Consider the following 143,206-nt stretch of genomic DNA (forward strand, 5'->3'; position numbering starts at 1 on the left):
TATTTCATTTTTATTAATTTGTAAATAGAATGTTCTTTTCACTTTGACATTATGGAGTATTGTGAATAGATCAATGACAACATTTTTGTTACAATTAAATCTTTTTTAATCCCACTTTGTAAGGCAACAAATGTGAAAAAAGTTCATGGGGATGTAGATTTTCTATAGTGCGCACTGGGGGCGGTGGTACTAACTGCTAGACCAGGGCTTCCCAACCCCAGGGCCCGTTTCTCACATTTGATAAATATTTTTACCCCAAAGCATGACGGATGTATGCCACCCCAGGGCACTTATATAAATACAACATTTCAAGGTGAGTCCACAAGGCTCTCTCACACCCTGAACTAACAATGACGGTTGTAGGAACCTATTCGTCGTTTACCTAAGACGTTGGAGCCACCTTCTTATCAACGCTATGTAATATAATTGTTGAGTACTGTAGGCCTGCCGGCGCAGCACAAAGACAAGAGCAGTTACCAATGACTCTTTGTTGTAGCAGTGTTACAAAGTGCAAGGGGCATTTTCAATTTTTACATCAACAAATAACCTTCAATTCATTACATTTTCATCTCTCTTATCAAATTATCTTTGTCAAACACGTTTGTATATTGTACCATGTACTCTTAATTCTTCTTCTTTTTTTTCCTTTTTTACCTTTGACAACCCTACTGTACCCAGTTTGAATACAACTGCTGTAAAGTATCTGACTAAGAAAAGATTACTCTTAGTCATCAATCAGAAAAACATCCTGTACACACACACACACACACACACACACACACACACACACACACACACACACACACACACACACAGAGGCCTATGTGACCGCACGCGTGTACACACAAACACAAAGACTCGCATGTGAAGGGATCATCAGGCCTGACTGACGTGGCTAAGGAGGTTGATTATTGGAATGGGAAATATGTGAATAACATAAGAACAGTGAATAAGTTCAGTTACCAATGCCTCTTTGTTGTGGCGGTGTTTCCAAGTGCAAGGGAAAAGCTTGTTCGCTCTCCCATCACATTCATTTTAGGATTTAAGATGCTTAGCCAAAGACAACATGACCTATGGCGCAGACACATGCAGTGAGACAAAAGACTCTCCTGGCTCTTGTTAAGAACTCCCATACTGTAAAGTTGGTCCACAGTCTGGAGTTGTAGTTGAGTGAGGGGGTTGCTGAATATGGAAGTGGGGGTGGTAGATGAATCATGTCTAAACCGGAGACATGAAAATAAAGACCAGTTAGACCACCTGTTCCATATCCCGTCTCTGTCTGGGAATATTGAATCATGACGAGGTCACACATTCACAAACCTGACCAATCACTGGAGTATTAATGTTAGGATTAATTAGTATTAGTACTAGTATTAATGCTTTGAAGATGTCCTCCTCGGGCTGTTGGAGTTGGAGGAGGCTCTGGAGATCTCCAGCATTTTTCCCTTTGCTGGTTATTGTGTTTATGTGTCTAGACTTGACAGCTCATGCAGCTTTTGAATTCTGATCATAGAGTTCTGATCATGGAATTCCGAACGGGTCATGCATCTACACCTACATTTAAATGTGTCTACCGTGTCCACAGTGTGTATGGATTCTCTTTTCCCGTGCTATATTCAAATGCAAGTATGCATTCTACAAATGGTGGAATAGGCAAAATATGATAATAACAGAACAACAACTGATGGCAGTAGCTAACTACTCTAGCTAACTAGCCATCTAACCTCTGAAGCTAGCCAGCAAACTAGCAAGCAATGCTAAAGGGATTGCAAACCGGATAACTCTAGCCAAACAAGCTGGCTACGAATTATGAGGCCAGCAAACACATTTCTCATACGCTAGGAGCGTATTTGGTGGGTCGCCCCCAGGTGGTAAGGGTAGGTAACAACACATCTGCTACGCTAATCCTCAACACAGGGGACCCTCAGGGGTGCGTGCTCAGTCCCCTCCTGTACTCCGTGTTCCCCAAGACTGCATGGCCAAGCACGACTCCAACACCATCATTAAGTTTGCTGACGACACAACAGTGGTAGGTCTGATCATTGACCACGATGAGACAGCCCATAGGGAGGAGGTCAGAGACCTGACAGTGTGATGCCAGGATAACAACCTCTCCCTCAACATGATCAAGACAAAGGAGATGATTGTGAACTACAGGAAAAGGAGGACCGAGCACGCCCTCATTCTTATCGACAGGCTGTAGTGGAGCAGGTTGAGAGTTTCAAATTCCTTGGTGTCTACATCACTAACAAACTATCATGGTCCAAACACACCAAGACAGTCGTGAAGAGGGCACAACAATGCCTATTCGCCCTCAGGAGACTGAAAAGATTTGGCACCCTAGCCACCCTAGTCATAAACTGTTTTCTCTGCTACCGCACGGCAAGCGTTACCGGAGCGCCAAGTCTAGGTCAAAAAGGCTTCCTATCAGCTTCTACCCCCAAGCCATAAGACTCTTGAACAGTTAATCAATCAAATGGCTAACCAGACTATTTGCATTGTCCCCACCCGACCACACATTTTTACGCTACCGCTACTCTGTTTATTATCCATGCATAGTCAATTTACCTCTACCTACACGTACATACTGTATTACCTCAATTACCTCAACTAACCGGTGCCCCCGCACATTGACTCTGTACCGGAACCCCCTGTATATAGCCTCGCTACTGTTATTTTATTGTTGCTCCTTAATTATTTGTTATATTTCAAAACAAAAATCTTAAAACTGCATTGTTGGTTAAGGGCTTGTAAGTAAGCATTTCACAGTGAGGTCTACACCTGTTGTATTCGGTGTATGTGACAAATTAAATTTGATTTGATTTCCTCCAACATTATAATGAAAAGGTGCCTCTGGTTCTTGTAGGGTTCTTCTCTGATTGGCTGGTTATTGTGTTTTGTAGGGTTCTTCTCTGATTGTCTGGTTATTGTGTTTTGTAGGGTTCCTCTCTGATTGGCTGGTTATTGTGTTTTGTAGGGTTCTTCTCTGATTGGCTGGTTATTGTGTTTTGTAGGGTTCCTCTCTGATTGGCTGGTTATTGTGTTTTGTAAGGTTCTTCTCTGATTGGCTGGTTATTGTGTTTTGTAGGGTTTTTCTCTGATTGTCTGGTTATTTATGTTTTGTAGGGTTCTTCTCTGATTGGCTGGTTATAGTGTTTTGTATGGTTTTTCTCTGATTGGCTGGTTATTTATGTTTTGTAGGGTCATTCTCTGATTGGCTGGTTATTGTGTTTTGTAGGATTCTCTAAAATTCTGGTTGCATCTTGGAGGCTTCATCTCTGATTGGTGTAACTCATACAGTAGAGCAAGTTGTGTTCAATTGTTTCTTGTTCTATGCATTTCTCACATTGTCTTGTGTTGTGTTTCTCTGTGATGAAGGTAGTAATTAAGTCTGCAGTGTCCTACTCTTAGTCTTGTGAGGATGTTTTTGCTGTCCGTTTTCTCCCATTTGATGTGTGCTTACTAATGTGTGGATGGAATGCAGGCGTCTCCTTCTGTCCAGTCTTTCTGACATCTTTCAGTTTGATTTGGGATTTAACTTCACTCTTGCTCATTGGGACTATGATGTTTAGATTTTAATGTAGGGCGTTTCTTGCTGTTTCATCTGCTGTTTAATTTCTACCGACTTCCACATGTGCTGGTACCCATGGAAAGGTAATCCTGGTTTAATGCTGGATCCTGTGGAGAATTTCAAGAATTTCATATGTTAAATCCTGTTACTGTTGTTGTCTCTCTCCAGGCTTTGTAGTGTTGATTTTGAGTCAAATGATCCCTCCGGTTTGGATTCTTCCACCACATGTTAGGGCCAGGGTGCAGGCCATTAGCTCTGTTGTGAAAACTGATACATGGCCTGTTATTTTTCCACTGGTTATGTTGAGCTTTGGGATTGAGTAGGTTGCAGCATTGCCTGTTTTTACAGATGGGTAGTGGGAGCTTAGGTATCCCTCTTGTCATTTGTCCTATGGTCACTTTATCCTTTCCATCCTCACTCATCTCTAGTAGTGAGAAGTCAACCCTTGGAGAGGGGAGAAGCCATGGTGGGGGGATAGACAGTGGGAGTATTGGACTGAGGTGTAGGTTCTTTATTCCGAGTTCTCTAGCCCACTGATCGGCCTTCCAACCCAAAATTGGGCATGACTAATTGAGCTGTGGGTGGCCCTAAAGGTCTGAGCTAGGGCCTCAGCTTTTTCCTCCTCCGTGCTTGCTGTCTTGTTTCCCCATTTAATGGCTGGAATTCCTCTTGGTTTGTGTATTTGGTCCAGCTGGCTTTCACATTCGTTATGTGATGTACATGGGGATCTTCTGACTTGTTCCAGTCCGACTACTGTCGTGACGTGACTTTCATTAATCTGATGACTGTTATTTATTAAATTCACTAACTATGTTTAATTGTTTCCCGATTAAATTAATAATGTAACAATTAACTCATTAGGAATTTGGGGCACCACGGAAGAAGTTGTTTAACGAATTACCATCTCCCGAATTAAACCCAAGAAGAGATATATATATATATATATATATATATATATATATATATATATATATATATATATAAGTTATATATCGATAACAGTCACTTATTAATCATTACCTCATATCAGTTCTCATTCTGAACAGTAGTAACCTTCTTGGATCTGCAAGAACCCGAGCCTTTGCTGATTATTCAGTATTACACAAATTGGTTTAATTATTTATCTACTTAGTAACTAAATAATAACACAGAATACACATCAGATAAAAGTCCCCAGTGGACTGACACGATATGACGGCTTGTTACAACATAAATTGGGGGGGGGGGTAGAGAGGAAAATTACACTTATCGTGGATACATTCTAGGACTGTCCTCACATTAATCATATACCTTGCACACGAACCACCGCCCATTTTGGGATAAGAAGTAATGAATGTATTTACGTGTGGTTGTCTTTGTTCGTCATCTATCTCTGTTGAAACCAATCAATCCTTCTATGTGGAAGGGGTTGATTGGTGTAAGGCTCTGGTTGTCCACCAGAGGGCACAATGTCCTTCTTCTTAGTTGTCCCGGCTTGTATGGACTGTATTCAGGGGAGATTTTCAGATGCACCAATGATTGTCTGAGATGGGATTTTCTCCTTCCCAACTCGTGTCTTTAGTCAGAGTTTGAAACACTTTACACGTGCAGCTGCAGACTGGCGGTATCCTGGTCTGGTAGGTGAGGTTATCTTCTCATCTAGTGTTGAGGTTGAGAGTCTCAGAGTTTCCAACCATTTAAACTTATGGACCACGGTCTCACGTCTTTTGGTCTGATATGTTCATTCTTAGTCGGTCCGTTTAAGCACTCAAAAAGGACCGTTTCATCACGCTGACAAGCTCTCTGACCTCATTCAGGGCGTGAGGACTTAATGTACAAAGGATATGATTATAAGTAATCTCTTATGACTCATAAAATCACATTCCTATCTTAACAAAAATAGTTTCATCCATGTTCATATCACATAGACAACGTATTGGATGGAAACTTGACAGCTATAGGGGGTTTCCTTCCTAAGTTACAGTATTTGGTTCATACAGTTCTTAATAACATCACGAAATGACAAGCAATATGACATGATTATTCTTTAGGTCCCCACCGACCATTTCCCACATTTGGATGTTAGAAATATTATTCCAAAGTTTACTCTTTGGACATTAGAGTTATTGGGTGGCAACATCTCTCTGTAACAAAAAACATTCCAATCTTGATACTAAAGAACAAGAGAGGGTTCTCTGCTGCATAATATTTATGATTGGAGTGAGGTGTCATAAAACCGGCCCAGCCCCCCTCCCCTCTTCTGTGGGTGAGAGGGGTCTGGTCATCGTCAACCATTTGCCAAGCTGATCTGAGGCCTTGGATCCTCAGCCAGGAGAGTCATGACACTACATAGTACTGGGTAGTGGTTGCTGCCCATTGTTGTTCATTTTAATACTTCCCACCTGCATAATCCTGCCAGCTCATTGGATGCTATGGTGAAATATAGGCATGTTGCTGTGTATGTATAAGTGTTGCATCTTGTTACTGAGCTGTTGCTGAGGCATGTTAGGTTCTGAACTTCAATTAGGTTTTCCACATTTCTGCCGTTGGTATCTGTTGTTATGTTTCCCCAGACAGTGTTATGTGCATTAAAATCCCCATTCCCAACACCAAATAATTGTTCCTATGTTTGTTCCCGTCACCTTTTCTAGCTCCGTCTGTGAGAATGGGAGACATGGGTTGTAGATATTTACTACTGTTAGTGCCTTTACTTCAATCAGACTTCCATATTCACATTGGTTTCTTAATTGAAAATGTAGATGTCTGTGTGACAGGCCATTCCTGATAAAAGTTGCACACCCTCCCTGTTGTCCACTCTCTCTATCCTTCCTTATCCCCTCATATCCCATTATGATAACGTTTAATCTTGGTGATAGCCATGTATTTCCTGGACACAGATCAGGTCGGGTTTTGTGTTGATTTCCTCTATATACATCTTCACTTCTTATCCGTTTGCTATTAGGCTTCTTGCATTTTCCATTGGAGGATGTGGAGGGTCATTATCCTGTGTCGTTGGAGTGCCTCGTCTGGGGTTTGGGTCTATGTTCTTCTATGATTTGCGTAAAGGGCTGTATTCTTCTACGACCTGTTTTATCATCTCAGTTCTGGCTTGTCTAAATACCTCCCAGTAAAAGAGACTATCAGCCATGTCTTCTCGGTCCTGGTCTCGTTAAAGCTAGCGCGTGTTATTATTTATGCTAGAAGACTAACAAAGGTCAGTTTATGTTACCTGTACTTGACAGTGGGGCTGTTTGCTCTACTCTACGGACCTCCTCTGCATATGACACACTTTCAGTCACCCCTATACTGAAGCTTTCCATGATGATACATTCACTCCCTGACCAATCAACTACTTAGCGTCTCATTAACATGGACAGACATTAGAGGAGTGACTAATGATAGGGATTTAACATTAAACATTAAATCATTCTATCATTCTATAATTTGAGAACACAGTGAGCAAGCACATCCTCCCTTATCTACTGTAAGCACCTCCCTCTACTTCCTTCCACTACCATATAAGCCAGCAGGCCTGTTTGCATCCAGACCCTAGGAAAACACTACGCAGATGCCATAGGAATAAATCACACACCATTTACGTAGGCCACAGGTCTCCCTGACACAAACCCGCACATCTGACACACACCAAGAGCTGGAGATTCCCACAAGTTAGCAGATGTAAAAAAAAAATCATCAAAGGTCACACACCTACTATAGGAATAACATAAAAAGTATGACAATACAAGGTGCCACAGTAATATCATAACAACATCAGACCGTCCTTTGCATGTGTATGTTTTGTATTGTTGATAAAGTATCAAATCAAATCATGTCGAATATTTTATAATAATAACGTCAGGCCTTTTGATGACTTGTGACACCAGGAATCACAAACGAGAAAAGGAAACATTCACGTTCATTGAATGAGTAATGGGGTAGCACAGAAACCAAACAGAGTTACGCAACGAGGCAAAGACAACAGCTGTGGTCTGTCTTGTCATAGAAAGGTCCCAGCTGTGTTTGAAAGAAGCGGAGAAAGGGAGAGCGAGTGAGTGGGAGAAAGAGAGGTAAATTGTAAAAAAGACAGTGAGGGAGAATTTTTAAAAAAAGGAGCGTGTGAGAGAGAGACAGGTAGAAAGAGAGATTCCCACTGAGATGGGTGACTGCCTTGCAGCGCTCTGTCAATCACCCAGGCCCTATCAGCAGATCATCAGCAATTCACTGAACTGTGAGAACTGTGCCTGGCTGTGTAAACAAACATATCACACACGTATTAGCTACACTCACCGTCGAGGCATCTCCAATTTCCTCATGCCAAAGTTTGTAGAAGCCTGAATAATTCTCAGTTGCTACATGACAATTACACACACCAGTGACACCTATTGCAGACACCTGAAAGGAGAAGGTGATAGGATGGTGACAGGATGGTGACAGTGTAAGGTAACTAGGCTATTCTGATCAATACAAAACATCAACAAAGAAACACTTGAAGTTAATGTGTGTATCCTGGAAATCATCCAGGAAGGGACATATAATTCTAAATGTGTTACGATCTGAGATATGCGCATCAACAAATTGTATATTTTCAAGACAATCTGGTGTCCTCATTCAGACAGACTGAAACTGGCCCTGGCACACAATTTGTTCAAACAGAATAGAGACCTAGAGAAGTCTGATACAATGATAAGAACTGGTCGCTATCATCAAAGACAGAGCAGTCTGTGTTTTTTTTTTAATACAGACCGCAAGACAACTGCATGTGTTCTCTGAGTGTGTGACCCTGATGAGTTCGTGTTGCAGGCATAAACAATGGGTCAAAGGGACAACAACAAGCAACAACAGAAAACAACATGTAAGATGTGTCAGTATACATTTTGTGTCTTTACATTATTCGATTTTTTGTTGTTGTTTGAATTTGAGTAATTTAGCAGACGCTCTTATCCAGAGCGACGTAGAATTAGTGCGTTCCTCTTCAGATAGCTAGGTGAGACAACCACACGTCACAATCGTATCAAGTACATTTTCCCTCAAGTATTTATCAGCAAAGACAATACTTGTGGGAAAAGAGAAAGAGAAGAGTATTTTTGGGGGGGAGGGGGGCGTCGGAGGCGCCGTGAGTTGTTTATGATACTCTTTAAAGAGGTAGGGCTTCTTTACATCTTATAAATGTCACTTCTTGCAGGAAGCGCAGAGGACAGAGTGAGAACCCCCCCCCCAAATACTCTGATGCCATAGTGTAACCAACATGACAGTAAGGGTTGTATAAGGACAATGAGCTATTTTTTATGGAGAAAATCACAATGTCATCACACTAAAATCTGATTATGAACTAGGCAATTTACTCATTTAACATTTATTTGCAAAATGCAGTAATATGTCAAATCTGTTGTATTAAATATTACTACAGTGTTATTAGAACGCTAGTAAGAAAAACCCAAACAGTTGTGCTTAGCTTCCAATGACAATGTTTTGGAAGGCTTTCCCATAGTAACTTTCCACCCGCCTCTTTTCCACATCTGTTTCCGATATTATTACAGCAACATGCCGGTAAGCAATGATCCTGTATGAAAACCATCTGTCATTCTGCCGTGTGTATGTAGACATTTGTCCAAGTCTGAGAGAGCAGGTCCCAAGACAGTGTGAAATAATTGATAGTGACAGATTTATCAGTATCCACACACCTATTTTTAATACAGCAATACAACTTATGCTTTTCAGGTTTGACAGCAGTAATGGGTTTGGTTTGAATTGAGGCCAAAGATATCTTTTTTTTAATTTCAATTCATTTCTGGGCCTGAGGATTAGGTCTGGTCTCAGGCAAGCTGTAATTGTTATCGTCTCGACCACCACATACTGTGGATCCCATTCACATTAAAGGATCTGTGTGAGCCACAGCAAACATGAGAGCAACCGTTTAAATCAACAGAATCTCTCATAAATGTGACTGGGTGGTAGTTAGGTAAAACCTGGTATGAATCATGTGGTCTCGGATGGAAATTCAATCTGAACTAGATTAGTTAAATTCATCATATAATCAACTATGCTATTTGTTTTGCCCTGCAATGCATGTGTGATACTGTGATTTAAAGAATGATTGGAAAATCATTTTCAGAGGCCTAACAAAACACATGCTTACTGACTGAATATAGAATTATTCTGTTCTAATATAGGATTAATCCGTTTCCTACGCTACCCGATAATGTATAATCACACACCCATGCAATCAATCACGGTCCCAAAGAGGGAACAGCTCATTTAAATCCTTCTATTATCTCTTCAATAGATTTCAATAGCAAACAATGAAACATAAGTCGGGCAGCGTCCCTGTACCACTGGTTCACATTGACTCATAGACACCATGCACCAGTCCAATGCCAGTTATGCTACTTACGCCAATGTGGTCTCATTTTAACCATTCATAACCATTCGTAACCTCTGTCACCTTGTTACAGTGGATTATGTTATTCCATACAGACAGTTGTGATTCATCTTGTGGAGTCCTTGGTGATTCACAGACTCAATAAGACTGAATTTAAATGGGGAAGTTTTATAAAATCAAACGTTTGGACTGTCTTTCTTTGTTCAACTTTCTGGATTCAGTATGTGTTATGCTTGGAGTCTAACACAAAATTGCAGAAGTGAAAATGTCCATGTCGGCTGTTCTGGGAAACTGTTCAAATTGGGGGTGGGGGATGTGGTTACAAAACCGAGGTTGCCATGGTGATTGTGTAGCTTTTTGCCATGTCCAATGTGTGAGTGAATCAAACTATGCTTTAGTGAGTTTCCAGAATAAAAAAAATCATGGTAGTGTTTGCCCAAATTTCCCAACATGAAAACAATGGCCAGCAAGAGAGTTGTAGCAGGCCCAATCATTGTAGCCTGGTCCCAGATCTCTTTGTGCTGTTTTGCCAACCCATATGGTAAACTGACATTAAACATAGGAGTTGACAAGACAGCACAAACCGTTTTGGGACCAGGCCATCTTGACCTTGTAAGAACCCTTTCTGGATGTGTTCTGACTCTGCGTACTTCTCAGATGTTTGCAGAACGTTTGCTTACTTTACATCAACGGTGACGCAGTGACACAACCAGAGAGGATTATTTGGTTGAGCATGTATATAAGATGAAAATAAACTATTGTGACGTATGCAGTCGGGGGCTGTGTTGACGATATTATGTTTTTGTAACACACTCTAAACTATGCATGAGAACATGTCCTTGTCTTCTATGACTGACTTATGTCACTGGTGGCAAGGTTTCCCTTTCATGGCTCTGGCAAGTTGGGTCTTGACTCTGTAGTCCTTATTGTCATATTCTGCTGGTGTCTCATAGCAACATGAAGGAAATATATAACAAGCCTGAACAAGATATCGACATAACTTCACTTCTGCATTCCCCACCGAGCAATGCTGTGCAGGTGCCTTTGTTCAGCTTTTCACCCAAGGCTGATTTTCTGTCAGAATTCATTACCACTATTATAAAGCATTCAGGGTTCAAACTTATCCCAGCTCTACCTGCAATCGCTGTTTTTTTTATATTATCTTGACACTTTTGCCACCTAGTGGAGGGGTTAATGGGAGAGGATGGGGGAGGTTTGGATTCTCTGCTCATGCAATAAATTCACTTGTCTTTGTGGTCACTCCTGGGGCCCCCGTGATGAAAAGTGGAACATTCCTGACCTGTGAGGGCTGTTTAGATTTCTGGTCCCAGCTATGAGGTCAGAGAGAGGTGGGTGCAGCGTCATTTCCCACATCACCCTCATTTTGCAATCTAGTCAGTGTCTTTTCACTGCTGAGTAACACGTACATATACTGTCACCTTCACTTTTTAACGGCAGATGGGGTGACGAAGTATAAAATTGGGAAATTCCATTAAAACATCACAGTGATTTCAATTACATTTCTATATCCTGCATCCCTAGACTTTCTTATCTTTCGCAACTCAAGAGGCAGAAATCCTGTATATCACCGTGCCAGATACTGACTGGGTTGTAGGTGATTAAATAAATATTTTTTTGCCTTTCATTTGTACTAAAAGCATGCCTTGAAACGGCAACTTGTAATCTACATGCCATGCCTGTGGTATCATCCATTTCACAAAATGCTTGGAATGTTATTGGATTCCTACTTGCTTCTGTAGACTGGCTGCAATAAAGGCCAGACAATTTCCTGTTTTCCGTTCTAGATATTGCAAGAGTGATTGATGGACCGAGCCTGCCCCTAGCTGACCATATCTACAGAGTTTTATCTCCACCTAGTGTTGACTATTGCTCTGGTCATTTGAAATGATTGGTTTCAGATGTTCTTTATCATAATCACCTGAATCTGAGCTCTAATCCCAGAGTAATGAAACACGGTCCTTACACCTATCACACAACCCAGTGACGCACAACACACACTGTAAGACCCTATAAGCCTTTTAAACCTATGGATATAGGCACGCAGCCTATCTGAGGTAGCCCCGTTCTTGCATGGTGTACAATAGGCCTCCGTGATGTGATTTCCGCAGATTGAAGATTATGAATGGATGTGGCCCACACTGCAAAAAAATGATTTGAATGACAATGCATGCCTTGCATATCATATACATTGAGAAAAAGTGCACATCAAACAGAGAGGAAATTGTCTACACCCCTCAACAGCCCATCTGTTGCTCTCCCACACACATATACTCTTCTCTGAGCAGGTCTAATTCCTAATCCTATTATACACGTCACCATAGGACTTGGGAGAGATGTCACTATGATGATATCGATACTTAATTCACGTCTAATTCCACACAGCCTTCCCCAGCTGTCTTCAGACGAAACCCATTCCCACGCATCAGCAACAACAAACCTGGTCAGGACTATAAGGAGACTAACTAACCTGCAAGGAGGAAGTGCAGCTAACCACACAGGTAAGCATCACTGCTGCTATCGTTTGATTGTTAATTAATATTGATTCTACGTGATCAGGCTGTTTAATCAGCTTCTTGATATGCCAAACCTGTGAGGTGGATGGATTATCTTGGCAAATGAGAACTGTCCACTGGCAGGGATGTAAACACATTTGTTCACAAAATCTGAGCAAAATAAGCTTTTGTGCATATGGAGACTCTCTGGGATCTTTTATTTCAGCTCATGAACCATGGGACCAACACTTTACATGTTGCGTTTATATTTTTGTTCAGTGTACATTGACATACGGTACATGTTTTGTAAGAATCTAACAAGTAGTGTTGGCAGTTATTGTATTATCATCAAAGATTAAGTTTAATTTGAGCTTTTTTTGAAATGATGGAGTTCATTCGGTGTTACGGTGGCCCTAAAGGCCAAAGTAGCTTTTCAAATTGAGTGACAACGCGCACAGAAAGTCAATGAGGAAGGTTTCCGGTTAAAGAGATGTTGTATTGTAGTTGCTGTAATGTTGAAGAGGGAGAAAGAGAGATTTTGGGGCAGGGTGTCCTATAACACAAGGGTTGTCAGGATTAGTAAGACTTCGGTTTGACGCATTGTTTTGAGTTGGCCTAGGGAACACAAGACACACACTCAGCAGCATAGGCTTGTAAAGAAGCTTGTTTACGGCCTCTTCAGATGCTACACCTAAAGAGTTGCATTGGCTCCTCATCCAATCCCAAGGCTTAGTGGTTATGTATCATACATGTGGCACATTGTCATCTTTATGTCCCAGCTGTCTTACACATGTAGGCCCCATGAATTAACACAGTCTTAGAAAACCCTAAGTATTAGACCTAATCATAATCTGATAATACTGCATCAACCTGGCTCCCTCTGAATGTCTCTGACACTCACAACATGCTGCAGTGTACAGGACACAGCCCGGACACCGATGAACCAATGCAGTGCTACAGTATTGTTACAAGCCAGTCTCTTTGACGAAATGGTGATAAGAAAACGTTTTTCATTGCTAATCTTTAGGATTTTGTCTCTTCATTCAGAAAGTTCAGTATGTCGAGCCCAACACCAGCTGAAGATGAGGTGCCAGCAATCCAAACAGGTGACACGTCATCAACTGTCCACCCTTTCAGTGAACTCTTTATTAGGTCCACTGTTTAATCATCCAAACTTCAATTGAAATGAGAGCGAAGTCTATATAAACTCTCTTTCTGATGCAGACTTTTCTCTGTTAACCTCTGTTCTTGTTTTCACCTGTTGAGTGACCCCTCTCAATCCATAAAATTACAAATAGAACACTAGAATGGGTTTGACCTTTGTAATGTTTCCTTACCACTATGGCTGCCATTATCAGCACATTCTGGAGATGTAGTTAAATGAAATCAGCCTCTCTAGTGTATTATACGTGTCTCAATTCCTCTGCAAGGACCCAAGGGTGTAATCAATGACTGGAGGAAGTTCAAGTGTGAGGACCAGGACACCCCTCCCAGCAAGAAGGCGCTCCTCAGACAGATATCCAACCCCCAGAGCGACGACATCCACGACAGACTTAACCGCAAGGTCAGTCAGCGTTCAAACACAACCACACGGTCAGACTCTAAGAGACTTGACCACAGAGGGAGGCATATGTCTAGCAAAACTCTTGAGAATCGAGATGTGTTTACGTGACCTATTTTAACCCATAGAAATAAAATGACTACAAGGGACTTTTTCCATTCAAGTGAATTCTACTTCAAGTCAATTCCCCCATACATAATACGCATGAGCCTTGACTCAGCTCCTATCGCAACTTTTTCTTGACAGATGAGTGTCCAGGAGTACGAGATGATCGCAGAGGAGGATGAGAAGGGCCTGCGCAAGTACCGCAAGCAGTGCATGAAGGAGATGCACGAGCGATTCAGCTTTGGGCCAACGTTTGACAGCGTGGTGGAGCTGGACAATGGCGAGGCCTTCCTGGAGGTCATTGAGAAGGAGCACCGGCTCACCCTGGTAGTCGTCCACATCTACAAGGACGGAGTCAAAGGTTGCGAGGCGCTCAACTCCTGCCTAGACTGCCTGGCCACCGAGTACCCCAGCATCAAGTTCTGCCGCATCGAGGCGGCCGCAACGGGTGCTGGCGAGCGCTTCTCAGACGACGTGCTGCCCGCCATGCTGGTTTACAAGGCAGGCGAGCTGCTAGGCAACTTCCTGTCCATGACACAGCACCTCAGCGAGGAGTTCTTCGCCGCCGATATCGAGGCGTTCCTCAATGAATACGGCCTCCTGCCCGAGAAGGAGTTTGTGGCCTGTCCTGATGAGGAGGAGGCAGGTGTTGAGGTGGAGTAAGGGGGTTTTATAGGGAGTCAGTGACAGTCAGTGCATATTTCTGGACCCATTAGCCTACTGTAAATGCAATCTTTTTAAACAGCCTCCAGTCAGCTTCAGTTTTCCACAGGCAGTGTCCATTAACGTGAGCAAGCTACAGATTTCAAACAGACATTATTAGCTCAATATGTGTGTGTCACTACGAAATGCTTTTCTTTCCTTTCGTTTTAACCATTGTATTGGTATATGATTGATAAGTATGACATTGCAATCTTTGTAAAAGGTTGTGTTGGCGTCACAGTATGTGATCCTGCGGTTGGAGTAATGCACCCCATTTTAAGGCTTGGTTATCACCATTGGCCCAATGTCATTGTATTTTCTGCTATATTTTCATGATGTTTGAAATCAAAAGGGATAAAGTGTTAACCCCAAGTCAGTCATTAAAAGCAGTATTTCCCCATGGAAGTGTTGGTTGGTTTCTCTGTCTAATTGTTTTAATACTATTAACTAACAGCATTTAACATGAATAGAACACGTACCAAAAGTGAGTTACTTTGAACGGACTTCTTTATTCTGCTCAATTACGTCATAGATGAATACATAAAATACAGTATTTCCGATATTAAGGCCAAGCCTGAACGATCCTTTGGGAGGATCAAAGCATAGAATATGCCCATCATACCAAGCATAACCATACAAGTCCATACCGTAGGCCTAAATCATTGCAACAAAAAAAAAACGATATTGAATACAGACGCATGTCATTTGTTCGTTGTGCCAGCACTGTGGTTGAGGAGAGGTCCGATACGGTTGGCCTGAGGCAATATGTGAGGACAGAGCGGAAAGTTTATGATTGGCACACATCAGAATATCTATTGATGACTAAATGAACTTAACAACAATTAGCAGGGGGTCCATTTTCCCCATAATATGGAGGGAATTTTGAATATATCGCATTAGACACACTTTCTGAAAGACATTAAATCATACGCTGTACAAGTTTCTTTGTGTAACCTTTTACAACTGAAAGAAAATAAATCAAAACGAACTGTATTTATTTATTGTTTTTCCTCTCTACACAATTCTGCTTTACAATTCATATGAAAATAAAATGCTGAATTATCAATACCAAACATACAGCTTGCATATACTTTTATAATAACCATGTCAACTCAATTTCATGAAAATCTAATTAATCAAGCGATTAAGTCACTGCGCATAACAACAGCTCTCGTGGTGTGTGTGTCCTGTGCCTCCTCCGTTAGTCGCTCAGGTATATCAGCGAGGTGCCTGTTGCTAGGAGAGCGATTGCGGCTGCCATGGCAACACCTACACAATGACAATGGTATCCGGGTGAGTGAAGAGAGGCTATGCTACATACCTGATGCTGACTCATATTTTTGTTTCGCTGTTAGGTTCACATAATAACCACAAAGCTATCAACACTTCCTGTACACGCCTTCACACACGACAGAGCCAGGTGTTTTTCCTGAACATTGTACCTCCTGATTTCTGACGAAATGGCTGTTTGAAGAGAGTATTTAAAAAGGACATACCAGCGTAATATGTTTTGTGGCTTTTGTGGGCTTCAGTGGGATCTTCAGAGGGTGTCTTGGGACGAGCGTCAAGAGTAGATTTAGCCTTCAGGTTCTTCTGAACAACCGTGTCCTTTAGGTCAATCGTAGGAGCTTCTAAATATGAGACATTTTCACCATACAATGTCAACCTTACACTCAATTGAAGACAAATAGTAGTATGGAAAGTACAGAAAATGGAGATTCAAAACTCAGTTGAGGAAGCTAAAATAATCCATATGATATAACCGCTTAATCAACATACCAATATTCTAATATTTATGAGTAATGGCAATCATAAAATATGGGTCTTTCCTCACATGACCAAATAGAAACAGTTGAAAATAAGGTTTTCCCACAACATTGTGTGTCCTGGTGGGGAAATATGTTATCATTTGATCATGCAGGTGAGTAAAGAAATATACATTCTTTCGGTGTGATTGTATGCATCTCAGACTAGTGATTGCGACTCTGGTTCCGGTTGGAATACCTGTTTCATTCCTCATAGGGAGTAACTAACACTTACACAATGGGCTTTAGTGACTCAAACCAGGTCACTGGAGGATTACAGTTGATACTGTAGTAGTACACAGTTATGGCCGCCTGCTACATTGACCCCTGGTTATTATGATAAACCACCTGGTACGGCCTCCTGGGAGGTGTCTATGCTGTCCTCGGGCGTCTCCCAGTCCAGCATCTCTTTGAGACGGTCACTCACATCGGACACACACTCGTCAGGGAACATGTAGTCACACACACACAGGCTCATTCCGGGCACGGGGGCAAACACTCTGCGAGGGAGCCCCTGCTGTACACCGACTGACCCTGCCGAAGAGAGGAGAGCAGAAAAATCATTATGTACACTTAGCTACAGATTTGATAGGAATACATTTGTCATTGTTCTGTATTTGATTTGTCATTGCTTGGATGTATATACAGTACCAGTCAAAAGTTTAGACACACCTACTCATTCAAGGGTTGTTCTTTATTTTTACTATTTTCTACATTGTAGAATAATAGTGAATACACCAAAACTATTAAATATCACATACGGAATCATGTAGTAACCAAAAATGTGTTAAACAAATCAAAATATATTTTATATTTGAGATTCTTCAAAGTAGCCACCCTTTGCCTTGATGACAGCTTTGCACACTCTTGGCATTCTCTCAACCAGCTTCACCTGGAATGCTTTTCCAACAGTCTTGAAGGAGTTCCCACATATGCTGAGCATTTGTTGGCCGCTTTTCCTTCACTCTGCGGTCCAACTCATCCCAAACCATCTCAATTGGGTTGAGGTCAGGTGATTGTGGAGGCCAGGTCATCTGATGCAGCACTCTATCACTCTCCTTCTTGGTCAAATAGCCCTTACACAGCCTGGAGGTGTGTTGGGTAATTGTCCTGTTGAAAAACAAATGATAGTCCCACTAAGCCCAAACCAGATGAGATGGCGTATCGCTGCAGAATGCTGTGGTAGCCATGCTGGTTAAGTGTGTCTTGAATTCTAAATAAATCACAGACAGTGTCACCAGCAAAGCACCCCCACACACACTTCCTCCTCCATGCTTCACGGTGGGTACCACACATGCGGAGATCATCCGTTCACCTACTTTGCGCCACACATAGACACGGCGGTTGCAGCCATTAATCTCAGATTTGGATTAATCAGACCAAAGGACTGATTTACACTGGTCTAATGTCCATTGCTCGTGCTTCTTGGCCCAAGCAAGTCTCTTCTTCGGTCTATGTTTCAATGCCATGACAGAGGGTATCAACGTCTCCTGCAGACACAGTTGATTAGCTTATTTACCAAGTCAGTTGTTCGAATGGATCTAGGAGTGTGTTCATGTTTCAAACATGTTCTCAAATGCCATTAAAATGGCAGCAGCGGTATGAGAACCAGCACATTCTTGAGCATACAATACAGCTTTCCTCAGTACGAATTTTTTATTTCACCTTTATTTAACCAGGTAAGCTAGTTGAGAACAAGTTCTCATTTACAACTGTGACCTGGCCAAGATAAAGTAAAGCAGTGTGACAGAAACAACAACACAGAGAGCGTGCTACGGGTGGGTGTTGTTATCGTGACCAGTGAGCTGAGATAAGGCAGAGCTTTACCTAGCATAGACTTGTAGATGACCTGGAGCCAGTGGGTCTGACGACGAATATGTAGCGAGGGCCAGCCGACTAGAGCATACAGGTCGCAATGGTGGGTGGCATAAGGCGCTTTGGTAACAAAACGGATGGAACTGTGATAGACTGCATCCAATTTACTGAGTAGAGTATTGGAAGCTATTTTGTAGATGACGTCGCTGAAGTCGAGGATCGGTAGGATAGTCAGTTTTACTAGGGTAAGTTTGGCGGCGTGAGTGAAGGAGGCTTTGTTGCGAAATAGAAAGCCGATTCTAGATTTGATTTTGGAGATGTTTGATATGAGTCTGGAAGGAGAGTTTACAGTCTAGCCAGCCACCTAGGTATTTGTAGTTGTCCACGTATTCTAGGTCAGAACCGTCCAGAGTAGTGATGCTAGTCGGTCAGGCGGGCGGATGCGGGCAGCGAACGGTTGAAAAGCATGCATTTGGTTTTGCTAGCGTTTAAGAGCAGTTGGAGGCCATGGAAGGAGTGTTGTATGGAATTGAAGCTCGTTTGGAGGTTAGTTAACACAGTGTCCAAAGAAGGGCCAGATGTATACAGAATGGTGTCGTCTGCGTAGAGCTGGATCAGGGAATCACCCGCAGCAAGAGCGACATCGTTGATATATACAGAGAAAAGAGTCGGCCCGAGATTTGAACCCTGTGGTACGCCCATAGAGACTGCCAGAGGTCCGGACAACAGGCCCTCCGATTTTACACACTGAACTCTTTCTGCGAAGTAGTTGGTGAACCAGGCGAGGCAGTCATTTGAGAAACCAAGGCTATTGAGTCTGCCAATAAGAATACGGTGATTGACAGAGTCAAAAGCCTTGGCCAGGTCGATGAAGACGGCTGCACAGTACTGTCTTTTATCGATGGCGGTTATGATGTCGTTTAGTACCTTGAGCATGGCTGAGGTGCACCCGTGACCAGCTCGGAAACCGGATTGCACAGCGGAGAAGGTACGGTGGAATTCGAAACGGTCAGTGATCTGTTTATTAACTTGGCTTTAGAAAGGCAGAGCAGGATGGATATAGGTTTGTAACAGTTTGGGTCTAGAGTGTCACCCCCTTTGAAGAGGGGGATGACCACGGCAGCTTTCCAATCTTTAGGGATCTCGGACGAAATGATAGAGAGGTTGAACAGACTGGTAATAGGGGTTGCAACAATGGCGGCAGATAATTTTAGAAAGAGAGGGTCTAGATTGTCTAGCCCAGCTGATTCGTACAGGTGCAGGTTTTGCAGCTCTTTCAGAACATCTGCGATCTGGATTTGATTGAAAGAGAAGTTGGGGAGGCTCGGGCAAGTAGCTGCGAGGGGTGTGGAGCTGTTGGCCGGGGTTGGGGTAGCCATGAGGAAAGCATGGCCAGCCGTAGAGAGATGCTTATTGAAATTTTCGATTATCATGGATTTATCGGTGGTGACCGTGTCGCCTTGCCTCAGTGCAGTGGGCAGCTGGGAGGAGGTGCTCTTGTTCTCCAAGGACTTTACAGTGTCCCAAAACTTTTTGGAGTTAGAGCTACAGGATGCAAATTTCTGTTTAAAAAAGCTAGCCTTCGCTTTCCTGACTGACTGTATTGGTTCCTGACTTCCCTGAACAGTTGCATATCGCGGGGACTATTCTATGTTATTGCAGTCCGCCACAGGATGTTTTTGTGCTGGTCAAGGGCAGACAGGTCTGGAGTGAACCAAGGGCTATATCTGTTCTTAGTTCTTTTTGAAAGGGGCATGCTTATTTAAGATGGTGAGGAAATGACTTTTAAAGAACAACCAGGCATCCTCGACTGATGGGATGAGGTCAATATCCTTCCAGGATACCCGGGCCAGGTCGATTAGAAAGGCTTGCTCGCAGAAGTGTTTGAGGGAGCGTTTGACAGTGATGAGGGGTGGTCGTTTGACCGCGGAACCATAGCGGATGCAGGCAATGACGCAGTGATCGCTGAGATCCTGATTGAAAACAGCAGAGGTGTATTTGGAGGGCAAGTGGGTCAGGATAATATCTATGAGGGTGCCCATGTTTACGGATTTAGGGTTGTACCTGGTGGTTCCCTTGATAATTTGTGTGAGATTGAGGGCATCTAGCTTAGATTGTAGGACTGCTGGGGTGTTAAGCATATCCCAGTTTAGGTCACCTAACAGAACGAACTCTGAAGATAGATGGGGGGCAATCAATTCACATATGGTGTCCAGGGCACAGCTGGGAGCTGAGGGGGGTCTATAACAGGCAGCAACATTGAGAGACTTATTTCTGGAGAGATTAATTTTTTTAATTAGAAGCTCGAACTGTTTGGGCATAGACCTGGAAAGTATGACAGAACTTTGCAAGCTATCTCTGCAGTAGATTGCAACTCCTCCCCCATTGGCAGTTCTATCTTGACGGAAAATGTTGTAGTTGGGTATGGAAATCTCAAAATTTTTGGCGGCCTTCCTAAGCCAGGATTCAAACACGGCAAGGACATCCTCGCTGACCCACTGTGCTGTCAGACTCAGCATGCTCATGGGGCTGACATCGCTGGTCCAAATGTTGTGAAGCTAATAGCAGTGACGCCCATAGCAAGTAGCTCATAGATGTACGTTTCAACAATACTGTGTAACTCCGGTAGGGCAACATCTGAAAAAGAGTGTGTACTTGGTAGTGTGTACCGGGGCTCGAGGTGCTCGAAAAGTCGGCGAAAGCCAACATCATCCACGACAGAGAACGGTTGATTGTCAAGGGCATCAAATTCCATTTTCTTGCCGTTAATGGATTTCACCTTTGAGTTGTCGCGCTGAAATCTTTGTACTCTTTCAAATGACTGCTCGACTTGAACTTGTTTAGTTGTTGGAAGTGTGCGCTTAGTATTTTTCTGCTTTTGTTCTGTGTAGAGCTGTATTTTTTGTGGCGTCATTACGTCCTCTACCTACGTTATATAGGTACGCACGTCCGTTTTGACATCGGTTTTGCACATCAGCGTTAAACTAGACATTGGGATGATGTCGATGTTGGCATTTTTAGCTAATATCGGCTGATTCCAATATGCTTACCGATATATTGTGCATCCCTACATTATTCCATGTGTTATTTCATAGTTTTGATGTCTTCTCTATTATTCTACAATGTAGAAAATAGTAAAATAAAGAAAAACCGTAGTAGGTGTGTCCAAACCTTTGACTGGTACTGTACCTCAATGCTGTTATGCAGGAGAACAAGTGGGACAGTGAGTATAGCGACAACCAGTGAATGGTCAACAGTGCCACCTTGTGGTTGATCTGCATAGCTTGCTAAGCACACTGACAGCGCTGCAGTTCAGTTCTGTTCTGTTCCGTAATATGAACAATATTTATCTAACCCCCAAGCTAAAGTAGAGAACTAATACTGTGCCTTTGTTCTCTCCCTCCATTAAAAGATCTTCCAGGAACATCTCCACTCTGCTAGACACCGTGTTGATGACATCTCTCTTGATGACCTATCAGGACAAGGCATGAGAAAAATGTGAAAGATCGAATGTATGCGTATTTCCAAATAACCTTCAGTTGCTAAGAGCTGGATGGTGTGTAAGATCCGGTTTAGAGAAAGTTCTGGTTGCCAATGTCCTGTATATGTGTGTGTGTTGTGCAGTACCTCTGTAGCGTGCTTGGCTCTGGGTTTGTTGCTGTGGAGGTAGGCCCTGCACTGCACCATTCCCTTCAGGGTGAGAGACCCACTGCACACCTTCACAGACGCCGTCGACCTTCGCTCTGATTGGGGTTCCGCCTGAGGCGAGGGATGACCGGACGTTATATACACGCCATAGAAATGAATAGAACGGGATTGGAACCTTTAACCCTGGGCATTTTGACTGGTAAACTAACGGATACACTTGCAATGGCTGACTGGTATTGTGATGTAATCATTTCCATGGTAATTTTGAATGTTCTATCAACTGATGCTGGGATTACCATGGTAATGAAGAACGTTCATTTAAATGATGCCAACTGATACAATGTGGCTCATGCAATGTAATGCATTTTTTGTAATGTCAGTTGAGTTGACTCAACAAATCACAGCACAGATTAAAGGGTACACTTCCTGCTTTTACTTCGTGCATTGATCCTATGGGTACACTCGCAATGGCTGCCAGTCCACCCCATTATGTCATAATTGACTTGAATGGGCACGTTTGTTCTATTCAATCTATGATACACACACGAAATTAGGCACACACTCACAGAAGCATAACACACAAACAAACACACAGGCACACACAAATCAACTTCAGCAAGGAAAAACTCTGAGCCCTTGTTATAGGCTACAAAAAAAAAATCCCTACTAATGATATTCTTACCATCGGGATGAGGATCTGGGCTCGGAACGTCTGCTGAACAGCCTTTGCATTCTTTTTCTGAACAGAAAACACAGACTTGTTAAAAGCCGTGATCTATTTCTATGAGCGACATCGTGCCATCCAAAAAGGACCGCTGCATTTACCTGCCCTCCCAGTAGCTCCACCTCGCCAGGCATCGCGTCGCCATTGATGAGGCAAAGCCCATCTTCAATCTGCTTCGCCCACGTTTGAAGTCCCTCCTGAAATCACACAAAACCAAAATGATTGGTTCCACTAGAACTGACATTTCAATCTACTATCCTGTTTGAGAACGTCAGAGTAAAAGTGAGCTCATTTAAAGAGGACCTCACCAGGCATTTCCTGAAATGTACTGTTGTTAATCTCTCACATAGTGACGTAATGCTGACAAGCTTAATACGGGTGTTATAAGCGTTCCTATGGCGCTTCATAAGGGTACTATAACAATACATTTACAGGTAATTAATATCCAATATAACCCACTCACCTTCATACACTTTTCCATGTCCTGTGGTAAGACATGCATCTCTAACACAGGGAACACCAGGTTCAGTCCCACTGAGCATGTCAACAATGGCCAGGAAGTACACACCCCCGACTGGTACTTCCAATCAGCAGGCTTGGCAGAACTCTGAAATCACCAATCAGAATGCAGTTAAGACTTGTAGTATTTTTCAAGGATGAATATGAATACAGAAAAGAGCAAGTAGAGAACAATTTACCACTTTAAAAAGGCAATACTGTCACACCTATGAACTCACCTTAGGATCTCGAACATCAAATGTTCTGCAAACGACTCTGAGAGTGTGGAGTTAAAGACGTTTTCCAATGCTAAGGGTTCTCCTTGTATTAAGCACACAACTCGGCAAAGATGTCATCACATTTACTACGGACTATAGTGAAACCACTGTTCATTGTTTATTGTCTTTGGGCAGCAAACAGATGATGAAATTGAGAGCAATTTGACCCATCAGTTGTAGCGGTTAAGGATACTTCCTGGTTTTGGAGCAGATGTGAAGTGTGACCTTCTCTGTTACATCCTCCTCTGTTAGACTCCATAGCCGTCCCTTGGATATATGCTTGTCCACCGCAAAGATCAACTGCAAAAGACACACTAGTTTAAACTAGAGGCCCACTTTCAATCAATACAGTTCCTGTTATTAATATGTATGATCTCTATCAAAAGTAATACCAACATTATTGCCTGAGCTTTAGTTTGTGTTGCTTACCCGTCTCAATGTATTTTGAGCCTCTTTGGACAGCTCAGGTGGGGTGACAAGAAACACACCAATAACTGACATACCTCCTGGTAACATCCGGGAGACCTTCAGAAAACATACATTATTATACATTATGACAGAGTGAGATTGAGATACAAGTGATTGCTCACAATGCTTAAACTGTGTAATGTTATTTGAACCAACTAGAAGACCTGACGTTTTCATTTTAAAAGTTGCATTATCCTCATTATCTACCTGTCTGGCATGCTCAGTGACCCACTCCACGTCCAGGTGTTCCAGTGAGTTCCCAGCTCTCCTGCTGACTGACGGGGACCCCTGTCCCTCTGTGTCCTTCTGAGGTGTCCTCACAGCCAGCACCACAAAGTCTCTCTGGGACGAACTCTGCCAAAAGAGACAAGAATGTCCTACTTAGGACCAGGAGTTGTTCCGAGTCACGTGACCTAAATAGGAAAAACTCAAGGCCCTCTGGAAAAAGTAGGCTATTTTTTTGGTCAAATCGGGCTGTGAGGGAAAACACCTGGGTTGTTTTCAGTAGACACCAAACAGAAGAAAAAAAACGGACTAAAACCTGGGGTGTATTCATTTAGAGGAAGACCGTAAGCAAACAGATGCAAATGTTTTTGAAAAGGAAACCGTTTACTCCAAACTAAAAAGAGTTTAAACAAAAATGTGTTTCTATTGGACAAATTCGGGTAGGTCCCTCACTGTTTGATTCCGTTTAGTTCTGTTGGTTCCTAGTGAATATACCCCTTGCAAAACGTTTTGCTACAGTGTGTACTAATAATGAATGACAGGAGACTGGTTTGTTGCATGTATAAGATCCATGATGAGTGAACCTTACCTGGCCAATGAAAAGTCCTGTGACACAAGATGCACCTGGTACACTGAGATTGGACAGATATTTCTCCACCACATCCTCCACTATGTAGCCTCTGCCCATTCTGACTACAAGATAAAGAGGGGAAAGGCAGTGACTGCACATTAACGTTAGCTTTCTCTTCCATCATGAAGATGTCAAGTAATGCTCTGCAATGTTATATTCAGAAGTCGTCAAACACAAAAAAATCTAAATAGCACGGCAGAGTATTTCAAATAACTAGAGAATTGGTTTAGCAGAACAACTTGTTGACACAGAAGCTCATTTAGCTAGCTAACGTTACCGTTAGTTAGCTATATATTTCACCACAGCTGTTAGCTAGCTAACGTTAGCTCACTAGTTAGCTCAGTCTGGCTCAGTGGATGGATAACTTGGTTTTCAAACAAAACCAAATCCTAGAGGTTTGACAATCGCACCGTTTTGTAAGCTTATGAGTTAATCTTCAAATCACTCAAATGTAGGCTTAAATTCGTTGTTATAGCTACCAGATTGACGTGAGAGTTCACTTCATGAACAGTTCCAGCAGCAGATGAATGTTGATACGTGTGACGTCGCTTGAAATCTACGTCACTGCACCCGAGGAAGATGATTGGACCATAGAATCAGAGCTACTTTTGATTGGATGATACTTAGGGTGTGTTCGTAAATTCACTGTGGAGTGCCAGTGTGCCCTGGGCGTTCGTAAATTCAGAGCGTTTCTCTCTTGTAGCGTACACTGGAATCTCTGGCTGAGGAGTAGGGTTGATCCGAGCGTTCTGTCCTCACAACGGCAGTCAAGCGATGTCATTTACAAAATAGCCTCCAACAACCTACTCAACAAATTGGATGCAGTCTATCACAGTGCCATCCGTTTTGTCACCAAAGCCCCATATACTACCCACCACTGCGACCTGTACGCTCTCGTTGGCTGGCCCTCGCTTCATACTCGTCGCCAAACCCACTGGCTCCAGGTCATCTACAAGACCCTGCTAGGTAAAGTCCCGCCTTATCTCTGCTCACTGATCACCATAGCTGCACCCACCTGTAGCACGCGTTCCAGCAGGTATATCTCACTTGTCACCCCCAAAGCCAATTCCTCATTTGGCCGCCTCTCCTTCCAGTTCTCTGCTGCAAATGACTGGAACGAACTACAAAAATCTCTGAAACTGGAAACACTTATCTCCCTCACTAGCTTTAAGCACCAGCTGTCAGAGCAGCTCACAGATCACTGCACCTGTACATAGCCCATCTATAAAAAGCCCAAACAACTACCACTTCCCCTACTGTATTTATTTATTTAGCTCCTTTGCACCCCAATATTTCTACTTTGCACACTCATCTACTGTCAAATCTACCATTCCAGTGTTTTAATTTCAATATTGTATTTACTTCGCTGACCATGGCCTATTTATTGCCTTTACCTCCCTTATCTCACCTCATTTTCTCACATTGTATATAGACTTATTTTTCTACTGTATTATTGACTGTATGTTACTTTTCTCCATGTGTAACTCTGTGTTGTTATACATGTCGAACTGCTATGCTTTATCTTGGCCTGGTCGCAGTTGTAAATGAGAACTTGTTCTCAACTTGCCTACCTGGTTAAATAAAGGTGAAATAAAAAAGAAATAAAATAAAATAAATTTAAAGCAGCCAAGCTAATTGGCTAACGTTAGCTATCTTGCTAGCTACTCTCAGACACAAATGAGAGAACACCTCACTCTGACCATTTTACTCGCCCTATCAGATCTGGTTAGGCTGTTTTCATGTTATCCAGAGCGTTTGTGACTGTAACTGTGCTGCTGGCAACAATTTAAGTACGTTTTTTTGCAGACGTTTACTGACACCGCCATATTCAACGGGTGTTGAGCGTTCTTTAATTCATCAGTTATTCTGCGCTCTGACACACAGACTAGTGTGCTCTGAAATCTGACTAGATAGTCAGAGTGAATTTACGAATGCACCCTCAATCTCCCATAATGTTATTTGTCGCCTATTGATAACGTAGGTTTTCGGGAACGGCGTGATAGAGTTGAGGGGTAGGGTGGGCGTTGTGCTGCGTTCGTTAAAGAGGGGATGGCGTATATTGTATTGGAGATACAGAAATTGGAATGTGTGGGGTATAAATTATGTAGTAATAGAGGTTACATTGTAATAGGTAATTTATACCTAAGAGTGTGATGAGTGTGATGAGGAGAGTGTGGGTAGATATGCAGGTCCTGTTGGGCCGTAGGTAGCTAGTTTCCTTATTTTGTAAGCTATGAATGGCCCATTTAACATGGGTCATCATAGATTTGACGAACCTAAAAAAGTTTCAATTTGATAGGCCATTGTGGAGTGGATTTGCAAAGGATTTAAATGGACACCTACAATCTGATTTCCTGATTTATCAGTAACTCGGCCATCTCAAACTAAGTCAAGAGATGGGTCTATACTCCTTATTTGGTGTTATTTGGATGATGGGTTATGATATGTTTTTCAAAGGTTTTCCAAGATGGAGGAAAATCTATCCTGACAGACCGTATGGGTCCTTGAGGCAAATTTGTTCAGTGTGAGGAAAGATCCTACATCAAAGTTTCACAGCACCACCTATAGGCCAATCAGTGCCAATATTTTTGACCAAGTTACTCATGGCCTCTCGTTTCGCTGTGAACACCTAAATATTCAGTAAGGAAATGCATTTCCCACATTTTGTTATTGCATCAGGCATTTTAATTCACTGTACACTACCTACCTCTTTAACGACCATGTAAATACACAATTTTTATGACGGCGATCAAACGTTTAACTTTTTAGTTAAACAAAATCTTTTAAAACTTTGTTCCAGTTGAATGACTCCTTCACCACGTACAAGAACGAGTTGGCGGAGAACGACAAAATGCTGAACGAGCAGAACGTCAAGCTCCAAGAGCATCTGTCTGAGGTCCGCTTCCAGAAGGCAAAGCTCTCCACACAGCTGGGGTTCGCCTCCAAGAGGTAATTTAAAACAACTTAAACCACAACCAGGCAATAAGAAAAATCCAATGACAATACTGATGTGTATGCTCAGCATTGCTTTTTCAGTACTCCACCTGACTTATTTTGGACAATTCCGAGAAAAATATGGCTATTGATCTTTTACCACATTCCCTATTCGAATGCACTGAATACACACACCTCATACATCTTTTTGCGAAGAAGTGTCCATTTGCTGAAGTAAATCAAACCATGTTTGTCTTTCTCTCTGTCAGGTATGAGATGCTGCAGGAGAACTTGAACGTCTACAGGCCGGAGATCACCGAGCTGCACGAGCAGAGCCAGAAGATGGCCGCCACGGCTCAGAAACACGAGCAGATCATCCACACCATCCACGCCTATGAGAAACTGACCATGGCAGAGGTAAGGGGTCAGGGGTTAGGAGGTCAAGGTTGGGCCAGGTGGGGATAGTACAGTTTGGATGGGGTATGTAAGAGAGGGATGTGAGGAGGAAGTAAGTCAACTTTGGCCTGTATGATTGACAAGAATTTAGTGCAAAATCATTTCTCCCTTCCCCAACGTCCTCTCCATTTCCTCTATCTATCAGCAGAGTCCAGACTGAACCAGGAGAAGGAGGCCATGATGGCCGAGCAGCGCAACCAAAACCTACTGCTGACAAACCTCAAATCTATCCAGGTACACACACACCAGGTTTAACCAGGTACACACACACACACACACACACACACACACACACACACACACACACACACACACACACACACACACACACACACACACCTCAAGTCTGTTTCAGGTACGCACACACACCGCACTGCTCTTACCCAAGTCAAGTCTAACCAGGCACACACAGACTGTCCCCCCCATTTCAAGTCCAATACACCCTTCCCATAATTGTAAAGAAACCATCTCCATCCCTGCCTTGCTCTTGTCCCCTAGCTGACGATGGAGCGTACAGAGACAGAGACCAAGCAGCGTCTGAACAGCCAGATAGAGAGACTGGAGAGAGAGCTCTCCCAGTTTAAGAAGAAACCGGCTGAGGAGGTAGAGCAGAGGCACGTGCTGGGCCGCAACCAAGAAGTACAGATACACTCAAGTATTTTATTCGCACCACCCAATTTATTTTCCTTTCCTCATTCTTTCTGGCAGTGGTTTCTTCATTCATGTTAGTTGTTTAGCATACACTCTTATCCAGAGCAAATTACAGTTGTGCGTACATAGATTTTCACAATTTCTCTACCGTGCTCTACCAACTGAGCCACACAGGACTTTCCTCTCTGTCTCCTTTATCTCATCTCTGTCGCTTTTTCGTCCTGTTTCTCCTTCACAAACCCGTTCGTTCTGGAAATGACCAAGAGCATAATAGATCTTCAGTGGCTTTTATGATCACATCACTTAGGCCCCCTCTCCTTCCTCCACCAATTCTTATTTTATTACACTCCCTCAGGCTCAACTGCTGGAGGCCAAGAAGCAGCTGGAGGCCTAGTGGTCTCTGTACCAGAAGACCAAGGAGCTGTTGAAGAACGCTGAGCTGCAAGCAAACCTACTGAGGCAGCTCAGCCACACTGAGAACCAGAATCGGGGTCAAAACCAGGGCCTGCAGGGTCAGGGTTCAGGTCTGAGTCTAGGCCAGGGCCAGGGTCAGACCAATGCCAGGGCTCCCATCAGAGTGCCACTCGGAGGTAGGCATTGGCACTGCAAGCTGGGTTCTGTTGGGGAATGTCAACAGTATGTGTCATCCAATCAAAAATGTATGGCTGAGACATTTCAGGATATCAACTGTTATTGCAAATGCATTAGGAGTTTACATTACCAACCTTCTCATTTTGAAAATGCTTTTTCTGGCCTCAGACTGTTTCATGTTACCACTACATCCCATTCACTCTCTGGTTTGTCTTCATGTGATTGTGTTTGAAGCTCCGGTGACTGCTCCATCTCCGACCCTAGCTAAATCCCATTCCCAGGCTGCCCAGGAGGCCCAGGCCAAGCTGCAGGAGGAACTACAGGAGGCTAGCGGGCATCAGCAGCAGGCCGAAAAGCAGATCAGTGACCGGCAGGAGCGCCTGTAGAACGCCAACACCAATTCAGAGCAGTACCGCACTGTGGTGCTCAGCCTGGAGGAGTCCCTCAGCGAAGAGAAACAGGTACTGCACGAAGAAAGGTTCCAATTAATTTGGTTCTGATTCTGTTCTGTGGCACAGTGCTGTTTTGTTTAATAATATAACAGAGTAAGTAGCCTGTCTCATTAAGCTCTGTACAAACTGACCCTGAACGTTAACCTCTCTGGGCTAGGCGGGACGAATTCGTCCCACCTACGCAACAGCCAGTTGAATCCCGTGGCGAGATTTTCAAATACCTTAGAAATGCTATTACTTCAATTTCTCAAACATATGACTATTTTACAGCATTTTAAAGACAAGACTCTCGTTAATCTAACCACACTGTCCGATTTCAAAAAGGCTTTACAACGAAAACAAAACATTAGATTATGTCAGCAGAGTACCCAGCCAGAAATAATCAGACACCCATTTTTCAAGCTAGCATATAATGTCACATAAAGCCAAACCACAGCTAAATGTAGCACTAACCTTTGATGATCTTCATCAGATGACAATCCTAGGACATTATGTTATACAATACATGCATGTTTTGTTCAATCAAGTTCATATTTATATCAAAAACCAGCTTTTTACATTAGCATGTGACGTTCAGAACTAGCATACCCCCCGCAAACTTCCGGGGAATTTACTAACAATTTACTAAATTACTCACGATAAACGTTCACAAAAAGCATAACAATTATTTTAAGAATTATAGATACAGAACTCCTCTATGCACTTGATATGTCCGATTTTAAAATAGCTTTTTGGTGAAAGCACATTTTGCAATATTCTCAGTAGATAGCCCAGCCATCACGGCTAGCCATTTAGACACCCACCAAGTTTAGCCCTGACCAAAGTCAGATTTACTATTACAAAAGTTTGATTACCTTTGTTGTCTTCGTCAGAATGCACTCCCAGGACTGCTACTTCAATAACAAATGTTGGTTTGGTCCAGAATAATCCATCGTTATATCCAAATAGCGGCGTTTTGTTTTTGCGTTCCAGACACTATCCGAAATGGTAAATCAGGGTTACGAGCATGGCGCAATTCGTGACAAAAAAAATCTAAATATTCCATTACCGTACTTCGAAGCATGTCAACCGCTGTTTAAAATCCATTTTTATGCCATTTTTCTCGTAAAAAAGCGATAATATTCCGACCGGGAATCTCCGTTTAGGTAAACAGAGGAAAGAAAACAAAGCATTCGGTCGACGCGGGCACACGCCTGAGTCTCACAGTACTGTAACCAGCCACTACCTAAACGCGCTACTTTTTTTCAGCCAGAGCCTGCAAAGCCACGTTTCAGCTTTTTACCGCCTTCTGAGAGCCCATGTGAGCCGTAGGAAGTGTCACGTAACAGCAGAGATCCTTTGTAATGGATAGAGATGGCAAAGAAGGCCAAGAAATGGTCAGACAGGGTACTTCCTGTACAGAATCTTCTCAGGTTTTGACCTGCCATTTGAGTTCTGTTATACTCACAGACACCATTCAAACAGTTTTAGAAACTTTGGAGTGTTTTCTATCCAAAGCCAATAATTATATGCATATTCTCGTTACTGGGCAGGAGTAGTAACCAGATTAAATCGGGTACGTTTTTTATCCAGCCGTGTCAATACTGCCCCCTAGCCCTAACAGGTTTTAAAACCTCCCCATACTTTGCCATTGAAATTTGCCATTAATTTCCCCGTACTATTGACTAACCTTTTCCCGACACAATTAACAGTTTGGGGCTGAACCACAGGTACCAGTGGAGTCCAAACCAGATTAGAATTTGATGCTTGAATTCCCTTAATGTCTTGCATCCTCTCCACCCTTTGTTTTAGTCTCGTGTCCCCGTGGAGACTCGTCTGAAGGAAGCCCAGGATTTCCAGCGTGGGCTGGAGAAGAAGCTGGTGTATGCTGAGGAGAAACATGACCTCCGGGAGGAGAAGAGGAAGGCCGTGGACATTTTGGAAAAACAGGTAAGATGGCCAATTAGTATTTTGTTCCAAAATACTGCTACAGAACATTACAAGCTACAGCTTCTGGTAAATGTATTCATGTATTGTCCCTTGTAAACCTTCTTAGAACGGGCATGCTATTCTGGGCTCAATGAGTCTCCCTTCTCTGCCATCCTCCACTCACACCCTCCTCTCCCCAGGTGAATGAGCCGTAGAGGACCATGAGGAACATGCAGTCAGAGCTCCAGGAGGCGATGGAGAGGAAGGCTTCCGCTGTGACCCAGGAACAGAAGGCCGTACAGGACAGGCTGCAGCAGGTTGGCCTCAAACTGTCCCTGGATCAGATCGGAATGTGCTTTAGCCAACTCCTCCGACTATCGTAAGTAAGAGGAGTTGGCGAAAGCACTTGCAGAGCTGGAGCTGGCTACACAAACTGATCCTGGATCAGCCAAAACTTGGTCAGATGCTCTCTATGAATGGATTGAGAATTTAAGGACTGCACCAGCTGCCCTGGATGTTTCTTACAGGTCCATCTTGGAGAAAACACAATTAGAAAGTGAGAAAGTGAAACTTTGACTAACCGATTTCAAGACATTGCGTTATACCAATAGTCTTTCACTTCTTCATTCTCTGAATTCTACGCTATATGTTTCTTCATCCTTCTCTCCCCCGACCCCCCCTCTCAGGGCAAGCTGGTGACGTGGAGGCGCTGCAGGCGGCCAAGCGGCAGGGCCTGCAGGGGAACCAGAGCAGGAAGCAGCTGGAGGAAAAGGCCAAACAGACCAACACACAGCTACAGGAGGCTCGCACCAACTGCAACCAGCTGGAGAAGAAACTCCATGTAGCTTTGGTAGAGGGTTGAAGGGGACAGCCAAAGGGGGATGAATGGAGAGACTGGGCTCGACGGAAGAGATGAGGCTCTTGATGGGGAGGGTCGTATGATATCCACAATATGGAATAAGAGTGTTGCGACGTTAGTAATGTGATTTGGTCAGTATTTAGCCAAATACTTAATGTACCCAAAATATTGAAATGATCAGGGTTTCATGGTTCCATAAGTTCCTGTTGAAGTGTTATGCACCCCAGGCCTGACTTACCGCATGACCAACGTCATCTCTGTGAACGTACAAAGGTCAGGGCCCGAAGTCATAGAATCTCTCTATCTCTCTACCCTCAAGAATGATCTGTCCAAGCAGCAGAAGCAGGCAGACGAGCTGCACAAGCAGAACGGCCTGCTGCACACCAGCCGATCGAGAGTCTGGGAGCCAAGATGGCGGCCACGGTGCTGCAGAAGCTTCCAGGATGAGCAGCCTCTACCTGTTCTTCAGCGAGGAGGGCAAGTCCCAGGAACAAATCCTGGAGATCGTCAGGTAGTAGATGGGGATAGGACTTTGCTTACTGTGCCAACTCCTTTACAGATCCAGTACTTGATACATGGTTGTGCTGACCTGTAAAAGATGTATGTGTTATTAAACATATATTGCTTGTGATTGTATGTATGTATTTAGGCACCTATTGGTGACGCTGTGCTGTTGTTTGTTGAGGTGCAATACAAATTTCCCGAAAGGGACACACAGTAAATAATGATTCATTATTATTATACTAAATCTGCGCTCACCTGAATTTCCTGATTGCAGAAGTAAAATACCACACTAAGACGTTATACACTACGGACGGTTTCCCAGACTAGATTAAGCCTAGTTCAAAAAAGTGTTCTACATTTTAAAGCCTGCTTTAAAGTCCGAGACTAAGCTTAATCGGTGTCTGGAAAACCGACCCTACAACAACTAACGGAGATCCACAAAAGCTGCTCTGAACCAGAACTTTAGTGAGTAAGCGGTTTGTTAAGCCTGCTCTGACCTTTCCCTCCTGTAGGTTTGTGCGTCGTGAGAAGGAGGTCGCAGAGACACAGTTTGAGGTGGCCGAGGTGGAGACACTACGCTACAAACAACGAGTTGAACACCAGGACCGAGAGCCGAAGGAGCTACAGGAGAGCCTCAATGCAGAGAGAGGAAAAACTACAGGTGAGACTTGAGAGGAAGAAAGACATGAGGCTTCTGAGCTGCTGTAGATCTCGGAGACAGTGGTCTGAAGTCATTGCACACACAGCTGGGATCTGTAACTAAATAGTAGTTATATGCTTATAGAGAAAGCGTTGGCAATTTTCGGTTGCATTAAAACAGGTGAAATTGTTTGTTGTCTTGGTGCAGTTTGTTCTGTAAAATTGGCCATTGACCTCTGATAATATGCTTTTGTTTGCCCTGTAATAGCTCTGATTTTCTTTGCGTTCGCGCACCAACTCTCCTCTCACCTGTTTCCCTCTCTGCCCCCCCAGCTGACCGTGAAGACGATGGCGCTGCACGATGAAGAAGAGGATGGAGAAGATGAACGTGCTGGTGGAGACCAACAAGGTGCTGAAGGAGGAGAGGCTGGAGCAGGAGCTGCACCAGACCCGGGTTCAAAGTAAGGACTATACACTTTCTGTTGAGTCTTTCAAACATCCCCGTTAGTAATTGGTACTCGCAACAGGATTTGTTTCTAAAGATGCTAGTCAACTGCAGTAATACTCTTCAATGTTTAATAGATATCCTTGTTGTTTTCTGAACCAGTCTGTTGCCTATTGACCACATCCCCGAATATAAACCTGGTACTTCAGACATTTTTAATAGTTTTATTAAACTCCATTGCTTTGATGCTGTACACTAAGAACCCTTGCTTCTATACAAATACTGACAAAGTGCTCTTTTGCTCATGTGAAGTGAGTGTTTACCACCATCTCCCTGTCTTTCCCAGATGCGTAAGCTAGTGGCGGACATCCCTCCCCTGCAGGACTCCAACTCTTGAGCTGAATGAGAAGAATGGCATGTTGCAGGCTGACAGTCACCAAGGTTTGTCCCAGGCTTTTTAACGTTACTTGAGTCCTACACTTGGGTCCAAACCTTTAGTCTACACTTCAAATCAAATTTATTTATATAGCCCTTCGTACATCAGCTGATATCTCAAAGTGCTGTACAGAAACCCAGCCTAAAACCCCAAACAGCAAGCAAAGCATGTGAAAGAAGCACGGTGGCTAGGAAAAACTCCCTAGGAAAAACTCCCTAGAAAGCCCAAAAACCTAGGAAGAAACCTAGAGAGGAACCAGGCTATGAGGGGTGGCCAGTCCTCTTCTGGCTGTGCAGGGTGGATATTATAACAGAACATGGTCAAGATGTTAAAATGTTCATAAATGACCAGCATGGTCAAATAATAATAATCATAGTAGTTGTCGAGGGTGCAACAAGCATGTCCGGTGAACAGGTCAGGGTTCCATAGCCGCAGGCAGAACAGTTGAAACTGGAGCAGCAGCACAGCCAGGTGGACTGGGGACAGCAAGGACTCATCATACCAGGTAGTCCTGAGGCATGGTCCTAGGGCTCAGGTCCTCCGAGAGAAAGACAGAAAGAGAGAATTAGAGAGAGCATATTTAAATTCACACAGGACACCGGATAAGACAAGAGAAATACTCCAGATGTAACAGACTGACCCTAGCCCCCCGACACATAAACTACTGCACCATAAATACTGGAGGCTGAGACAGGAGGGATCAGAAGACACTGTGGCCCCATCCGATGATACCCCCGGACAGGGCCAAACAGGCAGGATATAACCCCACCCACTTTGCCAAAGCACAGCCCCCACACCACTAGAGGGATGTCTCCAACCACCAACTTACCGTCCTAAGACAAGGCCGAGTATAGCCCACAACGATCTCCGCCATGGCACAACCCAAGGGGGGGCGCCAACCCAGACAGGAAGACCACGTCAGTGACTCAACCCACTCAAGTGACGCACCCCTCCCATGGATGGCATGGAAGAACACCAGTAAGCCAGTGACTCAGCCCCTGTAAAAGGGTTAGAGGCAGAGAATCCCAGTGGAAAGAGGGGAACCGGCAAGGCAGAGACAGCAAGGGCGGTTCGTTGCTCCAGCCTTTCCGTTCACCTTCACACTCCTGGGCCAGACTATACTTAATCATAGGACCTACTGAAGAGATAAGTCTTCAGTAAAGACTTACAGGTTGAGACTGAGTCTGCGTCTCTCACATTGGTAGGCAGACCATTCCATAAAAATGGAGCTCTATAGGAGAAAGCCCTACCTCCAGCCGTTTGCTTAGAAATTCTAGGGACAATTAGGAGGCCTGCGTCTTGTGACCGTAGCGTACGTGTAGGTATGTACGGCAGGACCAAATCGGAAAGATAGGTAGGAGTAAGCCCATGTAATGCTTTGTAGGTTAGCAGTAAAACCTTGAAATCAGCCCTTGCCTTAACAGGAAGCCAGTGTAGGGAGGCTAGCACTGGAGTAATATGATCAAATTTTTTGGTTCTAGTCAGGATTCTAGCAGCCGTATTTAGCACTAACTGAAGTTAGTTTAGTGCTTTATCCGGGTAGCCGGAAAGTAGAGCATTGCAGTAGTCCAGCCTAGAAGTAACAAAAGCATGGATTAATCTTTCTGCGTCATTTTTGGACAGAAAGTTTCTGATTTTTGCAATGTTACGTAGATGGAAAAAAGCTGTCCTTGAAACAGTCTTGATATGTTCTTCAAAAGAGAGATCAGGGTCCAGAGTAACGCCGAGGTCCTTCACAGTTTTATTTGAGACGACTGTACAACCATCCAGATTAATTGTCAGATTCAACAGAAGATCTCTTTGTTTCTTGGGACCTAGAACAAGCATCTCTGTTTTGTCCGAGTTTAAAAGTAGAAAGTTTGCAGCCATCCACTTCTTTATGTCTGAAACACAGGCTTCTAGCGAGGGCAATTTTGGGGCTTCACCATGTTTCATTGAAATGTACAGCTGTGTGTCGTCCGCATAGCAGTGAAATTTAACATTATGTTTTCGAATGACATCCCCAAGAGGTAAAATATATAGTGAAAACAATAGTGGTCCTAAAACGGAACCTTGAGGAACACCGAAATTTACAATTGATTTGTCAGAGGACAAACCATTCACAGAGACAAACTGATATCTTTCCGACAGATAAGATCTAAACCAGGCCAGAACTTGTCCATGTAGACCAATTTGGGTTTCCAATCTCTCCGAAAGAATGTGGTGATCGATGGTATCAAAAGCGGCACTAAGATCTAGGAGCACGAGGACAGATGCAGAGCCTCGGTCTGACGTCATTAAAAGGTCATTTACCACCTTCACAAGTGCAGTCTCAGTGCTATGATGGGGTCTAAAACCAGACTGAAGCGTTTCGTATTTGTCTTCAGGAAGGCAGTGAGTTGCTGTGCAACAGCTTTTTCAAAAAATGTTGAGAGGAATGGAAGATTCGATATAGGCCGATAGTTTTTTATAATTTCTGGATCAAGATTCGGCTTTTTCAAGAGAGGCTTTATTACTGCCACTTTTAGTGAGCTTGGTACACATCCGGTGGATAGAGAGCCGTTTATTATGTTCAACATAGGAGGGCCAAGCACAGGAAGCAGCTCTTTCAGTAGTTTAGTTGGAATAGGGTCCAACTACACTTGAGTCTAAACCTAGAAGGTGGGGTCTGATTGTGATTGCATGTGTATATGCCCCACAGCACCTTGTGAGCCAACAGAAAGACACGAGCCAGGAGGAAAAAAAAGAAGCTGCACTCTGAGAGGGAGGCCCACCTCAAATGCATCCAGCAGCTCTCTGGAGGAGGCTGAAGGCTGAGATGGCCAGGTCAGTACACACACACACACACACCTCACAAAAATAAAAAATAAAATAAAAATCACAATTTGTATACAATTCTTTATTTTTATTTATATAAAAAGACAACTGACATTGTCAAGCCTATTGTGTAACAGTATTTTCTAAGCCAAAGAGTCACTATGTTAGCTACATGAAGTAGCTAAGAGAGAACGTTTAATGTAGCCAAAGATTATAGGGTCCCCTAGGAAACACTGACCAAAACTTTGGTTCCTACCATGTCACAATAACTCCCCCCTGGTATTTTCATTCGTTCTCAAGTCAAACAATACTGTATTCAAAGTGCCCGCTATTATATTTTAACAATATAATTAAAATAATCATTCTATTTCCATAGTTCCAACAGTTCAACCAAGTGTTTTGATCTAAATCACAAGTCAAATCGCAATTGCAACATTTGGTTAAAAATAAGGTCTCGATTTTTTGCCAATATTGTGCAGCCCTATGTGGCAGTGTGGAAATGATCTCAAATGAGTGAAGAAAACACAGGAAATTATTTTTGGTTAAAGTTTAATTGAACAGTATAAAACAATCAGAATGAAGAAAGACCCATTGAAATCACTTACAATGTACAGTGCATTCGGGAAGTATTCAGACACATTGACTTTTTCCACATTGTCACGGTTGTCGTTGAGACCAAGACGCAGCGGGAAAATGTACACATCTTCTTTTATTAAAGTGAAGAAGGAAAAACACCAAAAACATATACAAAATGAACTTGACAGTCTTGTCAGGCTGTCACGATCGTCTAAAGGAGTAGACCAAGGCGCAGTATGCTTAGAGTTCCACATGTTTAATAAATATGAAAACTCACCAAAACAATACAGATGAAGCGTGACGTTCTGTGCTGCTCACAGGCAGCTACACAAACACAAGATCCCACAAAGCACAGGCGGGAAAAGGCTGCCTAAGTATGATTCCTAATCAGAGACAACGATAGACAGCTGCCTCTGATTAGGAACCCTACTCGGCCCAAAACAAAGAAATACAAAAACATAGAAAAAGGAACATAGAACGCCCACCCATGTAACACCCTGGCCTAACCAAAATAAATAACAAAAAACCCCTCTCTATGGCCAGGGCGTTACACAGGCACACATAGCTAAACAAGAACAATCTCCCACAAAATACTAACACATACCTATTTATAGGACCCTCAATCAGAGGCAACTAGAAAACACCTGCCTCCAATTGAGAGTCCAACCCCCAATTAACTAAACATAGAGATACAAAATAACTAGACTAAACATAGAAATACATTAACATAGAACAGTGCCCAAAACCCGGAATAATAAATCAAACACCCAACTACTAACACAACCAGCCGTAACCGCCGCCCTCGTGCATACACCCCCCCCAGACCTCCTACATTGGAGGTGGCTTAGGCTCGGGCCTAAGACCACCCCCTGATCAGTCCACTCCTCCCAAATACCTCGGCCTGACACATGTCACTGTAGACCCTGTACTATATTCTATGAGCTCTGGACTGTAGACCGTCTCACTCGGTTCCTGGCTGTAGGCCGTCTCACTCGGTTCCGGACGGGGCACTGTCGCCGGACACTCTGGACGGGGCACTGTCGCCGGACACTCTGGACGGGGCACTGTCGCCGGACACTCTGGACGGGGCACTGTCGCCGGACACTCTGGACGGGGCACTGTCGCCGGACACTCTGGACGGGGCACTGTCGCCGGACACTCTGGACGGGGCACTGTCGCCGGACACTCTGGACGGGGCACTGTCGCCGGACACACTGGACTGGGCACTGTCGCCGGACACACTGGGGTGACGCACTGGAAGCCTAATGCGTGGGGCTGGTAGTGGAGGTACCAGACTGGAGACACGCACTTCAAGGCTAGTGCGAGGAGCGGGAACAGGCTGAATTGGACTGGGCTGACGCACTGGAGGCCTGGTGCATGGTGCTGGTACTGGATATACCGGGCCGTGGAGACGCACTGGCGGTCTCGATCGCACCTCCTGCACAACCCGTCCTGGCTGGTTGGAACTAGTAGCCCTGCACGAGCGAAGTGCTGGCACAGGGCGAACTGGGCTGTGCAGGGGCCTGATGGTTGCCGTGTGTAGAGCAGGCATAGGGTAGCCTGGGCCTAGGAGGCGCACTGGTGGCCAGATGCGCTGCGCAGGGATCCTCCTTCCAGGCTGGATGCCCACTCTAGCACGGCACTTGCGAGGGGCTGGGATCACTCGCCCCGGACTGTGCGTGCGCATGGGCGAGATCGTGTGCACTTCCGCATACCTCGGCGCTCTCCACTCCATACGTTCCCCATAATAAGCACGGGGAGCTGGCTTAGGTCTACTGCCTGGCCTAGCCAAACTACCTGTGTGCCCCCCCCCAAAATAATTATTGGGGCTGCCTCTCCGGTTTAAACGCCAGTCGTGTTCCCCTGTAGCGTTCCCGGTCTTCGCTCCACTTTCGCCGTTCCTCCCTCTCGATTTCCACCTGTCTCCATGGGAGGTGGTCCCTTCCAGCCTGGATCTCCTCCCATGTGTAGGAGCCTTTTCCCTCCAAGATTTCCTCCCAAGTCCATTTCCCCTGATAGTCCACCTGTTGCTCCTTCCTCCGCTGCTTGGTCCGTGTTTGGTGGGAGATTCTGTCACGGTTGTCGTAGGGTTGAGACCAAGACGCAGCGTGAAAATGTAAATTCGTCTTCTTTTATTAAATTGAAGAAGGAAAAACGTATACAAAATACAAAACGAACTTGACAGTCTTGTCAGGCACACATAGCTAAACAAGAACAATTTCCCACAAAATACTAACACAAACACATACCTATTTATAGGACCCTCAATCAGAGGCAACTAGAAAACACCTGCTTCCAATTGAGAGTCCAACCCCCAATTAACTAAACATAGAGATACAAAATAACTAGACTAAACATAGAAATACATTAACATAGAACAGTGCCCAAAACCCGGAATAATAAATCAAACACCCAACTACTAACACAACCAGCCCGAACCACATAAAACAAATACCCCCTGCCACATCCTGACCAAACTACAATAACAAATAACCCCTTTTACTGGTCAGGACGTGACACACATTTTGTTACGTTACAGACTTATTCTAAAATATATATATTTTTTAAATCCCTCATCAATCAATGCACACTGTCCCATAATGACAAAGCAAATGCAGCAACGCTCCCCATTCAATCTGACAGAGCTTGAGAGGATTTGCATGGGAGAAGAATGGGAGAAACTCCCCAAATACAGGTGTGCCAAGCTTGTAGCGTCATACATAAGAAGACTCGAGGCTGTTATCACTGCCAAAGGTGCTTCAACAAAGTACTGAGTAAAGGTTCTGAATACTGTAAATGTGATATTTCAGTATTTTATAGAAACCTGTTTTTGCTTTGTCATTACTGGGTGTAGATTGATGAAGAAAAAAATGTATTGTATCAAATTTAGAATAAGGCTGTAACGTAACAAAATGTGGAAAAAGTCAAGGGGTTTGAATACTTTCCAGTCGTGCTTTATCAAAAGCCTTTTCAAAGTCGGCTATGAATACCAGGCCTGGTTTCCCAGATTTTTCATTGTGTTCTGTTGTTTCCGGTACTTGTTTTATATTATCTCAAATGTATCATCCATGTAAAAAACCTGTCTGATTTAGATTGAATAATATCCGACAATACATTTTAAATTCTATGCGCTATGCATTTTGCTAGAATTTCACTGAAGTGTGACAGGCCTCCAATTCTCGAAATGGACTGGATCTTTATATTTACCACTTGGGTCCTGTTTCAGTAATAATGAAATCAGACCTTCTTGTTGCGTGTCTGATAATCTACAGTTTATAAAGGAGTGGTTAAAACATGCTAAGAATGGTTCTCTGAGTATATCAAAACAGGTTTGGGATACCTCCACTGGTATGCCATCCAACCCTGGAGTTTTCCCAGCCTTAAAGGCTTAAATTGCATCAAGCAGTTCCTCCTCTATAATTTGGCCTCCACATGAGTCTTTCTGTACAGATGTTAATTTTACATTATTAATAGGGAAAAAATCCATACAATTAGCTTCGTTTAGAGGAGATGGAGGAGACTGAAACGAAAACATATTCTTAAAGTACTTTACTTCCTCTTTCAAAATATCATTTGGTGAATCACGTAACAAGTTTCAGTAAATCATTTTTGGAAGCATTTCTATGTTGAAGATGAACAAATTATTTGTTGTGTTTTTCCCCATATTCCATCCAGTTCGCTTTATTTTTTAATATGGACTCTTTTGACCTAAATTGCTTTTGTTTTATAGATGTGTATTGAATTGCATGGCCTCTAAAGGCACATTTTGAAGTGTCCCATACAATAAGGGGATCTGCTGTCCCTATGTTATGTTGGAGGAAAAAGGTCAGTTACTAATTCTTCTGTCCTAGTTAAAAACAAGTAATCACCCAATCAGCTTTGATTACATTTCCAATATCCTTGCCCACTTGGATAATCTGTAAGAGTAATATATATATGCCAATTATTTGATGGTCTGTGGTTGAAATTGTATTTGTATGATTCAGAATTACCATGTCAACAAAAGGGTAAAATGAATGGATGTACTGTGCATCAGGTAAAATCTGTTTCACACTGAAACCATTAACAGTGGCAGAGTTAAATAAATAAATGCCATTTAGTTGACAGTTTTATCCAAGTCGACTTAGTCATGCGTGGATATAATTCTCATATGGATGGTCCCAGCGGCAGTCGAACCCACAATCCTAGCGTTGTTAGCGTCATGCTCTACCAATTGAGGCACAGAGGGGTTGAAATTCACTTTAACACAAAAAATGCACCAATCACCCAGATAAGTTGTGACATGCCATTTTCCACTCACTCTGTTTCTATGTGTCATTTTAGAATGATAAAACACACACACACAAACGGGTTGGGAACAATTCACTCAGTTTCCAAGTCAAATTCAGAAACTGAAAGGAAATGTAATAGCTGAGTAGGCTCAACTCAACTATAAACTCAATTATAAACTGTCCAAGAGATTTCTGTCCAAAATATTTTTGTCCAGTACTTACTCCCCTCCTCCATAGGACAAACGCATCAGTGACCAGAGCCAGGTACAGAACCTGAGGGAGACCCTATGCAAGGTGACCACCGAGAGGGACGCTACCAAGAAGGAGCTGGACGACCAAGAACCTGGACATCCAGGAGAAGGCCAAGACCATCACGCAGGTCAAGAAGAGCGGCCGCTGTTACAAAACCCAGTACGCTATAGATGCAGCTTGACAAGGTGTGTGGGAGGGTGCGGTGGGGGTAGTGTTTGTGTGGGATCGGGGATTCGTGTGTGTGTTTGCATGCCTGTGTGTATATTTGCTGATCCTGCATGTTTTAACTTGTTTTAAGCTGTACCTGCACTTGCTGCACTTGCTGTATGTGTGTGCATCTACAATGACAGGGGCCAGTCAAACCTTTACTGACTGACTAATTCTGTTCCATTCTAATGCTATGCTCCTCTCCCCCTCTCATCGATCTCTTATCAGCTGGTGGCAGAAGCAGCAGCCAAGCCAGCCCAGGAGGAGGTGCAACAGGCTCAACTGCAGGTCCAGCAGGCTCAACTGCAGGTCCAGCAGGCTCAACTGCAGGTCCAGCAGGCTCAACTGCAGGTCCAGCAGGCTCAACTGCAGGTCCAGCAGGCTCAACTGCAGGTCCAGCAGGCTCAACTGCAGGTCCAGCAGGCTCAGCAGGCCTCGGACCAGGAGATCCAGAGCCTGAAGAAGTCCCTCAGCCAGGCCCGAGACCAAAATCAAAGACCTGGAGGGACAACTGGAGGACATACAGAATGTACTAGTAATGTACTTTATGTGTATGGAGCCAGTGCCTCCATAGAGTCAAGTAAAGTTAGCATGCAGAAGGTAATTGTAGACCTACACAGTATGTATTGAGCCATTGAAGTTGCTCGTTAGAGAACCATCCGTTATGATCAGATAGGTACTGTCATATTGTCCATATCAAAGACGAAAGTTATGAACCTTTTGATTGTATTTGAATTTCAACAAAAAATGTTTTTTTTTAGTTTTTTTTTTAGAGAAGGGGCATGAATTGTTTGTCATGATTCTTGTCCACCCTGGTTCTGGATCATCCCTCTTGTCTTTTTACTGTACCTCATTCACCATACATCATTACAAAACAATTTACCCCCAAAAGCTCCTCTAATGACAGCAGCAGGCACATATGTCTCGTATGGATGAATAAAGAATTCTTCTTCTCCATCAACATGTTAGACTGTGAGTGAGCGCGACACGGAGATGGGGGGTTTGAAGAAGGAGGTGACCCGCCTCCCGGAGCAGTCTGCCCAGGCCCAGGAGGAGGTGACCAGACTGAGACAGGAGGTGACCCGCCTCCCGGAGCAGTCTGCCCAGGCCCAGGAGGAGGTGACCAGGCTGAGACAGGAGGTGACCCGCCTCCAGGAGCAGTCTACCCAGGCCCAGGAGGAGGTGACCAGGCTGAGACAGGAGGTGACCCGCCTCCAGGAGCAGTCTACCCAGGCCCAGGAGGAGGTGACCAGGCTGAGACAGGAGGTGACCCGCCTCCAGGAGCAGTCTACCCAGGCCCAGGAGGAGGTGACCAGGCTGAGACAGGAGGTGACCCGCCTCCAGGAGCAGTCTACCCAGGCCGAGGGGGAGATGACCAGGCTGAGACAGGAGGTGACCCGCCTCCAGGAGCAGTCTACCAAGGCTGAGGGGGAGATGACCAGGCTGAGACAGGAGGTGACCCGCCTCCAGGAGCAGTCTACCAAGGCCGAGGGGGAGGTGACCAGGCTGAGACAGGAGGTGACCCGCCTCCAGGAGCAGTCTACCCAGGCCCAGGAGGAGGTGACCAGGCTGAGACAGGAGGTGACCCGCCTCCAGAAGCAGTCTACCCAGGCCCAGGAGGAGGTGACCAGGCTGAGACAGGAGGTGACCCGCCTCCAGGAGCAGTCTACCCAGGCCCAGGAGGAGGTGACCAGGCTGAGAGAGGAGGTGACCCGCCTCCAGGAGCAGTCTACCCAGGCCCAGGAGGAGGTGACCAGGCTGAGACAGGAGCTGCAGGAGAAGATGGCCCCGGAGGAGCAACAGATGGCCGACAAGAAGGAGAAGATCAAGAAGGCCTCCATGGGTTCCAAGCAGAAGCTCAACCAGCTCAACAGTAAGTCACATAGCTAGCTGCTTATATTGTCTTATGCACAATGAACAACATATAGTGGTATTAAACAACTATTTTTGCACACATTTGTCAAACTATTCAACACTATGACTTTGACCCCTACTGTATGGATCTCCTTATGTAAGGAATGAATTAGTGTCAGTCTCCTCAAACATAGCCGTCTGGGTGTTTGTGAATGTTTATATACTGAACAGAAATATAAACGCAACATGTAAAGTGTTGGTTTCATGAGCTGAAATAGAAGATCCCAGAAATGTTCCGTACGCACAAAAAGCTTTGTTCTCTCAAATTTTGTGCACAAATTTGGTTACATCCCAGTTAGTGAGCATTTCTCCTTTGCCAAGATAATCCATCCACCTGACAGGTGTGGAAAATCAAGAAGCTGATTGAACAGCATGATAATTACACAAGTGCACCTTGTGCTGGGGACAATAAAAGGCCAACACAATGCCACAGATGTCTCAAGTGTTGAAGGAGTGTGCAATAGGCATGCTGACTTTTATTTATTTTATTGAACCTTTATTTACAGTGGGGGGGGAAAGTATTTAGTCAGCCACCAATTGTGCAAGTTCTCCCACTTAAAAAGATGAGAGAGGCCTGTAATTTTCGTCATAGGTACACGTCAACTATGACAGACAAAATTAGAAAAAGAAATCCAGAAAATCACATTGTAGGATTTTTAATGAATTTATTTGCAAATTATGGTGGAAAATAAGTATTTGGTCACCTACAAACAAGCAAGATTTCTGGCTCTCACAGACCTGTAACTTCTTCTTTAAGAGGCTCCTCTGTCCTCCACTTGTTACCTGTATTAATGGCACCTGTTTGAACTTGTTATCAGTATAAAAGACACCTGTCCACACCTCAAACAGTCACACTCCAAACTCCACTATGGCCAAGACCAAAGAGCTGTCAAAGGACACCAGAAACAAAATTGTAGACCTGCACCAGGCTGGGAAGACTGAATCTGCAATAGGTAAGCAGCTTGGTTTGAAGAAATCAACTGTGGGAGCAATTATTAGGAAATGGAAGACATACAAGACCACTGATAATCTCCCTCGATCTGGGGCTCCACGCAAGATCTCACCCGTGGGGTCAAAATGATCACAAGAACGGTGAGCAAAAATCCCAGAACCACACGGGGGGACCTAGTGAATGACCTGCAGAGAGCTGGGACCAAAGTAACAAAGCCTACCATCAGTAACACACTATGCCACCAGGGACTCAAATCCTGCAGTGCCAGACGTCTCCCCCTGCTTAAGCCAGTACATGTCCAGGCCCGTCTGAAGTTTGCTAGAGAGCATTTGGATGATCCAGAAGAGGATTGGGAGAATGTCATATGGTCAGATGAAACCAAAATATAACTTTTTGGTAAAATCTCAACTCGTCGTGTTTGGAGGACAAAGAATGCTGAGTTGCATCCAAAGAACACCATACCTACTGTGAAGCATGGGGGTGGAAACATCATGCTTTGGGGCTGTTTTTCTGCAAAAGGACCAGGACGACTGATCCGTGTAAAGGAAAGAATGAATGGGGCCATGTATTGTGAGATTTTGAGTGAAAACCCCCTTCCATCAGCAAGGGCATTGAAGATGAAATGTGTCTGGGTCTTTCAGCATGACAATGATCCCAAACACACTGCCCGGGCAATGAAGGAATGGCTTCGTAAGAAGCATTTCAAGGTCCTGGAGTGGCCTAGCCAGTCTCCAGATCTCAACCCCATAGAAAATCTTTGGAGGGAGTTGAAAATCCGTGTTGCCCAGCGACAGCCCCAAAACATCACGGCTCTAGAGGAGATCTGCATGGAGGAATGGGCCAAAATACCAGCAACAGTGTGTGAAAACCTTGTGAAGACTTACAGAAAACATTTGACCTGTGTCATTGCCAACAAAGGGTATATAACAAAGTATTGAGATAAACTTTTATTTACCAAATACTTATTTTCCACCATAATCTGCAAATAAATTCATTAAAAATCCTACAATGTGATTTTCAGGATTTTTTTTCCTCATTTTGTCTGTCATTGTTGACGTGTACCTATGATGAAAATTACAGGCCTCTCTCATCTTTTTAAGTGGGAGAACTTGCACAATTGGTGGCTGACTAAATACTTTTTTCCCCCACTGTAACTGCAGGAATGTCCACCAGAGCTGTTGCCAGAAAATGTAATGTTCATTTCTCTACCATAAGCTGCCTTCAATGTCGTTTTAGAGAATTTGGCACTACATCCAACCGGCCTCACAACCTCAGACCACGTGTAACCACGCCAGCCCAGGACCTCCACATCCGGCTTCAGCTGATGAAACTGTGGGTTTGCACAACCGAAGAATTTCTCCACAAATTGTCAGAAACCGTCTCAGGGAAGCTCACATGCGTGCTCGTCGTCCTCACCAGGGTCTTGACCTGACTGCAATTCGGCGTCGTGGGCAAATGTTCACCTTCGATGTCCACTGGCACGCTGGAGAAGTGTGTGCTTCGCGGATGAATCCCGGTTTCAACTGTAGATGATTAACAATGTGTATGGCGTCGTGTGGGTCAGTGGTTTGCTGATGTCAATGTTGTGAATGGAGTGCCCTATGGTGGGGTTATGTTATGGGCAGACATAAGCTACAGACAACGAACACAATTGTATTTTATCGATGCCAATTTTAATGCACAGAGATACCGCGACAAGATCCTGAGGCCCATTGTCATGCCATTCATCCACCGCCATCACCTCATGTTTCAGCATGATAATGCACAGCCCCATGTCACAAGGATCTGTAAACAATTCCTGGAAGCTGAAAATGTCCCATTTTTCTGTGGCCTGCATTCTCACCAGAAATGTCACCCTTGAGCATGTTTGGGATGCTGTGGATCGACTTGTACAACAGCGTGTTTCAGTTCCCACCAATATCCAGCAACTTCGCACAGCCATTAAAGATTGGGACAAAATTCCACAGGCCACAATCAACAGCCTAATCAACTCTATGTCACAGGCGTCGAAAGGATTGAACCAAGACGCAGCGTGTTGAGTGCTCATCTGCTTTTATTATGAGAGAACACTTAAACAAAATAAACAAACGACAAACAACAGTTTCGTAAGGTACAACGACTATACGAAAAAACAACCACCCACAAAACCCAAAGGAAAACAGGCTGCCTAACTATGGCTTCCAATCAGAGACAACGATAGACACCTGCCTCTGATTGGAAACCATACTCGGCCAAACCTGGAAAACGAAACATAGAAAATGAAAACTAGAACACATTCCCCTGGAAACAAACAAACCCCAAAACACACAAAACAACCCCCCTGCCACGCCCTGACCATTCTACTATGGCAAAATGACCCTTTTCACTGGTCAGGACGTGACACTCTATGCAAAGGAGATGTCACGCTGCATGAGGCAAATGGTGGTCACACCAGATACTGACTGGTTTTCTGATCCACACCCCTACTTTTTTTTGGTTTTTTAAGGTATCTGACCAATAGATGTATTTCTGTATTCCCAGTTGAGAAATCCATAGATTAGGGCCTAATGCATTTATTTCAATTATATGAACTGTAGTCTTCGAAATTGTTGCATGTTGCGTCTATATTTTTGCTCAGTGTATGTCTCTCGCATGTTTTTGTAGTCTAGATTTAAAGAAATTATTTAAATGATGTGAGAACTATCTGGGATATTTGTGTCATGACCTCTAAGATATATTTTGGTCATTTGATTCAATGAAGTATTATGTGTATCGGTGTGTGTCCCAGTTGCAAAGGTGCAGCTGGCCAAGGAGGTGGAGGACATGAAGCAGCAGCGGGAGGAGCAGGAGGTGCGTCTGAGCTCCCTCAGGTCCTGGTATGAGGGCCGTCTCCACCTACAGGACCGAGAGATCAGGGAACTGAAAGACCACCGCAACGAACAACCTCAGAGGAACGAGCCCCACGACCAGGGTAACAATAAGGTACACACACACACACACACACACACACACACACACACACACACACACACACACACACACACACACACACAGAGATACTTCCTTCTTTCTTCTTCCAGACGCAGGAGCAGCAGCAGAGAGCTCCAGAACAGAGGCAGGTCAGCCAGAGGACTAACCAAGCTGCAGACAGGGGATGGTAGAAATATGTCTGAATCATACACACTTAAAAGAAATACTGGACACGTACCCAACTCTTAACACCATCCATAGTTTGTTTCTCCCGTTTCTTACCAAACAGTGGTTCTTCCAGCTCTTCAGAGCAGCACCCCACCGCCAACATCAAGCCCACCCCGGTGTCGGGTGGTGACCCCAGTAAACCTTCCCCGATCCCTGGGAGCAAGTCCCCCCCCAGAGCCAGCATCCGACCCATGGTTCCCGTCAAAGTGCCCACCCCCACGGCCACAGTCATGCCCCATACACAGTCTGACAGCCAGGAAGGTGAGAGGAGTGGCTCGATATTATAGTTTCAGCATAAGATGGTATACTGCCCCCCAGGGCAGCAATATATAGTATACTGTCCCCCAGGGCAGCAATAGATGGTATACTGTCCTCAGGGCAGCAATAGATGGTATACTGTCCTCAGGGCAGCAATAGATAGTATACTGCTCCCCAGGGCAGCAGTAGATAGTATACTGTCCCCAGGGCAGCAATAGATGGTATACTGCTCCCCAGGGCAGCAATAGATAGTATACTGCTCCCCAGGGCAGCAATAGATAGTATTCTGTCCCCAGGGCAGCAATAGATGGTATACTGCTCCCCAGGGCAGCAATAGATAGTATAATGTCCCCAGGGCAGCAATAGATAGTATAATGTCCCCAGGGCAGCAATAAATGTATACTGTCCCCCAGGGCAGCAATAAATAGTATACTGTCCCCAGGGCAACAATACATGTATACTGTCCCCCAGGGCAGCAATAGATAGTATACTGTCCCCAGGGCAGCAATAGATGGTATACTGTCCCCCAGGGCAGCAATAGATGGTATACTGTCCCCAGGGCAACAATAGATGGTATACTGTCCCCCAGGGCAGCAATAGATGGTATACTGTCCCCAGGGCAACAATAGATGGTATACTGTCCCCCAGGGCAGCAATAGATGGTATACTGTCCCCCAGGGCAACAATAGATAGTATACTGTCCCCCAGGGCAGCAATAGATGGTATACTGTCCCCAGGGCAACAATAGATGGTATACTGTCCCCAGGGCAACAATAGATGGTATACTGTCCCCAGGGCAACAATAGATGGTATACTGTCCCCAGGGCAACAATAGATGGTATACTGTCCCCAGGGCAACAATAGATGGTATACTGTCCCCCAGGGCAGCAGTAGATGGTATACTGTCCCCAAGGGCAACAATAGATGGTATACTGTCCCCCAGGGCAGCAATAGATGGTATACTGCCCCCCAGGGCAGCAATATATAGTATACTGTCCCCCAGGGCAGCAATAGATGGTATACTGTCCTCAGGGCAGCAATAGATGGTATACTGTCCTCAGGGCAGCAATAGATAGTATACTGCTCCCCAGGGCAGCAGTAGATAGTATACTGTCCCCAGGGCAGCAATAGATGGTATACTGCTCCCCAGGGCAGCAATAGATAGTATACTGCTCCCCAGGGCAGCAATAGATAGTATTCTGTCCCCAGGGCAGCAATAGATGGTATACTGCTCCCCAGGGCAGCAATAGATAGTATAATGTCCCCAGGGCAGCAATAGATAGTATAATGTCCCCAGGGCAGCAATAAATGTATACTGTCCCCCAGGGCAGCAATAAATAGTATACTGTCCCCAGGGCAACAATACATGTATACTGTCCCCCAGGGCAGCAATAGATAGTATACTGTCCCCAGGGCAGCAATAGATGGTATACTGTCCCCCAGGGCAGCAATAGATGGTATACTGTCCCCAGGGCAACAATAGATGGTATACTGTCCCCCAGGGCAGCAATAGATGGTATACTGTCCCCCAGGGCAACAATAGATAGTATACTGTCCCCCAGGGCAGCAATAGATGGTATACTGTCCCCAGGGCAACAATAGATGGTATACTGTCCCCAGGGCAACAATAGATGGTATACTGTCCCCCAGGGCAGCAATAGATGGTATACTGTCCCCAGGGCAACAATAGATGGTATACTGTCCCCCAGGGCAGCAGTAGATGGTATACTGTCCCCAAGGGCAACAATAGATGGTATACTGTCCCCCAGGGCAGCAATAGATGGTATACTGTCCCCCAGGGCAGCAATAGATGGTATACTGTCCCCAGGGCAACAATAGATGGTATACTGTCCCCCAGGGCAGCAATAGATGGTATACTGTCCCCAGGGCAACAATAGATGGTATACTGTTCCCCAGGGTAGAAATAGATGGTATACTGTCCCCCAGGGCAGCAATAGATAGTATAATGTCCCCAGGGCAACAATAAATGTATACTGTCCCCCAGGGCAGCAATAAATGTATACTGTCCCCCAGGGTAGCAATAAATGTATACTGTCCCCCAGGGCAGCAATACATGTATACTGTCCCCCAGGGCAGCAATAGATAGTATAATGTCCCCAGGGCAGCAATAGATGGTATACTGTCCCCCAGGGCAGCAATAGATGGTATACTGTCCCCCAGGGCAGCAATAGATGGTATACTGTCCCCCAGGGCAGCAATAGATGGTATACTGTCCCCCAGGGCAGCAATAGATGGTATACTGTCCCCCAGGGCAGCAATAGATGGTATACTGTCCCCCAGGGCAGAAATAGATGGTATACTGTCCCCAGGGCAACAATAGATGGTATACTGTCCCCCAGGGCAGCAATAGATGGTATACTGTCCCCAGGGCAGCAATAGATGGTATACTGTCCCCCAGGGCAGAAATAGATGGTATACTGTCCCCCAGGGCAGAAATAGATGGTATACTGTCCCCCAGGGCAGCAATAGATGGTATACTGTCCCCCAGGGCAGCAATAGATGGTATACTGTCCCCAGGGCAACAATGGATGGTATACTGTCCGCCAGGGCAGCAATAGATGGTATACTGTCCCCAGGGCAACAATAGATGGTATACTGTCCCCAGGGCAGCAATAGATGGTATACTGTCCCCCAGGGCAGCAATCGATGGTATACTGTCCCCAGGGCAACAATAGATGGTATACTGTCCCCCAGGGCAGCAATAGATGGTATACTTTCCCCAGGGCAGCAATAGATGGTATACTTTCCCCAGGGCAGCAATAGATGGTATACTGTCCCCAGGGCAGCAATAGATGGTATACTGTCCCCCAGGGCAGCAATAAATATATACTGTCCCCCAGGGCAGCAATAAATGTATACTGTCCCCCTGGGCAACAATAGATGGTATACTGTCCCCCAGGGTAGAAATAGATGGTATACTGTCCCCCAGGGTAGAAATAAATGTATACTGTCCCACAGGGTAGAAATAAATGTATACTGTCCCCCAGGGCAGCAATAAATGTATACTGTCCCCCAGGGCAGAAATAGATGGTATACTGTCCCCCAGGGCAGAAATAGATAGTATACTGTCCCCCAGGGCAGCAATAGATAGTATACTGTCCCCCAGGGCAGCAATAGATGGTATACTGTCCCCAGGGCAACAATAGATGGTATACTGTCCCCCAGGGCAGCAATAGATGGTATACTGTCCCCCAGGGCAACAATAGATAGTATACTGTCCCCCAGGGCAGCAATAGATGGTATACTGTCCCCAGGGCAACAATAGATGGTATACTGTCCCCAGGGCAGCAATAGATGGTATACTGTCCCCAGGGCAACAATAGATGGTATACTGTCCCCCAGGGCAGCAGTAGATGGTATACTGTCCCCAAGGGCAACAATAGATGGTATACTGTCCCCCAGGGCAGCAATAGATGGTATACTGTCCCCCAGGGCAGCAATAGATGGTATACTGTCCCCAGGGCAACAATAGATGGTATACTGTCCCCCAGGGCAGCAATAGATGGTATACTGTCCCCAGGGCAACAATAGATGGTATACTGTTCCCCAGGGTAGAAATAGATGGTATACTGTCCCCCAGGGCAGCAATAGATAGTATAATGTCCCCAGGGCAACAATAAATGTATACTGTCCCCCAGGGCAGCAATAAATGTATACTGTCCCCCAGGGTAGCAATAAATGTATACTGTCCCCCAGGGCAGCAATACATGTATACTGTCCCCAGGGCAGCAATAGATGGTATACTGTCCCCCAGGGCAGCAATAGATGGTATACTGTCCCCCAGGGCAGCAATAGATGGTATACTGTCCCCCAGGGCAGCAATAGATGGTATACTGTCCCCCAGGGCAGCAATAGATGGTATACTGTCCCCCAGGGCAGCAATAGATGGTATACTGTCCCCAGGGCAACAATAGATGGTATACTGTCCCCCAGGGCAGCAATAGATGGTATACTGTCCCCAGGGCAGCAATAGATGGTATACTGTCCCCCAGGGCAGCAATAGATGGTATACTGTCCCCCAGGGCAGCAATAGATGGTATACTGTCCCCCAGGGCAGCAATAGATGGTATACTGTCCCCAGGGCAACAATAGATGGTATACTGTCCCCCAGGGCAGCAATAGATGGTATACTGTCCCCAGGGCAGCAATAGATGGTATACTGTCCCCAGGGCAACAATGGATGGTATACTGTCCGCCAGGGCAGCAATAGATGGTATACTGTCCCCAGGGCAACAATAGATGGTATACTGTCCCCAGGGCAGCAATAGATGGTATACTGTCCCCCAGGGCAGCAATAGATGGTATACTGTCCCCCAGGGCAGCAATAGATGGTATACTGTCCCCCAGGGCAGCAATAGATGGTATACTGTCCCCCAGGGCAGCAATAGATGGTATACTGTCCCCCAGGGCAGCAATAGATGGTATACTGTCCCCCAGGGCAGCAATAGATGGTATAATGTCCCCCAGGGTAGAAAAAGATGGTATACTTTTAACTTGACCTTGAACCCCTATGTGTGTTAACCCCTGCAGGGCTGCAGTCCTCTGAAGGTGGAACCCTAGTTGATAAGTACATTTGATTTATATATTAAAGCAATTGAAATTCATATTTCTTATTTTCCTACTATGAGGTAGAGGACGAGGAGGATGATGATGATGACGACCAGGGGATGGAAGAAGAGGAGCGCTACGAGGGGAGCGGAGACACCAACGAGCCGTACGAATGAGAGGGAAACGTGACGGTCCCTGAGACCACGGAGCCTGCTTCGGAGTTTGAGGAGAGCATGGGAGCTACAGACTCCAGCTCCCAGAAACAGGCTGACTCACAGAGCGGCGAGGGAGAGATGGACTGTTATGTACGGGATTCATATTAGGAAGTCCCTCAGTTGTCAGCAGATGAAACACTGACGACTGAGGGAGTTTTGGCCGACAACTGAGAGCATTTTGTATGACAATTGAGACTTCCTAATATGGATGCCGTATTGTGTAAAATTCACCTTTCACTTTCGATGCTGGGAAAATAAACAGATAGTATAGAAACTTCGGGCAGATGTGTGTGACTTAGTGCCTGCTGTATCAGAGTCCGAGACATGAGTCCTTTCCTCTGCTTCCAGGTGAGTGGAGCAGCATCACCACGAGTCCTTGCCCATGGCCATGTCCGAACCCCCCCCAAGAGAACTACTACAGCCTACCTCTAGTACTACTACCGCCTTTTCCTTCTCTACCTCCTCTTCCTCTGTCCCCAGCTTCAGCCTGGACCCCCGTCAGGGGTGCCTGCCCCAGTCCGTTCCCCGCCGACCCCCTGCCCCCACTCCTCTACATTCAGCCTCCTGGTCCTGAGCTGGGCCTGGGACCCCAACCCGCACGGGTAAGAACCTGATCCAGAAAAACATGGGCTTTCTGACGTAGATACAGATATTCAGATGTAACCTGTACTAACAAGCTTGATACTCAAATACAATACTCAAAATGTGCTCTGAATCAGCTGTGCAAAAATGTTTTGTTTAATTTAGTGTCCTTGTGGTTGTTTATCCCACAGAGGCTGTCTGCAAGTCAGGAGTGGCTTCGGGACACGTCTCTGAATGTCCTTGAGTGGCCCAGCCAGATCTCTGGAGAGACCTGAAAATATCTGTGCAGCAACTCTCCCCATCCAACCTGACAGAGCTTGAGAGGATCTGCAGAGAAGAATGGGAGAAACTCCACAAATACAGGTGTGCCAGGCTTGTAGCGTCATACCCAAGACGACTTGAGGCTGTAATCGCTGCCAAATATTCAGAGTAAAGGATCTGAATACTTATGTAAATTTGATATTTCTGTTTTTTATTTGGAACGAATTTGCAAAACATTCTTAAAACCAGTTTTTGCTTTGTCATTATGGGGTATTGTGTGTAGATTGAAGAAAAAAAACAATTTAATGTAACAAAATGTGGAAAAAGCACAGTGATCTGAATACTTTCAGAATACACTGCATTTGTGTTGCTCATACACACTTTTCTTTCCTCTCAGTACCAGTGGTTAAGCGTCAATGGATAGCCAGGCTGAGATGGACTCTGCCCAGCTGTCAGACGATGCCAGTCTTTCTTCCACAAGCCAGGAGCCTACCTCCAGCTTGGCCGGTCAGTACAGCTTTCCCTCTTTCAGCGTCTCTCTTTGTCACAAACTCTCTCACACACTTTTCTTTTTCAGTCTCTCTTTCTTGTTCTCTTATCTTAACCTTCTCTATTCCCTGCTCCCAACCTCTTTCTATCTCTCTCTCTCTCTCTCTCTCTCACTCTCACTCTCTCGACACCAGTAGCAGTGTGCAGCCCAAGCCCTCCGGCCGCCCCATAGCCCAGCGCTCTCTGCCCATGAGGACAGCCAACGGAGGCAGGTCGCTCATCCCCAGAGGAGGTGAGCGTTCATCTCTTTTTAAGTCTTGAAGGCTACTTTTAACCCAGAACAACATGGTATGAGTCCATTCAACTGAGCAGTGGTGTCGCCACCATACTCTTACATCATAGAAACACACGGCACAACAAAGTAGATGAGAAGCTTTACTTTATTAGTTTGATGAAGCCAGAGAAAGTAAGCGACACATAGGATACATTGTATACTTTTGTTTGGCATGTTGGATTACATGTGACACAAGAAAGTTTGGAGCAGGGTTCCGGTCATGCAAGAGATATTTAAACCCACCTGGTGTGGTCTTAACGTGGGGTCTTGTCAAATGTTTTAGCTGATGTTTGAGTTCAGAGAGGTAGCTATTTCGATGCACATCAAAACAACATTCAAAGAAGCTCTAGTGAGCCGAGCTTAAGAAACACAATTGAGAGTTATAAACTTCATGAAGTGGCAATTTTGGATGATGTCTAATGGCTAAGATTGAACCGGTCTCTTCTCACCCCTTCCATTCAAAGTATGGGCTTCCCACGAGCAGGAAGAAGTAGAGGAAACCTACCCCACTAATGATGTCATCATGGACTGCTCCATTCCCTTACTCCCAAGTCTCAATCATCGTGTCTTAGTCTATTTAAAAATCCTACCAATTTGTGATCGTACGATGTAATAAAAAAAAGAAAATGGTTGCCATAGGTGTGCTTTGTGCGTTGTTGGTCCATCCATAGGGAATGCTCTAGATACACTTGAGCCACTTCGTGATGGAGTTTTGGCGGGGATCAGCGTTGTCTGGTTTGGCCAGAGCAGGCAGATCACCAGATATCTTGATGTTGAAGTACAGAGCTAAAAAGGGAATAGTGTTCGTGTTAACATATTGACTTAAAGTTTTACTAGACCCTTTTTCAACAGAACAGCTGCAGTTGCACAGGATATTTAAGAATTGCATGTCAAGGCAATGTTTATGCATCTGACAAATACAACATATGATAGAATATACCAGTAATACTTCATTATTATACTGGATCATTACTTATTTATTTTGAACTGGTATTTTCTGTATAAGGGTCTTTCTATAAATCATGGGGCCAATGTCTGACATTGGGTTCAACATTTCAAAATGGTTTTAAATAAAACTGATTTTCATGCCGTTCCACATGTGTACTTAGAGGAATAAAAGTGAATATATGCATGTTGGCCCATAACTCCTCTTATACATCAACATAGGCCTAAAATAATCCTTTAAAGGGATACTTTGGGAAATTAGGCCCTTTATCTACTTCCCCAGAGTCAGATGAACTTTTGGATACCATTTTGATGTCTCTGTCCCGTATGAAGCAAGTTTGAGGTAAGTTCCGTGAGCCAATGCTAACTAGCGTTAGCGCAATGACTGTAAGTCTATGGGTATTTATTAGCATGCTAGTAATCAACTGGACACCAAATGCGCATCCAACAAGGATTATGCATAATTATTGAAGAACCACATTAATGACCATATCGATTTATGTTTTACATATCAAGGTAACGTGACCCTTTCGGTTAGAAGCTTTCAAATTTTTCAATGCATATATTGTTTTGGATTTGTGTGCCCATTAACTGTTTTCACCCCGTAACGTAAGGAGACACAAAATGCTAGGTAGTTACACTGCATTCCTGAGATCTCTATACAAAAAACTGTCCGACTGCTAGATCCAGGATTCTTACAGGGTTCAAGTCCATTCATTTTACTGATTAATGCTTAATATATGAATCAACGACAACTTACACTGCCATAAATGCAAGGACAGAAAAGTAATGTTTTATGTCGCATGACTTTGGACAAATCGTCAAGACACCAACCATGATAACGGTTAAACATAGGTTTTAAATCAAGTCGTGAATTTGATTGACTATAGCTATGATCCCCCAAGTCGTCCAGTGTAGGAAATCCTCACTTGTACCCTAGTTTATAGAAAGACCCATAAACAGTATTTTGCTGATGTAATAGATATTTTGGTTATCAGATGTACAGTACATCGTGAACATTGTCATAGACTTACGTCCAGCGAAGAGGAAGTAGTCGTATCCGTCGGCCTTCTTGGGGCTGGGGACAGACACCGCTGAGGTCACTGAGGAGGGAAAGCCTTTCAGAGCCAGCTTGATGTTGATCTCGGCTCCCAGACTCATCTCTGTTTGGCGAGCGTGGCGTTTCTTTGTACTGGACTTGGATTTCCTGCCACAGACAGTGCTACTTCCAGCATGGTATGAGTATTTCTGCATGGTGCCTCCTGTGGGAGAAAGAAATGGATGTGGATTGAGGATAGCGAACTCATTGGTGTAACTCATCACGTTAAGCAATGGGAGTAGGTTCGGTAGTGGTAATCCTCAAGCTCTCCTTTACCTTTCTTGAAGAAGTAGACAGACTCAGGCCTCCTCCTGGTTGCAGGCACAGGCAGGGCTGCAGTGATGGTGCCAGTCAGACCATGAAAACCAGAGGCAACAGATTTGGGGTAACCAGGCTCCATGTTGCCATTATCCATCCCCCAGTAGTCATCACCCTGAGATGGACAAGAGATGGGGACATTATATAGGCTATGCAAAAAGGATCCATGTGACAATATCCCAATCCCATCGAAAGTGTTTAGGTCATTAGGTTCCACCTAGGCATATCCACTGCCCCAACCCACTGAGCTTTTCCCAGGTTCTAGGTTTTTCCCCCGGCAGTTCTACAGCACCTTGATGATGTAGCTCTTGTCCTGGCAGTTGGTGCGGGTGAAGGCACTGTCGATGGGGGAGGGGATGCCCAGCTCCTCTGTGATGTTGCGGGCCGGCCCATGGTCCTTGGTGATGGGATCCATCGTCCAGAAGAAATGACCTGGTTGGGGGCAACAGAACCACAATCATTAGGAAACGATGCATCAAGTAACTATTTCCTTTAGGGTTATAGGCTACACATTGTTATGCTATTTCAGGAAAAGAAAGGAGCAGAGAAATATTCATATTTTTTTGCTTCTTTGGAAAAGCTACTTGACCTTCATAAATATTTGATCAGTAAGTAATGAGTGAGATAGGACAGAGCTAGCCAAGAGCTAGCCACGAGCTAGTCACGAGCTAGGCCACTATGCTCCACACACACATACCCTTGAAGATGAGAATGGTTCCGTTGGCCAGAGTGGTCAATCCGTTGATGGGCAGGTCACTGCAGAGGTCTGGGTTACTGTCGGCATCTAGAGTAAAGAGTTCACGTCCGTGTGGGGAGAAGCCATTAAAATTGTGAACAATGTTTATTGTTGTCATTTACTGTATAATATAATAAGTATAACTTACTGTTTAATCGCTAAATACCTACTTGACTCTGATTACATGCACATTAAATCAATACTCAATTGATGCAGTAGACATCCTAAAGATTACTGATGTAGAAACACAACATAGTATCCAATCTACATAGCATTCCTACCTGGTAGACCTGTGTTGGGGTTGTTGTAGCCCAAGGACTTGGTTATTTCTGCTGTAGTGCTGGGGTCTTTGAGTCCCAAGGCCTTGGCTATGTCTGCCAGAGTGATGGGTTTGTTGGGGTCGTTGAGCCCCAGTGCCTTGGCTATGTCTGCCAGAGTGTTGCGGTTGCTGGGTTTTTTAGGGTCGTTGGGGCTGTTGACCCCCAAGGCCTTGGCTACGTCTGCCAGAGTGCTGGGGTCACTGAGTCCCAACGCCGTGGCTATGTCTGCCAGAGTGATGGGTGTGTAGGGGTCGTTGAGCCCCAAGGCCTTGGCTACATCTGCCAGAGTGTTGGGGTTTTGGGAGGTTTTAGGGTCGTTGGGGTTTTTGAATCCCAAAACCTTGGCTATGTCTGCCAGAGTGATGGGTTTGTTGGGGTTCTTGACCCCCAAGGGCTTGGCTATGTCTGCTAAAGTGCTGGAGTCATTGAGACCCAAGGCGTTGGCTATGTCTGCCAGTGTGATTGGTTTGTTGGGGTCGTTCAGCCCCAAGGCCCTGGCTATGTTTGCCAAAGTGATTGGGTCATTGGGGCTGTTGAGCCCTAAGGCCTTAGCTATGTCTGACAGATAGCTGGGGTTTTGGGGGGGTTTAGGGTCGTTGGGGTTGTTGAACCCTAAGGCCTTGGCTATGTCTGCAAGAGTGCTGGGGTCTTTGAGCCCCAAGGCCTTGGCTATGTTTGCCAAAGTGATGGGGTCTTTGGGGGTTTTGAGCCCTAAGGCCTTGGTTATGTCTGCCAGAGTGAAGGGGTTGTTGGGTGTTTTGAGCCCTAAGGCCTTGGCTATGTCTGCCAGAGTGATGGGTTCGTTGGGGTTTTGGGGGGGTTTAGGGTCGTTGGGGTTGTTGACCCCCAAGGCCTTGGCTATGTCTGCCAGAGTGATGGGTTTGTTGGGGTCGTTGAGCCCCAGTGCTTTGGCTATGTCTGCCAGAGTGTTGCTGTTGCTGGGTCTTTTAGGGTCGTTGGGGCTGTTGACCCCCAAGGCCTTTGCTACGTCTGCCAGAGTGCTGGGGTCACTGAGTCCCAACGCCGTGGCTATGTCTGCCAGAGTGATGAGTGTGTAGGGGTCGTTGAGCCCCAAGGCCTTGGCTACATCTGCCAGAGTGTTGGGGTTTTGGGAGGTTTTAGGGTCGTTGGGGTTTTTGAATCCCAAAACCTTGGCTATGTCTGCCAGAGTGATGGGTTTGTTTGGGTTCTTGACCCCCAAGGGCTTGGCTATGTCTGCTAAAGTTCTGGAGTCATTGAGACCCAAGGCATTGGCTATGTCTGCCAGTGTGATTGGTTTGTTGGGGTCGTTCAGCCCCAAGGCCCTGGCTATGTTTGCCAAAGTGATTGGGTCATTGGGGCTGTTGAGCCCTAAGGCCTTAGCTATGTCTGACAGATAGCTGGGGTTTTGGGGGGGTTTAGGGTCGTTGGGGTTGTTGAACCCTAAGGCCTTGGCTATGTCTGCAAGAGTGCTGGGGTCTTTGAGCCCCAAGGCCTTGGCTATGTTTGCCAAAGTGATGGGGTCTTTGGGGGTTTTGAGCCCTAAGGTCTTGGTTATGTCTGCCAGAGTGAAGGGGTTGTTGGGTGTTTTGAGCCCTAAGGCCTTGGCTATGTCTGCCAGAGTGATGGGTTTGTTGGGGTTTTGGGGGGGTTTAGGGTCGTTGGGGTTGTTGACCCCCAAGGCCTTGGCTATGTCTGCCAGAGTGATGGGTTTGTTGGGGTCGTTGAGCCCCAGTGCCTTGGCTATGTCTGCCAGAGTGTTGTGGTTGCTGGGTCTTTTAGGGTCGTTGGGGCTGTTGACCCCCAAGGCCTTGGCTATGTCTGCCAGAGTGCTGGGGTCACTGAGTCCCAACGCCGTGGCTATGTCTGCCAGAGTGATGGGTTTGTAGGGGTCGTTGAGCCCCAAGGCCGTGGCTACATCTGCCAGAGTGTTTGGATCTTTGGGGTTTTTGAATCCCAAAACCTTGGCTATGTCTTCCAGAGTGATGGGTTTGTTGGAGTTCTTGACCCCCAAGGCCTTGGCTATGTCTGCCAATTTGCTGGAGTCATTGAGCCCCAAGGCCTTGGCTATGTCTGCCAGAGTGATGGGTTTGTTGGGGTCGTTCAGCCCCAAGACCCTGGCTATGTTTGCCAAAGTGATTGGGTCATTGGGGCTGTTCAGCCCTAAGGCCTTAGCTATGTCTGACAGATAGCTGGGGGTTTGGGGGGGTTTAGGGTCGTTGGGGTTGTTGAACCCTAAGGCCTTGGCTATGTCTGCCAGAGTGCTGGGGTCTTTGAGCCCCAAGGCCTTGGCTATGTTTGCCAACGTGATGGGGTCTTTGGGGGTTTTGAGCCCTAAGGCCTTGGCTATGTCTGCCAGAGTGAAGGGGTTGTTTTCTTTTTTGAGCCCTAAGGCCTTGGCTATGTCTGCCAAAGTAATGGGTTCGTTGATGTTGTAGCCTAATGCCTTGGCTATGTCTGCCAGAGAGCTGGGGTATTGGGGGTTTTTAGGAGCATTGGGGTCGTTGAATCCCAAGGCCTTGGCTATGTTTGCCAAAGTGATGGGGTCGTTGGGGCTGTTGAGCCCCAAGGCCTTGGCTATGTCTACCAGAGTGATGGGGTTGTTGGGGTTTTGGGGAGGTTTAGGGTCATTGGAGTTGTTGAACCCCAAGGCCTTCGCTATGTTTGCCAATGTGATGGGGTCATTGGGGGAGTTGAGCCCCAAGGCCTTGGCTATGTCTGCCAGAGAGCTGGGGTCTTGCCGGGGTTTAGGGTCGTTGGGGCTCTTGAACCCCAAGGCCTTGGCTATGTTTGCCAAAGTGATTGGGTCATTGGGGGAGTTAAGCCCCATTGCTTCGGCTATGTCTGCCAGAACGATGGAGTTCTTGGGGTTTTGGGGAGGTTTAGGATCATTGGGGTTGTTGAACCCCAAGGCCTTGGCTATGTTTGCCAAAGTGATTGGGTCATTGGCAGTGTTGAGCCCCATGGCCTTGGCTATGTCTGCCAGAGTGATGGGGTTCTTTAGCCCCAAGGCCTTGGCGATATCTGCCAGAGTAGGGAGCAGGGGAGGTCCAGACAACAGGGCCCGGGGGCCAGCGTTACCCGCTGAGGGTCCACCATGGCTGGGCATGGGCAAGCCAGTGGATGGGAAGTTAGCAGGTCCAGGGAGCTGACCAGTGAAGGAAGGCAGGGCAGAGGGAGTGGTGGCCATGGGTGTAGGGAGGAGGGGGGAGATTCCCTCCAAGAGACTGGTGGCTGCATCACTCAGAGCTTCACAGGAGGTAAGATGAAGGATGTTAGAACATGTACATACAAACAAACACAAGCTGGCATACAAAATACTACACAATGCATCAGCACTCAGAAAACATTGGATTTCTCCTAAGTCTACTTATATGCATTAAGAACTTTGCCCTTGTCGCTCGACTACTTCAAAACATAAATAATAACCAGCCTTTCTGTCACTTTCTCAGACAATACTTTTATCAAACACTTTGCCATATTGTATATTTCAAATTGTATGAGCTCTCACCATCCATGACAGTAGCTGGGGCTGTGGAGCTGGGACCATTGAAGCTGTCAGTCAGAGGGTAGAAGTCAGGGTTCAAAGGGGAAGCTGGGTCCTCAGAGAAAAGAGAATAGTGACTCTGGCTCTTGGGGCTGCTGGATCCAGGGTAAGGGCCGTTGGTATCTGTGTGAAACACAGAAACGGGTTACAGGAATCCACGGGGTAAACCTACCATAGAAAATATAAAACAATGACTGAGTCTAGCATGTTGGTAGCTGTTGTTCTTAATCAAGTGTGTTGCTCAGCACAAGCTCCTTGTCTACTGACAAAGTCCTCAATCTCTTCACTTCTCTGTTGCTGTGTTCTGACAGTGTCAATGATGGACAAGAGCACCACCAATAGCCTAAACTTACCATAGTCCTGAGTCTCAGGGAAGAGGTCGGATGGAGAAGGGTATATGGTCTGGCTCTGGTCTGAAAACATAACAAAAAACACAATAAATTGAACAACGGTTGTGTTTTAAGACCCAGAGGGAAAAGATATACACATTCTCAGCCCCTGGAAACTGTTGCAAGTAACAGTACAATTATCGCTTTTATCTCATCTGACCTCCATACACCAATAGCCAGGGTTGGGGAGTAACAAATTGCATTCAGAAAGTAACCTACGCAACCCTGCCAATAGCCTATAGAGAGGCCTGTTATGGGTTACATTCTCACATGCAGTCACTGATCAACCCATGTAACCAAATGGAGGCTAGCTGCTCTTCCAGTCCACAAGCATTGCCTTGTTAAATTATTTGACGATTGACACTATAGTTCCCTCAGTCTATTGTAGGATTCTGAAGCCTTTCTATGCCATTGGTTATCACACAGCCAATGGAAAGCCATAACTTGTGCCCTGAGTTTTTCCTGGCAGTCATACGGTCAGTAGAAAATCAGGGCCCCACCTAAAATGCAAAACATGGCAGGTACACACGTACCTTGGCTGCTTTCCTCACTCTCGCTGTTTGAAGGTTTCTTGGGAGATTTGAGACTCTTAAATTCTGTCTCGCTGATGGGTTTGTTCTTGGGAGGCACTAAAGAAAATGTATTGCAATAAGCTAATGTTTCTATTGTTTAAAATGGCCCACTCTAACCTAGCATCCAGAGCCTGTTTGGCCTACAGTATAATCAGGGTGCACAAGATCTGTTGATCCATGCAGTTACTTTGCTACAAAGACAAAGATGGTAACTGAACCTGTTGGCTTTTTCTTGGCATCCGGCTTGATCCTCTGAGTTGGTGGTGGAGTTGTAGTGGCATCTAAAACAGAAGAAAGTTTGATATTGTGATATTTGTGCATGCATTTTTTTTTTTTTTACAATTCGAACATGGGCCATTCAATTCGACCCATCAACTCACTGTTAATAATTTACTACATAGGCATTGTTCTTTAGACCTGTTTTCTGTGGGACAGACAAATTCAATTGATTATTGGTTGCATTGTGCTGGTTAAATTGAACTAACTCAAGATATCATGATAAAGTGTTGATATTCTGTAATTAGTCCTTTCATAAAGATAGTTTTTGTTCATACCACAGTGGTTCTGGTAGTCACGGCAACAGGTGTCGTAGCGGACACAGCCTGGGTCACAATCACAAAGCCTGCCTCGTCTGAACGATTCACCACACCTACCACTGCACGACTCACCTGCAAGAGAGAAGAAATGGACCATGATATTCACCAACACACACACACTTTGGTCCTGTTTACTACACCATTGATGGATGACTTGGCCTGTCACAAAGTTGGAGTTTCAGGTACATCAACACATGTTTACATCCATGCATGTATGCAGACTCTAATGTTTAATGAATAACCATCCTAATTACATTGAAATAATTGAGAATTGAATTATGGCATAGTAATATCATAGTAATAGCATCAGTCTTACCGAAAGTGCAGTGAGCCTCAAAGTCCTTGCAGCACTCGTCGTGAGTGAGGCAGCTGGCGTCACACTGGCAGGGCTGACCACGAGTGAACGGGTCACCACATCGACCACTGCAACTGGCTGAAGGTTGGGGTCACAGTAATAGGGGATGAGCTCAAAAACAACAATTACTGTACATTTAGTACTACCATTAAAAAGGTCCATAGCGACTTACAGAACTGTTGACATTGACAGTGTCACATATATTCAGCATATAATGTGGCCCCTGTACCAGACAATGGCTTCTTACTTTGAGCAGCAGAGAATGGCAAAAGAGCAGCGCAGGTCACCACCACGAGGGCAGCCAGCAGCGATGATGCAGTCATCATGACTTTCAGTTTCAACTAGAATAGAGAAACAAGAGCATGAAATACCTTTCTTTGTCCTTTCTAGGGAAAAAAAAACATCTTCCTCTTTGATTTGATTCATAACGGAGTGTTACAAAGTTACATTCCAATGGTCCAACCATAACTAAACAAGAATGCGCTCTCTTCACATATTCATCTTCATAGGTCCCTGAAATACATAGAAATAATTATAAGATTAGAAACTGAAAATAAGAGAAAGCCAATCACCTTCACACAAGTCAACTCCAGTCAACTCACCTTGCTCTCCCTAACTCCCAATGGCCTTTATATAGTGTGAACGGCTGCTTTTGGAGTGACAGCTAGGGCAGGACATTTTTAATTAGTCCAAATACAGCCCCAATTAAAACCACAAAATGATGCAGAGACCTCCTACGCACTAACAGGAAGTAGAACTAGACTGGCCAGGCGTGTTGAGGCGTGGTATAAGAAACTGGAAGAGTGTCTGTGGCCTTAGACAATGATGACATCACAGCGAGGTGACGACCTTGCCTTTACAAGGGTCCCCAAAAAACACACCACGTTCTTTCTGTTAACCAGACCTGCATGGTTGTTCCCGCAACTCTGTACGGACTCAAACAACTACACGTTTAATTGGTTGTTATTATCTTTATTAAAGTTCGCCAAACAACCTCAGATGGTTAAAATGTTGGATTTTTCTCATGTGATTCACAACGTGGTCGGACCACAGAGCGTGGTCAAACTTTCACTCTCAGGGCTTGAACGTTAAACCAATATGATAATACTGTATTAAACAACAAAAATAACAGATGTAGATTTTTTACGTGATATTTTAACTATATTCTTTGGCTGGAGTATAGTGTTCTTTCCAGTAACTCACTGGAACATGATGAACCATTACTAGGCAAATTTAAATCCTCTATAATGTGATAATTGGGGCCCTGAGTTTGTCCTGACCACGTGAAGTGGGCTCTTAAAGTTTTTCCCTTGTCAGGTCATATGGTCAGGAAAATCTCTGGACCCAAGTGATAATGTAGCAACTGAATTGTGTGAAATGACTTGAACGTATATCATTTAGCACACCTTTATTGTGGCCTTCATCTCTCTCAGAGTAGGTCTATGTACAACACAAGATCTTCCAGTCATTTGGTCTTGCTACAATAACAATGAGAGGCAAACCCCAACACCGCAGTTACTCTCACTACCATTCGTGATTGAAAAAACAAGTGCTAATTAAGCAGCAGCTTCTTTGTGAGGTGGCCGACCTCTTGATGCTTGTGGAGCGTTTGGAACAAAAGAGTCCATTCAAGAAAGAACATTATTATCTCCTGGTTCTGTTCTGAGGTAATGTCTTCTACCCCTCCTACGAACATGTTGTAGACATTATTCAAACCGTCTGTACGAGGCCGTATGTTTTAAGAATGAAAATAGTGAGCGCTTCAAAGAGCACTCTTAAACACACCCACACTCTACACACATGCTTTATAGTACATGCTCTTGGCTTCACATAAACACTTGTCTTTGACCAAAAGCAACAATCTTCGATTCCGAATTGTGTATGAGTTCACTAGATCAAATAAGTCTAGACCCAACAACGGCAGGTTAACATATGAAAGACGCTGAATGCTACAGGTTGTTGACCTCAAAAGGACTGATTCTCTCTTGTACTTTAAAAAAAAAAAAATTACAGATCTCGTCTCTCTCTAGTCAGCAGGAAGCCGATCGTGCAGGTCAACCTTTCTACCTGTTCTTGATTATGGTGATACTAGTTATCAAAGTGCAACTGCCGTTTTTTCATAGCTCCCTTCGTTTTATCACAGGAGACAGTTTTATTACTAATCACTGTATTCTTTACCAGAAGGTTGGCTGGACCTCGTTGAAGTCACCTAAATCACACCATTACGCTCCTTTTGTTTACAAAGCCCTGCTCCACAAACCTCCGACTTACATGACATCACTGTTAAGATTTAAAATCATAAGTTATAAAACCCGTTCACAGGGCTGGTTAGCTCTGGAGACTCCTTTGGTGTCTAGAGAGTTAGATAGATCAGCCTTTGGCTTCCTTGCAACTTGCGTGTGGAATGATCTACAATGCATTTTAAAATTGGAGGAATTGGTGCTTCTAGTGTCACGTTCTGACCTGTAAAGGTGTTATTTGTTAGTGTTTAGTTTGGTCAGGACGTGGCAGGGGGTATTTGTTTTATGTGGTTCAGGGTGGTTGTGTGTATGTGTCCAGGTAGAGGGGTATTTGATTTATTAGTCCAGGGTTTTGGTTATTGTTCTATGTTAGTTTATTTCTATGTTCAGTCTAGTCGTTTGTATTTCTATGTTTAGCTAATTGGTGTTGGGGCCTTCAGTTGGAGGCAGCTGTCTATCGTTGCCTCTGATTGAAGGTCCTATAATTAGGGGTGTGTTTGTATTGTGGATTGTGGGTAGTTTTATTCTGTTTTGTGCTTGTCACCTGACAGAACAGTTAGTGTTGTTTTTGTTAATTGTATACGTGTTTATTTTGTTTCTCCTTCTTATATATTAAAAAGAGAAGATGAGTATACACTTCCCTGTTGCGTCTTGGTCCTCCACACACGACACTCGTTACATCTAGGGCATTTCAGACAGTTGTTAGGGGACCTTTATACTGGAAAATGTGTATTTTTATGATTTGTTTTTCTTTTCATGCATTGTTGTGTATAATGTGTATTTTATTGTGTATATGAATGTGTTTTTTTTATGTGTATTGTGGTGCTATACAGGGCTTATCTGGAAAAGAGACCTTGGTCTCAGCATTGACTCCCTGTCAAAATAAAGATAAAAAAAGAAAAACAATTCCGAGTCTTGTAAAAGGTGGTCTGTAGAAGCTGTGTGTTGGAGGACTTATTAGACTATACTACCCAGCTGCCTGCCTACAGACAATATTTTTTAAGTTGTCCCAGAGTTTTAGTCTGTTCAGCCTCCAGACCACAGTAACACTGGCTGGCAAGGCATCCACAGCTTGTCATGACGTCTGTCTCTGTCTGCCTCTGGACTCACAGTGGTGGGTGAGGGGAAGGCTCAGCCCATGGTTCCTATCAATCTGAATTACCGAGCTGCTATACTTTACAGCACCGTTCAGTGTGGCCTGTGTGGGCCATGAGGTTTTTCCTAACCTCGTGACACAACTGTGAAAAACTCTGGGCCCCAGCTTATAGCCTATTTCCATGTGACCAAGGTCAGCAAAATGGTCCTATCTAAAGAGTATGGCTGGCATTTGGATATGATGATCAAGAGACTAGTCTTAGATCAGTAGTTATAATGCAGATGGATCGCTGTATTTCTGTATGGGTGGCAGGTGGCCTAGTAGTTAAGACCGTTGGGCCAGTAACCAAAAGTCTTCTGGTTCGTATCCCTGAGCCCACTAGGTGAAAAATCTGTCGATGTACACTTGAGCAAGGCACTTAACCCTAATTGCTCTGGATAAGAGCATATGTGAAATGTGCCACTACTCTTGAAAGAAGGATTTTACTACGACCTTTGAAATGTATAAAATACTCAAGTGTACTGTAGCCTACTTATGAAACAAAGGCAATGTTGTTGTGATGAAATATCATGTACCTTCCATTATTGCATTTGCATGTTGTAACTTACAAGAGCAGTAGTTAGCGATACACACGTGTCCTTACTTTGTGTGTAACCCAGACTGTTTATGAGACACCTCTCTAATTTCAGAAGAGTAATTAGCTAGTATTTTACAGTTTCACTAATGAAACACAAATGGAGGTATGGCAAGTAGGAGAGCTGTTGGTTGGTCCACTGGCGTTATAAAATCAACTGGGGTTCCATGTGTTACTACTGTTTGGGACTTCCACGCATTTCCCATACTCATGCTTTCCAACGCTGCTTGTCCTCTCTTTTGATAGGTTACTTCACAAACGCAAAGGAGATTACGATAGGACGCCGAACATGATGTTACCACATACCATTGACTTTATTAAAAGTGTATCGCATAAAAAACAGACATCTGGATTATTTGAAGGGTGAGGTTCTGTTCATAAACTCCGCTGGGATTCTTCTCTCCGACACATGCATGTATAGAATGTGAGTTATTTAGTCGTGTTCTCTTTTCTAACTGCAATTCAAATCCAATCAAATCGAGGTTAAGAATAAACGTTGAAGGCGAGGCACAATGACTTGACCAGGCATCACGTTCAAAGTCGTCTTTTTTATTTTTTATTTCCACAGATATTCTATGCTAGTGACATTGTATTTCATACTATTCATCACTGAATAAAATAAGACTTCATGTTGCATTCAGTTGTTGCTAGATCTGATAATTAGTACTCTTCTATTTACAAAAAAAAATAAAATCCTCTTTAGAATTCACCTTTTACAGTGTTGCATTTTCTTAAAATACCAATAGAAAGGTTTTATTTTCACATTATTAATTGTGGTTGGTACAAAATATGCAAGTTAAGAACTCTCAAGTTTGATTTCATAGCAGTTGTGCTCCGGGGTAAGGGTAGGGGATCTGGGAATTGGGTTCAGGGGTTATTTACAATGGGTACGACTCGTGTCATGTGATCTGGTGCGGCGCTTCAAGCATTTCCATGAGGAACGTGTCTATGGGCGTGTCTCCTATCAGCTTGAAGAAGAAGAGGTGCTCCAGACACTTGAGGCCGATGGAGCGCAGCGCAGGCAGACGCAGCAACAGCTTGGCAAATCTGACCGGGAGAGGAGACAAAAGCGAGAAGGGAGGATGGATTACTCTAGTCTGGGGTGTCATTTCAGAGCCTATTCATGATTTTTAATGGTACACATAAACCATAAAGATGAATTATGACATATCATCTTAAAGTGGAGAAGGAATATGAAGAAATTAGAGCCTCTATTTAGTTTCTTTCAACCAATGGAGGCTGCTAAGTGGAGAACGGCTCATAACAATGGCCTGAAACAGAGAAAAAGGAATGGCATCAAACACCTGGAAACCATGTGTTGGATCTATTTGATACCATTCCACTGACTCCACTCCGGTCATTACCACGAGCCCGTTCTCCCCCAATTAAGGTGCCACCAACCTCCTGTGCTTTCAACAGCTGCAGGATCATAGGAAGAGCCTTTGAGTGAGACACGTGATACTGCTGAATGACTGGACATTAGTGTGCATGATCGAGCCTGAAAGGAACAGACACTAAAATAAGCTGGCGGGGTGAGACTGACCTGCCAGGCTGCTCCGGGTATCTGTGTTTAGTGTAGGACTCCAGCGAGGCGTACACCTTCTCTCTCAGGGCCTCCACCTCCGTAGGATTAGACAGGCCCTTGGCATCTGGAAGCAGAGAACATTCATAGACAGGAACTTACTCTTGTGCACACAGTCTATGTCAAATGTGAAGTGTGATTGTAATGAGTTTGTAATACATGGTGGCTGGTGACTTAGAAAGTTGAAATGATGTTGAGAAAAAAAATGGATTGGCTTATTGGATGAATATCGTGAATGCTCAAATGAACGAGGATGACCACTCTCCTCTTCCTCTCCGGATGAGCCTCCTCTGTTCTGTTGTATTTCTCGTCGATTGTAGTTACCTGGGTTGAAGAGGACGATGGCTCGGAGGCAGCCCAGCTCAGTCTTGTCCATCTGCATGTCTTTCATCTTAGACACCAGCTCCGTCAGCACTCTGGAGACCACAACGCGAGAAAAGACCATGTCATAGGAAAAACAAACACGGTAACACTTTATTTGGTCAGTCCATCTATAGATGCTCAACAAACTATCAGTACAGACATGTCTACTGCTGTAGAAATACCAGGGCTAGATTTTTAACCGTGTTACAGAAGATGAAGCTATAGTGTCGGCTATGCATTACGGTCTATGGTATCCATATTCCAAACGTCAAGGAGTAACACTGTTGACAAAGGTATTTTTCTCGGACCTGTCAAAGATGGAGCCCACTCCTGCGCTGTGGGCGCTGCTGCGGTGGACGTGGAGGCCCGTGGCCAGGAGGATCCCGTCCTTCACTGTCACAGAGCGGTGGGAGAACGAGGCGATGAGCAGCTCATTCCAGCCTGACAGAGAGAGATGCACAGCGGTTAACTGGTGAGTTTAACTTGGATTGTGACTAGAACAATGTACTTGTCCAGAGGGGTGAGGGCATGTCTGTGTAATAGTAGGTAATGGGTGAAGACGCTAATGAAACATACTGTTCTGTTTTACCCCCGCAAGTTAAGCACTATGGTAAGTGAACATGCATGGTGATCTGGTTGGTGAGCTGTGCTGTAGCTGGAGTCTACCTGCTCGTAATAAGATGACCTGGTCGTCCAGGGGCAGCTCAGAGAAGTGTGGGATCCTTTTGGCCCACTCCACCAGGGTGAATAGCTGCTTGTCTGCTGCCTGGCAGATGTTGGTGACCGGGTCGTTCGTCTGTCGGATAGACAGACAAAGACATACATGTAACATTCAGTAAATTGGCTATGAAAGAGGAAACGGAGTATAGATGGAACAAATGGGGGGGGGGGTAAACGCACATTTTTCACATTTGAATTTTTTCCATCGGAAATGAGTGCTCATGGGTGTCCCTTTCTAAGTGTATGAATTATGGCTGTTCTTTTAAAATATTTACTTTCTATGTGCTTTCGAATGGGTTTTTCTGCTAAGCGACATATCCGACACACTTCTTTCATACCAAAAAGCACTATATCCAGGCACACGTGTTTAAAGAGTTGACATTGACGTTTCTGTATTATGATCCATTTACATGACACTCTACAACATTCTATGGCAGCCATGTTAGCTCCCGTTAATAATAGAATTAGGAAGTGGAATACAAGAATGGACATGTGGTCAGGGAGTTGGTCAACCAACCATGGTTTGCCAGTGCTGTGATAAGATATTGTGTGAAATAATGAATTTGAAGAATTTATCTGCACTGTGTTTGTTAGCTAGCTTGCCAGCCAGTTGTTGAGGAATGATTCCATACATTTATCACAGCCATACACTGGCTGAAATCAGTTTATGATTTCATTTTTACATTTTAGTCATTTAGCAGACGCTCTTATCCAGTGCGACTTACACTAGTGAATGCATTCATTTCATACATTTTCTTTTTTTCCCCTGAACTGGTCCCCTGTGGGAATCGAACCCACAACCCTGGTGTTGCAAACACCATGCTCTACCAACAGAGCCACACGGGACCAATTAAGTAAAAATGTATGGTCTGTTCACATGTAAAAATATATATATATTTTTTTATAAAACCCATATGAACTGTATTTAAAATTATATGATAATATTTTAGATTGACACTAATTATATTACATAATTTCTGATACATGAAATGCCTTTTATTTTCCTGCATAAGTAAAATCAGGATTATGCCTCTACTGCCATTCATTCCAATAGACTGGTTTGGATTTCTCCCTGACCACAGCATTTCTCCTTTTCACAGCATTCTTGAACTTTGAGGGTTTATGACACAACCCCTCTAGTAATGAGCATTATGATGCATCTATACATGACACTTCAAAATTCTACGGCAGCCATGTTATCACCCCATTAACATTACATGGGGAATATATAAAAAATGCAATGTAACTGAATATATAGAATTATAACAATATTCAAAATTCTAAAAGTTAGCCCAACTCTCTATGTACTGCTATATACTGAGCATACAAAACATTAGGAACACCTTCCTAATATCGAGTTGCACCGCCTTTGGCCCATGCCTCCCACAGTTGTGTCAAGTTGGCTGGATGTCGTTTTGGGTAGTGAACCATTCTTGATAAACAAGGGAAAGTCATATAGCAAATCATTTCCATTATATGTATCTGTTCAGTCTTAAATTCGGTTTCTGAAAATATTTTTTTTTTACACACTTTGGAACATAATCAGAACCTTGGATTATTAATTTAGGCTAACCCCTGGTTTAGTCAGCCAGATGTGGTGATAGACATCTGTCACTCTCAGCTGTTCGGTCGCTGGCTACCTAGCGTTACGTTAGCTTTGAGCTCGAGTGTCGTGGACCTTTTGATTATTATGGGTCCCTTCGACAGTTTGGCGCTGGTGATATCTGTTGCTGTTGGCCTGAAGAGGACACTTTCTAAACAAGGTCATGAAAAGGAGAGATCCAAGATCCAGCGAGAGGAAACCGCAATAGGCTACTGGCTGCAAACACACGCACGGAGCCTGCAAACACACGCACGGAGGCTGCAAACACACGCACGGAGCCTGCAAACACACGCACGGAGCCTGCAAACACACGCACGGAGCCTGCAAACACACGCACGGAGCCTGCAAACACACGCACGGAGGCTGCAAACACACGCACGGAGCCTGCAAACACACGCACGGAGCCTGCAAACACACGCACGGAGGCTGCAAACACACGCACGGAGCCTGCAAACACACGCACGGAGGCTGCAAACACACGCACGGAGCCTGCAAACACACGCACGGAGCCTGCAAACACACGCACGGAGCCTGCAAACACACGCACGGAGCCTGCAAACACACGCACGGAGGCTGCAAACACACGCACGGAGCCTGCAAACACACGCACGGAGCCTGCAAACACATGCACGGAGCCTGCAAACACGCACGGAGCCTGCAAACACACAGAGGCTGCAAACAGCGGGCTGTGTCACTCCGACAATAAGAATCAATCCATCCTTAACCGGCAAATTAATTGCGACAATGTCCTTATTATTCCTTAATTCCTTCCCTAAAGTGTATATAATCAACAACAACAAAAACTTCCCTTGATTTATCCTAATGAAAAAAACCTGTAAACCCTGCATAAAATTGTTATAAAAGTTGCTTAAATGTAAAAAAAAAAAACATTGTATGCACTGTCAACCAGCGGATACAATAAATCGACTATTTGATATTTGCAAATAGTTGAAACAAATAAATAAAATTACCTTGCAATATATTTCAAACAAAATCAAGTTTTTCTTTTCACCAGCTCATGTCATGGTAAGATGAAAAAATAATAGCTCTCTCTCTTTCACAATATGTGTTTTAATTCATGTGAATTTACCAACATTTCTGAAAATGGATATATTGTGTTTTGGAATGAAACATCAAATAGTCACATGTGTAGAGTGACCACGAGCATTTAGAACATTGAATACGATTTGACACACAGAGAGAGTGAGACAGAGACAGAGAGAGGGAGTGAGACAGACACAGAGACAGAGAGCGAGAGAGACACAGAGACAGAGAGCGAGAGAGACACAGAGACAGAGAGCGAGAGAGACACAGAGACAGAGAGCAGAGAGAGACACAGAGACAGAGAGAGAGACAGAGAGACACAGAGAGAGAGAGACACAGAGAGAGAGACAGAGAGAGAGAGAGAGACAGAGAGAGAGAGACAGAGAGAGAGAGAGAGAGAGAGAGAGAGCAAGCAAGCAGCTGGCACTAATTGAGGAGTCCATAAACACAAACCTCTGGCAAAATTGGGGGAAAAAAAGAGGAATTAGCATACAAAATAGTGACATATGGACAACCCATTTTAAAACACTCTACAACACCGTTCAAAATGACACAAACGCAGAACAATGCCAAATTCATGAGAAGTTGAATGGATTAGAAAAAGCTATAAAGGACAATCAAAATCCATTAGACTCCCCAATTACTGACCAGAAGCTCTATAAGAAACTTCAGGCCCTCAAATTTAAAAAAGCATTTGGACCTGATAGCATCCATCCTAAATGAGATGCTCAAACTCACTAGTGCAAAATTTCAATTGGCTATATTAAAACTGTTTAATTTGATCCTGAGCGTAGGTTATTTCCCTAACATCTGGAATCAAGGACTCATAACCCCAATCTTTAAGAACGGAGACAAATTTGACCCTAACAATTACAGAGGCATTTGTGTCAACAGTAACCTGGCGAAGGTTTTCTGTAGTATTATAAATGTAAGAGTTCTAAACTTCCTTAATAAGCACAATGTCTTGAGTAAAAGCCAAATTGGATTCATACCAAAACATCGCACGACTGATCATATTTACATCCTACACACCCTGATAGATAAACATGTCCACCAAAGCATTTGAAAGTTATTTAAAGTGGTGTGGGGGTAAAACATATTACATAATTAAATCAATGTATACTTCAGGGATGCAAACTGCTGAGGGCCCAAAAAGGTGCCACTTGCTTTTTTTTGCACTGAAACATGCAATAAATCCCTGCTAGGGGGAAATACAGGTTTTTAACTAATTAAACAAAGAATATGATCTACATGATCAGTCTCTGTGTGGAAAATAAAAAGTGGTTAATGTGAACCTAACACAGCTAAAATATGTAAAGAAAGTAATCCAATGTTATTTGTTGCCTAGACTTTACTGCAAATGACAGTGAAGTCTTGAGAAAAAAAACAATACACTAATATTGCAGTTAGCCATGACAGCCTTTATAATAGACCTCTTGTGACCACACACATCTAAAATATTTCACTTGGGGGAAAAAACATCTTAAAGTAGAAATAGAATGAAACAAACAGGCATTCTATTTTTGCTCTATTATAGTGGCCACTATAGACATCGATCAAGTGCACAAGGCTACATGTGTGCAAAAATAACGTTCACTGAGTAAAACAAATTATAATCCCCCCTCACTCACACACACGTGTTACTGTCAAGTTCAACACAACAAAAGTAATATCTTTGGGCTACACTGCACATTATTACATTGTACATGTTCTGCCTGTGGACATCTGTTCTACAACGTGCCAGCAAAAGTGAGAAAGAGGGAAAGTGTGTGGTGTTCCTTTCACCTCTATAGTGGCATCCAGCTTAAACCAGGCCCAGCTCCAGCTACACTTGATCCCTGAATCCACTTGTTTAACTTCTTTGGGATAGGGGGCAGTATTTTCACGGCCGGATAAAAAACGTACCCGATTTAATCTGGTTACTACTCCTGCCCAGAAACTAGAATATGCATATAATTAGTAGATTTGGATAGAAAACACTAAAGTTTCTAAAACTGTTTGAATGGTGTCTGTGTGTATAACAGAACTCATATATGGCAGGCCAAAACCTGAGAAGATTCCATGCAGGAAGTGCCCTGTCTGACAATTTGTTGTCCTTCTGTTGCATCTCTATCGACATTACAGCATCTGTGCTGTAACGTGACACATTCTAAGGCTTCCAATAGCTCTCTAAAGCCGCCAGAAAGTGGAATGGGGTGTCTGCTGTCTCTGGGCAAAGTATAGGAGCAGAGTTTGTATGTGGTCAGCCTGGAGACAGTGAGACTGGAGATGCGCGGTCACGTGAACTCGCCATGTTTTTCTTCTCTCTTTGAATGAATACAACGTTGCCCGGTTGGAATATTATCGCTATTTTACGAGAAAAATAGCATAAAAATTTATTTTAAACAGCGTTTGACATGCTTCCAAGTACGGTAATGGAATATTTTGAATTTTTTGTCATGAAATGCGCTTGCGCGTTACCCTTCGGATAATGCGCTGGCGGGTTACCCTTCGGATAGTTCCACCACACTTTCTCCCTCACCTCAAACTTTCCAAATGCCAGTAGTTTTTCAGTTACAGGTCATGAAGTATGCTTCATCACCTTCTCACCCCGTCTCTGTAGTCAGGCTTCTCACTTAACTTTACCTCTTCAGTGTTGCCAACTCCTCAGTAAGGAAAGTAGCTATTGGCTGTCCTAAAAGTCGCTAGAAGTTGCTAAATAATGTCATCACCTAATTTGCATAATTGGCCATGTGCATGTAATTGTGATGGACACTGCAGGAGAGAGGAATAACGTCGTGGGAGAGACAAAAAGGGAGTAAAAAACACCCTAAATATGTTTAGAACTACAAATGAGCAAGCTGCAGAGAGTGGCACACACAGCGAATAAGAACCAGATATTTGAGGCCATACTCCTCCTTCAGCACTTTATGGACCCCATTGTTAATCCCCGTCATAACAGAGGCATTGTCAGTCCCTATCCCCAAGAGATTCTCTTTTTTAAGACACTTCTCGAGGAAAGCCACAACAGCACAACAGCACGGGCTATAGATTTGGCATCTCCTCCCTCCAACTCAACAAGCCCCAGAAATGTTGATACAATTGTCTGCTTGGTGTCAGTAAAGTACCTTATCACAACCCCCAGGTACTTAGAAACACTTACATCCGTGGACTCATCGAGGAGGAGGCTGAAACGCTGGTCACCCACATCTGCAACCAACTTTTTCAGAAAGTATGGCGCTAGAACACCATTAATCATTTCGGTGCACTTTGTCCTCTGCATTTTGAAGTGGGTAGCTGCAGTGGAGTCTGAGAAAGAAGCTCTACATGCTTCTCCAATGTGATCACATGTCACCATGGAACAGTGTTCAGCGATAGCTAATGCCATTGTGGCCTCCGCCTTTTTTGCAGAGTAAATTTTTTTAACCATAAATGGCAGCATGTTTTGGGTGAAACTGTTATAAGGCTTTGCCTTTTGAGTATGTTTTTGAGTTGTCATGTGTTTTTTTACATCACTAAGTTTTGCTTAGAAATCAGCCTTTCAATACAGGCAGTATGCTCGTGTATCATCTCCAATAAACAGCTTCAACCAGCCTTTGAATTCAGGGTTTGATTCCCACTCCTTTCTGTATTTTTGAGTGGACAGTTTAGACTGAGACATGATGAGCTAGCCAGCTAGATGTTTAGCTTATGTCACAGAAGAGGTACACACACAGTGGACAAGGTGAGTAAGTGACTGAGGCTGTGTGAGTCAAAGGCAATGATTTATTTTTGTGCAGTGATTTATTTTAGACAAAGAACATTTTACATTTACATCCCGCCCTGAATGTAAGCCAGGGCGGGATCAGCCAACGGCGGCTTCCCGCATGCGCGATTCATTTGCAGTCTGGACGCTGAGGGGTGAACATCTCCTGCTCTGTTTGCAGACTGCTGCGTGAAGACTGGGCCGCCTGTGAGTGCTTTGGGACGGGGCCTACGGCAGCACTTGCTGCTCGTTGAGAAGAGTATGAACGATACGTGCTTTCACGTCAGAGTCTCCAAAAGTCTCCAATAACACCAGAAAAGGTTGCTAGATTTGTCGCTAGTCGATTTTTTGAAAATGTGTCGCTAGAGGGGTCTGAATACTTGCTAAATATAGCAACAAAGTTGCTAAGTTGGCAACACTGTACCTCTTCGTTATCGTTCAGGGGACGCGCTGCTGTAACAAGTAAATTGGTTTGTCTTATTTCTTCCGTCGGGTGCTGCGCTGCATTCTGTTGTTATGTAAACGATTGGCTGAGCCTTGGATACAGCCAGTAGTGATCCAACCCCCCCCCCCAAACCTTTCTAATCGGATCTACACGAATCACGTAGGTCACCTATTTTGGATTCAAAACGGCGAATTTGCATCCCTGATACTGGCAATACGTGCAGCATTAAAATTGGCAAGAAAAGGGCCTTCCCTGTGGCTCAGTTGGTAGAGCATGGTGTTTGCAATGCCAGCATGGTGTTTGCAATGCCAGCATGGTGTGTGCAACGCCAGGGTTGTGGGTACGATTCCCACGGGGCCAGTACAAAAAAAATAAAAAATGCCTGAAATGAAAATGAAATGTATGTATTCACTACTGTAAGTCGCTCTGGATAAGAGCGTCTGCTAAATGACTAAAATGTAAAAGAACCAAGTTCTTTAACCAGGGGTGGGGCCTTCGTCAGGGTTGCAATCTGAGCCCTGCACTCTTCAACGTTTACATCAACGAATTGGCCACTATTCTAGAAAAATCCTTATCCCTGGTGTTAGTCTCCACAATTCAGAGGTTAAATGCCTACTCTTCGCAGATGATCTATGTCTGCTGCCACCAATTTGCCTGCTGTCACCCACAGCACATAGCCTGGACCTGCTAGAGCAGTACTGTAAACCCCAAAAATAAAATATATTGAGTACTACAATTACTTAGGTTTAAAAATAAGCTCAACTGGACTCTAAATGACTCTAAATGATGCAGTGAATGAATTGAGAGAGAAAGCACGCAGGGCATTCTGGGCCATTATAAAACAAATTAAAATTGAATTATCTATTCAAATTTGGCTAAAACTAATTGAATGTGTCATTGAACCAATTGCACTTTATGCCAGCGAGGTGTGGGGTCCACTTGCAAAACAAGATTTATGCCTGCCATAAGATGAGGGACAGTGTCTGACAGACCAATCAACCTGCACATGTCCTCTACTGTATGCTTATTGTTATTGTTCAATGTATGGTTATTTTGACCCTTGGTTATTGTTGTTACTGTTGTCCCGTTGACAATTTTGATTCTTATTATCTTAATATTGTAAATATCCAAAGTAAGCTTTGGCAATATGTACATTTTGCCAATAAAGCAAATTGAATTGACGTGAATAGAGAGAGAGAGAGAGAGAGAGAGAGAGAGAGAGAATAGAGTAGAGACAGACAGAGAGAAAGAGAGAGAGACAGACAGAACGAGAGAGAGAGACAGAGGGAGACAGAACGAGAGAGAGAGACAGAGGGAGACAGAGCTTTGCTTACAGAGTTGCCTGTGCTGGCCTCCATGTAAGCTTCAGTCTTGGGTTCGATTGCCAACTCCGCGTCCAATATCTTCTCGACCGGCATGTCCCCATTGAAACTACTGGTTGACTCCACCTCGTTATCACTCTTGTCCCGGCCCCGCTGACGCTCCTCCTGCACCGCTGCACATAGACAGACAGACAGACAGACAGAGACACACACACACACACACACACACACACACACACACACACACACACACACACACACACACACACACAGGGGGGTCACACACACATACATACACTAATACAGTACACACACACACCTGCCTGCATAGAGAAACACACACATAAGCACAGGGGAGTCCCACACAACACACACACCTTCTCTCTTCATGCCCATGGCCAGACACTTCTGGTAGCGACAGTATTGGCAGCGGTTGCGTTGGCGCTTATCGATCAGGCACTCCTTGCTGTCTCGACACGTGTAGGTGAGGTCCTTCCTAATGGTTCTCTTGAAGAAGCCTTTACAGCCTTCACAGCTGTACACGGCATAGTGTTTCCCTGGAAGAAAGGAACAGGAAATAGAATGATTATCTTGATCAGATCAGCTCCTACTGTAAATGAGCTGCTGTTGTGGGGTGGTATTCAGTGTTGGTGTGGATGGTATGCTTAGCTGAGGAGCTTTATAAACTGGGTGGTTCGAGCCCTGAATGCTGAATCGCTGAAAGCCGTAGTATATCAGATACCACGGGTATACCACGGGTATGACAAAACATGTATTTTTACTGCTCTAATTACATTGGTAACCAGTCTATAATAGCAATAAGGCACCTCTGGGGTTTCTCCGCATTGCGTCGTGCATAAGAACAGCCCTTAGCCGTGGTATATTGGCCATATACCACACCCCCTTGTGTCTTTTAAATATACTATCTGGTGTCAGTGAGTGGAAATAATCTATTGTAACATTTCTCGCGGAAATGTTCATTTGGCTTAGTTATCCTGTAGGTACAGTATGTTGATGAAGGGGGTATGGTATACTAGTAGTAGGGACAGTTTTTTCCTTACCATCCAACCTGTCAAGGGAAAAACTCTGGTACCCAGCTCGAGAGCTTGGGACTATAAGGCTCTATCTGCATTTTTGTCAAAATGGAATTATTAACATAGCCTTGCTCTGTTCAATGTTCGCTACTGATATAGTACTCCAAATACCCCCAATTCATCTTAGTAAATTCAAAAGAATACAAGATACAAATTGCTGACACATTCAAACCAATGACGGGTTTGCAACTTTAAACCCAATTATCTCCAAATTCTCTTTTTGCAGATGGAACCTTGTGGTATTGTCTAGTCTTGGGCCTTAGTCTTGGGCCTTAGTCTTCAGGCCTAGCTATAATGTAGTTTGCTGTTTTACCTGAGGATCGGTCCCCACAGATGGCACAGATGTGCTTGGACATGGACCCTGGGCTCATGCAGCCGTAGCTGTTCATGTGACCCAGTCCAGCCAGGCCTGGAGGAGGCTTGATGTCCTCACTGCTGCTCACACTGTTCAGAGAGTTCATCTACAGAGAGCAGGGGACAGAGAGGGGGTTAATGGTGTGTGTGTGTGTGTGTATGGGTGGGGGGGTGTACATCTCACATACACACAAACGCACACACACACTGGCTCACTTTCGCCAACTGCCCACGGTGTCACAAAGGTCAAAAGTCACCGACTTCCATTTTAGTTGAAGACAGAACCCAGCATCTCGAGTTCAGCAAAGATCACAGTGAGTGGTATATCACATTGGTCTTTTGTATACTGCATGCATTAGCTATACAGTATAGTCAGCGCCTTCCTCAGTGTGCCGGGTGTGTGTGTGTGCTTGTATTAATTTCTTTGTCTATGTGCATCCCTCCCTATCTCACGCTTCCTACCTCCCTTACAACCTTATCTGAAGTGTTTTCCTTTGTCATGTGACCAGTTTTTTTTTATCCAGGTAAGGAAGTAGCTGTTAATTTGGATGATTTACTCTCTCTACACAGTCCTTAATATAATGTCATGCCAATAGTAAACATTTACAGAAGGCCCTCAAGGAAGGGCACAAAATGGTAATTGTAAGGCTGATATAATTTATACCAGATAGAATTCTAACTAAGCTGAATACACACTCAATTGAACTATGTTACATGCAGTCCCAAAGGATAGCAGTAGAGGGAGGTAGTTGGTCATTAAGGAAACCGTATAAGCTACTCCGGGCCAAAGGAAAGCATCATTACCAGACCTGGGTTCATAAAGTATTTGTGTTTGATTGAGCCTGTCTAGAGTACCAGAGGGGTGGGTTTTACACTAAGGACTATTGCATTGAGCATACCTGGCACAATGGAACCAATCAAGCACATCTAAAGTATAATAAATGGGACAAATACTATTTGAACCATTCTGATCATTATGAACCACAGCGGATTATAAAGTTACGAGGACATTGCATAGCCGCGGGAAGATGTTTGGCTGTGGGGGTTTATGATTTTTTTGCCCAGCGTACTACTTTTGTGAGAAGAAAAAAAAAAAGATCCACAAAATCAATTCAGGGGTGTTGCAGCTCCCTCAGCACCCCTACTTCCCATGGCTATGACTACAAGGTGTCGAAAGCATTCCACAGGGATGCTGGCCCATGTTGACTCCAATGCTTCCCACAGTTGTGCCAAGTTGGCTGAATGTCCTTTGGTGGTGGACCATTCTTGATATACACAGGAAACTGTTGAGCGTAAAAAAAACCAGCAGCTTTGCAGTTCTTGACACACTCAAACCGGTGTGCCTGGCACCTACTACCATACCCCGTTCAAAGGCACTTAAATATTTTGTCTTGCCCATTCGCCCTCTGAATGGCACACATACACAATCACAATTGTCTCCAGGCTTAAAAATCCTTCTTTAACCTGTGTCCTCCCCTTCATCTACACTGACTGAAGTGGATTTAATAAGTGACATCAATAAGGGATCATAGTTTTCACCTGGTCAGTCTATGTCACGGAAAGAGCAGGTGTTCCTAATGTTTTTGTACACTCAGTGTATATAGTTTGTAATTATGTTCTTTATTCAGTGGCCTTGTGGTTAGAATGTCTGCCCTGAGATTGGAAGGTTTGAGTTCGATCCCTGGCCGAGTCATACCAAAGACTAAAAATGGGACCCAATGTGTCTCTGCTTGGTACTCAGCATTAAAGAGATTGGGTGTAAGGCCCTGTGATAGACTAGTGTCCTGTTCAGGGGGTATACTTGGACATCAAGCTGCTTCACCCTACAGCAACAGGAGATAGGCTCCTGCTCCTATGAGCCATTCCAGCTTGCTCATGCAAGGTGACTTACTTATTTGGATAGTCCATCAGTAGCATTTCAATTATCTACTACTTAGCTCTAAACTTAATCCTTACCTTCACCCTAGCCCTTACACCAGTGGCGGACTTACTAAGAGGCAAATGCCTCAGGCCTCACATCATCAAGGGGCCTCATGTCCTGGGCATAAAAAAACAAACAAACCAAAAAATATCCGCTTGAGGCCCCCCCATGCTCCACTCTAGGCATTGTTTCACACGATATGATTGCAAACGTGATTTTCTGCAGCAAAAACTGCAGCTTTCAGAAGAGAAAAGACTACATTTTAAGAAACATGACTTAAGTTAACGCATTTCTTTAGTAAGAAGACAGGTGCCGCTGATAATACTGCCATCGTCGTCGAGGCAGAGGACACGGCAACGACGAGCCCAGAGACAGACCCAGGCCTAGCTAGCACTTCAATAACCACTAGCAGTAGCCTAGCTAGCACTTCAACAACCACTAGCATTAGCCTAGCTAGCACTTCAACAACCACTAGCATTAGCTTAGCTAGCACTTCAAGAACCACTAGCATTAGCTTAGCTAGCACTTCAACAATCACTAGCATTAGCTTAGCTAGCACTTCAACAACCACTAGCATTAGCTTAGCTAGCACTTCAACAACCACTAGCATTAGCCTAGCTAGCGCTTCAACAACCACTAGCATTAGCTTAGCTAGCACTTCAACCAGTAGCATTACTGCCTCTGCTGCTGTCGATGGCTCATCATCATCAGTGCTACCGGCTAGCATTAGCAGCAGCTGCGCTGATGTTGAACCCGAGCGTAGTTCGGAATCAGAGCCTGATTCACCACCAAGCCCTTGCTCTACCAGAGTCGAGATCAGCACATGGACCTACTACAGGTGTTTAGTAATTGATGATGCAGCATTGTGATCGGAGGCGCTGTCTGACAGAGGTGTGATCTTGTCCAAAAGGGGCCAAAACAAATCAGAGATATTGTATTCCCTCAAAGTGGGGACACAGTACCTCAAAGATTTATGTCGTGATGTCTATGAAAAAGTTATGAAAAATGGAGAGAGAGAAAAAATCACACGGACATTGTATTAAGGTAAATCTGATGCAGGTTTTTTTTGTCGTCGTATTTCGTTTTTTTTTTAGAGAGACAAATTTCAGCAGGGATGGCTTTTCTTACTGTAAGAATATAGGGACCAATTTGAAAGCACACGAGCGTTGTACTGAGCATGTAGAAAACATGGAGAGTTGGCGCCACATTGCGGAAAGATTGAAAACAATCACAACCATTGACGCTATCAACCAGACTGGCGGCAAGGTGGATCGCATCCTGACAAAGCCCCTGGGAAGAAGTGCTGGCTTGGTTGCTCTGGGTGTTGCCTAATTCAAAGGTACTAGAGGGCTGGGGTTCAAGTCCTTATTTCATCTCCTGAAGTTGTTTTCACTTTATCACCTATCGGTTCTTATTTACGTGTGTAGATGGATAACTTCAATCAAGGTAGAGGGATGGAGTACTTCCAACTAGATGGGGAGGCGCTCACCCATATTGCCATGATGACCCAGGACCATTACTCAGTGAAATTGGGCATCTACTCAGACCTGGGCTGCACAGTAAGAACACAGTTTATTTGTTCTCACAGCCTGGTATAAAAAGCCAAAAAATACTCCTTATTGTTCATAAACATATTTTCCAATTGATCTGATCTCTCCCATTCTTTGTTTTATCCTTGCCTCTTTCTCCTTCCCTCCCTCTCTCTCTCTCTGCAGATTGTTCAGATGCAGCATGATGTCAGTATGTTTGTGTTCCTCCCTGATGAGGTCACTGCCAACATGACCCTGGTGAAGGAGAGACTGACGGCCGAGTTTGTCCAGGACCTCTCCATGACCCTTCAGCCTGTGAAGGTGGCCCTCAAACTTCCTTTCAAGAGTTCAGCTACTCCACTGGCCTGCTGCCTCTGCTCACTGACCAGGGTGAGTACTCATTCATCCCACCTCATACGGTCTTAGAATTGTTCTCTGCCCTCCTCCTCTACCGCCCTCTTCTCAACCCTTAGGACCAATAAAACTCAACACTTTAGGATTAAAGTAAAATAACTATTCTAAAAAAGAAATTTAAGGGTGTGTAAGTTCTTGTCGACTATCTGGTCCTTCTTCTACAGTCTTTGATTTCAGAAGTGAAAGCACACGAGCGTTGTACTCAAGAGCACAGTCAGATTTTTTTTCACCTAGTCAGTTTGAACCAGCGACCTTTCGGTTACTGGCCCAACACTCTTAACACTAGCTAGTGTCTCTTTCTCTCTCTCTATTTAACTATACTTCATTTAACTAGGCAAGTCAGTTAAGAACAAATTCTTATTTACAATGACGGCCTACCCCGACCAAACCCGGACAATGCTCGGCCAATTGTGCACCGCCCTATGGGACGCCAAATCACTGCCGGATGTAATACAGCCTGGATTCGAACCAGGGACTGTAGTGACGCCGCCTCTTGCACTGAGATGCAGTGCCTTAGACCGCTGCACCACTCTGCATCTCTCTCTCTCTGTATCTTTCTCTCTCTGTGTAAGGTGTGTATATAAGGGTTAAATATCAGAAGTGGAGGGAATAAGCTCAGTTTCTAACCTGTCAAGTACCTTCTGTCAACCCCCCCCCCCATTTTCCTGCCTCATTGTCTTATATGTGGTGATGCAAAGACCGTTACTAGTGAAAGGAATTCCAAGTCTTTTCAGTGCATTTTCAATATCCTTCGAGCAGGCTCCGAACAGCTCTGGGGGCTCAGATTGACAATGAAATTATATGTGTTATTAAGCTAATTTAACATACATTTTGTGTGGGGGGGGGTCTCAGATTGGCCTCTGCCTGGGGCCTCCAAATCAATGCCTAACCCTGCAATTTTTTTAGGTTGATCCAAAGAGTAATTGTTTACATTGTGTGGCTTGGCTCATTGAATGTGCCAGACAATGAACAATAAACATTCTGTCTACTTCCTTGAGACCAAAAGGGAGCTGCACTATTATCAGTATGAAGAAAATCCAATCGCACAACCTTTGGTTGTATGGCAATTAATGGATCTGAAGGATGACTTCTGTTTGTTCTTTTTTATCTAGCTAGCCTTCCAGACTTCATCTTAGCAGGCTGGGGCAATGATATCTCCCTCTGACTCACTAGCCATCACGCCTCATTAGCTTTGCTCAGTTAGCTCCAAGTCGGACAGCCAAATACAAATCGGCTCATCCCCTCTAGGGCAAGCAGAGGCCCAACCAGTGGTACAGGCAGAGACTGGGCACAAAATGGTCAGAAAAGCAACACAGTAGACAGGTCTAGATTCTACTTAATGCAGGACAGAACATTAATGTTTTTATTTTTTAAACTAAGTGAATCAAATATGAACTTTTAAATTCACAAGAGTAAGTGGACAAGACTAGGCCCCCATTCTCCCCATTTGTTATCCATTTGGGACTTTGGGCCAACACTAAAATACAATGTCTGAGACTACTTTAGTAGCAGGTGTAGGTATACATTGCAGGGAAGGTTAGTTACTGTAGTTGGGTGAAGGAGAGTAAGCTTGGCATGCGAGCCTAAGACATTAAGAGACTCAAATGGAGGATCAAACTGGATCTGCTGCAGTAGTTCCTAAAGCTACAATACTTTGGTGCAGTGCCTCGCCTATTGTAAAGCCTCGTATATGTTCAGTGTGTTTGTGTTCAGCAAGTAACCAAGAAGGCCTTAATGTGCTCCAAGCAGAATATCACCCAGCTCACAGTGAGTCACATAGCTGTTTAAATGCACATATTATATTTTTCATATATTATCTTTTGGCACATATTTGTCAAATGATGCTACACTATGACTTTGATATATAGTGTTTTATGCATCTCCTTATGTAACACATTCATTCGTGTCTGTCTCCTCAAACAGAGCTGTGTGTCTGTGTACGTGTGTGAGAGAGAAAGTTTGTGGTATCCCAGTTGGAGCTTACGCAAGTGTGTGTGTGTGTGTGTGTGTGTGTGTGTGTGTGTGTGTGTGTGTGTGTGTGTGTGTGTGTGTGTGTACATTGACTCTTACCTGTGGGCTGGAAAGCGTGCTGAAGCCTATGGTGGGCGTATGGGGCATGGAGACACCTGGCGAGCCCAGAGAGGACGACGTGATGACGGAGTACGGCGAGCCGCCCAGCCCATTGAACGGCGAGCCCAGGGTGCTTATGGGGGATGGGCGGGGCCGCCCGGGGTTGACGGTGGTGCTGATGACGGAGGGGTGGTGGTGGTGGTGAGGGTGAGGGGGGCCCACCATGATGCTAAGGGGCTGTGAGGGGGTGGAGCTCAGGTGGGAGACCTGAACAGAAGCATCTGTAATCAGAGCAGAAAACAGCCAATCAGAGAGGAGAAGGGAGTTAGGGGACACGCCAACCAATAAGGATAGGATACTTATTTTCAGCCCACTTGACATTCTACTGTACATAGGTGTAGGATCAATAGGGTTTAGGATTTTGTAGCTAGAAATGTACATTGTAGAATAGACACTGCAATCATTTCCACATGACGAGAAATTGTTCATAACTGTTCTATAAATCATACTTTTATAAGCTCCTGGTTCAGAGACAGTGGAATGGGCAATCAGACCAGAACACAATGAATAAGGACACATGCATAACAACTAACATAGCAACATGCATAACAACTAAATAGACCCACATCAGCAACCGAGGATCCTGAGTGGTTGAGTGACAGCCAGGGGTCCAAAATGTGAATCTCTCCATTTAACCTTATCACTAATTCAGCTGTTAATGCACTGTGATGTAACCTGAAGTAGCCGGGCGCCTGGGGGTCAGTGCACGGTGAAAGCCTGCGTAAGGGATTTCCATACAGCCCCAGAACAGCCTTAAGAAGGTCAGTGCAGAGACAGGCTACACTGATCTGATCATTCAAAAAAGATTTCTAAGGTCAAAAGAGCCCTGCATATTCCCATTATGCATCAACATGAGAAAATGTTAGGGGGATGTTACAGGGACCCTAGACAGAAGTTAGTGCAACATAGGGCTGTGGCGGTCCTGAAATTTTGTCAGCCGGTGATTGTCAAGCAAATAACTGCCGGTCTCATGGTAATTGACCGTTAATGAACATAAACACATTTAGCATCTCTGAAGAATACAATTGAACAAAGCTGAATAAAATGGAAAGGATATTTTCTCCAAAGAATTTGAAGGAGTGCGCTATTCTGTGTTGAGCGGTTAACAAAGAAACAGGTACTCATATATGCTTAATTTAGAGTTATTTAAGTAACTTTAGTTGTGATACAAATGTTGGGCTATATGTTTAGATGTTTTATACATTCTAAGGCTGCATGATGAGACTTGAAAAAAGGTTTGAAAAAAGACGCATGAAAGGCATGAGCTCTGCTTTGTTTTTTATGCAGGCTGTACACACTTCATCAGTCTCTCATTCACAATTTGACAAGCACTTGATAATGCCTCGAATTTCCCGGCTGCATCCCCATTGTGTGACCGTAATGCCCCCTAAAAACATCCATGCCTTTTGCGGCCGGTGGCCATTGTACCCTTGAGCTGAATATAATAATTATAATTCCCTTCTCCCAGCTGCGTGCCGAAGCACCTCTCACTCACATGGCTCTTCGTCCGTGATCGGGTCTTTCTCACAGGCTACAAGTGAAGACACACACATCGGGGACGCAACTGAGCGCGTCCTTATCCAATTCCGAGGTGCATATTGAAGATATTGGAAGAACTGTCCACATTTACTTTTCGTCAGCCAACAAGATGAGTAGGCCTAACGAACAGCAAAATCACTAGCCTATGTCAACTATCCCGCATAGTACAAATGTTGACCTGTTCTATTCTGTGCGAGAAATAAATATTCCAAACATAGTCCGGGACAGTTGTGGGATGAGAGAGATCCCAAATTAGTACAACCACTAGCATCAAAATAAATGTTTTAAGCTATGAGCCTGACGCAACAGATGAGAACGTTAAGCTCAAAATGTTGATAAACTATTAGGCTATTTCTTCACATTAGAAGCGCAGCACTGCACACACGGCAGTAGGCTATAAGCGCGACTGTTCCATTGGCAGGAAAACACCATTCTCAAATGTGTCCACAAATGCAATTATGCATGTAATGCTTTTATTATAGAGGTGCATTTTTATGGTGAAAATTATCTTCCCCAAACTTGAAACTCACGCGCTACGTATGTATGCCAGTTAGGCTCAACACCCATTGTAAAGCAGATTAATGTGCTTCATTTTAAGAAGTTATTTGGCCACTTTAGTTGTGATACAAACCTTATCAAAACATATAAGCCTATGGGCTAAGCTACATGAGGGCTGCGACTATGATTTGAAAAAGTCGCAAAAAAAAGCATGCGCTGTTTGTCTTAAGCTGGGCATCATTCACAAGTGATAATATATCATTCACAAGTGATAGGATAATATTGTCACCCATCATACTATTCTTGATTTAATCTTGTCTTCATATATACTAAATAATATATGTGTAAAATTTGTTTGGATTTAGAATGGACCATTATCATGCTCCTGTCTCGATTCAGGGGCAGTAGAAGAAACAAAAATGTCATCAATGCACTTCAATAGTGAATGGAGGACACTTTTCCCATGGTTCATTTTCATGCCAGCCAGGTAGGCTATACTCCTGTTTTAAAGAGAAGCAATGTGCTTAATATTAGGAAGGTTGAGAAATAAATATAGTTGGCCTTGCCTATAGAAAGCTGATGGGATCCTCCTCTTTTTAATAGAGGCCATCACTCTGTTTTCTCACGCAATTGCTTAGCCTATAGAACATGCGCTCATGGGCTCTCATTGTGTTTGATTAGATTTTAACATTTGCATTGATGTCAGAGTGATTAGAGGGACAATAGGGTGCTGAGTACCAGGAAGTTAGCAAGTTTGGTAGGCTACTAATGACCATCAGCAGCATCAGAGCTTGGAGAAGCCTAAACGGTCAAAATCCAATCAAATCAAATGCTATTTGTAGGGTTGCAAAGGGTCGGAAACTTTCCGGTAAATTTCTGGAATTTTTCCCAGAAATTGTCCATGGGAAGTTAAGCCCAGGAATTTGGGCAATTTTGCTTAAATTCATCAAAAAAGTTAGCTTATAACAGTGAACCTTTTTTTGTGGGATACACAAGGCAATTCTAGGTCTTGTGGCAGATTTTGGTTAAACTATCCCCAATTCAATGGAATTGCAACCCTCTGCATGCAAGGTGCACTCTTCCATCACATGTACAGCTGATTCTCAAGATCTTGCACACTAATGAGATGCTATTGAGCCCAAACTACTACACTGTCTGAGCAAAGGACTACATGCATTCTGGTAAGTTTTGATTACAATACTGGGTGGGGTGAATATATTTTATATAATACATGATTTTTTGTTAACTAGTAAATAGTAGCCTACAGCAAAGTGTTGATTAAATCATTTCTAACTTGTTAACAAGTTCTGCTAGTTAGCTTTTGCTACCATGTGGGTTTTAGCTTGCTTGAGCCTGCTAACTGAGGAGTGTTAATTCACCTGTTTCCATACATGTTTCATTTTAAAACATTTATCTTACAAAGAAGTTGTTTAATCTAACTGCTTAACTATTTATCTGTACATGGAATTGTATTTGGGTTTTTCTTTTTTACACATTTGTTCCTAATCTTTACAGGAAAATGCCACAGGCACTATCTGATGTGTGGAGAAATGTCACTGCAGCTAATGTAGAAAGAAAAGCTGTGTACCCTTGCAAATACTGTGCCATGTGAAGAATGCAACAAAGATGCAGAATCATCTGGCCAAGTGCATAAAGTTCCCTCAGCGCTCACAACAAGCAACCTCTGACAAAAGTCCCTCTACTTCTATTCGAGGTGAAAATGATGAATCAGACACCTTATCGATTCAACAGCTCATGGTCATCCTGGAATCAGAAGTTTTTTGACTCGATGGAGGAACATAGTCAGAGAAATGCTGATGAATGTCTCGCTCGAGCTGTGTATGCAACTGGTTCTTTGATGCTTACAGGCAATGTGTATTGGAAGAGATTTCTGAATGTTCTTCGCTCAGCATACACCCCTCCAACCAGACATGCTTTATCTACTCATTTGCTGGATGCAGAGTTCAACAGAGTTCAAGTGAAGTTCAAGCAAATCATAGAGAAAGCAGACTGTATTGCAATCATCTCTGATGGTTGATCGAATGTTCGTGGACAAGGAATAATTAACAACATTATCTCCACCCCTCAACCAGTATTCTACAAGAGCACAGACACAAGGGACAACAGACACACTGGTCTCTACATTGCAGATGAGCTGAAGGCAGTCAATGACCTTGGACCACGAAAGGTATTTGCACTGGTGACAGACAATGCTGCGAACATGAAGGCTGCTTGGTCTAAAGTGGAGGAGTCCTACCCTCACATCACACCCATTGGCTGTGCTGCTCATGCATTGAATCTGCTCCTCAAGGACATCATGGCACTGAAAACAATTGATACACTCTACAAGAGAGCCAAGGAAATGGTTAGGTATGTGAAGGGTCATGAAGTTATTTATAGCAGCAATCTAACTCACCAAGCAAAGTGAGAAGAATAAGAGCACCACATTGAAGCTGCCCGGCAACACCTGTTGGGGTGGTGTTGTCATCGTGTTTGACAGTCTCCTGGAGGGGAAGGAGTCTCTCCAAGAAATGGCCATATCACAGTCTGCCGATATTTTCAGCCCCATCAAGAGGATCCTCCTGGATGATGTATTTTGGGAGAGAGTGGTAAGCAGCCTGAAACTCCTGAAACCTATAGCAGTAGCCATTGCACGGATTGAGGGAGACAATGCCATCCTGTCTGATGTTCAGACTCTGCTTGCATATGTAAGAGAAGAAATCTGTACTGTCCTGCACACTTCACTTTTGCTCCAAGCAGAGGAAACTGCAGTTCTCAAATACATAAGAAAGCGTGAATACTTTTGCCTGAAGCCCATACAAGCTGCAGCGTACATGTTGGACCCCAAGTATGCTGGCAAGAGCATCCTGTCTGGTGCAGAGATCAACAAGGCCTATGGTGTCATCACTAACGTGTCTCGCCATCATGGCCTGAATGAGGGCCAGGTTCTAGGCAGTCTAGCGAAGTACACTTCCAAGCAAGGGCTTTGGGATGGAGATGCAATATGGCAGTCGTGCCAACATATCTCATCAGCCACCTGGTGGAAGGGACTTTGTGGATCTGAGGCTGTTTCCCCTGTTGCCTCCATCATCCTCTAAATCCCACAAACATCAGCTGCCTCAGAGCGCAACTGGTCCTTGTTTGGGAACACATACACCAAAGCACGCAACAGGCTGACCAATACAAGGGTTGAAAAATTGGTGGCCATCCGGGCAAATCTGAAGCTTTTTGAGCCTGACAACGAGCCATCATCAACAAGGTTGGAAAGTGACAGTGAAGATGAGGGCTCAGAGCCTGATATTCAAGAGGTGGACATTGAGGAGGTTCAGGGAGAAGACACGGAAGCCTGAGAGGAAGACAACCAAAGCTTTAGTTTCTAGACTATCATTTTACAGATTATGTTGAAAACGTTTTTGGGAGATGCGATGGATCATTGGGGATCATCCAATATTCCCTTTCTTTTATTGTTCAGTGAAATCATCCCATGTGAAGAGTCAACTCGTTTAATTAAAGTTAAATTCGTAACTAAATTGTTTTTTAAAATTATTTCTATTGGAATGATTCTATTCTCGGGCCGACTGCTGGTGATTCTCTGATCCACCTCTACGCAGACGACACCATTCTGTATACTTCTGCCCCTTCTTTGGACACTGTGTTAACTAACCTCCAGACGAGCTTCAATGCCATACAACTCTCCTTCCGTGGCCTCCAACTGCTCTTAAATGCAAGTAAAACTAAATGCATGCTCTTCAACCGATTGCTGCCCACACCTGCCCGCCCGCCCAGCATCACTACTCTGGACGGTTCTGACTTAGAATATGTGGACAACTACAAATACCTAGGTGTCTGGTTAGACTGTAAACTCTCCTTCCAGACTCATATTAAGCATCTCCAATCCAAAATTAAATCTAGAATCGGCTTCCTATTTCGCAACAAAGCATCCTTCACTCATGCTGCCAACATACCCTCGTTAAACTGACCATCCTACCGATCCTCGACTTCGGCGATGTCATTTACATAATAGCCCCCAACACTCTACTCAACAAATTGGACGCAGTCTATCACAGTGCCATCCGTTTTGTCACCAAAGCCCCATATACTACCCACCACTGCGACCTGTACGCTCTCCTTGGCTGGCCCTCGCTTCATACTCGTTGCCAAACCCACTGGCTTCAGGTCATCTACAAGTCTCTGATAGGTAAAGCCCCACCTTATCTCAGTTCACTGGTCACCATAGCAGCACCCACCCGTAGCACGCGCTCCAGCAGGTATATCTCACTGGTCACCCCCAAAGCAATTCCTCCTTTGGCCGCCTTTCCTTCCAGTTCTCTGCTGCCAATGACTGGAATGAATTGAAAAAAATCACTGAAGGTGGAGACTCTTACCTCCCTCACTAGCTTTAAGCACCAGCTGTCTGAGCAGCTCACAAATCACTGCACCTGTACATAGCCCATCTGTAAACAGCCCATCCAACTACCTCATCCCCATACTGTATTTATTTATTTATCTTGCTCCTTTGCACTCCTGTATCTCTACTTGTACGTTCATTTTCTGCACATCAATCACTCTAGTGTCTAATTGGTATATTGTAATTACTTCGCCACCATGGCCTATTCATTGCCTTACCTCCCTTTTCTTACCTCATTTGCACACACTGTATATAGATTTTTTTCAACTGTATTATTGACTGTATGTTTTGTTTATTCCGTGAGTAACTCTGTGTTGTTGTATGTGTCGAACTGCTTTGCTTTATTCTTGGCCAGGTCGCAGTTGTAAATGAGAACTTGTTCTCAACTTGCCTACCTGGCTAAATAAAGGTGAAATAAAAAAATAAAAAGGTGCAATTATGTCTACTTATGATAAGGTAAAAGGTTTATGTTTCTGTCTCCATATGATATGGTAGATATATCCAATGCAAAAAACATCTACATTTAAATGGTATTAATATTATTTGCATATATTTCCGTTAATTCCCACATATTCCCGTTAATTCCCATATATTCCCATTAATTCCCACGGAAATTTTCCACCTCTGAATATTCCACAAAATGTGCAACCCTAGTTATTTGTCACATGCGCTGAATACAACAGGTGTAGACCTTACAGTGAAATGCTGACTTACAAGCCCTTCACAACAATGCAGTTTTAAGAAAAACAAGTTAAGTAAAAAATAGATAAGTAAAATAATTAAAGAGCAGCAGTAAAATAACAGTAGCGAGGCTATATACAGGGGGTACCGGTTCAGAGTCAATGTGGAGACTATATACAGGGGGTACTGGTACAGAGTCAATGTGGAGGCTATATACAGGGGGTACCGGTACAGAGTCAATGTGGAGACTATATACAGGGGGTACCGGTACAGAGTCAATGTGGAGACTATATACAGGGGGTACCGGTACAGAGTCAATGTGGAGACTATATACAGGGGGTACCGGTACAGAGTCAATGTGGAGACTATATACAGGGGGTATCGGTACAGAGTAGAGTTAAAGGGACTATGCATAAATAATAAACAGGGAGTAGCAGCAGCGTAAATGGGGGGGGGGGGGGGGTTGGGGGGCAATGCAAATAGTCTGGGTAGCCATTTACTTAGCTGTCAGGAGACTTATGGCTTGGGGGTAGAAGCTGTTGAGAAGCCTTTTGGACCTAGACTTGGCGCTCCAGTACCGCCTGCCGTGCGGTAGCAGAGAGAACAGTCCATGACTAGGGTGGCTGGAGTCTTTGACCATTTTTAGGGCCTTCCTCTGACACCGCCTGGTATAGAGGTCCTAGATGGCAGGAAGCTTGGCCCCAGTGATGTACTGGGCCGTACACACTACTCTCTGTAGTGCCTTGCGATCGGCAGGTGAGCAGTTGCCATACCAGGCAGTGATGCAACCAGTCAGGATGCTCTCGATGGTGCAGCTGTAGAACATTTTGAGGATCTGAGGACCCATGCCATATCTTTTCAGTCTCCTGAGGGTGAATAGGCTTTGTCGTGCCCTCTTCACGACTGTCTTGGTGTGTTTGGATCATGATAGTTTGTTGGTGATGTGGACACCAAGGAACTTGAAGCTTGCAACCTGCTCCACTACAGCCCCGTCAAGGAGAATTGGGGTGTGCTCGGTCCTCCTTTTCCTGTAGTCCACAATCATCTCCTTTGTCTTGATCACATTGAAGGAGAGGTTGTTATCCTGGCACCACACGGCCAGGTCTCTGACCTCCTCCCTATAGGCTGTCTCATCGTTGTTGGTGATAACGCCTACCACTGTTGTGTCATCGGCAAACTTAATGATGTTGTTGGAGTCGTGCCTGGCCATGCAGTCATGAGTGAACAGGGAGTACAGGAGGGGTCTGTGCACGCACCCCTGAGGGGCCCCCATGTTGAGTATTAGCGTGGCGGATGTGTTGTTACCTACCCTTACCACCTGGGGGCGGCCCGTCAGGAAGTCCAGGATCCAGTTGCAGAGGGAGGTGTTTAGTCCCAGGGTCCTTAGCTTAGTGATGAGCTTTGAGGGCACTATGGTGGTCAGGTGGAATGTGACTGCCTTCATGACTCCTAATACGGTATACGGTCACTGTAACAGCCATAGTGCAACATCATAGATCTTTTCTGGCCTATTGGACAAACATAAGCCTAGATATAATGACAAACATTAGCCTACATAACGACAAACATTAGCCTAGACAAGAAACATTAGCCTACATAACAACAAACATTAGCCTTCATAACAACAAACATTAGCCTACATAACAACAAACATTAGCCTTCATAACAACAAACATTAGCCTTCATAACAACAAACATTAGCCTTCATAACAACAAACATTAGCCTTCATAACAACAAACAATAGCATACATAAGGAAAGTGCGACTTTAATATTATGAATTTGGGGTGATATGCAATTGGCATGAATGTATGAGAACAAAATGAACAGACACAGAAGGTTGTTTCCCCTCCACCCCCAAAAAACTAAACCTACGTCATAAAAACGTATTATATCAACAACACCAAGCCAACAGCAACATAATCCAAGAGAGAGGGCTCTATCAACTATCAAATCTATGTACATATGTTATAGCAACAAGAATCTATCAAATCTATTTACATGTTATAAGAACAAAAATCGATCACATCTATTTGCATATGTTATAGCAACAAGAATCTATCAAATCTATTTGAATATGTTATAGCAACAAGAATCTATCAAATCTATTTGCATGCATGTACGTTTTAGTGCAGCCATGGTCTTGTCTCTCCCCGTCTGGGAATATAGAATGACAGGTTGACATTTCAGGCCCCAACACTTTAAGGTTGGGCTGTTGGGCAGAGCTGTACGTCACAGGGCTAACAGGAGGTGGCATTTGCATGGGGCATGTTTGCAGGGTCACTGTAGTCAGTCCTGGGTAGAGCGACCTCTCTCGTGTTACACAGGACAGAGTCGGATAGGTCAGCCGGGCCAGCAGGGCTAGTGGAAGCGCACGGACGCCAGCCTACAGTGGGGACTGATACTAGAATGTATTAGTGGGGTTTGGACATTTTGTGTGGCAGTGTTGACTGACTACTTGATTTTTTTATGCAGACAAATACTCTCTCTCTCCCTCTCACACACATACATATACAGTGGGGTCTGAAATGATTGACACCCTTGATAAAGACGAGCAATAATGACTGTACAAAAGAAATAATTAAAATACTGAACTATATTGCATACTCAAAAAATTGGGAATATTATTTTCTACTCATACAATTGCTCATAGAAAGATATTTTGTTTAACAAGTAATACTTTTTTTCTCAAAAAGGTAGGGGTCAAAATGATTCAAACCCTTAAAGATTCTTATAAATAATGTCAAAAGTTTTGTCACGTCCTGACCAGTAAAGGGGTTATTTGTTATTGTAGTTTGGTCAGGACGTGGCAGGGGGGTGTATGTTTTATGTGGTTCGGGGTTTGTTGGGATATGTGTTTATGTAGAGGGGTGTTTCTTTAGAGTATTCTGGGGTTTTTGGTTATGTTCTATGTTTTGTATTTCTATGCTCTGTCTATGTTATGTATTTATTTGTGTTGGCCTGGTATGGCTCTCAATCAGGAACAGCTGTACATCGTTGTTGCTGATTGGGAGTCATACTTAGGTAGCCCAGTTTCACCTGTCCTTTGTGGGAAGTCGTTTTAGCACTGCTAGGGTTAGCCTGCAAAACTGTTTAGCTGTCGTTATTTTTGTTAAGTGTTCAAGTTTATTAAAATAAAACGTTAAAATGAGCACTCAACCCGCTGCCCCTTGGTCTACTTCATACGGCGCCCGTTACAAGTTTAGTATTTGGTCCCATATTCTTAGCACATAATCACTACATGAAGTTTGTGACTCTATAAAGTTGTTGGATGCATTTGCAGTTCGTTTTGGTTGTGTTTTCAGATTATTTTGTGCCCAATATAAATGAATGGTAAATAATGTATTGTGTCGTTTTGAAGTCACTTGTATCGTCAATAAGAATATAATGTTTCTAAATACTTCTACATTAATGTGGATGCTACCATGATTACGGATAGTCCTGAATGAGTTGTTAATAATGATGAGTGAGAAAGTTATAGAGGGTCAAAGATCATACCCCCAAGACATGCTAACCGCTCCTGTTATTGGTAATGGAGCAAGGTTAGCATATCTTGGGGGTATGATCTTTGATGAGATAAAGGAGGAAAAAGGCACTTCCTCATATTGTGTAGTAACAGTTTTAGGTACAGCAGTTTCTCTGCCAAAGAAGATGCAGGAAACCACAATGTATATTTAGACAGAACCAAGAAAATAACCGTGTATTTGTGCGTGTATGTACTTCTGGTCTCTTTCTCTCTCGTACACAAACACACGCGCATGCACACACACAGTCTCACTTTCACCAACTGCCTACTTTGTCACAAAGGTCAAAAGTCACCAACTCACAGCTTTCCATTTTGTTGAAGACAGAACCCAGCACCTCGGGTTCAGCAAAGATCACAGTGTGATCTCGTCAGGCAGCCTTTCTACAGTGCACCAACAAACACATGTCCACATACTTACAGTGCCTAGATAAAGTCTACACACCTCTTGCACAGTCTTCATATTTTGCTGCCTTTAAAATAAATACAAAAATTGATAAAGTAATGGAAAAATAAACAATATATTCCCCTTTTTAGATTATGAAGACTGTGCAAGGTGGGTGTAGACATTCACTAGTGACTGTACATTCATCCATGCATTAGCTACTGTCAGTGTCTTCCAAGTCAAAATACACAATCCTGTACTACACTGAGTGTACAAAACATTAGGAACACCTACTCTTTCCATGACATAGACTGCAAGCTATGGTCCCTTATTGATGTCACTTGTTAAATCCACTTCAAATCAATGTCGATGAAGGGGAGGAGACAGGTTAAAGAAGGATTTTGAAGCCTTGAGACAATTGAGACATGGATTGTGTATGTGTGCCATTCAGAGGGTGAATGGGCAAGACAAAATATTAAAGTGCCTTTGAACAGGGCATGGTAGTAGGTGCCAGTCGCACCGGTTTGTGTGTGTCAAGAACTGCAATGCTGCTGGGTTTTTCACACTCAACTGTTTCCCGTGTTTATCAAGAGTGGTCCACCACCCAAAGGACATCAAGGTGTAGGAATGCACGATATATCGGTGAACATATCGGAATCGGACGATATTAGGTATAAATGCCAACATCGGTATTGGCCCGATGTCTAGTTTAACGCCGATGTTAACCTGTTGGGGCTAGGGGGCAGTATTTGCATGGCCGGATAAAAAACGTACCCGATTTAATCTGGTTACTACTCCTGCCCAGTAACTAGAATATGCATATAATTGTTTGATTTGGATAGAAAACACCCTAAAGTTTCTAAAACTGTTTGAATGGTGTCTGTGAGTATAACAGAACTCATTTGGCAGGCCAAAACCTGAGAAGATTCCAAACAGGAAGCGCTCTCTCTGACCATTTCATGGCCTTATTGATCATCTCTAACAAAAACAGGGGATCTCTGGCATGACGTGACATTTTCTAACGCTCCCATAGGCTCCCAGAAGGCGCCAGAAAGCTGAATCGTGGCTTTTCAGCCCATGGCTGAAAAACAGTAGCGCATTTTAATAGTGGTCGATCTGAGGACAATGGGACGGGGCGCGCGTGCCCGAGTCGACTCCATGTTTACTTTCTCTCTCTTTGAACGAAAACCACCACTCCCGATCGGAATATTATCGCTTTTTTACGAGAAAAATGGCATAAAAATTGATTTTAAACAGCGGTTGACATGCTTTGAAGTACGGTCATGGAATATTTAGAATTTTTTTGTCACGAAACGCGTCGGGCGCGTGACCCTTATCCTGTTAGGGCTAGGGGGCAGTATTGACACGGCTGGATAAAAAACGTACCCGATTTAATCTGGTTACTACTCCTGCCCAGTAACTAGAATATGCATATAATTATTGGCTTTGGATAGAAAACACCCTAAAGTTTCTAAAACTGTTTGAATGGTGTCTGTGAGTATAACAGAACTCATATGGCAGGCCAAAACCTGAGAAGATTCCATGCAGGAAGTGGCCTGTCTGACAATTTCTTGCCCTTCTTGATTATCTCTATCCATTACAGAGGATCTCTGCTGTTACGTGACACTTCCTACGGCTCCCATGGGCTCTCAGAAGGCGGCAAAAAGCTGAAACGTGGCTTTGCAGGCTCTGGCTGAAAAAAAGTAGCGCGTTTGGGTAGTGGCTGGTTACAGTACTGTGAGACTCAGGCGCGTGCCCGCGTCGACCGAATGCTTTGTTTTCTTTCCTCTGTTTACCTAAACGCAGATTCCCGGTCGGAATATTATCGCTTTTTTATGAGAAAAATGGCATAAAAATGGATTTTAAACAGCGGTTGACATGCTTCGAAGTACGGTAATGGAATATTTAGAATTTTTTGTCACGAATTGCGCCATGCTCGTGACCCTTTTTACACTTCGGATAGTGTCTTGAACGCACGAACAAAACGCCGCTATTTGGATATAACGATGGATTATTTTGGACCAAACCAACATTTGTTATTGAAGTAGAAGTCCTGGGAGTGCATTCTGACGAAGAACATCAAAGGTAATCTAACTTTTGTAATAGTAAATCGGAGTTTGGTCAGGGCTAAACTTGGTGGGTGTCTAAATAGCTAGCCGTGATGGCTGGGCTATGTACTCAGAATATTGCAAAATGTGCTTTCACCGAAAAGCTATTTTAAAATCGGACACCTCGATTGCACAAAGGAGTTCTGTATCTATAATTCTTAAAATAATTGTTATGTTTTTTGTGAACGTTTATCGTGAGTAATTTAGTAAATTCACCGGAGGTTTGCGGGGGGTATGCTAGTTCTGAACGTCACATGCTAATGTAAAAAGCTGGTTTTTGATATAAATATGAACTTCATTGAACAAAACATGCATGTATTGTATAACAAAATGTCCTAGGGTTGTCATCTGATGAAGATCATCAAAGGTTAGTGCTGCATTTAGCTGTCTTCTGGGTTTTTGTGACATTATATGCTAGCTTGAAAAATGGGTGTCTGATTATTTCTGGCTGGGTACTCTGCTGACATAATCTAATGTTTTGCTTTCGTTGTAAAGCCTTTTTGAAATCGGACAGTGTGGTTAGATTAACGAGAGTCTTGTCTTTAAAATGGTGTAAAATAGTCATATGTTTGAAAAATTGAAGTTTTTGCATTTTTGAGGTTTTTGAATAACGCGCCACGGGATTACACTGGCTGTTACGTAGGTGGGACGATTTGGTGCCACCTACCCTAGAGAGGTTAAAAACAGATGTCAAAGCTGACGTGCATACCTATATAACATAGGTACATGACGTAATGACGCCACGTAAAATGTTGCGCTACATGTGCAACACAGCATTCCTAACCTTGCCCTCAATGTCTGCTGTGTGGATCGAGCAGTCAACAAGTCGAGCAGTCATTTGAAAGAGTAAGAACATTTAAGCGAGACAACTCAAAGGCGAAATCCATTAAAGCCAAGATAATGGAATTCATTGCCCTTGACAATCAACCGTTCTCTGTCGTGGGTGATGTTGGCTTTTGCCGACTGGTCGAGCACCGGTACACACTACCAACTGGGCTATTTTTCAGATGTTGCCCTACCGGAGTTAGACAGTAATAGGGTGATTCTGCAACTACGGGCACTTCTATGTCCTCGGGTCAATTTTGGGGATTTTATCAAAAATAAATAAATATTTGTATGTTAAGTTCATACTGGAATCACCCCAGACTTTTTTAAACACCTCTCTATCAAGTATTTTAGCTACTTTTCAGATGCATTTTATACCCCCATTTCACTATTTTGCCCTTGTCCCTGACCCAGACTTTTAAGCCTCTATTATGTTTTTCTATGAGAAAACAATAATTACACATTATATAATGTTATCTACTACAGAAAGAGTCAATTAAATAAAATCTATATCAATATTTATTGTGAGTATGCCCTTTATATTGTTTTTTTACACAAAATATACCTGTAATTTGGTTGTGGTGTCAACTCTACCACTGAGGACAAATTCCTCATTAATAACGTTTTTTCAAGAGAATATTAATTTAGTTACCATGGAAACATATTGTGACACAGAAGCACATGACTGCAGTGGACAGTTGTTCCAGATGTGATGTCCAGAAGTTGAAGAAAAATGGAGGTAAATAGGCTATAATTTCTTAAATTTGTGGTAGAAATTTCGTATTTAGTGTAAACTATATGCTAGCTGTAATACTAACCAAAGCATGCTAAGCAGCCTGTAAATTTTCTCCAGAAACTGTAGAAGTGTAATTTCCATCACAGTAATTTCCATCACAAACTTAAGTGTGATGGAAATGACAAAAATCCATTATCTTACTTTCTTTTTTTTACTTTAGGCTTATTTAATCATGTTTTGAATTCATTTCATCAATAAAATTATCCAAGGTGTGCACAAGTTGAAAACGAAGTAGTAGATGCCACATAAAACAGCACAGAGGTCACAGACATATAGAAACAAAAAGAAAAAAGTATCCTATACGATACCAGGAACATCTGTAAAAAGACAGGGAGCGATCTGGAAGAAAAAAGAGAAGGGAGAAGTGAAATCTCTCTCTGAGCTTACAAAGCGAGAACAAAGAAGCCAGAGAAGGCGATGGAAATGAAACCAACGGAATAGAAGACAGACTTTAAAGAGAACAGTTGCAATACCTATCAGGCAACACACCACCTCAGTCACCAGATGACTTGCAGCCAGAACATGAGGCCAACACACCTGCCCCTAACTTACCTGCCCCTGATGCACACCCTGATACCCCTTCCTTATCGTCTGCAACAGGAATGAGAAGTCGAATACTTGCTGGAAGGAAAAAGGTTGGAAGAGGTCGCTCAAAAGCATACAGAGATCTAGGTATGACAAATGTTAAACTTGATATTGCTTTAAGAAAAGCTGAGAAATACAAAAAAAGGTATGATCGACTGATGAACAAAATGGAGAGACAAGATTCCCCAAAGACAAAGACAAAACAGCAAATGAAGGGAACTCTGAAGAATAATGAGAAGGATTTTATTGTTTCAAAATGCCATTAGTTGCAAAGCTAAAACAAAAGTATAAAAAGTGGCTTCAAAAATGCTGAGGCAACATCCTGAGAAAGTATGGCCTGGTCAAAGCCGCAAACGGAGAATTTGGATTTTCAGCAAAACCAATGAGGGCAAATGAAAACAGGCCATCAAGTCTTCAATACTCCAGGAAAAATCAGTGTAACAGAATTAGCACTGCCACAGGAGAGAAAATCACTAGATTGTATGAACATGATGACAACAGTAGAGCAACAACAGGGAAAAAGGACACACTAACGAGGAACAAGAAAAAGCAGAAACGCTTCTCGAATGGCACAATTCAGAACCTTTATCAGAAGTTTAAGAGGGAATATTCAGAGATTCAAATTTCCTACTGTGAATTCTGCAAAATAAGTCATTTTTGAGTTGTCAAGCCAGCGGTCCAAGATAGGGACACGTGCCTCTGCAAAACCCACACCAACTTCCAGTTCATGGCGGACAAACTAAAGTGATCAGCTGCAGCAACATTGAGAAACTTATTGAGTCTTTGTGCTGTGAGAACCTGAAGAAAGAGCTCATGTATAGAGAGTGCTCCTTTGTCAAGCGAAAGAGCTTAAAACATCTGACTTTGATGCTGGTGAGCAGACATGGTGGTTTGAGTGGAAAAACAAAGCTGAAGAGAGAGAGAAGAAAAACAAAGAGGGAAACACGGAGAAGTTCACTGTACATTTAACAGTAAAAGAAAAGGTGTGTGGAACACTGTAGATTCTACTGGAGGACTTCTCCAAAGGATTGAAAGAGCAGTTGGGGAAACACGTGTACAATATTCGACACCAATACTCCAAAGTGAGAGAATTAAAAGACACTCTGGGGGAAGAGGAGATCATTGTTCATATTGACTTTGCAGAGAACTACCTGTGTAAATACACCAGTGAAATCCAGGCAGTTCACTTTGGTGATTCTCACAAGCAGCTGACCCTCCACACCTCTGTTGGATATATCACAAATGATACAGTTTCACTTTGCTCACTGAGCTCTTTTATGCAGCATGACCCCTCTGCTATCTGGGCCCATCTCTCAAAAACACTGGCCTACTTCCTTGAGCTCTGCCCATCGGCTACTGCTGTACACTTTGTGAGTGATGGGCCTACAACCCAGTATAGGTCTAAAAAAAAAATTATACTCTCTCCACCCTTCTCTTTGAAATGGGCTTCCAGAGAGTAACATGGAATTTCCTAGAAGCCTGACATGGAACAGGCCCAGCTGATGGGGTAGGAGCAGCTGTGAAACGAAGAGCAGATGGAATTGTGGCAAGGACCTCCCAAATGGAAAAACTATATTTGAGGAACTGTCAAAAGATCAGTCAGCTATCAAGCTCTTATATATCTCAGAGGAGGAGATAGAGCATCGAGGCCCTCCTACCAGATCACCTGGAGACAATCCATGGGAGATTGAAGATACACCAGGTAATAGTTGTGGGTTATTTTATGTCGAATCTCACATTTGTTATACAAACATATTATCACTACACTCTGTATCACTAGACTATGCTATTATTACATATTCTGAATGTGCATAACTTTTTGAATTTCCTGTGTTTCCAGATCGTCACCGACAGTCCCGGAGAGAGAACTTGGCGGATACTCAGTTGCTTCTGTTCCTTTCCACATCACTGCAGCTGTTTCAGCACACAGACTGTGACTCTGCTTGAAAAAACAGAGGCAGACCAAGATGGAAAATTCCAACTCATCTCACAGCACCGTCCAGCCCATTGAAGATCTAAGTGAAGCATTGATCGGAAAGTGGTGTGTAGTGCAGTATGATCAGGACGTTTACCCTGGTATCGTGCAAGACGTTCACGCAGAGAGTGGTGCTCTTGTGAAAACCGCGTTGGCCCCAACTGTTTTTTTTTTGGCCAATGAGAGACGACATCATATGGTACAGACCACAGCATGTGCTTGGACTTGTCCCTGAGCCCCATCCAGTGACCAAAAGGCACATGGAGCTGGATGCCTTGGTCTGGGAGGAACATAGCTCTCTTTCTAAGCCTTAGATACACTTTGAAACTCACTATACAGTACATACAAAGCAGGACATAAAATCATACATTAAATAAAACATGTGTAGCTCTCACTTAGGTGCTAGAATTTTTATTTGTAGCATCGAAGTGTAGTCAAGGACAAAACATTGCTCTAATGTTGAAAAGGTACTAGTTCCAGTGTTTTGGAATGTTACTTTGTCTTATATTAATTAAACGTTTAACAATGGTTGTTGTTCAAAATGTTTGCAATAAAATATACTTTTCATAAAAAAAATTTTACATAGATGTCATTTCCACCACACCATGTCATTTCCACCACAACCCATATTTTTTTAGGTAAATGAGTATATTATGTATAATTGACATACATTTATTTGTCTTAGATATGGAGATCATATGGTTGTTTTCATAATCTCACAAAAAGGTTGGTTGGAAATATCTTATTTTTCATGATAAATGTTTTCAGCTGTTACCAAGGCAAGTTTATACATTCAGGCATCGTGTTGAATTATTAATATTAGGAAAACCTTAAAAAATCATTAGTACATCGCAGCCATTATCATATATTGTTTCTAGACAAATCAAAGATAAGTACAATACTGCGAAAATGGAGGTTGAATAAGTTTTAATTTCTGAAAGCTTGCACGGCCAAAGTGCCCGAAGTTGCAGAATCACCCAATAGATACAGTAGCACTGTTCAAAGCTGTACAAAAAAGTCTGCAAACAAGCAAACACCGGCCATGAACGATCTGTTTACATACCGCGTTGGTAATAAAGCAACATTTGTTCGACCGCAACTTCTGGGGTAGCTGGTTGTGTGTTGGTACCTAGCTAGCACCAATACAACCAGCCTGAAAACAATGACCAGTAGAAACTGTAGTCATTTTCATTATTCTTAGCAATGATTTAGGAATCCTTGAGTAAATATTTGCTAGGTTGCCACTTGTTGTTCGCCTACTGAAATGAAAATAAATAGCTAGCCAGCTACTTAACCCTTTTGCCCAAAGCTAACGTTATAAGCAGCCAGCTAGCTTCATCTGGCTAGTGAGGTTTGACCGGACCGGGTTGTGTGTTGTGAAGCTAGCCACAATAAGGATTAGGCACAGGCACAATAGTGGAATTTGCGATACACGTCAAATAGTGTTATTTGACGTGTATCTTTTTTTGACACACAAAGACACAAGCGGCGTTCCATAGAAATCCTGGTTGAGAATGAAACGACTGAACAAATGAACAACCAAACAGCACAGCAAGTAAGTGAAAGAAAAAGGTTTTGATTATGTTTTACTGGTAATGGGGACATACGTAAATGCCAACAAAATAACTTTTTGGTCAGTGTGGTGTGTGTGTGTAACCGTTATTTAACTAGGCAAGTCAGTTAAGAACAAATTCTTATTTACAATGACGGCCTACCCCGACCAAACACGGACGGCTCTGGGTCAATTGTGCGCCGCCCTATGGGACTCCCAATCACTGCCGGATTTGATACAGCCTGGATTCGAACCAGGGACTGTAGTGACGCCTCTTGTACAGATGCAGTGCCTTAGACGTCCATGTGTGTGTGTGTGTGTGTTAACTATTTAACTGTACTAGAATGCTTAAAAGGCCGCAAAATGTTTCATATCGGTAGCCGTTTTGGGGAAGGAAAAATATCGGTATCGGCCAAAAATGTCATATCGGTGCATCACTAGTTCCTAATGTTTGGTAAACTCAGTGTATATCTAAATGTATGGCCGAAGTGGCACTATTGCTCCCACAATATCTAAAAATGAAAAGCTGAAATGTCTTGAGTCAATTAGTATTCAAACATTATGGCAAGCCTAAATAAGTTCAATAGTAAAAATGTGCTTAAAAGGTCACATAATAAGTTGCATGGACTCACTCTGTGTGCAATAATAGTGTTTATCATTATTTTTAAATGACTACCTCATCTCTGTAACCCACAAATACAATTATCTGTAACATCCCTCAGTCGAGCAGTGAATGTCAAACACAGACTCAACCACAAAGAACAGGCATATTTTCCAATGCCTCGCAAAGAAGGGCACCTATTGGTAGATAGGTAAAAATGTAAAAAAGCAGACACTGAATATCCCTTTGAGCATGGTGAAGTTATTAATGACACTTTGGATGGTGTATCAATACACCCAGTCACTACAAAGATACATGCGTCCTTCCTAACTCAGTTGCCGGAGAGGAAGGAAACCGCTCAGGGATTTCACCATGAGGTCAAAGGTAACTTTAAAACAGTTACAGAGTTGAATGGCTGTGATAGAAGAAAACTGAGGATGGATCAACAACATTGCAATTACTCCACAATACTAACCTAAATGACATGGTGAAAGGAAGGAAACCTGTTCATAATAAAAATATTCCAAAACATGCATCCTGTTTGCAATAAGGTACTCAAGTAAAATATAGCAAAAAATGTCCTGAATACAAAGCGCTATGTTTGGGGCAAATGCAACACAACACATCACTGAGTACCTCTCTTCAATTTTGAAGCATGGTGGTGGCTGCATTATGGGTATGCTTTTCATTGGCAAAAACTATGGATTATTTTTGGTTAAAAAGAAACTGAATAGAGCTAAGCACAGGCAAAATCCTAGAGGGAAACATGATTCAGTCTGCTTTCCAACAGACACTGGGAGACAAATTCACCTTTCAGCAGGACAATGACCTAAAACGCAAGGCCAAATATACACTGGAGTTGCTTACCAAGGCGACATTGAATGTTCCTGAGTGGCCTGAGTACCCAGAAACACAGCTGTAATCGCTGCCAAAGGTGATTCTAACATGTATTGACTCAGGGGTGTGAACACTGATAAAATTTAAAAAAATGTTTCACTTTGTCATTATGGAGTATTGTGTGTAGATGGGTGAGAGAAAAAAATCTATTCAGGCTGTAACACAACAAAATGTGGAATAAGTCAATGGGTATCGGAATAATGGGTATGAATACTTTCTGAAGGCACTGTATTTTACTCACTGTCAAAGCCAGGAAGGAGCATCAGGGACTGGTAGTTTCCATACATTTCCAACTCTGATTGGCTAACGTCTATTAAGTCGCTTTCCATTTTTCCTCTGGAATCTTCAACACCTGTTATGATTCTCATGTCTGCAGCCGATCACCTCTGAGTTCTGCAGGGGGTTTGACCCTTCCAATGCAGACAACGAACTGGCAGCACATGATCATGTGTGTGTTACAAGCAGCTGTAGAGTGGTACACACACACATATACACACTCACACTCTCTTGACACATCCCCCCCCGTGATATTAATGCTTGCTCAATGTCACATTCCAACAGGAAAGAGGCCCCTCACTCTCACACATAAGTACACACTCCTTTGTTTTACTATCCTTGTGGGGACGAAACAATTGATTCCCATTCAAAATCCTATTTTCCCTAACCCTGAACCTAAACCTTAACCCCTAACCCTAACTCATAAACCTAATCCTAATTCTAACCCTAACCCTAATATAACCCTAAACATAACCCCTAAGCCTAAAATATACTTTTTCCTTGTGGGGACCGGCAAATTGTCAGAATTTTCCTTGTTTTACTATCCTTGTAAGTGTAACAGTGTAGGTTCCGTCCCTCTCTTCGCCCCAACCCGGGCTCGAACCAGGGACCCTTGCACACATCAACAACTGACACCCCACGAAGCATCGTTACCCATCGCTCCACAAAAGCCGCGGCCCTTGCAACGCAAGGGGAAACCCTACTTCAAGTCTCAGAGCGAGTGACGTCACCGATTGAAACGCTATTAGCGCGCACCACCGCTAACTAACTAGCCATTTCACATCGGTTACATAAGGACTTATGTAACACACACACATGAATGTACTTGAGTATGCCACCATACAAACATCATCTGGCTTAAGGTGGTTTTATTTATTACTTCAGCCTAAGAGATACTGGTGAGCTCTTTATTTAAATCATATAAACAGTGTTTAAGCCTGTAGCCTCCTGGCCTGAGGGGTATCCTACGAAGCAAGCTAGATCTACTCAGGGTTTTCTAAAGCTAACCAGCTTCCGCTACCTTCCCATTCCAGCTCAGGCTTCATCTGTATTACGACAGTAGTATATTGGATATTGCTCGTCCGCCTGCCGCTAATTTTTTATTTAACCTTTCTTTAACTAGGCAAGTCAGTTAAGAACAAATTCTTATTCTACAATGACGGCCAAACCTGGGCCAATTGTGCGCCACCCTATGGGACTCCCAATCACGGCCAGATGTGATACAGCCTGGATTCAAACCAGGGACTGTAGTGACACCTCTTGCACTGAGATGCAGTGCCTTAGACCGCTGTGCCACTCTAGCAGGCTAACTGCGCGTGCATGTCACAGGTGGCGAGTCGATCACCGAACTCTTCATTGAGACAATGCTTAAACATCAATGCATTGGCAAGTCATTTTCATTTGTGCCGAAATCTAAATTGAATTAAAGTTAACTTGCAAATTCAGCAGGTTACGGTGGGAAACAGACTTTTAGAAGTGCCATCTTTATTTTATTACTTTGGTTATCAATGCACAAGCACCTTTTTTCCCCACTCCTATCGATAAAATATTTGCATTGAATCATACAAATTAATAAAATATTGTCTTCCTCAAATGAAGTGGATGATGATGATGCAATCTTTGCGGGAGGGAGGGAATCTGATTGAAGTGGTCCTCAACTCATGGCTCATGCACTTCATTCAGGATAAATGGAGTTAGCCCTGAGTTAGCCACAGAAATTCGTTGCCACAGAAATTTACCTGACTAAAAGGTGAGCCACTTTCATTGGTACCAATCATCCCAAGTTGAACGCAGAGTTGACCAACGTTACCTCGCTAACTCCTCAAACTACATTTGTAGTATAGGGCTCTGACAAACAAAAGGTATGATGGGTCCACACTCAAAAAGATGACACATAAAGCTTCCGTAAGGCTCTGGTCTGGCCTGAGGATATTCACAAAGCCTCTCAGTAGAAGTCCATTATTATCTGAGAGGCAAAACTGATCCTAGACCAGCCCTGGTATTGTGTGTGGAGACAGAGCCCACTCATTCCTGTCAAAATTAAGATGATGTCGGATCAATCAGGGACCGTATAATCCTCTTACCCCCTGTAAGCATCTCCAACCTGGTTATTTACAGCACGCCCAGCTGTCAATGTGTGTGTGTAGGGAATGAATAGTTGATGATGAACAGTCTGTTAGGCCCTAGCTTCTATCAGAGACAACATCTCATCTCTCAGAGTGGCTGGGCCATTATGTTACAGATGAGGCTTTATACACAGCAAAACAAACAGAGCAATTACAAGTCAACTGAAAAACACCGCTGGTAGGAGAGCAGCACTAATGTCATTTCACTAAGTTGGTGTATATTCAAACATAAAATAATTGCAGAGCATACTGTGCAAAGACAATACGCCTTGGTAGACATATCAAATACACTGTTTCAGATAATATAGGCTACCACAAAATCAAATGTATAATATGATGTAGAAGCAGAAATATGGTTATATTATTACATATAATCTGTATGAAAGACATGAGAGGATTTTCAATGTCATGTTAAAAATGGTGTCAGTCCCAAGAGAGCGTGCAGCTTCCTGAAACACTGTAGAGACCTTCACGGGTCCTGTTCCAAAACGGGAACATCCCATTGGGGCGGCAGGAAGCAGCCCCAATGGGTTAGAGCGTTGGGCCAGTAACAGAAAGGTTGCTGGATCAAATCCCCAAGCTGACAAGGTAAAAACTCTGTCATTCTGCCCCTGAACAAGGCAGTTAACCCATTGTTCCCCGGTAGGCTGTCATTGTGAATAAGAATTTGTTCTTAACTGACTTGCCTAGTTAAATAATGGTAAAATCCGGACCCAATATGCATCAATTCATTTTTACAACATAGAGACCCGTTCCAAACGGACCGATGATAACTATACCCGTTCCGTATACACCTAGTCAGATCCAGACCCGGTCCGATCCGAGTGAGGGAAGCAGGAGAAACATACATTTAAGCTACTTTATTAACCGGAGCTGATAAAGCGTGAGGAGAGGAGGTAGAGGTGATGCTCTAGCAGGGGCCATACTGTGTGCGTCAGCTACTGTGAGTGTGAGCGAGTGACATGGGGAACATGGAGGAGGGATAGAGAGACGAGAGACCGCAACCAACCAAGCCGACTCGTGTTATAGTAGACTAGTAGCTCCCATAGCTAGGTTATTTATCATCCAATAGGATTATGTAGTACCTGTCTTGACTGCATCAAACTTTAGCTAGCTAGGCAAACTGAGGCTGCGGTGCATGCACATTCTCATAGTTACAAGTAACACCATTCGGAATATAAAGTAGCAGCCTACATGTTGGCTCTTGGTCATTATAGCCTATCCTTCTCCTTTAACTTTGAATTCCATTGAGTAAATACTGTAACGTTATCTCCTAACTTTTTCCACACACGGTTGGCTCTATGACTGTAGCCTAGTGCCGCTTTGATGACTTATGATTGGCCAACAACAAGCTACACACTCTTGTGAAAAGCAAAGAGCAGCAGCATAAATTATATATATTTCTCTCTCTCTCTCTCTCTCTCTCTCTCTCTCTCTCTCTCTCTCTCTCTCTCTCAGCAGTCGGGTTCGAATCTATATGGGTCCTTCTGGACACTTAACGAGACCCGTGACAATCATATCAGATCCGACCCAGACCCGTGACATTATTTACAATTCTGGATCCGGACCTGCTAGGGTCTCGGTATTCGGGTACAGGCTGATCCATGAAGACCTCTCGCCAAGTAAAAAAAACACGCATGCATGCACACGCGTACGCACGCGCACACACAGTCTCTGTCCCTGTTATGTGGGTCTTAAGGGATTTAGCCTAGAAAAGGAGGGAATTCTATCCCATTGGGTGGGCTCTCAAACACCCAGTGGGGCCTTGGATTGCTTTTTCGTTAAAGTCTCTTGCAGACTTTTCTCTGTTGAAATGACAGAAGATGCTGCCAAGCAGACATCATTAACTTGCATGGCTTTAAGTATGTGAGGAGACAGAAAGCACATAGCGAGTCCTTTCAGTCCAAGTCAAAGCATCACATTCATTGGTAAAACACTTCAGTATTACATGGGAAGACACAGTAACGTTGCTAATGGTTACTAATGGGAATATAGAGTCAACTACTGATATACTGTGTATGTAGTGGCTCGAGACTACTTGAACTCTATTCAATTATCACGTGAGAAATGTAAACTCCGTTACATCTGTAATCATACCAATCTAAATTTGTGTTATTTTTTTATAACTATTTTGACTATTCAGCAGCACCATCATTATAACAGGCATGACACATGTAACTTACAGCTGTTTACGTATTTACACAAACAGCCTTGGACATGTGACTGTGACATAAGGCGATTACAAATGTATGTGGTAATAGGTGTTCGAATCACCATTTCATACATGTCCACCATCATTCCATGGATCTTTATTGAGTCAGTTTTCTAAGTATGGTGTAACATCAGTTGCGATGCATAAAGTCATTGGCTACATTTTGAATGGGCTCCTACTGTACAGAAACCCTGGTCTGCTGATCTCTCTCTCTCTCTCTCTCTCGGAGGCTTACATTTCCATCCTGGTGTCTATTTCATGTACTGATTAACAGAGGAGGGGGGTGATGAGGGGGAGTAATGGTGGGGGGGCGGTCATATGCCATGTGGCCAGGGTAGCAGAGGACGGGCCCGCCGTCTGTGGATTATGGAGAGGGAGTGTGTACGTGCGTGTGTTATGTACCTGTGTGTGTGTGTTTGCTTGCGTAAGTGTCTGTGAGTGTGCGTTATGTAGATGCCTTTGTGTGTTGCGTAGAGGGCGGGGGGGTCTGATGGTGGACTGTGCCAGTTGTTGCAGGATTAAAGAGGATTATCTTGGGATGGGTCCTGGAGGACAGTGTATTGATGCTGATCTATAGAGCTACTGTACAGAACTGTATGTGTCTCCAAGGCCTCACGCTTCTGTTGGGGCTACTGTGCCGTCAATTATCTTTTTCTCTAAGAAACCGGCTGCTATGTCTGACCACAATTGAACTCGCACAACAAAAACAGGCTGATAAACATCTCTACATTGAGACGTTATGTTGTAATACAAGAAGTTACTGTATGGCATAGTAATATAGTGACTATTTATATGATATACCGGCTAGTCTATTGAATTCCCCAATCATCCTACAAGAGGCTACAATGTTATGAAGTTTACATAAAGAGTAAAGCCAACCTCGAGCCCGTCTCTATCTGTGGAGCTGCACTATACTGAAGCACTAGGATTGGCCCAGACTGGAGCAGAAAAAATGGCAATTAGATAAGGGAACTGATTCAAAATCACAAGCCTGCCAGTGTATAGAAGAGTCGCCACAGAGCACAGTGCCTGGCCCTGACACTATTTTTGTCCCGACTATTTCTGAGTTCCCCATACAGAAAGAAAAAAAGAAAGAAAAAGAGAGAGAGAGAGCAAAGGAGAGAGAGGGTCAACAAATTACAATAAAATGTAAACATGAAGAACAGAACGGTGTATGTAGGATTGAGGAGGATGGTTATAGCATCCAAACACAGTGAGTCAGGTGGAGGAGCGTAGCCCACAGCAACAAGCGCATTAGAAACAATAGAGCATGGTAGGAACGAGGTAATGACGACAAGACAGACAGAGACCTGAGGCTGTTCCTATACGATGGATCTGGGTCGGACAGAAAGCAGAGGGTCCTGGGTAATTAAACTAGATACTAACACACATAAGACATAGTTGGGCGGACGGAGGGAATGAAACGCAGACACACACACACACAACTACAGCGTTCTCACACGCACACACACACACACACGTGCACGCACAAACACACACAGATTCGACAAGTACCAAGCTACATACTGATAGCTGATAAGAAACAGGTGTGTTGTTGAATGCCAAGCAAGAGAGGGAGAGCGAGAGAGAGGACTGAAGGTGCCGCCTGATCTCCACACTCTCTTCCCTCTCTTTATCTCCTAACCCCTTTCCAAACACAGCAGCACATAGAGGGCCTCTCAGCGCCCAGGACCCAAAACAACACGGGTCTTGTACTACCTATTAAGGGACATCATCAAATAATTGTCAATGAAACATTAGCTCCACGTTGGGCCGTTGGATCCCTCTGTGTCTGTGGAGAGAGGGAGGGAGGAAGAGGGAGAGAGAGGGGGTTATTGAGAAGGGAGAGCTACGGCTCATCTCCCGGCAGGTCTTAGTTCCCTGGAGGAGAGGCAGAAGTGGATACTACATTTATTGAGCACCGCTTGTGCTACAGACACTGTACATTCTATAGCAGTGAAGGAATCAACGTCAGTTCATGTGGCTTCACCACATACAGACAGCCTAACTTGGTATACTGAAGATGTTTTTAAAGTCTCTTCTATATCCGTCTGTCCATCGATCCATTTATATGTTTGCTCATCTGCTGTCTGTCTGGCTCTGTCTGTCACCCGTCTGTCCATCCGTCTTGTCTGTCTGTCTGCGGTGTGAAGCCCCATATGAACGGAGGCTGATTTATTCAGTGATATTAGGAAGTCTCAACACTGATATTAGTGAGTACTACAGAGAACACTAGTAATGAAATCACGCTGCCATTCTAGTTCTATACAGTTTCGGGGCAATTAAGAGGGCGTAAGTAGGAAGGAAGTGTGCTAGTGTTATATATTTATAAATAGTGAACAAAGTATAACTGGGGGATTTTTTTTCCCCCCGAGGAATCTGAACGACTTATTCATATCCTCTTGTTATTATGCTGCTGCTGAATATAATTCAGTGACATCTGTTTCAAAACCTGCGTCTAAATGTTTTACTACAACATCATTTCCCTGTGATTTTCAAAAAATTACATATATGTAACAACCTTTTTATCAGGGATGGGAAACTTGTAGGCCTGCGGATAAAAACAAAATGATATATACAGTACCAGTCAAAAGTTTGGACACACCTACTCATTACATTGTAGAATAATAGTAAGGATATCAAAACTATGAAATAACACATACTGTATGGAATCATGTAGTAATCAAAAATATATTTTACATTTTAGATTCTTCAAAGTAGCCAACCTTTGCCTTGATGACAGCTTTGCACACTCTTCGCATTCTCTCAACCAGCTTCATGAGGAATGCTTTTCCAACCGTCTTGAAGCCGTTCCCACATATGCTGAGCATTTGTTGGCTGCTTTTCTTTCACTCTGCGGTCCAACTCATCCCAAACCATATCGATTGGGTTGAGGTCGGTTGATTGTGGAGTCCAGGTCATCTGATGCAGCACTCCATCACTCTCCTTGGTCAAATAGCCGTTACACAGCCTGGAGGTGTGTTTTGGGTCATTGTTCTGTTGATAGTCCCACTAAGTGCAAACCAGATGGGATGACGTATCGCTGCAGAATGCTGTGGTAGCTATGCTGGTTGAGTGTGCCTTAAATTCTAAATAAATCCCTGACAGTGTCACCAGCAAAGCACCCCTACACCATCACACCTCCTCCTCCATGCTTCACGGTGGGAACCACACATGCGCAGATCATCTGTTCACCTACTCTGCGTCTCACAAAGACACGGTGGTTGGAACCAAAAATCTCTAATTTGGATTTATCAGACCAAAGGACAGATTTCCACTGGTCTAATATCCATTGCTTGTGTTTCTTGGCCCACGCAAGTCTCTTCTTCTTATTGGTGTCCTTTAGTAGTGGTTTCTTTGTTGCTGCAGCAATTCAACCATGAAGGTCTGATTCACTCAGTCTCCTCTGAACAGTTGATGTTGAGATGTGTCTGTGAAGCATTTATTTGGGCTGCAATCTGAGGTGCAGTTAACTCTAATGAACTTATCCTCTGCAGCAGAGGTAACTCTGTGTCTTCCTTTCCTGTGGCGGTCCTCATGAGAGCCAGTTCCATCATAGCGCTTGATGGCTTTTGCAACTGCAATTTCTTGATCTTTTTTGGATTGACTGACCTTCATGTCTTAAAGACTGTCATTTCTCTTTGCTTATTTAAGCTGTTCTTGCCATAATATGGACTTTGCATTTTACCAAATATGTCTGTATACCACCCCTACCTTGTCACAACAGAAATAATTGGCTAAAACGCATTAAGAAGGAAAGAAATTCCACTAGTTAACTTTTAACAAGGAACACCTGTTAATTGAAATGCATTCCAGGTGACTACATCATGAACCTGGTTGAGAGAATGCCAAGAGAGTGCAAAGCATCAAGGCAAAGAGTGGCTACTTTGAAGAATCTCAAATCTAAAATATATTTTTAACACTTTTTTGTTAACTTCATGATTCCATGTGTTATTTCATAGTTTTTATGTCTTCACTATTATTCTACAATGTAGAAAATAGTAAAAATAAAGAAAACTGTGGTCTCAACTTACCGTTGAGAGTTAGAATAATATAATACACAAGGTGCAATTTTGAAATTTGGTTGTGTATCAGCAGTCACTCAATTAGCCCATGTCGGTGATTTTGTTTTAGATTGGTGTAATGGGTGCCTGTCGGTGGCACGGAAGTCAGGCGCAGGAAAACGAACTTGGTATAAACGGAGTCGTTTAATAAGTGCTCATAAAACTCCAAAATCAAAATATACAAAAATAATATAAGTGGGTACAAAACCCGTCACGCACCGACACATGACTTGCACCTAACATACAATAAAACAATCTCCGACAAGGACATGAGGGGAAACAGAGGGTTAAATGCACAACATGTAATTGATGGGATTGGAACCAGGTGTGAAGGAAGACAAGACAAAACCAATGGAAAATGAAAATGGATCAGTGATGGCAAGAAGGTCGGTGACGTCGACCGCCGAACACCGCCCAAACAAGGAGAAGGACCGACTTCGGCGGAAGTCGTGACAATTGGTAAGTTAGTCTAGCAGCCAGCTATCTAAACTTGTAGTAAGCATGTTTGAATTACCGATCGGGGTGGGGCCCATTGATCATCAGTTATCGTATAAAAACGGCAAACAATTGCCTCCACCTTATGGAAAAATGTGTAGAATTGTAGGAAATTAGCTGTAAACCTGCACATTTTTCTCTCCGTCCAATGGCAAAATTAGTAGAATTGCATGAAATAAGTTATAAAATTGCAAAATTCTCTTCGCTCTCATGAGGGGGGCCGCTAAAATGTTTTGCTCGCAAGGTGGAGGGCGTATATGGATGTGGGTACGCAGACCCACGAGCCACTGCAGCCCCTCATGATGAGTTCCACTTTTGTTGTGGCCCCCACCCCCATCAAATTTGCCCATCCTTGCTTTTGTTTAACAAACATGGTCAGCACTGAGAATGATGTCAATGGTGTAATAACTCATAAAGAGAGATTTTAATCACTGGCCACTTTAATAAATGGAACACTAGTCACTTTAATAATGTTTACATATTTTGCATTACTCATCTCATATGTATATACTCTATTCTATTGTATCTTAGTCTATGCCGCTCCGACTTTGCTCGTCCATATAGTTATATATTCTTAATTCCGTTCCTTTACTTAGATTTGTGTGCGTTGTGTGTATTTGTCAATGGTGTGCGTACTGGGGAAGAAGTCAGGTGCAGGAGAGCAGAGAGATGTGAACAGGCACACACTTTATTGAGGCAGGAGAAACCAACAGACGGACGCCACTGCGTCGAAACCTCCAGCCAATTGGCAAAAGTGCAAAACGCGCAAACAGTCACAATAATTATGTTCAAACAAATAAACATACTTCGTGAAATAAAACACGGAATAAACGAACACCAGTATAGCATGTCAAAACTGACACGTAACACAAAACAATTTCCCACAAAGACATGAGGGGGAACAGAGGAATAAATACATGTAGTGTGATTGGGAATGAAAACCAGGTGTGCAGGGAACAAGACAAAACAAATGGATAAATGAAAAATGGAGCTGCGATGGCTAGAAAGCCGGTGACGTCGAACGCCGAACGAACAAGGAGAGGAGCCGACTTCGGCAGAAGTCGTGACAGTATTGTTGTGAAATTGTTAGATATTACTTGTTAGATATTACTGCACTGTTGGAGCTAGAAACACAAGCATTTCGCTACACCCGCAATAACATCTACTACACACATGAATGTGACCAATAAAATGTTCTTTGATTTGAGAGGATATGTCTATTACAAATTCTACTACTTAGAGTTGCAGATTTACCTGATTGTTCTAGTTCTGCTGTTACAACCCCAACAGCATTGTCATATTTTGGCCGAAAGAAAATAGAGTAGCTTTTAATAGTGACGTTATCCTCAGATAGCCTGGCATAAGATAACACGATAGTTGACATGCTGCTTAAATACACCTTCAAGTCGTTTGAAACGTATGAATGGTGCTAATAAATGCTTCTTTTGAGTAATCGTATAGCCTCAAACCATTCTCTTGCATTCTCTGAGAGGCTCAGTCAGTGGACGAGAGTATTAGTAGCCTTGCATTGTTAAAAGGGCTGATCCCAAGTCAGCCTTCCTAATCACCATTGGCAGTAAAAACCCTAATGACTTGGCCACATGACTTCTCATTCTCTTTGAGTGCTTGCTGCAAGAAGAGATCAGCACACTCACAGTCGTGACCATAGAGCCAACATGGCTGGTTCCTACTCAACTAAGATGTGTTCTGCCATTGTATTGGGGTTAAGCAGGTAGGGCTCCCCAGTGGTGCACCGGTCTAAGGCACTGCATCTCAGTGCTAGAGGCGTCACTACAAAATCCAGAAGTTACTTTACATTGAAGTCTTTTTATAAGTTAACTTTCAATGTCCCACAGGAACTGCTGAATGTCTTTCACATTTTCCTTTTGGTTGGACTATCCAGGTAGACCCAGTGGACCTTTTCCTCTTCACTGATACCCACATCCCACTTGGCACAGACATAATTTCAACGTTTCGATTGTCATTTTATTGAGTTGTCAACTAGCGGAAATTCAACTTGAAATCAACAAGAGTTTGAAGCATGTCATTGGATTTACTGTAGGTTCAAAGTTGGGTGAAAAAGAAAATACAAAATCCAGAAGTTACTTTACATTGACGACTTTCTGGAAATCCAATCAGTTTCCCACATTTATCCAACATCATCGCATTGATTTATTTTGTTGAAATGACGTGGAAACAACATCGATTCAACCAGCTTGTGCCCAGTGGGATAAGAGCAGGAGTCTGACCAATGCAAAGTTCAAACAAAGCAAAGTCCACTGTTGCAGAGGAGACACAACGGGGATGAACCCATAAAGACATACTTGCCCAACACTGATTTGTTCACATGAGAGAGACAGAGAGAGAGAGAGAGAGAGAGAGAGACTCTGCTTGCAGAATTCTGCAAAAATATTGTCTGTGTGCAACGTAAAATACCAAATAATGCATGCAGAGCAGAACTAGGCTGATACCCTCTAATTATCAAAATCCAGAAAAGAGACTTTAAATTCTACAACCACCTAAAAGGAAGTGATTCCCAAACCTTTAATAACAAAGCCGTCACCTACAGAGAGATGAACCTGGAGAAGAGTCCCCTAAGCAAGCTGGTCCTGGGGCTCTTCTCACAAACAAACAGGCCCCACAGAGCCCCAACACAGCAACACAATTAGACCCAACCAAATCTTGAGAAAACAAAAAGATAATTACTTGACACATTGGAAAGAATTAACCAAAAAACTGAGCAAACTAGAATGCTATTTGGCCCTAAACAGAAAGTACACAGAGGCAGAATACCTGACCACTCTGACTGACCCAAAATTAAGGAAAGTTTTGACTATGTACAGACTCAGTGAGCATAGCCTTGCTATTGAGAAAGGTCGCCGTAGGCAGACCTGGCTCTCAAGAGAAGACAGGCTATGTGCACACTGCCCACAAAATGAGGTGGAAACTGAGCTGCACTTCCTAACCTCCTGCCAAATCTATGACCAGATTAGAGACACATATTTCCCTCAGATTACACAGACCCACAAAGAATTTGAAAACAAATCCAATTTTGAAAAACTCCCATATCTATAGGGTGAAATACCACAGTGTGCAATCACGGCAGCAAGATTTGTGACCTGTTGCCACAAGAAAAGGGCAACCAGTGAAGAACATACACTACACCATTGTAAATTCCCATTTCCCTTTTGTACTTTAACTATTTGCACATTGTTACAACACTGTATATAGACATAATATGACATTTGAAATGTCTCTATTATTTTGGAACTTGTGAGTGTAATATTTACTGTTTATTGTTTATTTCACTTTTGTTTATCCATTTCACTTGCTCTGGCAATGTAAACATATGTTTCCCATGTCAATAAAGCCCCTTGAATTGAGAGAGAGGGGTGTGGGGGAGAGAGTACCAGTGAAGTAAATGGAGGCCTCTGTAGCAATATGAGCATGTGATTACACATACATAAAATCCATGAGGAAATGATGTATGGGAGACTTTCAGAATCATTTATACTATAATAGTCGGCTGTCATTTCATGTATGCATGTATTCACGTTTGTTCTGATAATTATCCCCAAATGTAAATGGAAACACTCTTCATGGTTTTATTTGAATGTGTGGTTTTCCTTGAATTAATTATTTATTGACAATAGGTGGCGTTATAGTAGTGTAACAATGACCTATACTTTCAGAACTCTAAAATCGAAATATGCATAAGGGAACAATATAGTAGGCTGTATCATGCGAGGACATGCAATAGAATAGAATATTGAATTGAAAAAGAATACGTATTTCCAATACAAAGAGAGAAGAGGTCTTTGGGACCACATGGCTGCTTATTCATTGCTTGTGGTGTGGGCACTTCGTTGTTATTTGATAGAAGATATTATGATGATTCAAGCAGAACAATTTCAGCCAATTAAGTGTAGCCTACTAAAGAGAAGTGTGCGTTGAAAAAAGTCCGACTCTCTCACGGTGGTCTTGTTTAACTTTCCACTAGAACAGCGGTGAGGTGGGTGAATGTATCATTCTGTCGCATGGATAAGCACTTCTTTGCCAAACCAGACCCATAAATAAGACCAGCAAACAGTTTAACAAGAAGCGCGTTAAAATAGCCATAAATTACACAAGCGCAATTAAAGTGCCAAACCCTGACTAAGAAAGACTAAGATAAGTTATCACCTGACTTGTGCATTGGCACTGCCTTCTTGTCAATAGACCTATACATTAGGCGCGGGACAAGTGTTAACTACATAGATAAATAACATTGCCACTCATGATTTATTGCCTGCGGGTGTAAAGTCCGCTGTGCAAAAATAATTCAGTTTATCAAACGACACGTTATTGCCCAAACAACCCAGATAACCAACTGCAAGAGCAGCCTATGCGGGTTATAGCCTACCGCTCGTGTCCGAAGACTTTAAAGAGTGAGGAAAAGCGTACTTACTTCGATGTAGACACGATTCATTATTATCCATAACTGTATGGAAGTTATTAATGTCCGTTTTTTCTCTCAACGATGGATGTTCTAACCGTCAGAGCAGCATCTCTGTGAACGCCGTTCCCGGCTTGACTGATTCTCTTCTCAGTTGCCTGGTTGGACTACCACACATGGAGGGGCCAAGTGGAGTGGGTGGCTGAAAAATGGGATTCTCCAAAATGATAACGTTATTTGCTTAATCTGCCGACACAGATACACCATGCAAAGCCATCGTCCACTAAATACAGCAACAGATGTTGATAGTTCGCGCAGCCTGTCAATGCGTTTTATTATGAGAGAGAATTAAAGCTTAAATTGAAGATTTATAAATCCAACTGTTTAAACGAGTACACATACTGTATGACATTTTAATTGCAGATATGGGTTAAAACATCTTAAAATTGCTTACTGTTTGTCTTATCACCAACATTAAGAAAATGACATGGAAATAGTTTGTGCTTTAAAATAATGGCATTGAATTAGAATTGAATGAGAATCCCATTGATTCAATGTGAGATCCATGTTTTATCAAATTGTGTTTCTCTTTTAAACCTATGTGGCTACTTGTAGACTAGGGCTACATTTAAAAATAGGCTTTCCACTTAAAATCTGCTATTAGGCTACATTTTGGGCATTCCAAATGAGGACATATGTATTCAAATGTTTCTTTTTGCACAGCTAAATATTTAAATCAGAGAATGTCAATATGTAGGTTAATATGCTAATATGTCATTGAGGAATTAAAGTGAACATTCTTCAAATTCCAAAGGGTTGTAGCTATAGTAATACTATGTTTGACCACTGATGGAAGGTCTGAAGACCCCCTTGGACCCCCCCACCCAAGATCTTTCTAAAGAGTGAGGAGGGGTCATATAAGGGTGTGGTCCTCCCACTGCCCTGGAAGGTTATTAAGAAGTCACCAGCATTCACAGTCTAGAACTCTCGGTGGGGGGGGACGCTCCGCGAGCACCGCGGCTGGCCACTCCGTCAGTCCAGTCGCTCTGCTCCCTGGCTGGGAAAGCCTCCCCCCAGCTCCCCCTTCTTTGAAAACGACCCATAAAAGAACACAGGAGGATGCTAACAAAGATGAATAGCTTTTCTTCCAACTCATTCCACACTAATCGGGCCTCTTTTCATTTGTCCCCCCGTTAGATAATGTAAATTCATGAAAGTCAAAGAAGGGGACTAAAAATACTATTTATCAACCTTGCTTTTATCTCACTAATGGAGCCACATGGTCTAGGTCTAGGACATTGTCCCGTGTTACTCAGTGTCATTGCACAGCACGGTTTTAAGTGGCAGAAGACTATTCTATTTTGAATCACGTTTAACATCAGACAAACTATAGGATTATTTATGGTTCAAAATCGAAACAGGAGGGGACATCTGTGAATAACAATCAATATACAACGTTTGTTGTTGTGGGTGTGCATGTGTGTGTGTGGCTGTGTTTGTGTGTGTGTATGTGTGTGTCTGTGTGCACGTGCGTGTGTGTGCATGTGTGTGTGTGCATGTGTGTACTGTATGTGTATGTGGGCACGTGTGTCTGTGTGTGTGTGGCCCTGTGTGTTTCTCGAATCATGAAAAATAACATATAGGCCTGGCTGTGTGCATTTTAAATCTTCAGAAATAAAAAACTTCAACATAATCAAATAATGTGACTTAAATCATTGCAGAAGTGGTTTAAACAGGAGCAAACATTGATTATTGTCCACAACAATAGGCTGTGTGAAAGCCATTGAAAAGGCAACAGACCCCCACCCTCAACACCATATAGCATCACCTAAGATGAAGCATTAACCCAACAGAGAGCTGAGAAGGACAAGTGACCGCCACAGCCCTCCCTGTCCCTCATATAGCCCAGTGAAGCAAGCTCACTCGATAGTGTCCTCATTGGGTAAAGTGCACAATGAATAGCTGTAGCGGGAGAGGATGATTGTACATGATGATTTTTAAAATGTATTCCATTACTGCATTTTGCATCGGCCCACGATATGTGCAGAATAGCTTTATTTCCTCTATTGTCAGTGTTACAAAGGTATCGGTCTGGTCTGTTACACAACGTGAGCATTATAGCCACCACAGTTGAATCACCCTCCCTCCACTGGTTAAATAAATATGAGGTTATGAGATTAGGATGTGCATTTGTGTGTGTGTGTGTGTGTGTGTGTGTGTGTGTGTGTGTGTGTGTGTGTGTGTGTGTGTGTGTGTGTGTGTGTGTGTGTGTGTGTGTTCATGCATATGGATTGTGTGTGTGTGTGTGTGTGTGTGTGTTCATGCATATGGATTTGTGTGTGTGTGTGTGTGTGTGTGTGTGTGTGTGTGTGTGTGTGTGTGTGTGTGTGAGTGCAGATATGACTGTATGTGCATGTGTGTGTTCGACTGTCTGTGTGTGCGTGTGTCTTAAAGCGTGTCCTGTACATCTGCGTGTGTGTGCTTGTGTGTGTGAACGGTCGGTTTGGTTGGCTGGGTCTTCTCCATCTGCCGTGAACTCATTATCGGAGTCTCATCATGCCTCTATGAGCTCCCTCCCCCTCTTCCATCATCAACCCCCCACACTGCTGCTGAGTGGATCCCTGCCGCAATGCACACAGGGACTGGGAACAGACAGCACAGGCGTGTAGAACATCATCAATCTCATACATCATCAATCTCCAGGCACAAAAGATGAAACGTGCAACCCAACTTTCCATTGTGAGCTCTTTCTTTGGCATCAGCTAACTTTCCATGCATCCAGTCGCGTTAAATAGACACTGAAACAAAAAACAACCCATGTCAGTGACATTTTCAGGCTAGGAGGGTGTATGATGAGATCTATAGCTAGACAGTAAAGTGTTTTGAATATGGAGCTTGATGAGGCTAACGAACAGTTGGGGATTCCATTTCAGGTTTGGTTTCTCATCAGTGTTTGAAAAGATGGCTGTCATTTATCAAGGAACTCTTTGTCCTTCTTTGACGGGACCTTTGCTCTCCTCTGAAGTCTTGTAAAAGGGGCCACTTCTTCATTAATTTGCTGTATCTGCCTCTCTGTGTTTGGCCAAATCAATAAAAACTTCAAGAAGTACAGAAATACTACCCTTCAGGGATTGGTGAGTCAACATATTGAATCAACATGGCCAGATGAAGACACTTTGGTATTTCAAGGTGAAAGTGGACATTCAAGTCTGTGGCAATTCGAAAATTGCAACCAGCTTCTGTCATTCTAAGATCTTGACTTGATAAAGATGAGCAAGAATTGTACTTAGTTATCTCTAATATTGTATTTTTTTGTAAGCACCAAACTGTTTTTTAACAAACAGACCAAAAAGGAGACCTTGCGGTTACTTTGAGACACCGTCTTAACGTTAGTTTTACTGGAGAAAGCCCTGGGCTGACCAACAGGAAAGACAACTAGAGTAGCGCTCCAATGACACACAGGAAGTCCGTCATAAATCTTACTCAACAGATCTGTCAGCCGGGCTCATGGGACCTGACCCAAGACATGCTGATCAACATATGAGCGCTCCACCATGGGCCCAACGCTCAACCCTGAGGAACCCCAGCAAAGCTGGAATTGTTTTCCAATCCTCAGGTCATCCAACAACGTATCCAAATGGATTGTAAACTAGAGCCGGGCATCAAAATGTTAGTCCAATTCATCACATTAGAAAACCAGAGGACTTTCTGAGGTAAACATTACAGGGAGAGTGGACATCATTAGCAATCAGCTAATCCAAATGGGATTTATGAAGGTTGTGGGGCCTATTGGTTTATAGGCTACTTGCATCCAAATGAGCATTGCTTCAACAACAAAAACCTTGAGCAATAACTCCGAGGCAGCGTGACAAAAGGGGAATATTGTGAAAGCCAGCTGAGCAGTTAACCAGATGGATAGCATGCTCTGGTCATTTAATCAGCAGAACAACCGTTGGAGAGATCCCATGCAGTCAAGCAGGGGAACGACCAAGAGGACAAAATGTGTCCGCCCGGTCCTTGTTCAGGCTTCTATAGTCTCTTTCAACAGCTGCTGTGACTTAGGAAGTGAGCCTATGAGTCTGGTACATGAGGCTAACAACAGCCTGTCCCAATTCGCTTCCTTTTTCTTACCCATTGGCCTACCAACCCCTCAATGTTTCCTGGTCCAAAGGGTCTGGATAGAAGGGTTTGATATAGGCAGTGTTTTGGCGAAACTTCCACCATATAGCTTCCACCTTACATATCTGCAAACATTCAAGGGTTAGGACTAAGAGGAAGGAGTAGGGTGGCTCACGAAAACTCCTACAGTTCCAGCAAACAGACCAAACAAAGAGTACCTCTGGGAACAATCGGGAGACAAACAACAGGAAATCACCTGGCCCTTCCCTTGAGAACTCCACCTGAAGCACAGCACAGTGGCCAAACAGTGGGCTGAAATAGTCATCTTCAAGAGGACATTTGACAGGAAACAACAGAGCAAAATCAATAGGGCCTGAAGAATGCCAGAAAAGGGGACCGGGGGGCACACCATCAACTAACAGAGGAAGAGAGTACCCGCCCGCTGCCAAATTGGAGGAACACTCAAGCCTCTTCCTTTATAAACAAGGTAGTGGCCAGAATAATTATTTTCAAAAGTACAATGACAGTGAAAGCCTGCAACAACAACAGGTCTGAATGTAGCAGTGGATAACAAAAGGAGAGCAAGGGATATCCTGGAATTTTGGAGGAAAAAGCAAATAAGTACCAAATAAGTACCATGTATCTTAAATACTGTATATCACAATTAATTAGGGTCAGGGTTATTCCTGACCATGTGCAATCTACACATAATGGTACAGTAGTTACAGAAGAAGATTGAAACATTTACCACAATAGTATTTTGTAGCCTCCTTTTCGTTTCAATGGAATTTCATATTCACATGCCATCTCAAATATTTTGGCAACTCTAGGAACCTACAGTATGTCTGTGTCATATATCTTCTGTGATGATATATAATAAGGTGGCCATGAGTAACCGTTACTTTTCCTATATGTAGGACTCTGCTATTCAAGAGTGGTGGTCAGCCCGCATGCAGCATTCTTTAAAAAGGTATATGTCTTAGTCTTTTCCTATAACATTGAAACATGAAAACCTTCTGTATTTCTACCCCCTCCAAGGACCAACCCACTGGACACAGATGTCAATTCAATGTCTCTTCCACGTTGGTTCAACGTAATGTCATTGAAATGACGTGGAAACAATGTTGATTCAACCAGTGGGTGCCCAGCGGGAAGGCCATCCATCTCCAGAAGGCCTCTGAAACATGACTGGTTCCTATGGCGACTCCTCCAAGTCCTAATCCGTTTTCTACAGGTGTTAGCTCAAAGGGAGCACGGTCTGTCTCCACATTGTATTAACCTGTTAATCCCCAGGTTCTTGAGGGTTAACAGAGGTAATTACAGTAAAATGAGAAGCCAACCAGACCAGACCACGCAAGGATGCGTTGATGTGGTCCAGTCCTAACTGACCTAAGAATAACCACAATCACTATTTGAATGATGGTTAATGTCGCCCAAACAAAAGATATACACCAATTAGACACCAATAAACTGAAAATGTCACAATAATCCCATCCCATTGCATCGTATATGCGTGCAAAGAATACCGGATCTGCGGTCTGGCTTAGCGCCATGGTTGTAAAAGAGGCGGCTGGATCAGGGATTCGCCGAGACCAACTCAGGTTAAGATGGAGCTGTCCTGAAGGGACCAATCAGATTAGGGCCCGGAGACACCTGCTTCGTCGTGTCAAGGTAAAGAGGGAGACAGAAGGGGATGAACAAAGTGGAAAGCCGCCCAGCAGGGATTAGAAGAACCCACGGTGCAGGGGGGCCACTTTTGGTCTGGAATCGGCTGTGTTGACCTTTACACCCAAAGCCCAGCACAGCTGTGACCTGTTTATGTGCAATGTAAGAGTCAACTGAGTTTGTAACGCAAAAAAAACCACTCCATGTTTTACTGGAAGTCTAACTCTCTGCCAGTGCCGCCTGACTGATGACAGGTCAAAGATTTGAGCTAGGACAGATCTTATTTGCGTATCAGTGTACCATTAAACTACTTGTACCCAATAGAAAATGTATGTCAAAAATATCATCTCCTTTAGAGGATGCTCTTGACCAAATGGCCATACATGGCAAAGATTTTTCTTAAGTTAATGTTGGCATACTCTGTATACAAATCCATTTAACTATCCATTTACATGTATGTATATCACTCTGATTCACATCATGTTGCAAGACATTCCATCTTATCAGTTTACTGACTACACCATCAAGTTTCACTATTACTGCAGCTTGGTGTATGGGTGAGTGTTTTGGTTAAAATGCATGTCAGATTTGTCGAACACATGTGATATCTATGATTGTTTGATCAGAGCCGCTCTGCAAGCCCGAGTCCACATCAAGGCTGTAGAGGCCTTTGAAGAGTGACTCACACTTGCTCAAATGCCACCGTGTCAGCTTTCACATCACATATAAGAAGGTCCAACCTCAAGCAAAAGGGCAGTATCACTTCTAGCAAGTAACGCTCCATTTTTAGATACTTGTGGGAAAAAGGGAAGTAGGAAAGAAATATGAAAGTGCCTCATCATATTTTACTGTCAGAATCACAGCGTCTCCTGTGACCAAACCAAGATGAAATGTCCAAACTGGACACTGAAGGCCTACTTTTCAGCAAGGACAATAAATTGAGGGTAGCCTAACCCTGTCGCCACGCTCACTAGGAACAGCTTTCTGTACTATTTATAATGTATGTCAAGGGGCTTATTGGAGACGCTCGCTGAAATTGGAGAGCAGACATGGACAGGCATCAAAAGATCAGATTTGATCAATAACAAACTGTGTGTTGTTGAGTTCAGAGTAAAGTATATAGAGTAAAGTATACAATAGCATATGCAGTCTACTTTGTAAACAAGTGACTATTTTATATCAACACTGTTACATGAATATCCTGCTGAATCATAATTTTCACCAAAAAAAAAACACTTCAAATTGTTGATGCATGTGTTGTGCATCCACACCATCTATGTTGAGTGGACCAAATGGTTATAAATGAATATTCTATTTGACAGTAATCAAGATATTCTGTAGACCACCGCATCCATTGAATATGTATATTTGCTGCCACCTATTGAAACAAATATGTTAAAACATCTTACATGGGGGGGACATATTTTAAGACTATGTGTAATCAAAATATTTGCATTGAATTTTGAATTAAACATTATTTTTTGAGGCAAGTTGACATAAATTGCAAATCTCATATTTGCAGCATCTCCCAAGACCAAAATGTATTGTATTGTCATACCACCAAAACAGTAGCCTACATACATCCCTGCATTACACGGAAAATAAAAAGGAACCTCCTGCAGCCCAAGTTCCCCGTGTAACATAAAAATCTTCGCAGTGTGAAATAGTTTCCAATCGTTCTGATTGTGACGTCATGTTGTAAAATTCCACACCGCGTGAAAATGTTCCCAGTTCAATAACTGCACGCGCGTCTCTTTATGTGAATGGCTGAGTTCCTACCGCTCTCCCTCCCTCACCTCTCCCTTTCCCTTGACATAGCTAGCATAATTAGGCAGGGTTGAGCCCATTTGAATTGACCACACCCTACAGGAAGCAGCATTTTTTTTTTTTTAGGAAGCAGCATTTGAATTCAATTTGAATTGAAGGAAGTAGAATTTAATTCAAAGCCATTCAAACTAATTCAACTGAGACATGAAACATGAAAGTCTCATTCGTTTGATAAATCTTTTATCAAAAGGATCTGCCACTTATTACTGCAAAGAGAATACATAGACCATTTCTCAAATATTATTTTGATTCACTCTAAGATGTCGAACAGTATTTTCCATTGTGACACTAGTTTGTTCCCTTTCATATGGCAGTGTTTGATCTAATGCATTATGAAAAATGTATTTTTTTCTGATATTTTAAAAAAGAGGAATGAATAGACAACAATATTTCCAGACCACTATAATTATTTAGAATGTAATTTGTATAGTGTAGAATAAATAAGCCATTGGAATTTCATAGAATTTCCTGTGGGTTGTGGGTGTGGCAAATTCAATTCAAATTCAAGATTGAACTAGAGTTAAAGAGCAATTCACAACCAATGATGTACACTACTGTTCAAAAGTTTGGGGTCACTTAGAAATGTTTTTGAAAGAAAATGGTCCAAAAATGTGCTTAAAATAGCATTAAATTTATCATAATTACAGTGTAGACATTGTTAATGTTGTAAATTACTATTGTTGCTGGAAATGGCTGATTTTTAATGGAATATCTACATAGGCGTGCAGAGGCCCATTATCAGCAGCCATCACTCCTGCGTTCCAAAGGCCTAGTTAGCCTAGCACGTTGTGTTTGTCTGTCAAAAATGTCAATTTATTGAGTGAAGATTATTAATTGACAGATAATACCTTATCAATTTGTGGATAAAATTTACAGTACCAGTCAAAAGTTTGGACACCTACTCATTCAAGGGTTTTTCTTTATTTTTACTATTTTCTACATTGTAGATAATAGTGAAGACATCAAAACTATGAAATAACACATATGGAATCATGTAGTAACCAAAAAAGTGTTTAACAAATGAAAATATATTTTATATTTGAGATTCTTCAAAGTAGTAGCCTTGATGACAGCTTTGCACACTCTTGGCATTCTCTCAACCAGCTTTATGAGGTAGTCACCTGGAATGCATTTTAATTAGCAGGTGTGCCTTGTTAAAAGTTAATTTATGGAATTTCTTTCTTTCTTAATGCGTTTAAGCCAATCAGTTGTGTTGTGACAAGGTAGGGGTGGTATACAGAAGACAGCCCTAGTCGAAGTCCATATTATGGCAAGAACAGCTCAAATAAGCAAAGAGAAACAACGGTCCATGATTACTTTAAGACATGATGGTCAGTCAATACTGAAAATGTCAAGAACTTGGAAAGTTTATTCAAGTGCAGTTTCAAAAATCATCAAGAGCTATGATGAAACTGGCTCTCATGAGGACCACCACAGGAAAGGAAGACCAGGAGTTACCTCTGCTGCAGAGGATACATTCATTAGAGTTTCCTGCCTTAGAAATTGCAGCCTAAATAAATGCTTCACAGAGTTCAAGTAACAGACACATGTCAACATCAACTGTTCAGAGGAGACTGCGTGAATCAGGCCTTCATGGTCGAATTGCTGCAAAGAAACCATTACTAAAGAACACCAATAAGAAGAAAATACTTGCTTGGGCCAAGAAACACGAGCAATGGACATTAGACCGGTGGAAATCTTTCCTTTGGTCTGATGAGTCCAAATGTGAGATTTTTGGTTCCAACCGCCATGTCTTTGTGAGATGCGTAGTAGGTGAACAGATGATCTCTGCATATGTGGTTCCCACCGTAAAGCGTGGAGGAGGAGGCGTGATGGTCCTTTGCTGGTGACACTGTCAGTGATTTATTTAGAATTCAAGGCACACTTAACCAGCATGGCTACCACAGCATTTTGCCGCAATACGCCATCCCATCTGGTTTGCGCTTAGTGGGACTATCATTTGTTTTTCAACAGGACAATGACCCAACACACCTTCAGGCTGTGTAAGGGCTATTTGTCCAAGAAGGAGAGTGATGGAGTGCTGCATCAGATGACCTGGCCTCCACAATCACCCGACCTTAACCCAATTGAGATGGTTTGGGATGAGTTGGACCTCAGAGTGAAGGAAAAGCAGTCAACAAGTGCTCAGCATATTTGGGAACTCTTTCAAAACTGTTGGAAAAGCATTCCAGGTGAAGCTGGTTGAGAGACTGCCAAGAGTGTGCAAACCTATTATCAAGGCAAACGGTGGCTACTTTGAAGAATCTCAAATATAAAATATATTTTGATTTGTTTAACACTTGTTTGGGTACTACATGATTCAATGTGTTATTTCATTTTTTTTATGTCTTCACTATTATTCTACAATGTAGAAAATTGTAAAAATAAAGAAAAACCCTTGACTGAGTAGGTGTGTCCAAACTTTTGACTGGTACAGTAAACGTTACAGTCTGATTATCAGGAACATAGCTATCTAGTACAGAATTTTTGTAAAAAATTGCCAGTTAGCTAGCTAATGACTTACATGTTCATTATCTCAGTCATGTATCTCGCAGTCTTTTCAGTGCCACAGGTCTTCTACCCCAGAGAAATCCTTGATGACAAGCCAATGTTCGGGTAGAGGCAGGAGTCTACATCGGGTTAGCATCCGACCTAAATGACCAGGATCTGACTAATGCTGGCATTACCTACATACTCACAGTGGACTCAGAGCAGCCCACTTCACCTGATGGGTCATTTAGGATGAAGCATGTCCATGCCCTGGACGAGACCTCCACAGACCTACTCAGCCACCTGGATGACTGCATCCTCTTCATATGTGATGCTTGCAAGGCATCAAAAGCTGTCCTTGTGCATTGGTGCGCGAGCCCTATCAAATCTGGAGTCGCTTAATGCATATCATGATGGTAGCCTCACATGCATTTGACATGTAATTTAGTTTTTTTGTTATAGCCATGTAGGGCAAAGTCAGAGTGTGGCGGTGGTGACTGCTTACTTGATGAAATGTCACAAAATGAACTTTGGGGATGCATACGCCAAACTCCAGCAACTTAAACCTGATGTAAAGTAAGCAAAAATCTGTGAGTTTTATTATACCATTCAACAGTAGGTTCTGTTATGTTAAGATTTGGGACTGTTCATTATTTTCAGTTTAAGTCCATTTTTGTCACATTGTTCAGTGTAAAATAAGAATGCATTTCATTTTTGTGCAAATATTATGTTTGAACATTTGGTATTATTATTTCGTATTCATGTATCTTAGCACAATATAAAGCAGACTTACTTAAGCGGCTCTACTACATTTAGCAGATTAATTAATTCAACAGAATTCAAACTAAATGATAGGTTTGTGGGGATGAAAACTTACAAATGGGACTCCTTGATGACTACCACTGAGAACCACTAACTCAGCGTTTACTTGTTATACGAAGTATCTTCAAAGTCTCACTTGTTTGCTTTCAGATCTTGTGCCCAAAGTGTACCTCAAAGTTTGGCTCATTGTACTGGTGTGGGGAGCAGTGTTCCTGTGATCGATGGGTGACTCCTGCCTTCCTGATGCATAAAAACAGAGTGGATGAAATTAAACACATTAGTATAGCCACCAGATCCGGCGCCAGGATAAAGTGACTAAGGGGCAAATTTAAATCAGTGACGGGGCACAATTTTATGGGGTAATAGCATTGGAATCATATTAAATGTAGCTTATATCAAGCTTTACCACAATAAACATGAAGTTCAAATGACGAGAGTCCTAGACCATTGATTGAATGATTTTGAAGTGAGAGAGGCTAGATTTCGCACCAATCTTTGCCTCGCTATATCAGCACAATGGACGGCACCCTACACACTAAAGTAAGGCTGTTTTGGGAATGAATATAGGCTCCAGACCCCTTGACACAGAACTTTTGACATGGGAAACAAAATACTACATCTGCAGTAACCGAGTATTCCAGACACTCTCTCCCTATGAACCAGTTGCTATTAAATGAACATTTTTTTGGACAGAAAACCTGCGGGTAGGGTATGATTCTAGGCAAACCTGGGCTGGATCCTCTGTTCCAAGATCGTCAGTAACAGTCGGAGTCGGAGGAGGCTGTGGAGCCATTATCCTGGCCGTGCTTGTTGAAGGGTGTGTAGCACTACCACAAATGAGAAGCATTTCCCCCCCGCTTTTTATGGAAAACCAAAGCAGTCATACCTAACCACCCCATGGGCTTTCCATAGCCCCCTACGCACACCGGGGCGCGCTCTGTCCATTGTGCTGACACAGCGCGGTGTCGATACTGATTTTGCGTTAACCTGTCACTCAATCATTTACATTTGTTTTGCTATTTGTATATAGTGACATAAAACTAAAATTGAGAGGGCACAAGTTTCAACTGATGGGTTTAAGCCCCTTTTGCCCCCTCGTGGAGCCTGGTCCGATAGCCACACTCAAATCAAGGACATTTAAAATTACAAAGATGATTTATATCAATAATAATAAAGTACTACATTTCTTTATCTCAGAATAGCTGTCCCTGTTTTCCCCTGTGTACCATTAAATGTTTCATAGGTGTCTGTCTACGTTGCAGGTCACCTACAGTTTTTCTACTACGGACATATCCATTGAGTAAGTTCTAAAAAGTTTGATCAAAGCAGATACAATAATTGTAAATATGCCTGATGAGCTCCATGGTGTATCTGGAATAGATGTCTTATTTCAGAATTTCTGTCTAAACATTTATCTACCAGAAGGATACCCTTCTACTTCCAAATACTTATATACATTTATTTTATTTTTATAATCCACATGATGAAGTAACTTTTCTATATTAAAATGGTTGATGTCAGGTGTGCTGCTAGTTCAAATAGCTGTTGAGTTTTGTCAAGAGCAGCCTCTGAGAACACTTGGTTTGTACAGCCTCTGAGAACACTTGGTTTGTAGCCAAATGTCCCTCTTCGTGGTCCGTACTAATAGCAGGACGTGTTGCTATACACAGCTGTTTACACAGCGGTTACAGTGGAGAACATTGAGATAGATAGAGGACTCATCTTGGCTATAACCTGTTTTAAAATGGAGATTGCCATTGAGGGCTTTCAACATTTTAAAGTAGCCAACTGGGTGGGGATTTCTATGGATTGGGAGAAATTAGCCATTAAAGAAGAAAATTAACTACTTTAAAACTGAGATAGCTCATGTTGTCACACACGCTAAACTTGCAGAGATACAAAGATGAGTGCTCTATCTATCTCTATGGTGGAAAGTCGACGCCAAACAAGGAAATGTGACCACGTATTCTTTGTTGTGACGATTTTGAGAATTCGTAACATTAGCGAAATGGCAGAGTTACGTTTGGATTTAGACAATAATTTACAGTATGGCCCTTTCGGCAGCGATTTAGCGGATATTTGCATTGACCAGGATGGTGAATGGGGTAGGTGCGATACGTATATAATCTTTGTTATTCCATAAATAGCTGTGTTGTGAACGCTAGCTACATGCGACCAATGATGTGTATAAACCCTATACATCATTGCGTGCAACTTCATTGACTGTCAGTAAATGAGATGCCACCTAACAGTATCATTAAACCGTGTACGTATTCCACTGCTTGACTTGGAATGAAATAGGTGCCGGTACTGTTTACATTTAGGTGCAGGAGCTCCACAATACTTTTGAGACAATATTCTATAAGAGGAACAGGGGCTCAAACAGTAGATCATTTGAAGGGCCGGTATTCGGCTTCGGTGAGCTCATGCCCAATTCAATCACTGCTGTGTTCAATATATAACATACGCTTTGATGCTCATACTCAGCAGTACAAACCCAACGTTTTGACTGAAATGGCCATAAGCAACTTTCACTCCATCTTGCTGCATCTTTGAATGTATTGAAGCTACTTTGGAAACTTTGAATAATCTTTTGCAACCTTGAAACATATATAATTAGCGACTTTGTAATATTTCACGGATCTCTTCCTCCTGCAACATTGTTACAGACATCAACTTGTTTGAAGAACTTGAGAACCTAAGTGATGCAGATGAACTCCTTCAAGAATTTGAGTTCACACCACATGATGAAATAGCACTGAAAGAGGTAATGCAACATATTTCCCCTCTATGTAATGCTATGTGTTATTATCCTACTGTGTGACAGTTAACAAGACTGCACCTTTCTCAGGTGAATGACATTAATCTGTTACAATGGAGATCCTTCACCAGTGGAGATACTGACGCTTGCTGCACAGGTAAAAAATCACCAGCATTGCGTCACTTTCAGTTAACCTATAACAGCCATGACTCAAGATTGGGTTGTTGGCCCCATGCCAAGGCAAAGTAAGTGAAGACGACTGTCAGAAACCCTCCCAGAACCCTGTGACTTCCTGGTAATAGATTAGAAATCACATACAGTACACACACACACAGTCCCTCTACGTATCCTGGTCACCCCCATGTCAGTAGACATTAGGTGGATGTCTTTGGCATGGGAAAGCTGCACCTGTGAGACCCCCTGTACTGTGTTGGGTAGAATGACTATTCATTCACACGGGACGTTAAAGAGGAAGAGACACTGTAATGTGATGCCTCTGCTGACAGATAGTTGGATTGAGTTCCTATTGTTTTGTTTGCAGGTGTCGGAGTTCCTGGGTCCTCCCTATCACCTGGATCAGCACTCAGTGATACCTCCTCACTGTCACCACTGTTTCTGAAAGTAAGTCTACACTTCACATAACACTATGTGTTAAGTAGAAGGCTAACCACTCACTAGTCTCACTCACTTCTCTCTTGTGCATGCACATCCCTACCTGCAGGAGGATGCCGTGTCTTTGCAGCCTTTGCCGACAATTCTCACTCCTGGAAAGAAAATGCACAAGCGGGTCAGCCAATCTCCCAGAGGTAAGACGTCTCTTCAGGTCAGCCAAAACACTCATGATAAATCATTGATATGTAACAATATGGTGGATATATGGTGTCGTGTATGTCAAAATGTTGGACTCTTTTTTTTTTTTATCTTCAGAAAATCATTTAACCTGTCTGTTTATATATTATAGTTTATCCCACTCGCTACTGTAAATCGCTCTGAATAAGAGCGTCTTCAAAATGACAAATGTAATTATCACGCTCTTTTTATTGATCTTTTATTGTATTGTTTTCTTCCTACCAGCCAAGCCTACCAAGCGACCTGCCCACCCACCCCAGAGGGTGTCAATCCAGCCCAAACCGCCCCCCTCTGTCCCTTTAACACAGCCTGTGGCCCCTTTTCTCAAAACCAGGACCATTGTCATCCAGCCCGTTGGCCTACAGACTGTGGTCTCAGTGGTCAAGGCACCACCACCTGTGACTGTTCATGCTACTGCCCCCTCTACTGGTGAGAGAATGTTCATTCTGTTGTAGGCTTGTGTTGTCTTCATACAATGAAATGTCTTTACCGGTGATTTCAGAAATGTGCAATTTTTTTTGTCAAAAATGTCCATCTATATTGCTGAGTCTTATTCACTGAAGTAATTCAGGTTATTTGGCTTGCTCGAAGTCCAATAGTCCTTTGATTTGTTCCCGTGTGGCTCAGTTGGTAGAGCATGGCGTTTCCAATGTCAGGTTTGTGGGTTCAATTCCCACGGGGGACCAGTATGACAAAAGTATGAAGATGTATGCACTCACTACAGTAAGTCGCTCTGTATAAGAGCTTCTGCTAAATGACTCAAATTAAAAACAAAATGGATCTAGTGACCCATTTCCCTATCTGAAGTGGATAAGTGCATGTTGTCTATATACCTGATTGTGGCATTTTGAAAGAAAAGTAAAAGCCGACTCATCATCCAAAATGAAAGTGGAACAGTTCTATGCATTTGTATCTTCTATGACTGCACATGTGGCTCTTGACCACAAGATGTCCTCAGTCTGTTGTCTCTTGTTCAAAGAAGGCTACTGCCTCCTCCTCAATTACAGAAACACAGTGTCCGGCTTATGACCAGAGTATACCCTGCAGGAACCTCAAGGACAGAGCTTGAAAACCACTGTGTGGAAATATTAATGTTTAAAAACATATATTTCATGAACGTCAGCACAAAGCACACTCATATCATACAAATGTATTTATATAGCCCTTCTTACATCAGCTGATATCTCAAAGTGCTGTACAGAAACCCAGCCTAAAACCCCAAACAGCAAGCAATGCACGTGTAGAAGCACAGTGGCTAGGAAAAACTCCCTAGAAAGGCCAAAACCTAGGAAGAAACCTAGAGAGGAACCAGGCTATGAGGGGTGGCCAGTCCTCTTCTAGCTGTGCTGGATGGAGATTATAACAGAACATGGCCAAGATGTTCAAATGTTCATAAATGACCAGCAGGGTCAAATAATAATAATCACAGTAGTTGTCGAGGGTGCAACAAGTCAGCACCTTAAGAGTAAATGTCAGTTGGCTTTTCATAGCCGATCATTCAGAGTATCTCTACTGCTCCTGCTATCTCTAGAGAGTTGAAAACAGCAGGTCTGGGACAGGTAGCACATCCGGTGAACAGGTCAGGGTTCATATCAACTGGTTCATATCAACCCTAATTTATATTCCAATGATCAAACAGATACATCCGTCATATAGGCTTTGACGTCATCAGTACAACTACTCACCTCTTCCAATGGTCCCTATTCACAGTAGTCATCCATGTTCTCTCTGAGACAGTAATGTCGTGGCCCATTAGTGGCCCGACTAAAAGACTTTAACCTCAGTGGGACTTTAGGGCTACTTGTGTTATTACAGAGTAACTAGCATGGGAGCGTTCTCCTCTGCAGTTCCCTACTACACTCCATTAGACTTCACTAGAGCCAGGGCTTTGAAGGCGACTGTGGCAGGGCTTCATTGTTTGATAATGGGTCCTCGGAGGACTGAAGGGGTCTGAGGGAGGGACAGGCTCTCAGCACTAAACGAGAGTCTGACCCTGGACATGGAGTGGGATGGATCCGGGGTGTTGATCCGTTTTTTTGGGGGGAGTCAATAACCCATACAGGTGACCAGACATCCTTAGTGATTGTGGGTGAGGGTGAGAAAAAAAACTACAGTCTGGTTAGGAAGAAGGAAAAAAAGTAATACTTTCTGAATTCAGGCCTGATCGTATGAGATGAGCATTGTAAAGAGTGATTGTATATGTTCCCGAGCTGGAAAATGCTGTTTACTATGACGGTAATCCATCAATTATTACAGTGATGTACTCTTGAGTGGAAAAGGCCCCAGTGGGACATGGGTTGGTCTCAGATCTGCATGTGCTTTAACTCGTCTTACTCTGTCATGCCATAGCCTAAAGCTAATCCAGGTCTGGGACAAGGCTAAAACAGACAGACAGAAGGGTTGAACTCTTTCTTAACTCTGCATCTGGTCTTTGTCATCAGCAGTTCACACAATGCATCTCAAGCCGAAACAGTTGATTGGACCCCAGATCACTTCCCCAGCCCCTGCCCTCCTCGCTGTCACCAACCAGGTGGTCACCATGCCAACTGTCCCCCATGTTACCATCGGGACCACTGCCCTCTCTGGCCATGCCCATCCCATGACGGTGACCTATCACAGCACAGCAGTGGACACTGAGGTACGTTTGACATTGAAATGGATCTGACCTCCGTGTGTCTGCTTTCTATTAAATGTAATTTCTTCAGTCTAATTAATTGCAGTGAAATTAAGTATCCAAAATGAAAGCCAAGAGCTGGATGAACACCCTGTGGCAATTTTCCAAAGGAAACTGTTTGATTCCAGACCTTCTTTGAGTCTCACTATGTGTTAGAACTGTTAGCCATCTCCAAAGCTTCCGTGGCTATGTGATGGCCAGAATGTAGTGCCAGGATTCTTTTTTGAAAAGCAAGCATTTTGCTGTGTCATGGCTTGTCGCCTTGCTAGAAGACAAGGATGGCTTTTGTGTGTGTGTGGGGGGGTTTGCTTACATTGACGGACCAACCGTCAGGTCAGGGAGAACAGGACATAGTCTTCCTCCTCCCATTCTGGGGGCTCATGTAAGGCTGGTAATCAATTGTGTTTGACCTTTAACCCCCTGGGAACCTGAGCAGGGCACAGTGTCTGAATGGGTCTTTTGAAAGGACTAACTGTCTGTGGCTGTGCCCAGAGAGTAAGGACAAGGAGGCCCACAGGAAGATGGGTGATTTATCTCCTTGTTTTAAACCAAAGAGGAGATAAAACAATCGTTGACATCACTGGTAAAACATGACAGTTGCTTCTGGCTTCGCCTTGTACCTAATACCATCCCTTAGCCCTGATATATTCAAAATGTAACTCAACCTATCACAGCCTCTCATTCTCTGAAGTTGTCTAAGTGTTTAGCTAGGGTCATGATGTGGTCTGAAAATAACACCATCATATTGAGGAAGTAGGAAATAATGTTATTTTTTTTTTTTTTTTTTTTTACAGTTTTATGTCTCTGTTGAGCTACTATATAAATATTTAATTTTCATAATTTCCAGTCATGTTTGACAATTTGTAAATAATCTGACTGAGCCAACAACTCGATAGCAATTACTAGGGCTACTAATTGGTGAAATATTTTTGCCAAGCTTTACCACTGTAAAACCCAAATTTTGTAGCATAACACAGACATAATAATTAGAAATTGTATTGGAGAAACTCCAGGCCTCCTAAACAATAAGATATTTGTAAATTCTTCTATATTTAGCTTATCCACTTTCTTCAATTTTAGAAAAGTCAAACAATATAATTTTCACTACCACAGTGCTACACATGGTCCCAAACCGTGGTTAACCGTTATACGTTATTATTTCTTCAAGACAAGGCTAAATAAACCAGTCACCCCAGCTGTCCTTATGTCACCTTGTTGGAATGGGTGAGTAGCCTAATGTGAGGGGCTTTCCTATGTCACATGAACGACCAGGCACCAGCACTCCATTCCCAGTACTACTAACATTTACTCAGCGATGACGCAACACAGTGCCAACACGCCAAATCTAAACATATCTTCACTTGAGGGAACTTTTTAAGAACAAGCTGAAATATCCCAGTTGTTATGAGACAGGTATACGTTTTAGATATATGTTCTACGTTACAAGGAAACATTGTTTTAGATGTTTCTAATCTCTCCTCACCACATCATGTTATTGACCTATTTTAGGCTGCAAAATGTTGATGTTATAAATATTTAACTTACCAACCACGTAAGGACAGACCACATCACTCTACTCATGTTCCATCCGTGAGACAACATGTTCCATCCGTGAGCCTAACTCCTCCAGGTAAGTGTTACCACAGTAAAAATCCAGGTGCTCCATTTCTGTCTGACCACTCTCAGGTCCTGTGGGTTTTAAAGCGGCCTTGTCCTCCTAACTACCAGCCTCATCCCTCCTCCACCTGTCTGGGACCACCAAGCCCCCCCAGGCAGTAGACACCCATATCTCTTGATGACTCCCACCTCCCTCCTGATGTCTGGATGGACACTGGGCAGACCCAGGCTTGTTGAGTGAGCACATATGCTGACTGGAGTAAGATATGACTTTAGGCTAGATGTGTCCCCACTGTGTGCATTTAATTTGAGTGAATAAATCATGGAATAAACCAGAACACAATGCTGGAAGCTACTCTCCAAAAAGGTAAGCACAAGAAAGAGGATTTAGACACCCACCATCTCGAATTGTTCTGAAATCGTTTCTGTTGTTATTTTGTTGAAATATAATTTGATCTCAGAAATTAGGCAAATTGATGTCACCCAAATTGGCTATTAACATGTATAGGTTTCAGATTATAGTCAATGAATGTAGTACCCAAATACGATTTGGACCAAACTTCTTCCTACCAATGAGTAAGACATGAGAAATCAAAAGCCACCCATGGACCCCCACACCACATGCCAATCCCACCCCAACAACCAGTATTCAGTATTAGTTCTCTATGTTTGACAAGTAGTATGAAGCTGTGGTTTGGAGTATTGCTTCTCAATACTATGTAATGTATTCCCTGTGAATCTGGTAATGTTTTTTGGAACTGCGGCATCCAATGGGTAAAACCTGGAACTTGTGCACTACTTTATGGTAAATAATGCGAGCAACTTCAATTACAAATTTCTCTGAATAGGGCGGGGAAAAAACAGATTCACAGGGAATATATTACATAGTATGAAGAAGCAATACTCCAAGCTGCAGCTTCATATTATCAAACATAGAGAACTGATACTGTATACTGGTTGTTGGGGCTGGATTGGGATGGGATTGTGGGAGTTCTGTGGGTAGCTTTTGATTTTTTTTTGGTGGGGGGGGGGATTCCTCATGTCTTACTCATTGTTAGGAAGAAGTTTGGTCCAAATCGGATGTTCGGTACTATATTTATTGAATATCTGGATCCTATATATTAAAGATGACCATTTTTGGGGGGTGCAATCAATTAACTTAACTTCTCCGAGATCAAATGACATTTTAACAAAATAACGTTTCAGGAGTGCCAATCTTATCTGTTTCTAACAACAGAAACGATTTCGGAACAATCTGAGATGGTGGGTGTCATGGCTTGCTGAAATGAAGCGACTCAATACAGTAATCTATGTAGGACCCTGTAGTTTTACCACTGCCAATTTAGCCTCTCACTGACATAATCCATGTTCCTTGTTGTTTTAATGCACTGTACTAGCATCACTGGCTTGGCTGTACTGTTTTTGACGAATTACATTTCATATCAATTTATGGCCGTGCTTCTACAAAGCAGGGGGAGGCTATGTAAAGACGCTGCTAGATAATCATAGTGTAATTTAGGGGGCCAACTTCCTGCCAAAATGTCTGCTAGATGCTCCTGGGAACTGGAATCAACGGCCAAGGAATAGGATGAATGGTTTTCAAAAAGCAGTAAAAAAAAATATCTTGATTCAGAAAAATGAACAGACTAGTACAGTAGGGATGCTAGATAGATATATAGATAGATAGATCATTTGTATGGCTCATGGTGGAGAACGCTCGAAAAGCCTTTGCTGGAACGTAATTCACTATCTTTGAAGAAATACTGTTCATGTACTGTACTGTAAGTCTGTGTACAGTACAGTAGTGTATGGCTTAATCCAATCAAACCCACATTGTAGTATTTGCTGTACGCAGTAGCTCTTTTCCTGTGATAAAATAAAATCATTGGATGGTTTTGGGTACTGTTAAAACCAATTTTTTTACTAGTACCAAGTTGACATTCCTCACATGTAGATTCCAATTCTAAGATTAACACATGCTTGTGCATGCATGCACACTCATGTCTGGGAGGAGTTTGTAAACAAAGGCACTGCATAAAAATGGCTAGGGCAATTTAAAGCAATACTGTCTGAGCTTGATGTTATCTCACCACACAAAAACTACTGATTTCCCCATTCCCCCCCACTGTCCAGAGTTTTACATCAACAACAACAAACATCCCATCCTCCAATCAACAACCATGCTGTAATCTACATCTCTTGAGAGCGCCAACTCATAGTTTCACATAATTGTCATTTTCAGCCTCTTATTCAGATTATGTTCCCGACTCCCAGTTTACGACTCAGTCAATGAAGTGCTAGATTGCTGACTGTCTACCATTGTGGAGGAGGGGGAGTTTGTACTGTTGGCAATGTAGTAGTTACTAAAGGCAGGGTATCATTTTCCCCTTGCAGGACACGTACACCCAACCCCACTATTGGGTAACCAGACATGCATTTTTCGATTTTCCCAAGACGTCGCCAATGGCAGGGTTCCCCCGTCAACGGAGACCAATTAAAAAAGTGTGGTCTGAATTTGCATAGCCCTGAAATCTGTGCTGTTAGAAATGCTATGAAGCATGGCCTCAGAAATGGGCTGCAGCAGACAAAGCAGTTGAAATGCAATAGCAGGGTTCTCCTGTGGTCTGTGGCTCAGTGGTAGAAAGACTCCGAGAGGGCATTGGAGGACAACAGAATGTATGCCAGTTACTAGACTGTGAGTGTCTGGCTCTGAGTTTACGTAAACAATGGCTGTCTGCCTTCTAAAAATAAAATGGAGCTGTTAGGCCTAACCTGTGTGCTTTATCCTGTTTCATTGAATCATATTTAGTTTTTTCCTAAAACATTGCAAGAGCATTCCTCTATGGGTCATTATTTAACACCGAGAATGTCCTGTCCCCTTCTCTCTCTCCCTGGATAGTCGTCCTTAAATAATCCCACCATTAATTATGTCAGCGTCCTAACAATGTCCGTCCAGCTCCCAGCCCACTCAGACATGGAAAAAGGCTGTGTGTGTGCGAGCGTGCGTGAAGTTAGGACGTATGAGGTCCGTTCTGGGGAAACATGCTGGAGTCATTATCAGCTTGTAATTGATGATTCCGGGTCACTTTTTCCACCTTTCACAGCAGCTGCACCTGTTGGGTTTTATTGAGTGAGTATGTGACTGAGTGTGATGTGCTGTGTTAGACAAACAAATAGCCTGCTCTGTCTGAGCAGTCAAGATGGCGTCCAAAAGGGTTTACTGCCGGATATGGTTTATGTCTGGTGTCACCAGATTTGGTTTTGTAAACACACAGCCAATGCCATCTGCATGCCAAGGCCAATGTACTCGTATCATATCATCTTTGGATTCGGCTGTGTTGCGGACATCCACTTTGAATTGTTGATGTTTGTTCTGAATAGGTGGAGTTAAGCATGGTGTTTGTGAGTTGGTGTGGGTTTGATTCTCATGTGGACCACATACTGTATGTACAGTTAAAGTCGGAAGTTAACATACACTTAGGTTGGAGTCATTAAAACTCGTTTTTCAGCCACTCCACAAATTTCTTGTTAAAAAACTATAATTTTGGCAAGTCGGTTAGGACATCTACTTTGTGCATGACACAGTTAATTTTTCCAACAATTGAAAACAGACGGATTATTTCTCTTATAATTCACTGTATCACAATTCCAGTGGGTCAGAAGTTTACATATACTAAGTTGACTGTGACTTCAAACAGCTT

General features: G+C 43.3%; 8 protein-coding genes across 45 annotated transcripts in view; 5 read left to right on the forward strand and 3 right to left on the reverse strand.

Moving 5' to 3' along the window:
* The first annotated feature begins 12,204 nt into the window (after window positions 1–12,204).
* On the forward strand, window positions 12,205–15,210 carry LOC106568913 (phosducin). The gene is made up of 4 exons (XM_014139741.2): window positions 12,205–12,448; window positions 13,490–13,548; window positions 13,873–14,006; window positions 14,250–15,210. The coding sequence occupies exons 2-4, from the start codon at window positions 13,500–13,502 to the stop codon at window positions 14,769–14,771; spliced, it is 705 nt and encodes a 234-aa protein (XP_013995216.1). The 5' UTR covers window positions 12,205–12,448; window positions 13,490–13,499; the 3' UTR covers window positions 14,772–15,210.
* Window positions 15,211–15,295: 85 nt separating this feature from the next.
* odr4 (odr-4 GPCR localization factor homolog) lies at window positions 15,296–25,485 on the reverse strand. 6 transcript variants are annotated; one of them, NM_001140212.1, is given in 14 exon segments: window positions 15,296–16,079; window positions 16,307–16,441; window positions 16,964–17,149; window positions 21,818–21,902; window positions 22,058–22,189; window positions 22,761–22,817; window positions 22,904–22,999; window positions 23,266–23,409; window positions 23,540–23,576; window positions 23,772–23,878; window positions 24,008–24,103; window positions 24,254–24,400; window positions 24,861–24,964; window positions 25,382–25,442. In NM_001140212.1, coding segments are annotated over 13 exon segments (1,389 nt in total). In that variant the 5' UTR covers window positions 24,960–24,964; window positions 25,382–25,442; the 3' UTR covers window positions 15,296–16,011.
* Window positions 25,486–26,756: 1,271 nt separating this feature from the next.
* LOC106568912 (nucleoprotein TPR) lies at window positions 26,757–56,262 on the forward strand. 22 transcript variants are annotated; one of them, XM_045693949.1, is made up of 26 exons: window positions 26,757–27,542; window positions 27,703–27,851; window positions 28,106–28,253; window positions 28,438–28,526; window positions 28,791–28,947; window positions 29,299–29,533; window positions 29,769–29,995; window positions 31,778–31,915; window positions 32,095–32,450; window positions 32,581–33,264; window positions 33,770–33,918; window positions 34,230–34,357; window positions 34,688–34,782; window positions 37,458–37,582; window positions 42,658–42,857; window positions 43,108–43,230; window positions 43,294–43,479; window positions 43,849–44,752; window positions 48,513–48,695; window positions 48,805–48,843; window positions 48,984–49,183; window positions 53,830–54,566; window positions 54,738–54,909; window positions 55,205–55,314; window positions 55,494–55,588; window positions 56,095–56,262. In XM_045693949.1, the coding sequence occupies exons 15-22, from the start codon at window positions 42,843–42,845 to the stop codon at window positions 53,923–53,925; spliced, it is 1,746 nt and encodes a 581-aa protein (XP_045549905.1). In that variant the 5' UTR covers window positions 26,757–27,542; window positions 27,703–27,851; window positions 28,106–28,253; window positions 28,438–28,526; window positions 28,791–28,947; window positions 29,299–29,533; window positions 29,769–29,995; window positions 31,778–31,915; window positions 32,095–32,450; window positions 32,581–33,264; window positions 33,770–33,918; window positions 34,230–34,357; window positions 34,688–34,782; window positions 37,458–37,582; window positions 42,658–42,842; the 3' UTR covers window positions 53,926–54,566; window positions 54,738–54,909; window positions 55,205–55,314; window positions 55,494–55,588; window positions 56,095–56,262. The 22 variants fall into 22 exon arrangements, with proteins under 22 accessions (XP_045549905.1, XP_045549898.1, XP_045549902.1 ...); XM_045693946.1 differs by having other exon boundaries at window positions 26,758–27,542; window positions 43,108–43,479; window positions 53,830–54,054; window positions 54,313–54,566; XM_045693948.1 differs by having other exon boundaries at window positions 26,758–27,542; window positions 43,108–43,479; window positions 43,849–44,565; window positions 44,629–44,752.
* LOC106569000 (proteoglycan 4) lies at window positions 55,719–65,264 on the reverse strand. 4 transcript variants are annotated; one of them, XM_045693935.1, is made up of 15 exons: window positions 65,089–65,264; window positions 64,950–64,999; window positions 64,734–64,827; window positions 64,448–64,564; window positions 64,090–64,203; window positions 63,754–63,816; window positions 63,497–63,592; window positions 62,928–62,987; window positions 62,539–62,697; window positions 59,010–62,276; window positions 58,690–58,776; window positions 58,285–58,424; window positions 57,951–58,107; window positions 57,610–57,837; window positions 55,719–56,416 (listed from the first exon to the last, which is right to left on the reverse strand). In XM_045693935.1, exons 2-15 carry the CDS (start codon window positions 64,950–64,952, stop codon window positions 56,310–56,312), a joined length of 4,692 nt encoding a protein of 1,563 aa, XP_045549891.1. In that variant the 5' UTR covers window positions 64,953–64,999; window positions 65,089–65,264; the 3' UTR covers window positions 55,719–56,309. The 4 variants fall into 4 exon arrangements, with proteins under 4 accessions (XP_045549891.1, XP_045549894.1, XP_045549893.1 ...); XM_045693938.1 differs by lacking the exon at window positions 63,497–63,592 and having other exon boundaries at window positions 65,089–65,227; XM_045693937.1 differs by having other exon boundaries at window positions 64,734–64,999; window positions 65,089–65,227.
* Window positions 65,265–68,989: 3,725 nt separating this feature from the next.
* Window positions 68,990–120,889, reverse strand: rxrga (retinoid x receptor, gamma a). Of its 3 annotated transcripts, none has more exons than XM_014139718.2 (10): window positions 120,694–120,889; window positions 86,642–86,922; window positions 80,667–80,814; window positions 79,637–79,816; window positions 79,272–79,432; window positions 71,068–71,197; window positions 70,710–70,842; window positions 70,363–70,454; window positions 70,000–70,105; window positions 68,990–69,503 (listed from the first exon to the last, which is right to left on the reverse strand). In XM_014139718.2, the coding sequence occupies exons 1-10, from the start codon at window positions 120,722–120,724 to the stop codon at window positions 69,356–69,358; spliced, it is 1,410 nt and encodes a 469-aa protein (XP_013995193.1). In that variant the 5' UTR covers window positions 120,725–120,889; the 3' UTR covers window positions 68,990–69,355. The 3 variants fall into 3 exon arrangements, with proteins under 3 accessions (XP_013995193.1, XP_013995192.1, XP_013995191.1); XM_014139717.2 differs by lacking the exon at window positions 120,694–120,889 and adding an exon at window positions 107,315–107,575 and having other exon boundaries at window positions 70,000–70,102; XM_014139716.2 differs by lacking the exon at window positions 120,694–120,889 and adding an exon at window positions 107,315–107,572.
* LOC106568910 (pigment epithelium-derived factor-like) lies at window positions 83,731–84,852 on the forward strand. The gene is made up of 2 exons (XM_045693961.1): window positions 83,731–84,187; window positions 84,344–84,852. The coding sequence occupies exons 1-2, from the start codon at window positions 84,056–84,058 to the stop codon at window positions 84,581–84,583; spliced, it is 372 nt and encodes a 123-aa protein (XP_045549917.1). The 5' UTR covers window positions 83,731–84,055; the 3' UTR covers window positions 84,584–84,852.
* A 10,145-nt stretch (window positions 120,890–131,034) lies between the features above and the next one.
* Window positions 131,035–132,035, forward strand: LOC106568999 (dual specificity protein phosphatase 12). The gene is made up of 4 exons (XM_045693657.1): window positions 131,035–131,124; window positions 131,231–131,358; window positions 131,443–131,447; window positions 131,690–132,035. The coding sequence occupies exons 1-4, from the start codon at window positions 131,035–131,037 to the stop codon at window positions 131,917–131,919; spliced, it is 453 nt and encodes a 150-aa protein (XP_045549613.1). The 3' UTR covers window positions 131,920–132,035.
* Window positions 132,036–133,519: 1,484 nt separating this feature from the next.
* The window catches only part of LOC106568908 (cyclic AMP-dependent transcription factor ATF-6 alpha), a 51,987-nt gene continuing 42,300 nt past the window's right edge, over window positions 133,520–143,206 (forward strand). For 3 of the 7 annotated variants that reach the window (XM_014139710.2, XM_014139712.2, XM_014139714.2), the window contains exons 1-7: window positions 133,520–133,709; window positions 134,274–134,371; window positions 134,456–134,522; window positions 134,907–134,986; window positions 135,087–135,171; window positions 135,440–135,643; window positions 137,656–137,852. In XM_014139710.2, coding sequence (XP_013995185.2) covers window positions 133,529–133,709; window positions 134,274–134,371; window positions 134,456–134,522; window positions 134,907–134,986; window positions 135,087–135,171; window positions 135,440–135,643; window positions 137,656–137,852 — 912 coding nt within the window. In that variant the 5' untranslated portion in view covers window positions 133,520–133,528. Of the gene's footprint in view, window positions 133,714–134,273; window positions 134,372–134,455; window positions 134,523–134,906; window positions 134,987–135,086; window positions 135,172–135,439; window positions 135,644–137,655; window positions 137,853–143,206 lie in introns of all 7 variants that reach the window. The other 4 variants (XM_014139711.2, XM_014139713.2, XM_014139715.2 and 1 more) reach the window with 4 other exon arrangements.

Source organism: Salmo salar, chromosome ssa14 (genome assembly GCF_905237065.1).
Source record: "Salmo salar chromosome ssa14, Ssal_v3.1, whole genome shotgun sequence".
NCBI lineage: Eukaryota > Metazoa > Chordata > Actinopteri > Salmoniformes > Salmonidae > Salmo > Salmo salar.

Excerpts from the sequence above, each read along its gene's own strand:
- LOC106568913 (XM_014139741.2), top strand. The coding sequence starts at position 13,500 with ATGTCGAGCCCAACACCAGCTGAAGATGAGGTGCCAGCAATCCAAACA. Across the intron at positions 13,549-13,872 it reads GGTGCCAGCAATCCAAACAG|GACCCAAGGGTGTAATCAAT; the intron begins GTGACACGTCAT and ends TTCCTCTGCAAG. Across the intron at positions 14,007-14,249 it reads ACGACAGACTTAACCGCAAG|ATGAGTGTCCAGGAGTACGA; the intron begins GTCAGTCAGCGT and ends TTTTCTTGACAG.
- LOC106568999 (XM_045693657.1), top strand. The coding sequence starts at position 131,035 with ATGAAGCATGTCCATGCCCTGGACGAGACCTCCACAGACCTACTCAGC. Across the intron at positions 131,125-131,230 it reads TCATATGTGATGCTTGCAAG|TTTTTTTGTTATAGCCATGT; the intron begins GCATCAAAAGCT and ends CATGTAATTTAG.
- LOC106568910 (XM_045693961.1), top strand. The coding sequence starts at position 84,056 with ATGGATAACTTCAATCAAGGTAGAGGGATGGAGTACTTCCAACTAGAT. Across the intron at positions 84,188-84,343 it reads ACTCAGACCTGGGCTGCACA|ATTGTTCAGATGCAGCATGA; the intron begins GTAAGAACACAG and ends CTCTCTCTGCAG.
- LOC106569000 (XM_045693935.1), bottom strand. Across the intron at positions 62,698-62,927 it reads CCCTGAGACTCAGGACTATG|ATACCAACGGCCCTTACCCT; the intron begins GTAAGTTTAGGC and ends TGTTTCACACAG. Across the intron at positions 62,277-62,538 it reads CCCAGCTACTGTCATGGATG|CTCTGAGTGATGCAGCCACC; the intron begins GTGAGAGCTCAT and ends CCTCCTGTGAAG.
- LOC106568912 (XM_045693942.1), top strand. Across the intron at positions 43,480-43,848 it reads GTAAAGTTAGCATGCAGAAG|ACTGTGAGTGAGCGCGACAC; the intron begins GTAATTGTAGAC and ends TCAACATGTTAG. Across the intron at positions 49,184-53,829 it reads ACAGTCTGACAGCCAGGAAG|GTAGAGGACGAGGAGGATGA; the intron begins GTGAGAGGAGTG and ends TCCTACTATGAG.
- rxrga (XM_014139716.2), bottom strand. The coding sequence starts at position 107,441 with ATGAGAATCATAACAGGTGTTGAAGATTCCAGAGGAAAAATGGAAAGC. Across the intron at positions 70,106-70,362 it reads CATCGTCCTCTTCAACCCAG|ATGCCAAGGGCCTGTCTAAT; the intron begins GTAACTACAATC and ends CTCTGCTTCCAG. Across the intron at positions 69,504-69,999 it reads TACCCGGAGCAGCCTGGCAG|ATTTGCCAAGCTGTTGCTGC; the intron begins GTCAGTCTCACC and ends TCTCCCGGTCAG.
- odr4 (XM_014139497.2), bottom strand. The coding sequence starts at position 24,959 with ATGGGCAGAGGCTACATAGTGGAGGATGTGGTGGAGAAATATCTGTCC. Across the intron at positions 22,818-22,903 it reads TGGAGCTACTGGGAGGGCAG|AAAAAGAATGCAAAGGCTGT; the intron begins GTAAATGCAGCG and ends TTTTCTGTTCAG. Across the intron at positions 21,903-22,057 it reads GAGCCAAGCACGCTACAGAG|GTCATCAAGAGAGATGTCAT; the intron begins GTACTGCACAAC and ends TTGTCCTGATAG.